Source organism: Strix aluco, chromosome 4 (assembly GCF_031877795.1).
Source record: "Strix aluco isolate bStrAlu1 chromosome 4, bStrAlu1.hap1, whole genome shotgun sequence".
Taxonomy (NCBI): Eukaryota; Metazoa; Chordata; class Aves; order Strigiformes; family Strigidae; genus Strix; species Strix aluco.
In genome coordinates this window covers 127,018,234-127,162,007 of record NC_133934.1, presented here as the reverse complement: position 1 = coordinate 127,162,007, position 143,774 = coordinate 127,018,234, and the positions used below count along the sequence as shown (strand labels likewise).

At 43.4% G+C, this 143,774-nt stretch overlaps 1 protein-coding gene across 5 annotated transcripts; it reads left to right on the top strand.

Annotated features, from left to right (window-relative positions):
• Positions 1 to 44,097: 44,097 nt before the first annotated feature.
• Positions 44,098 to 131,052, top strand: PELI2 (pellino E3 ubiquitin protein ligase family member 2). Of its 5 annotated transcripts, XR_012622876.1 has the most exons (8): positions 44,098 to 44,284; positions 71,672 to 71,801; positions 108,010 to 108,111; positions 114,848 to 115,045; positions 115,724 to 115,912; positions 118,832 to 119,300; positions 126,149 to 126,328; positions 130,949 to 131,052. XR_012622876.1 is itself a non-coding variant. In XM_074821056.1 (7 exons), exons 1-7 carry the CDS (start codon positions 44,208 to 44,210, stop codon positions 126,154 to 126,156), a joined length of 1,173 nt encoding a protein of 390 aa, XP_074677157.1. In that variant the 5' UTR covers positions 44,098 to 44,207; the 3' UTR covers positions 126,157 to 126,338. The 5 variants fall into 5 exon arrangements, 4 of the variants coding, with proteins under 4 accessions (XP_074677157.1, XP_074677154.1, XP_074677156.1 ...); XM_074821056.1 differs by lacking the exon at positions 130,949 to 131,052 and having other exon boundaries at positions 126,149 to 126,338; XM_074821053.1 differs by lacking the exons at positions 126,149 to 126,328; positions 130,949 to 131,052 and adding an exon at positions 122,182 to 125,384.
• Positions 131,053 to 143,774: the final 12,722 nt, after the last annotated feature.

Genomic DNA, 143,774 nt, shown 5'->3' with positions numbered 1-143,774 from the left:
TGGTTTTAGTGTGTCTCGTTTTGCAAGGATGAGAACATTTTGTGCCGATGAAATTGTTCGGCTTAATTGCATGCTAAAAGCATGTTGATGTTTATATTGTGTGAGTATTAATTTTAATCTCCAATATTAATCAGTAGGAATGTAAACAATGCATTGAGTATAATCTTTGCCAGGTTGTATTTGTGTATAATTTAATATTTACAACAGGTGTTTAATATTTTATATTGTGTGATAATGTTTCTCAATTATTGTTCATCAGGGACAGGAAAAGAAATAAAGGCTTTAAACAGCAGCAAGGGAGTTTAGATTAAACATCAGGGGCATTTTTTCTTGGGGGAAGGTCAGTGAAGCACTTAGGCACTTTGCTGGGGTTGGTAAGGAACTGCCGTGACCCCAGTGTCTCAAACCTGTGCTGCTGCATCAGGTTGTCACCCCAAGTCCCTTTTGTCCCCACTTTCCCCACAGTGAAGGGAAACTCCAGATTTGACAGCTTGTGGGAGGGATTTCTGATAAAATACTCCGGAAAGTTCACAGATTTGATTGCCCTAAAAGGGAACTATTTTCTTTATTTTGCAGAAAATTAAGAAGGTTAAAGGTAAGATCTAAAGTGGCTAAATTTTGCTTTGATTGGAACATTGGAGTCACTGAAGTAACTTATAAATGAACTGCCCAGAAAACCACAGTCCAATTTTTCCTGCTCCCGGAGTCACCTCAAATTTACCCGGCACTCCCTGGCAGGACTGAAGATGAAGTATCCAAAGTTGGGTGATGGCATGTGCCTGAAGATTGAGGCTAAAAACCTCTTCATAAGAAACTGTTTGTATTATTTGCTTGTAAAACTGACATCTGTCCCTCAGGTCTGCTGCCTGCCTGGAGCACCCAACTCAGGCCCAGCATGGGAGCCTTGGCCATTTTCACCCCAAATTTGGAGGGCAGAACAACCTGCTACTGTTCATCTTTTGCATAATAGCCTGGAACTAGAAAATTTAGTGAAGATGTCTAGTGTTAAACATACAAAATACTCTGGATCCTGAAGGAACCTTATTTTTTGCTTTCCAAAAGGCAATGACCATTAAGGAGCGGTGGCAAGGGAAGGACGGGATGGTGACAGTGTCTGTGGAGTAGAGTGTTGTGTCACAGGCTATCTGTTGTGAAAGCTATGGAAATAAAAGGAGAAAAGATGCATTTCTCAGCCCCCTTGTCTCAGCAAAGGTACCTAACACCAGTGGTGAAATCGTAGCACGTTCACAGACCTCAGGGAAGGACATGACTTCAATGACATCCAAATTACGAAGACACCCAAATTACCTATAAAAAAGCCCCTTCCTCAGCTGTTTGAGCACTTCTAGAAGTTTTTTCCACTATTTCCATACCCAGTGTGTGCCTTCTCGGAAGGTGCCAGAAGATCACACCGAGCTGAGGAAACCTGGGCTGTATTTCTGCGATGTCCTCTAGTGCTCGGAGCTTCAGCAGGATGATTTCCTCAGACCTGGCTCTTGATTCCCAGCATTGAAAGAAGGGTAATCCCCCCTATTTCCTTCAAAAATTATTTTGAGATCTCATGGAAAGAGTTATATAAGAGCCAAACAGCTTTATTATTTTTCACAACTTAACCGCGCTTTTGACATTTTTTGACTTTTAAACTAGAAAGGTTTTTTATTATTATTATTTTCCAGGAAGCCATTTAGTTAAATTATATTTTAATAGTGTTTCAACAGACTTTAGTACAGGAAATAAAGTAGTCACAAGTTGTGCACCTAAGCGCTGATTTGCATTATATATCCCCACAAAAACTATATATTCGTTGTTGCTATGAAACCAGAAGTTTTGCTTAGATCAGATCATTTTGTTCTCATGTCATGGATAAAGGAATTAAATGAACAATGCACTGCTAATGGTTTTCACTTTAAATCTACTTAAAGAAACCTTTCACCTCCCACACTTTCCAAACAAATAAGGTCTTTTAAAAATGGTTTTGGTAAGTTTAGTGCTCCTGAAAGTGCCTTCTGTAGCATGGGTGGGGGAGGCAGCGAGAGGGGTGCTGGGGCTGCGCGTTGGCCTGGCAACTTGAATTTTGCAATGATTTATGCCTTGGTTAAGTTGAGACGTGATTTTTGCTTATGTTCCCCTCTTCAGTACTGGGGGGCTCTGAGGGTCCTCCTGCTCCCGAGCCCTGAGCCCCAGTGGGAGCCCAGCGTGGCACCAGGATGTTGATGGTGAGATGTTGATGACAAAATGTTGATAATGAGAACATAATTTTTGGTTGAATAGCTTTTCCTGGTTGCCTTTTTGAAGAAAGCTGTTGTTACGAAAAATTCACTTGACTCCTGGAGCTGGGTCTTTACGGGTGAAAAAAAAGAGGTGAAATGTTGAGATAAAATTGCCTTTGGGTGATGATGTGTCAGGCCTTGGGCAAGGCAGGCAGTTTTTCTCTTTCTTTTGGCTGCTTGTGTATATGTAGTGTGCACATATCTGTATCTATATCTATATCTATATCTATATCTATATCTATATCTATATCTATATCTATATCTATATCTATATCTATATCTATATCTATATCTATATCTATATCTATATCTATATCTATATCTATATCTATATCTATATCTATATCTGTATCTGTATCTATATCTATATCTATATCTATCTACGTATAGCTATAGCTATATCATCTATATCTATATATACACACACATATATAAAAATACATATTTATACATGCAGTACATGTAAATTTATATGTATACTGTATAGCTTTAATGAAAACTCTTGAATATATGAATATATATATGTGTGCCTATGTGTATATATATGTATGTGTGCCTCTGTGTGTGTATATATATATATGTACACTTTTTATATATATATATATATATACACACACATAAGCATATTCCTGAAAAAGGACTAAAAGGGAGAAAGTTTCTCTTGCTCCTATCCTCATTTATTTCTAATTGTGGATGATGGATTGCATTTATATAGTTTCCTCTAATCTCTTTTATTTAATACAAATATATCTCTGTAAGAATTCCTTGGAAGAACTGTGGGCAGAAAGCTAATTTAGCCTCAGTACTGATTCATATTCCTGCCTCGCTACAGACATAACAGTAATGGGCTTGTAAAAGCCGGTGTTTGCAGAAAACCCCCACCTGTTTCAGGGAGCAGCTCTGGGGTGTCTTGTGAACCCCCGTCTTTCCCCTGTTATCAGCAGGAGGGTGGCTGTAAGAATAGTGCCTGTGTAACAGCCCGTGAATGGGAAACGAGATGCAGCAGCCAAAACTGGAATGAAAGTCTCTTTTTAGCTGCTGAACAGAAGATAGGAGTTAAAATATGCAAGTCCATGATAGAGCCAGAAAAATGTGCGCTTTGTTAAAATTAACTAGTGAGGGCTGTTCTCCATCCTTCCTCCTCAGCCGCCGCAGTAAACACCACAGCTCCTCTCCAAACAGGAGCTTATTTTTGGGTTCACCTTGTGCAAGCTTTGACCCTGCCATTCCGATTCTTGTCCTGGGTGCCTCTAGCTGCAAAAGTCTCCCCATATACCTGGCCTGGTGTGTATATACAAATATATTTTTATTTTTTTTTTAATTTTTTTTTACAAGTGCCTAGCTGCTCTATTTGTGAAATAAACTTTCAGTCTGTGAACTAAAAAAGAAATGCAGAAATATTGACGATGAGTAAATCTCAAGTTGTTTGCAGTGAAGTGATGCTGTCTGTAAAATCAAAATATTTCTAGGGCTCCTTTTGCTGGTATAGATGGAAGTCATGGCATGAATTACCTGCTTCACTAATGCAGCTCATAGCAAATTTACTCTGTCAATTTAGACTGAGTTTGCAGGGAGCCTGAGAGAACAGCCCCAAATATTAACCTGGTTCCTACCACTGTTGCTTTAAAGAGGAGCATCATTAACTACAACTTAGCTCATTAAAGCAGGGATGAAAGGACAGAGCAGCTCAGAGTGAGGGGAATTAACCCAGCGGGGAGCAGGGCGAGGGATGGAGTTGAAGGGAGGTGTAATATCCAACATGGGGGCTCTGGGAGCTGATTGGTATGGGACATCTACAGGTAGCCCTTAAAAATTTTGGAAATGCTTTTTCTACTCAGCCAGCAGGATTTTCCAAGGGGGGGAGATACCTGTGTGTAGTCTGGGGTAAGCCCTGTGCCACATGTAAGCCACAAATCCAAACTGGTTTCTTTCAGGCTCTTCATGAACTCTGGCACTAAACTTCCAGTAGTTATACTGGTTAAACTGGTGGTCTTGTATAGATACAGAGAAGACAGCTAAGGGTAAGGTGTCACCTTTCCCTTTTCATCCTCAAAGGCAAACTCCTGTAAGAAGGTGTCCTCAGCTTTTGGAGCATGAAAGGAGCAAGACCCACGTCTCTCCCCTTGAAAGCAGTGCTAATTCCCAGCTGGTTTGGATGGGAGCAAGAGGGGGATTAGAGGATGCAAAAAATGTAGCTGTTGTGATCAAAGTGAACTTCTGGGTTTGTCACACTGGAGTGTGATACACAACGTGGCTGTTTATACCTCCACTAGGTTAAATTAACATCATTATTCCTTTACGAATGAGTAGATATTACCAGGCTGCCTCTTAAAAAAAGCAATTACTGTATCTATTGGGCAGTACACTAAATGACACCATTTAATTACAGCCTAATTTATCTCTGAATGAAAAATATTTTAAATTGAGGTACAGTATATTATTCCATTCAATTAATGTAAATCTCTGTCCGTTTGCTGCCACAGATGAGCTCAGTTGGCAAGCTGGCCACACACACCAGCGAGCGCTTGGCTTTTTCCCTCCCGTGCCTGGTGGATCAGCTCCAAATTCAGCCTCAGCAGCCTGATTTCTGTCTTTGATGGCCTTTCTGAGCTTTAATGGAGGTGAGATGTTTTCCAGCCATCCCCTGAGTTAGGCATCGCTGCTGCTGAGCCCTCCTGAGAAGTTGCATTTCTGCAGGTGCCGGAACCCTTTGGAAAGCTCATGCCAAGTGGGATGCCTCATCCTTGGAAAAGCTCCCAACGTATTTCCACAGTAGGCACTACAGGACGTCAGCTTTGAAGCTATCGGGGGGAATCCCAAATCAAGCTGATATAGGATTCAGGAAGAGGTTGGAACATATTTAAGGAACATGGGATGATATCCTAGCCCTACTGAGGTCAAAGAGGAGTTGATGATCATGTCCCTGGGCTTAGAGTTTCTTCTGGGGCCTGTGGTGAGGTCTTCAAGGTTAAACTGGAGGGAAGCCAAGCTGAAATCCAGCAGTGGCCCATCCTTTTAATCCTTCTAGCAGAGTTACGTCATGCCCCAAAAGTTTACATTTCACAAAATTCCTTATGGTTTCAGCCACAGAAGCTTGACAAATGAAATAATCATGGGAAGATTTGCCAATTTGGCATAAATTTGGGCAGAAAGAGCTGTTGCTGCTAGCCAAGGACAGATAATTTGCTGTCCGTGCTGCTAACCACTCACAAGAAATGTGCCTGTTTTACATGTGTGTGACTAATGGACCAGTAAAATAGGGCTTTATAATAAATAAATAAAATAGCTATGCCTCTGATCATATGCTCTGGGTTTAGGTTGAGTACGTCATGTCCCATTTAGCCATGTCACGTTTGAGGCCAGTGGCAGGAGGGTGCATGAGACACCGAGGCAGTATCCTGGCCACGGTGCAGCAAAATTATTGGGGAGTTTAAGAAAGCCCTTCTTCATTTGAAAAAAGAGAGACAGAGAAGATTAAATTATTAAATTGAATTTATAATGTCATTTCTGGCAAAGTCTGCTGTCTGAAAGGGCAGATGTAGATGTGATTGTGTGCCACCATCAGATGACGTTGCCTATCTGAAGGCAGATATTCTTCATTGCCACCTGGGCTCATGGCACACCCTTGGCTCTAGCCCTGGCTTGCTTTAGCCCAGCAGAAGAGGAAAGTGCCTGCAAAGCACTTTTCTATCAGCTTTAAGAGCTGGCAGAGGTGCTAAGTGCCCTAACAACCACTGCTGTCCTGTTTGCACAGAGCTGTGGGAAGCAGGAGAGAGGATTTCATGACTTTGGGAATACAAAGGGCAAACACTGTTGAAAGAATAACACTTTTGTGCAGCAAACCAGAAGACAAACAGCTGCCCACTGGAAGCCTTTTAAATGTACGATTGCCATTAAACATACAGTCACAGTCTTGCAAATTGCAGCATGAGAGGGGGGTTATTTCTATTATTATTTTCTGTGATATTGGCATCTTCTGAGCAGCCTGAAATTGGGCAAGAAGTTTAGGGAAGGCAGCATTCCTGCTGCTTTTGCCTCGAGCTACAAACCTCCCTGTGTTACAAATGTTTTCTTCAAATCCAGGTGCCATCACTGCTTCAATCCAGGGCCATGAAATGTTCAGGCAACACGTTGTGAAGGGGAGGAAAACAGCCCCCTTTCCAGAGACACCTCCAGCTCCATGGCAGTGCAAGCCATGGCTCTAGAGTGTGGATTTGAGCACATACCGAAGTCTCAGTGATTTCAGCACTAAAGACTTTGCATTAAATATATGTTTAATATATATTAATATATTAAATATATGTTTAAGATTAGGCACTAACAGCACCTGGCAAAGGGCTTTCCTCATCAGGATCTCACAACATTTTGCAAAAGGGGAATGAGACGTTGATCTACTTTTAGAAAAGGGTGAAGAAAGGAACAAAAAGGGAAAGGGAAAGGGAAAGGGAAAGGGAAAGGGAAAGGGAAAGGGAAAGGGAAAGGGAAAGGGAAAGGGAAAGGGAAAGGGAAAGGGAAAGGGAAAGGGAAAAAAATTTTTAAAAAGTAAAAGAGAAAAGAAAGAGAATGAGAATGGGGAAGAGAAAAGAGAAAGAAAAAGAGAAAAAGAGAAGAAGAGAAAGAGAAAGGAAAGGGGAAAAGAGAAAGAGAAAGAGAAAGAGAAAGAGAAAGAGAAAGAGAAAGAGAAAGAGAAAGAGAAAGAGAAAGAGAAAGAAAAAGAAAAAGAGAAAGAAAAAGAGAAAAGAAAAAAGAAAAAAGAAAAAAGAAAAAGAAAAAGAAAAAAAGGAAAAATAAAAATAAGTAAAAAAAGAAAAAGAAAAAGAAAAAGAAAAAGAAAAAGAAAAAGAAAAAGAAAAAGAAAAAGAAAAAGAAAAAGAAAAAGAAAAAGAAAAAGAAAAAGAAAAAGAAAAAGAAAAAGAAAAAAAAGAAAAAAGACACAAGAAGAGAGAAATGGAAGACTGATGGCAGACTATTTTGCATGATGCTGCTTTCATGGTTGGTTGGCAGATATGAAAGACATTGGTGATGGGAAGATCATACCTAAAGCTTTAGGGCTCATTTGCCCTTACAAACCAACTAGCAGTCTGGTCAGGTGTGAATTAGGAGTCCAGAAGCTACTCGGTTCACACTCACAGCTACTCAGACACAGCCTGGAAATGCTCTTCTGAACCCAAAATCCTTCTCCAGCTACGGAGGAGGTGTACAGCCCCATGTGGGCTGAGCTCTGGTACCAGCAGCTCTGTGCTTGTGACTATCTCTACCAAGTGGGTTTCCTTGGAAAGAAAACTGATTTTTCTTTCCAGATTAAACAACATTGTTCCTTTTTCTTCAGCCTCGCAGTTTCTTTTTCATTATAGCTGGGAAAGGGAACAGAAATATAGACACAAGAGAAACTTGACAGTATTCAGCTTAGTAGGGAATCTGGGGCAGTATTTTGCTCTTAGATCTGTACTGCAACTCTCATCTTTATTAGAGAGGTTGACAACTGTGCTTATTGCTCTGTGCGATAAATCTACTGTAGTAAAAGGCTGTTCCCAGATGGTAATAGCTGGCATATGGGAGTATACACATATATAAGCAAAACATCAGCACCCCCAACAGAAACCGTCAGCGGGCTGGTCAAAATTCTTCAATTTTAATGGTGTGTGAAACATCACGTGAAATGTATTCACTCAATAAAAATAACAGGGAATGTTATTTTCAAATTAACAATTTTTTCTTTAGTCTAAAAGTTTCACTTGGCCCTGGAACAGCAAAAAAAGTCAACACAGCTGATCTTAACAAGATGAAACAAGAGTATTGGAAAACTGGGGGGAGGGCGTGGAAGAGATAATTTAGGTTGTAAAATGCTAATTAGCTTCTGGGATTGAAAACCCATTTGTCTGAGTTGTTTTAGCTACAAATACATTTACCATGAAGACACACAACTGCATTCAACCTGGGGAAAACCAGGCTGGATGCCGAGGTCGCACTTGTAGAGGAGGTGGGCTGGGATAAGCTCTTTGCCCCCCAAGGCACAAACACAAAGCTGTCACAGCTGTAACATATCTTTCCAAGCAGGTTACATCTCCTGCTCTTCATTACTCTATGATCTATAGGAAAGTGCTGGCGTTTGCCCATTTGTCTCGCGTTTGGATGGTGTCTCTCACATTCACACCCTGGATGGGAGGTGAGCAGGGTTGGGAAATTGAGCTGTGTCCTCCCCTTCTTCCCTCTTGCCATGATTTTCTTCCGCTTCTGTCTGCAAATCTAATAAAACACAAACCCCGTGAATTTTGCAAAGCCTTTAATTTAAAATACTATCCGTAAATCCGGTCGGCTTTATTTTGACATGGATGGTTTTTTTAGCTATTTTTGTTGCTTTTGCATTTTTTTCTAGGGTCTCTGCTCTGAATCTCTTTAGACCCTTAGGGTTTGCTCTAGGGTCCGCATCTGCCCTTGCCCTCCTGCCTTCATACTCCTTCCCTGCACAAGTCTTTCCACGCAGCCACAGAAATGTGCCATATATTGCCAATGTGTTGTGTATCGTCTGTCTGCTCTATGTGATCTGTCTGCTATATATGGTCTATGTGCTATATAGCTATATATTAATATTCCAAATACATTTCCATGCAGTAATTGTTATATGCGCTAGTAGTTTTTTGCCTAGAACCACCCAGATTTGGTTTATTTAATGAAGGCAGCTCCCTAAGCATGTCTTTAGGGACACAAAAACCTCCAGCCTGCAGAAGGGTATGTTGCTTTTCTGAGGTAAACAGTCTAATATCCACGCTGGCTCCCGCTCAGAATGTATTAGCGTATGGATTACATGTAATGCAACCCATTATGCAATGCAGTCCGGATTACAGCCTGATAAACTCCATGTAAGCGCGAAGATTTGCAAAGCTGAAGCTGTCTTTAGCAGCCCTTGAGTGATAGTTACTGATGTGAGGCTGCTTGCTCACGGTGTTTAAAGGCTCAGGCCCCATGGTTTTTAGCTTTTCATTTCAAATAACCCGGGGAGCTGAGCTTCCAACCCTCCTTCGCTGGGGACACACATGGGGTGTCCATAACCCACGGGGAGGCATTTGGGGTGTTTCAGCTCCTGGGGCACATCCTGGCAGGGATGGACGGGGGCACATCCCTGCCATGGGGCACGATGCCTTTTTGGAGCATCCTCGGGTCCTTGGCGACTCCTCCCTCTGTTCAGATGCTGTCTGACTGATCCAGACTTACACAGATGGGGCAAGGTCTGCTGTAAGGTTATGATATCCATATGACCTTTTTTTTCCTTTTTTCCCTCCAATCCAAATACACAATCTGCTTTCTTCCCTGAGCTATAATAGTGCCGTCCTTTGCCTTTTCAGACTATCATGCTAATTGGGTTGGAACAGAGGCTTTCATTACCAAAAGCAACAGCTCGCAAACAGAGTGGCACCAATTATTTCCCTACCAAATGCAGGATTATTTAATCCGAGGCTGGATTTTGAAGCCAGCAGTACAGGGGGATGGGTATGAGCCACTAGCCCAGCTATAGGGGCACAGGGATGATGATGATTATCTGGGAGAGGGGCATGGGCAGGGCATTGCCTGCTTTTCAGGTAGGATTTGGGGGGATGAGGAGGTGTCAGATCTGATAAAAAGGTGACCCACTGCAGGAACCAGCCAACCCTGGAATTTCCTGAGGCTGAGGTTTAGCCTGTTCGAAGCTGTGTGAATCCGTCATGGAAAATGAGAGAACCTGGAATTGCAATGGTCGTTGATAACGAGAAAGCTGGGGGGGATATTAATCTTCCTGCTTTCAAGGTTAAGCTTAATTAACCTCTCACTATTAGACACCATGATGAAGCTTCACAGGAGGGACAGAAAACCTGAGGGTCACTGGTTTCCATCCCTTAGAGCCATGGGGATTTTTTCCAGCCCAACCTGCCCAGTCAGCCCAGCAGCATTTGGGATCTGCCTTCCCTTCCCGAGCTGGGACTGAAGGATGCAAATGGTGAAGTCACCAATGAACAGAGGAAAAGCAAAATTTCCTAGGGGGGAGAACTGGGGCTTCCACCACCTTACCAGGTTGCCATAGCCAAGTAGAAGCTGCAGAGCAGATGCAGTAAAATATGCTTGGTCCAGGAGAAATACTGCTCTAAGCTGTTGTAGGATATTAGGACTGTACAATGCCAGGCTGTGCAATAGGGACAGAAACCTCTGGGCTGCGCAGCGCCTGCAGAGCAAGACCTTTTCTAATCCCTGACCTCTGTGCAGCTAATGTGGGAGATTAAGGGAGCGAGGACAGATGCTCTGCTCCAGCAGAAACACCCGACTTGGCTGCTGCACCACATGTCGGGTTTTGTCCTCCCGGAGAGCTGCTTTTGAAGACAAGGAAAGAGGGAAAGCAGCAAGAAATCATCTCTGATTAATCAAATAAGAGCACACATGTCCATGGGGATCAGATCAGCCCTGCATGGGAACGTGAGCGCCGCCGTGCCAGATTAAGCCCCCATCCGTCTCCTTCAGCATCTTGCACCGATACTGACCATCACCCGATGTTTCTGGGGAAGGTGTAAGAAAGTCTGGGAGCAGAACTGCCCTCCTCTCCCCCAGTGTTTCCTTTCTTCTGCCTCTCTGCCCTACTTCTCTGCCATGCAAAGGGGACTGTGATGGATGCTCTGGGCTGTGGGATGGGCTCTGTGTGCTGGAGGGTTTCTTTCTTTTGTTTTGTTTTTTTTTTTTTTTTGTGTTTGTTTTTTTTTTTTTTCCCAGCACCATTGCAACTGGCAAAAATGCTGCATTTGTGGCTGCTGGCTGAGGTTGCAATGTGACCCACGACACCTTGCCAAAAGGCACCAGGGACATGGTGGGGACAGTGGGCTCTGAGGCCTGGGCTGTGCCCTGGGCTGTGCTGCTCACTCCTGGGGACACCACAGTGTCCCAGCCTCTTGTCCAGCCTCAGAAAGCCCAGCCAGCTCAGGGAGGGGAGCGAGGCAGTGGCTGGAAACACTTTGCAGCATTTCTTTGGTATTTGAAGTTCTCCCTGTCCCCTCACAGCTCATACTTTGCATCCTTCTCCTGGCACTAAATCCTCTGGAGGCAGAGCCACAGCCCCTGCTCTGTCCCCAGCCATGGTCCCAGAGGACATGGGACATGGATTCTTCCAAGCCTTTCCCTCCAGCAAAGACAAATGATGGGCGAAGGCCAGAACTGGTCAGCTGGGAACAGGCACTGGGGACTCCACACATGTCCTGGCCTCAGTGGATAACTTCAACACCTTCCTAACCTTAGGGCATGACCTTGTCTTCACCTGCCCCTGTTCTCACTTTATTGCCCTCCTTAACATCTGGATCCTGTTGCTCTTTGCAGGAAGAAGGGCTGGTGCCCACCATGCTGCTGCAGGCATGTCCTGTGTTGAGCCTCCATGAGTGCAGCTCTGCTGTGGAGATGCTGATTTTTTTTTCTCTAGAAAAAAAATCCGTCTTTTCTTAGATCTGCAAGACTAATTGAGTGGAGGAATTGATTAACATGGGCATGAAAAATTTCTTATCTCTTTAAATCCATAAATGACTCACACTGGTGTAGTTATGAAATCCCTGTAAAGCCCCTGAGATGTGTCCTGCCATAGAGCAGAGATGCTCGTGGGGTCCCTTCCCTTGAGAAACACCAAATCCAGGCAGTGGTGCCCCATTGCCTGCTGCCTCTTCAAAGGGAAGCTGTGATTTTTGTCTCAAGTGGCTCCATGTTGCTCCAACCAGCAGGACTTTTCCCCGGCCATAGTGCTGGAGACCATGGAGGTAGCTTGATTTTGCTGGAGATGAGGCTGATGTAGGTACTTCTCAGCTCACCAGTGCTCGAGAGTGGGCACCAGCATTTTCCCAGCTCCCCCATGGCACTGTTCATCCTCGTCACGCCATTACCCACTGACCTGAAATGCACGGGACTTAGAATCACAGAACCATAGAATGGTTTGGGTTGGAAGGGACCTTAAAGATCATCTAGTTCCAACCCCCTGCCATGGACAGGGACATCTTTCACTAGATCAGGTTGCTCAAAGCCCCGTCCAACCTGGCCTTGAACACTTGGCATTGCTTGAAAGAAATGAGATACACTTGGTTATAGGAAACTTGTCACAGCAAAAGACCATGGTGCCAGGCACCCAATATAATATATTTTAAAGGACTTTATGTATTTTAGTGTATGTATTTAATATTTTAATAATGTATTTTAAACTGTGCAAAGTTTCTGATCTCCAGGAGGAAATATGATGAGGGGCACCGCCCCCTGATGCATTCAAACATCTCTGACCTCTAAACTCTGCCTTTTGCCATGAAGCTCAGCACCCCTCGCCGACATGCGTCTGTGCAGTCACACAGAGTATTACAAGCACCAAGCACTCCGGTTTCAAGCCAGGCTTTGGGAGACTCTGTGTGTTTGTGACGAATTCTGGGCCATTAGCAATTGCTTCTTTTTTATTTTTTTTCCAGCAGGATATTATCAGCAGCCTAAGTGGATGCTTTCTATTTTTTTTTTTTTTTAATGTATCCTTTGTGGGCAGAACCACGTAGTGAGCAATCTGTGCGCTCCAAACAAGATAATGCGATGATACAGTGGACCCCCTGCTTGGCTGGAGATTGCTAGATAATATATGGTATTCTGGTGAGATAATAACTCAAAATGGAGTGAGTATTTCTCCCTGCAGCGTTTACATCAAATACTTAAGGTAGCCCTTTTGTGGACAGAGAAGTCAGAGGTGGTATCATTTGACTGGAGTACAGAAAATACTTAAAAAGGGGGAAAGAAAGAGCTAGTCATGGAGATGATTTTATTTTCTTGAGCTTGCAAGGCTGGGAGGCTGTGGGATGAAAGGGGATGGAGGGAATAATTGGAGTTAGAAAGTGTGGGCAGCAAGCTCGCTGCTGGGTGAGTTAATGAGCTATATGAAAATTAAATCCCTGGCCCGAGAACCCTGTATGAAGATGTTCTCCTGTGTGTTTTTTCTCACTGGCTGTCAGCAGGTACTAGAAGACGGGATGTATGGTGGCACGGGTTTTGCTATAAATGATGCCAGGCCAACCCTCTGTCACCCGATTTCTTTCTTCAAAAGGGAGCAGACTTTCTAGGCAAGGAAAATACAGAGGCTGTGGTCTGTCTGCCTTCCCGAAAGCATCAGCTGTGTGCTGAGAGGAGATTACAGCGGGAGTTTAAGGGTCAGTGTTGTTATTGTGGGCTGGGGAAGGGCGGCAAAAGCAAGGGGATGGGTTAGAGGTGATATAAAATAGGGCAAAATGCCATATTGCAAAGGGTTAGCTCATGAATTTGGGAGATGAAGCAGATTTTCCACTAAACTGAGGGCTCATGAGTGTGAATTACAAGGAGGAGAAAGACTCTGGTGCTTTTGCTATGTGCAACTTATATACAGAGCTGCTGGGGAAAAGGAAAATGTGACCCTGAAGGGTAATAAGCAAAATAGAGATGAGGAAATATTTAAGCACCCTGCAAAATGCCGAGGAAATCTCTTTGGGAATGTGCCACAGAGTTCTAGTCTTTGCCCCAGAAAGGCTGAGTTTAAACTGCAGCAGGTGCAGCAAAGGGTCGCTGGGAAAGGCAGGGGAAAAGGGACCTATTTTAGGCAAGGAGATGAAAAATATCATCTGTGTTTGGCCAAGGAGGTTGGGAGAGGACGTGATGCCTGTCTATAAATACAGTGGGAATGTAAACACCAGGGAGGGAAGCAAACTGATTTAACTCGAAGGGCGATGTCAGCAGAAAAACAAATCGCTCTGAACTGAGCAGGAATAAATCTAAGAGGAGATCAGCACACAGTTATAGAATCCTGGGACGACTGGGGCTAATAGGATTGTTGGGGGTGAAAGACCTCAAAACTAATTTTAAGGCAGAGCTTGTTAAATTGATGAAAGATCTGACAGGGCCGTTTCTGCCGGCAGCAAACCAGGGGCTGAGCTGGGAAATCCCTTTGGGTGCGTATTACTGTGAGCTCCCTGACTTGCATCCACAGCGCCCCGGTGACCCTGAGCTTATGGTAATATTAGTAGTGACTATTAATAGCACCACATGACTTTCTTTTTTTTTTTTTCATGCTTATCCCATGATATTTGAAAAAAAAAATTGGAATATCTGAAAATGCCTCCTTGCACCAGTCTGGATGGATATCAGGATTAGCACGGGGGCTTGGCAGCAAGGTCCCTTCCATAGGTACAAAGGAGAGGCAGCAATGCAAAGCCACCCGTAAATGAGCTCACGTGGGTCCTGTGCTGATGAGCAGAGCGATAGCAGAAATGTTGTTATGAGTCCCTGAGTGCTCAGCAGAGTTAATGAGCCCGTGCACGGGTTGGGTGAGTGCTGTGCCTGAGCTGGCTTCTTTCAGCTGGGCTGGGGAGATGAGCCGTGCCCCAGTGATGCTGGAAGGTCCCAGGGCTGTTTTTAGGAGTATGCAGAGGGGGATAAAACCAGCGCAGCTTCAACTGGTGAAGCAGGCACGGACCGGAGGATTTGGCGGGGTCTGGACATTGCAAAAGTGGGGCAAGTAGTGCTGCAGGCTGTGTGGTGCTGTGCCCCGGGGACAGAGGAGGCAGCGGGAGCTTGGAGTGGCTGGGATGAAGGATGCTCGTGGTGGGGGATGCTCAGCTCTGCCTGAGAGAAGGATGCGCGGGGGAATGTGGGCATGGCAAAACCCCTCTGAGCCGCCTTGTACTGCTCCTGTTACGGGAACCATGATATTGCATTAATACTTTCTAAATCAGCAGCCCAGAAATAAGCAAAATTGACTTTTTTCCCCCCAGATAGTCTGAATATTTCCTCCAGATGAATCATAAAGTCCTCTTGGTGCCTTTTGGGATAGGCCCTTGCAGGGACGTTTGTGGGCTGCCAGCCAGACTTGGGATTTTGGAAAGGGTCATGCGAGGGAAGCGGGAGAGGCTTCCCTGGGGGAAAAGGTGTTTGTTCTGCAGCAGGAACAGACCTAGGAATGATTTCCCTATTTTTTTCCCCTAGGCATTTCAGTTTTGTTAATCGGACGAAGCTTGCAGATCTGTTAATTCGTTGGACTGGAATACGCTTAACCTCGTGATGAGGTTGTTTGGATAAAGCATTTGGGAGGCTGTGCTGTTTGGACACAAAGGGGTTTGCTAAAGCTCGTGCGGGGTCACAGTGACCTAATTATGATTTAAGGGAAACGCTGGTTTTGTAAATGGGCTGGGTTTCAGATAAAGGAAGAAGGCACCTGGAATGTGCTGTCAGATGTAGGGTATAACGTTAAATGAGCATGTAAATTAGATGGCTCTCATTATAAAAGGGCAAGTTTGATGAACAGTTCCTGAGAGCTTTCTCAGAATGATGCCTTTGACTTCTGTCGCTCGTCTTATTAGGGCAGGACAAGGAGGCCGGGCGGGTGGGAGGAATAATGAACTGCTGATAACGCTGTGCCTTGGAAGAGCACGGCTTTGATGCTGGCAATAAAGAGCGATCATTTCGCCTCTGAGCCCAGCACCAGTAAATCTGTGCATCATCTCAAAGTTTAGTGTGGCTGCTTGGGAACATAGCAAAACCACCATGTGGCCCTGCGGGGCTGAGGTTTGTTTGAAAGTGAAGGTCAGTGTTGGAGGTTTTTGGCACGTCTCATGTCTAGTGTCCTGCTGGGGCTGGCATGGGCAGGTGAGTCTCTCCTGGGTGGATTTACAGTCCAACCCAAGGCTGTATTGGAAGTTCCTCCCAGCATCTCCCAGAATTCTCCCCAGGAGCACCCCCACGCCCAGGGCTGCCACCAGCCATGGTGGAAAACAAGTCAAGAGCCATCTCCCCACACTTGCCTAAGTCCTTGGGAGGAAGCAGTGCTGTTTTTTTCCTGCCTAAAATAATCTTGATTCTTAAACCTCAAGCCCTAGACCTTCTCAGCCTGGTGATATCACTTCAGAGGCATAAAATGATTCTCCTTGAACTTTCTACTTGCTGGAAAAACCTGTGTTTCAGCTCAGCCTGTGCGTGTGGCTGTGTGCTCCAGCCCAGCCAAGCGCAAAGGCTCTGGGGATGTAAGCAAAATCACATTTATCTTTTCTGAACGCCAGTGGTTGGAGGATCAGAGAAGTCCATCACATTTAGAACCAGGTTAGAGAAATTTTCATGTGCAGGAGGTAGATTTTGCTGAATAAGATGGTTTTTGTTACCAATCTTGCAACTGAAAATGAAAAGCCTGCTTCTCATCAGCTGCACTCCTGACTTTGGTGGTCACCTCCTTTGGTTTATCAGAAATACACTAACAGACACAGGGAGAGCGTGGGGGTTAATGGAGTGGGCCTGTCTTTGTGGGATCTGTGCTGGATCCCCCAGGTGAAGCTGCAAAGGATTTTCTGAACTCCCCTGCTCTTGTAGAATCATGGAATGGTTTGGGTTGGAAGGGACCTTAAAGATCATCTAGTTCCAACCCCCCTGCCACAGGCAGGGACACCTTCCACTAGCCCAGGTTGCCCAAAGCCCTGTCCAACCTGGCCTTGAACCCTTCCAGGGAGGGGGCAGCCACAGCTTCTCTGGGCAACCTGTGCCAGGGCCTCACCACCCTCACAGGGAAGAATTTCTTCCTTACACCCAATCTAAATCTACCCTCTTTCTGTTTAAAGCCATTACCCCATGTCCTATCACTACATGGCCTTGTAAAAAGTCCCTCTCCAGCTTTCCTGTAGGCCCACTTTAGGTATTGGAAGGCTGCTCTCTTCTCCAGGCTGAACAACCCCAACTCTCTCAGCCTGTCCTCACAGGGGAGGTGCTTCAGTCCCCCGATCATCTTTGTGGCCTCCTCTGGACTTGCTCCAACAGGTCCACGTCCTTCTTATGTTGGGGGGCCCAGACCTGAACCTCTCCAGGAAGAGGTATCAGGCTCTGAGACACATGTCCAGTCAAATGTCCCCAGGTGATGTAGATGTCCATGGTTCTCCTGGATAAGTTTTCTGAGGGACAAGGAGACTGATGCCCCGAGCATCTGTGAGTATCACCAGACCCAAAGCATTTTCCTTTTGGGGTCATATTATTCTGGACCAGAAATGAAAAGCTGAACCATGCACTCTCCATGCTGCTTTTCCTCATCTCTTCTGCACCCTTGATCATTAGCTGTGAGTTTATCAGGGCCAGGACTACCCCCCACAGTGTGTTCATGCAGGTTTAGGCAATGAGGTCCTGGTGTTGGTTACACCCCTCAGCAGGAATCAAAATTCCTTTAAGCTGGAAACTACATGAATAAACCCTTAAATTGCAGCAGACCCTACACTGTTTTCCTGACTCCAACTACAGCAGTTAGCAGCCCTGTAATTGTCACTGTAATTGTAGGGGACTTGGAAACCCTGAGCCCTGCCAGAAACATAACTTAATCTTTTCTGAGATGTTGCTGTTTGGGGCTGAGCATGGGGATTTGCTCTTCTCATGGTGGCGGGAGACTAACTTTGAGCCCACCGCTGATGGGGGGGGGGGGTGGGTGGGTCCAGGGGTTGCTTCACCCTCCCGCTGTGTAAACAAGAGCCCAGGTAAAGGCAGCATGTAAGCTTGTTACAGGGGCTTAGTCACCAGATGGTCGAGCCGTTCCCAGGTAGATCTTAATTTTCATTAATATGCCATTAGTCTTATTTGTGTGCCCTGCTCACCTCTGGCTGTATCATCGTTTGGCGGAGAGATTGTATTTCCAGCTTAGCCTGTCCTTGGCATCGCGTTGCCGTCGCTCCTCACCTCCCCAGCCAAAAACAAGTGTCAAGGGAGCTCAGATCACCTGGCTACAGCCATGCCAGCCTGCCTGGGGGTCAAGAGGAGTCCCAAATGTGGCACTGGGTCATGGTTCCAAGGTTATGGGGAGGGGCACTGGTCCCAGTGCAAGAGCATGGCTCTGCTGTCCCCTCCCCGGCTGCAGGCACCAGGAGCCCTGGGTGATGTGCTGTGGGGTGAAAGGGGCTCTACACCTGCAGGGACACAGGCTCCAGGGACAAACACCTCCTCCTTGCTTCCCTCACAGCTGAGACTGGGAGGTGACAAGCAGAGAGTGTAAAACCATCATTAAAAATGAGTTAACCACATTGCCCAGAGCAGTGGTAGATGCCCCATCCCTGGAAACATTCAAGCTCAGGTTGGACGGGGCTCTGAGCAACCTGATCTAGTTGAAGATGTCCCTGCTAATTGCAGGGGGGTTGGACTAGATGACCTTTAAAGGTCCCTTCCAACGCAAACTATTCTGTGATTCTATGATTTGGCAGCAAGAGATGCCAAAGGTTTCTATACCTTCTCCAGGTGTGGTCCTCTAGCATTAGAAAAAAACCTGGGAGCTCAGAGCCCCTGGAAGGGTATTTGTGAGCTTTGCAGCCTGTTGACGTGAGGACAGGCGGGTTACACAAAACACCTCGACCTGCAGCACAGGGGAGAGCGATTTGGGGCTGGGAACCTGCTGGGTTCATCTGTAGCATCTATCAAACTCTTCTAAAAAACCAAAGCCTGGCAAAATCCCTCCTCCTGTGTCATTCTTTCTTAAATGTTTTCTGTCAGTACATTTTGTTCTTCATTTTCCGCGGTATGTACTGAAGTAGGAGATTTTATAATGATTCACAGTGTTCTGCCGAGCAGCTTCAAGCAGCAACCGGGGAGTCTGTTAAATAGGCATCCAGCCCAGAATATTTTGTACACTATCTAAATGCAGTGCTGTAATTAAAAGACATGCTTGAAATAAATGACAGAGGGCTTGGGGTTTGGGGTTTTTTTTCTCCTTTTTTTTTTACCCCCAAGGGAGATGGAAAGGGGGGGAGGGGGGTTGAAGTTGCACTGAAGTATCAAAAGGCACAACAAGCATATTTGAACAAACAGTATCCAACAATGCGGGCCGACGCAATTACTTTCAAATGCTAGATGTTCGGTTATCACCCAGGGAACTTTCTGTCTGATTAAAAATAATTATTGCTGGCGTTAAATCTGTTTAGAATTACTCGGCGCAATTCATCTCCTATTGCACGCCACTACCATATGCCTGGTTTGTTGAGTGGAAAAATGTCTCTTTCATTCGGATAAATAATGCTTTGTAAATATTTAGAGATGAATGTTCTGGATCAGTGAGCGGCTATTTTTTTCTGACGATAAATATGTGCAAATGAGCTTGTTTTTGGCGGCGGCTCCGTTTGAGGCAGGCACTATATGGGGCCAGATTAATCCCTGTGTGACTGCACAGGGGCCATGCCAAGATGACTTACCACAGGGATAGCAGAAGGGTCATTTCTGCTGCTGAGCAAGTGGGGTGAAAGCAACTTTTTATAGATTTTTAAATCTATTAAGAGCAGTATCTGCAACGCCTTCCAGCCAGCCGTGGTTGCAGGTACCTGGATGTTTGGCAAATGCTGTGAATTTCCCTTGTTCCCGCTGCCAAAGTCCCGGGAGGACCCATGGGACATGGAAAGGGCACAAGAGCTGGATCCCATATTGTGTCTGGATCTGAGCCTGCTCCCCAATGCCTGCAAGAAGGTTCTGCTCAAGGAGGGGGACACACAAACCTCTCGGTATTCTCCAGACTCCTGCCAGCCTGCCTGCCACCGTCACAGGCTCGTGGGGCTGGATGGGACCGTGTGTTACTGCTCCTGAAACTGTGTGATGGCAAGGGAGCTGACACTTTGCATCTTTCCCCTTTTGCACATCAAAAGGGCTGTGAAGAAACCGCTCAGCTCGGTGCCAAAGAACATATTTGCTGAACACATATAACCACCAGTACAGCTGCTCTGGCTGGGTCTTGGTGATTCATGGAAAGGGAATACAGCAAGGGCTGTCCGAGGGTGCACAGAGTATTTAAAGAAATATGTTTTCCACAGGTAGTGCTTTGTCCAGAGGCTTTAAACAGAATGAAATCTCTCCCACCAGCAAGACAACAGGCTTTGTGAGGGGGGGTTGTTCAGCCAGACACATGCCTCCACTCCTGAGATGCCTCCCAAGGAGCAGGGGTTTTGGATAGCACATCCAAAAGATTCATTTCTTTCTCTTGGGGCATGCATAGGAGAGGAGATACAAGTCCCAAGCTTGCCGGTCATCTTCACTGAGGTCCTACCACCTTGTCGTCTCCATTTCCTCTTTCTTCCAGGTAAATTAAAACCAGCAGGAGATCTCAGTCCTGCCTGACTAGGGTTGACTATCTCAGTAAACACTCTTCGGATGTATTTGCTTTGCATTCGATTAAAACACGAAGGCAAACAACGGGCATTAATGAATTCATTCGTTTATGATGACAATACGTTTTTGAGTCCTCCAATTGATTTGCCAAGCGAGCTGATAAAAAGAGCAAACCTTGCATTATTTACCACCCTGACTCTAAATGTAACTTCTGAATCAACAGAGCTTGTTTGATTTTTAAAATTCAAATGAGGATGACAACAATCTCCTTTCCAGGAGGGTGGCAGTCCCCTGCAGGAGGGGTTTTACCCACCTCTCTCAAAAAGATGTACACAGCTTGAGGCCAGCCTGAAGGAACTGGTGTAACTCCTATTTTCCTGAGCTTCAAGGTCTGCCCTGATGCATACAGGGGCAGACGCGGGGTCAGGTTGTGAAAACTCAAAACCAGAGCAAAAAGGCTTTTGACAGTCAGCTGTGTCATGAACTCCTCGTGGTTAGTTAGACATAGTTCCTAATTAAAGTCATTATTTACCTTGGAAAGCAGGGAGACTGGGCTGCTCCAGCCACTGCTGGGTGCAGGGCTTTGACATGTTTTCTAGGGATACTGAGAGGGAAGATGGGTGGGAAATGGAGGCACATGGTTCCTCTGGGTGTCTGGAGACAGAGAAAAAAACAGAAATTAAGAAAGAGTAGCCATTGGGAGGGCTGGTGTTGCCTCTGATACTCTGAGGTTTCCGCCACACAGTCCCATGTGCAGTGGCAGCTGTGAGATGGATGGGGATGAGCAGTGGGAGCTCGGATGACTGTAGTTTGGTTCAAAACCACCCCTGTGCGGGTTAATAAAAAAAAAATAAATTAAAAAAAGGAGGATTAAAGAAATTCTTTTCCCTCTCTTGAATATTGGAGCACACAGGCCATGCCTCTGCCTTCACGCTCGCCCCGAGAGTGGATGGAGCAAACCCATCCTCTACTTTCTGCTTCAAAATGCAACAGCACGTTCAAGCCTTGACCAAAGAGGCCATTACAAAAGCAAGTCAAAGCCCTGATTTAAACCAGCTTCTTTAAATATTTTTGTGCTCTCTGTGGTTAGATTCCAGACTTTTACTCCCTGATTACTTTAACCTGGAAAAAAAAGCGATATGTTGGAGGGTGGAAAGAAAGGCCTGATTCATTGATGAGGGCACGGCACTGCTGAACACAGGGTGCTACACTTTCCCCAGGAATGCTTTTGGGTCTTAAAATGCCCTGTAGTAAATAAAAGCAACCAAAGATTGCCAAGGAGCAGGGGAGATAATTTTGCCCAACCTAACGAATTGCAGCATGCTGTTTGGGTGAGCGGTGTTTGGCGGATGCTCCTTGGTCGTGATTAGCAATCAGTTGTGGTTACTAATGAACATCATGGGCTTTCAGCGCTGTCTAATTATTTTTGTTCAGGATCCTGAATGGACTTTTGGTTTCCTGAGCACACCCTTCCCCACGTGCCCATGGCAAGGTGTCGGGAGGACACTTCCCATCTTGTTTCTCCCTCTGAAGTGATGGCTGCAAGAGGGAAGTTTGAGCTCTGGGGATGTGCTTGCTCCATGATCAGCTCCAGTTTCACCCACAAATTATTTATGGTCATTACTGGCTTCCTGCTGCAGCCATAAACTTTAATGGCCAGAGAAGAGACTGGAGACATATCCTCCATTCCCTACACCTGACAAGCACTTGCGTCCTTCTCCCCTTTCCTTGGTGACACTGGGCCTGGCTGAAAGCCCATCATGGCCATGAGCATCTCTCCAGGGCCATAGACAAGGCACAGGATCAATGTTTTTTGCAGAAGATGATTTTTAGGAGGAAGGAGGCAGCTGACGGCAGTGTGCGCTCCTTCCAAACAAAGATAAACAAGGGTGCCCCAAATAACTCTGTTCTTGCTGGCAAGGGGTATTTTTAACTAGCAACGCGAACAAAAATAACACAGACGGCTGGAAGAAAAAGGAACGGCTGCTATGCTGGGAGAGGAGCTTGCTGTGTTTCATGGGGAAAGCAAGAAGCATCTTTTCTGCAGCCCTCTCCCAGCTCTTCATTAGCCACGCCATTCCCAGGAGGTGCTGCCCATGGTGTTTGCACAAACCTGGCGGGTGTTTTTCAATGGTTGCTATAAAGTAATCAAGGTTGAAAGGTCAGGCTTGGGTAAAAACAGCTCCCAGGAGCCTGCTTTTATACCCTGGCCATGCCCTAAACCAAGAAAGAATTGGTCAACTTTACGGGTCCATTCACCCAGAGATACCTTGGACGTCTGGATGTTCTGGCTAATGTTAGAAGGCAGAAAATACAGCTCTGACTCAGTGTCATGCCAAGAAATTACCTTTTTGCAACATATCTGCCTACAGCCTGCCTTCCCCATCATGCAGCAGAACCAAGGCTCTCCTGGACCATGCTGGAAGAGGGGCTGAGCCTGCCTGTGGCAGGGAGAGGGCTCTTGCATATCCTTTAGGGTGACCAGGGTTTTCTAGCTGTGATAAGAGCCTTCATGGCTTTGGGGTAATTTATGTACATGCCTGTCAGCTGGCTTTTCCCTTAGTAAAGAGCAGGAAGTGAGCTGGGGTAAGGATGGGATGCGCAGCGCGTGGGGGAAGTTTGGGGAAGAAGCTTAGACCCCTAGGCTACGGGAGGCATGTGGAGGCTGCCAGAGATGTTACATATTCAGGTGGAAAAGCAGCCGTATCCCCATGCAGGTACACGCACACACATGCATATGGGAAATCAAGCCTCTCTCGTGCTTGTCAGTGCTTCACTTGGAGAGAGCAGTCAGGAAAAAGAGCAGTTATGGAGGAAAATCATGGCCCGTGCTCATATAGCAGCCCTGTCTCACCGGCCCCTCTCCATGTTGCTGTGATGTGAGTCAGCTGCTTCCCTCCGCCTTCCTCTCCAGGATGAGTAATTCAGCTGTGATAACCTTTAACAGTCCTGGGGACTGTCACAGCTTCATATTTAAATGCAGCTTTGTGTTTTATTAGCAGAGCCCAGGATGGAGACAAAGTGCTGGTGTAGGAAATATGGAAGTGTCAGATGGGGGTTCGAAGGAGACCCCCCCTGAAGAAATGCATTCAGTTCCTATAGCAGCATCTGCATTCAGTGGGGAGGGAGCCCCGTAACTCAGCCCTGCTGAAATTGCAGCAACTTCCAGTAAATCTTATTTGTGTTTTAATGCTTAAAAGCTCCAGCAGCTCTGAGAGCCCTTGCCGCAGCGTTGCAGCACCTGGAGCGAGTCTTTGCTGAGCTGATCCTTGCAGTGCGGAGGCTGTGCCTGGAAGGGGGGGTCTGGCTGCAGCCTGTCCCCAGAGCAACCCGGTGGCAGCAGCAATTCAGGTGTGCACCAAAATGCACATTTCTGACTCAAAACTAGTCCTTGGGCTTGCTTAGGCTGTGGAGCCTTGGCAGCGCCGGTTGCTTTCTGGCTCCTTTTATTTGGAGAGGTGAGTCCTGGCCCATGAGTGGGACATTCTGGGTTTCTGGGGTGCAAATAATGACCCCAAGCACTATAGACTGGGTCTGGTGGGTGCTGATATTTCCCTGAGCGGGTCCTGCACCGCAGGCAAGGACAGGGAAACTCATGCCATGCCCTCTCCCTTTTTGACTCTTACATAAAGTATCTATACCTCATAACTGATGTGCCATAATTGCACTCAGGTTGGTGAATCAGAGAGTCAAGCAATTTACACCAAGATTTCCTCCCCCCCCCCCCCTTGCAAATTATAATGTGCTATATTGTCATTATAGGATTATGATTATGTCATTTTGGGTGGTGGCAGCTCTTTAAACTTTTCTGTGGTGATTTCTTTGCCTGTCCAGAGGCAAAGGCGGGTGGTGAAGTCATGAGAACAGAGAGGGCTGTGTGGCCACCTGAAAGGAGATGACTTTTGGAGGTCAGGATGAAAGGAGCTGCTGTGTGTGCACGTCTGCTACCCGGCATGGGAAAGGCATGATGGTCAGGAGGGCTCATCATGTGTCAGCTCTGAGCACAGTTACTGCCCTTTGATTTGGGACCGAGGGGGTTGTTTGACCCTCTGGGGTAATGCTCAGCCCTGTTTTGGCCATCATATAGAAGAGGGGTGCTTCAGGCTTTGAAGTCACAGGGTTCTGCAGAAGTGTATGATCATTCAAGGCAGTGCAAGGCCTTCGTTGTGGTCCTCTCTCTGCACAAAGGGCCTAGAAAGATGCTGGTGGTGATGCAGACAGTGAAAAAGCAGATGCAATGAGAGAAGGATAAGACGATAGCCACAGGTGAGACATTTTAAAACTACCTCTGCTCCTAAGTGACTTGCACATGCTGGTCATTTTGTGGCTCTCACATATGTTATCGGTCCTGTACCGCAAGGGACTGTCCCCAAAGACGATGGGTACACGTGAACCGTGTTTCTTGGCCAGTGGCTGGGTGACTTCTCAGCACCTCTTGCTGCCCACGAGCTGTCCTGGTTAAGGCGAATAACACAGGTGCTATCTCATACATTAAAAGATAAAAAGCCTTTTGGGTACCTGGGCAACAGGTTGCCCAGAGCTTCTTACCTAACTCACTTCCTCCACTACCTGCAAAACAGCCCTGTATGGGTTATTTAAATGTAAAGTTCATTTTTCGTGGGTACTGAGCAGTTTCATAATATGAAAACTCAAAACCCCAATGTCATATTAAAAACAAAAAAAAAAAAAAGGGGAGTGCTTTCTGTCATCTTCTGGTTTTTTCAGTGTCAGTCTCAAGATTTTGGGGGGCTTAGTCTGTACTTGAACAATTTCAGTTGGTAAGACTGGATTTGAAGGACTATTATCTGCATATTAAATCTCTGGTATTCAGTTATGTGTCATCTGTATGAAAATTGAAGCCACCTTCTCCCTCAGATCTCCTGCTAATAGTGTTGTTTTAATTTGGGTTTGTTAATGGGCTGTGTAATTTAAGGACAAACCCCTGTGTTTGAAGCATTCCTAATCACGTCAAGTCACTCATCAGTGTTAAGGACTGTCCTGCCTTTGCAGAAGGAAGCAGCTGGAAAAAATAGGGGTCTCCAGAACCAAACTACAGGTGGATGTCTCCATCTCAAAGAAAGGTTTATATATGTGTATGTTTGAGGGCCCAAGAAATCAGGGGTCTGTGGATGTTTGTGAAGATGCAGCATGTCTTTGGGAAAGTCTGTCTCCTTGCTGGAACAGCCCTCAAAACTCACGGTGTTGGGGTAAAGAGTTGGGACAAAGGATCAAGTTAGTCATGCCCAGTTTGGCAGTTGATGCTCCAGCTAGGATTTTTTCTCCAGAGATGTTGTCTCCTGGGCTTTTCCTCCCAGTGCCTCCCTGATGGTCTGCTGGGCTTCTTGAGCGGCAGAAGGAGGAGAAGGAGAAGGAGGAGATGGAGGAGGAGGAGAAGGAGGAGGAGGAGAAGGAGAAGGAGAACGAGGAGGAAAAGGAGGAGGAGAAGGAGGAGGAAGAGCCTGTCACAGGGTGCTTGCTCTTCTGGGGATTTTACAGCACCTGTGCCTGCTCCTTGAGCTTCCTACCACATCCTTCTCTGCAGAAGGATCTCACTCTCCGTGCTGCTGTCTGGTCTCATTCTTCCCCCATGGCTCCTACCTCACTCTTGGAAGAGAGGTCCTGCATCTCCTACAGCTTTAATTCATCCACCTCTCACTGTGCAAGACACAAGAGCAACGTTAAGCACATGCACATATCTCTGCTAATTTACGGTCCAACTTGGGAACTCCGTGGTTTCTGGATGTTGCTGGGTGGTTTTGCAAGCAAAATAAATATCATCCCTCCAGGATTCGGGCTGATAGCTTTATTTTAGGCGTTTTTCCCAAGGGGGAAATACAGAATCTACCCTTTAATTCTTTGCTGATACCTGTTCCTTCTGAAAAATGTTGCTCAACTGAGCCATGGGAAGAAGAAATATGTCTAGTTGCAGAGTCAGTTCCCACCGCTTGGGATTTATGGCACAGACAACGTCACTCCATCAGGACGTAGCTGCTGTGGGCACCTCGCCAGCGAGATAGGAAGTTGCATTTATCCTGTTGTGTGCATGCAGAACAGGTACCTTCACGATAAATCCAGTGCCAGTGCCTCACTGGAGGATTTTGTTTCTGTGGTAGGAGGAATCTCATTAACACGAACTTCAGAGGAATCCAGCACTGCCAGCCAGAAGACAAATGCAGCAGTGCTGTCATCATTTATCAAATGGAGAATGACCTTTGCTATCCATTAGGATGAAATGAAAAGCTTTGGGCTTTAACTTTGTTAAAATGCACATGGCTGTCTTTTTAGATTTTTGGAGTCGGCGCATTGCTGAGATTAATCAAATTGTGCATTTTGCTGGTGCTTAAACAGTATTGTTATATAATTCAATCTCTGCGTGACTTCAAGACAGCAGGCAGAAGAATTACACTGAGCCCGGTTGCAAAATCATCCTGCTGCGGTCAATGGCTGAGGAGGCAGAAGGAGTTTGGAGCCAAGTGCCAACCTAATGTTTTTAAATCTCATCGCTTGGATTCAAGTTACTTTTGGTCAGAATTAAATATGTGTGTCTGTAAAGCTGTGTGTGTATGCTTGGGAGAGCTCAGCTGAAGGAAATGGGTGCAGCTCGCTCTGGTCTGCTATAAAACTCCCCATGGGAAGTGGGTGTAGGAGTGGGGTTTTGTATTTCACTTTGAAAAATGCTGATGTCCCAAGGAAACGTGGCCATGCTGAAAAGAGGGAGAAGAAGGCATTGGTCTGCTGGCACTGGCCATCAGAGAGGGGGCCCACAGAGGGAAGCAGGGCAGGGGGTGGGTGTCTGTGCCTCTGTGCCCCTTCCCCTCCCAGGGGTGGCTGGGCAAGGGGCTGGCATGTCAGTGCATAGCACTCTGAAAATTCCTCTTTCCACCAGCTATTTAAGCAAGAGGCCTCAGGACATAGGTCCCTCCTCTTTGCTCATATCTTGTCTCCAACAGCCATCTACCAACACAAGTTTGGCTGTTTCCTAGGAGAAGGAATTGGCTGGATGTCCACGTCCAAAGTGTGGCAGTCAATGGCTCAATGTCCAAATGGAGATCTTCTGGTGGTGTCCGGTGATGTTCAATATCTTTTTTAATGACATAGACAGTGGGATTGAGTGCACCCTCACCAAGTTTGAGGATGACACCAAGCTGAGTGGTGCAGTTGATACATGTGAGGAAAGGGATGCCATCCAGAGGGACCTTGACAGCCTTGAGGAGTGGGCCCACGTGAATCTCATGAAGTTCAGCAAAGCCAAGTACAAGGTCCTGCACCTGGATTGAGGCAATCCCAGTATCAGTACAGACTGGGGGATAAATGGGTTGAGAACAGCCCTGCAGAGAAGGACTTAGGGGTACTGCTGGACAAAAAATTGGACATGAGCTGACAATGTGCACTTGTAGCTCAGAAAGCCAACCACATCCCTGGATGCATCAAAGGAAGCATGGCCAGCAGGTCAAGGAAGGTGATTCTGCTCCTCTACTCTGTTCTGGTGAGACCCCAGCTGGTGTACTGTGTCCAATCTTCAGTATGAGAAATACATGGACCTGTTGGAGTGGGTCCAGAGGAGGCCATCAAAATGATCAGGGGCTGGAACACCCCTCCGATGAGGGCAGGCTGAGACAGTTGGGGTTGTTTAGCCTGGAGAAGAGAAGGCTCCAGGGAGACCTTATTGAGGACTTTCTATACATAAAGAAGGCTTATAAAAAAGATGAAGAGAAAGTTTTTACCAAGGCCTGTAGTGATAGGACTAGGGGTAATGGTTCTAAACTAAAAGAGGTTAGATCAGATATAAGGAATAAATTTTTATGATGAGGGTGGTGAGATACTGGAACAGGTTGCCTAGAGAAGTCGTGGATGCCCCATCATTGGAAGATTTGAAGGTCAGGTTGCTTTGAGCAACCTGGTCTAGTGAAAGATGTCCCTGCCCATGGCAGGGGGGTTGGAAATAGATGATCTTTAAAGGTCCCTCACAACCCAAACTGTTCTATGATTCTACCACCTCAGAAATCCTCCCGAGCTTCTCGACCACCATCGCACATAGCCTGCACCTAACGGCTCCTTGTGTGTGTCTGGCAGCACTTCCCCTCCCTTTCTCCCCACAAGCTCTCCCCTGCTTTTCTTCTGGTCACAGTGAAACCCACCTCCACCCTGGTAGTTGTGTGGGCTGATAATTTGGGACCATCTATGGCCAGGACAACTCTTGGTGTTGTCACACCAAAGATGAATATATTGTTCTGCTCCAGTATTTCTATTTTCCTGGCAATTCATAAGGTGAAGACACTTCTGCTGAGCAAGGCAGGCAAGGCAATAAGATGGTGGCTGAAACCTTCTTGTCTTCATCCAAGAGCTGCACCCAGCTCTGCCTGCCTGGGTTTTCAGCCACTGCCGCTTCCTGGGAAGTCGGTTCCTGCCACAAAACCAAGTCCCATTCCCAGCTGACTTGAGCAAAGGCAGAACAGGCTTGGAGAAAACAAAACAAACCCCAAAAGTCCATGCAGCTGTGTGAATTAGGTCTGGTGAAATCAGTTTGAGGTCTCACCTTACAGGCTTCTCCATATGGTGGAACTGAAAAAATATGATTGGGTCTCCTCTGGTTAGAAAAACTAGTGTGTTTATAGGTTGCAACCCAATCTGTATTTATTTCAGTGTAGGTCTGTACAGATGCTTTATGTAAGCCTAAAAAGATATGTTTTTCTTCTTAATGTATCTATTTACTTACAAACATAAATTAAATACAGTTTAGAGCATATGATGTAACAGGGTCTTGTACCGAAACAATGGCAAGCTTTGTGTTCCAGCTGGTGTAGCTCAGCTTGCAGATAAGATCGTAATACTTTTGCATATAGACAAGCCCATAAGCAAACACATATATACTTGTAGTTTCAATGCAAAAAGCAAGAAAAAGCAATGACCGTGAGTGTTGGAGCCTTGCCTTGTAAATCAAATGAGCACCATCGGCTGGTCTGACAATAGCTGGACAAAGAGCGGCCGATACCTCAGTGGAAATCAATCTGTTAATGGACAGGTTTCCTTGTCTGTTCCTAGAGTTAATGCAAGTCTCTGCAAGAGAGAGGATCTAAAATGATTACCTGGAAATACATCTTTGTTTGAGAAGGGTCTTTGGGAAGTGTCTCTTTATCTAAAGTTATGTCAACTTCCAGTGTGCCAGTGACATCGATGCAAATCGACTCAGTCCTGGATTTTTGTTATACAAATATCATATATATAATGTGGCATTTATTTCTGGGTGCTTGTAATAAGAAAGTTTGCATCATTCAATTACAAATCCATATGTAGAAGTCATTCCCACTGTGGACCGTGAATACCTGGAGGAGTTGTGTGGCACCAGATCCAGATGTCTTGCTCAGGCCTGGCTCTCCCCTGCGGGTGCCTCTGCTTTGAGAAACTGAGCTAGGAGGCTTGAACGAGGAACAAGAGACTAAATATTGACTCAGAAAAAAACAAAGATCCCATTTAGATGTAAATGGAAAAGGTGGGGGGGTGAAGAAAGAGGAAGGAAACAGAAACACATAAGAGTCTACAAGCAGAATTATCTCATTGCAGAATCCGTTTTCCAGACTTCCCTTGGTGAGTTATCGGCAACACTCCACATATTTGTGCAGCCGAATAGCTGCGAGGCACAAGTACATTCTCCAGTAGCAAATAATTCCCTTTCCTGATAACATCTTCAGCAGGGCTTGGCTGCAACGTGCAAGTGCAACGGCACAGATTTTGCTCTGAAGGTGGGGGGGGGGACCCAGCGTGCTGTTTGTCAGGCAGCTCAAATTCAAAGCAAAAGCAGTATGTGCACCCAGGAGGCTTTCAAATGCACTGAGGTTTTCCCGTGGGAGACAGGCACATCGGTGGCTGGGGGACCTTTAACCACCTGCCTTCACCCTTTCTACAGAGTTTGCATTCAAACACGAAGATGATGACCAAGAGGTGATGGGAGCGTTTTGGTTCTTAGCAGGATGGTGCCCAGGTACCAGCTCCAGAAACAACAAATTTTTGGGTGTGGAGAGAGGTGGAGAAGAGACATGGGGCAGGGAAACATATTTTTTTCATCTTGCTTCCTGGTTGTGTTGTGGATATGGGCTGCTCATAGGGTCCTCTAACATTATCAGCATTTGGATCTAAGATGTGTCAGGTGTTGGCGCTGCCAGAGCCAGGTCCAGACGCTGGCCTTTCCCATGACCCCCCAAGTCCAGCCTCACCCAGCTCACCTCAGCCAGGCCTGTCCACCCTCTCCGTTGCTGACTTTGATTATCTGCAAGCAGACTGTAGCTGTATCAACAAATGGAAAGTGCTCCATTGCAGATCTGAGCATGGATATCAGCTCTGGGCTGCTTCTGAGTTAAAGCAATGGGAAGGTCTACTGGGGAAACCCTGAGAATTTAACAGAGTAGCTTCTTCTTTGCCAATAACGCAAGATGCACCTTGGCGGGAAGTGTCAACACTTCAGCATTTGCAAAACAGGGTCTGTCAGACCTCTCTGCACGAACGCTAATTGCTTATACGTGGTGAGGTTGTGCAGTCCAACAGACAGACCCAGACGATGACTCTGGCCCTGGCCCAGGTCCTCTGTGACCGTCCTGTCTTTGACAGATAGGTTGTCCATCCGTGCCACCCATCCACCTTACTTTGGTCGGGGAGTTGTCACCCCTGGGTCTGCGAGAGTGTGGCTCCAGGAAAGGCTCCAGCAAGTTGGAGTAGATCAGGTTTGGAAAGGTGGAGTTCGTCTATCTCCCTGGCCGGCAGAATGAGTGCTCAAAATGTGCGAAATTAGGTTAAAACAATGTAATATCCAGTGGTTCAGCTTTTTATTTCTCTTCTGTTAGTGTCACTAACAATAACTGACCAAGACAAAGTGGAGTACTTGGAGAGAAGGGTAACTGCGCTTTCAAGGTCAATGGTTTTTCTGAGCTCCAGCGGGATAATAAAACGTGAAGGAGCGAAAGTCAAATCTCTGCTACAACACCCTGAGCCCACACTGCAAAAATCATGCCACTAACAGGGGTTCCTCAGCTGCTGCTCACTCTAGTCCAAGTGTTTGCATCAAGGCATCAAACCTTGCAGTGACATGCTTGCCCACCTTGGCTTGGCTGCAGATGTGAGGGGTTACCCGTGTCCTACCCTCGCCAAGCAGAAACACTCCTTTTTTTTCTCTTTTTTTTCCCATTTGCTGGGAAAATGGGGGCAGATGCAAGAGTCTGTCACCCAAGTGCATGGCATTCAGCCGCTGCTCCACATTGGAGACACCACACAAGAAAAATCACTGCAAGAGCTCAGCCAAGGGACCCTGCTCCGTCAGAACTCCCAGCAAGTGCTGTTTATTCCTGTCTCGAATTTTCCTGCAGATGAAGAGCACGTTATCCTTGCAGACACAACCCAGAGCTGTGCTTACAAATTTAAATCTCGGGCCCCGCATGCTTGCTGGGAAGCAGCGCATCGGCGGTGAACACTCGCAGCATGCTGTGCTTCACGGGGCCACATCTGTGGGGGCTTTGCTGCTTGCAAGGGTCTCTTGCTCCACAGCGGGGGGATAATGTGATTTTCCTGTGTTGTTTTTTGGTTTTTTGGTTTGGTTTTTTTTTTTTGGTGGAAGGCTTTACAAGCTGGGATTTGGAAGCTTTCCCAGTTTTTGCAAATAAAACTGTGAGTCTGTCTGTGGAGCGTTGGAAGAGGAATCTCAGGAACGTGGGAGCGTTCTCCCTGGAGCCGCTCTGGAGTTTCTCCTCTTGCTGCCTTGAAACACTCCTAAGGCGGTGGTTGTTCTGCACATCTTCATGTGCTGGAAACAAAGGAAAAGTGGGACCTAACAGCAATTTTGTTTGAAATAGGGGGAAAAAAAAAAAAAGCAGGATTACGCCCTGCAGTTGCAGAACTAAAGGAAGGAAATATCAAGCTCACATTCTACACGGTGAGTGTAGGACAAAATTAATACCAGCAGCGGTCCCTGCTTCAGTCATTGCAGTTTGTAAAAGACCTCAATGCATGCTTGTGTCTATTTTTCATGTCACCACGCAACAGAGGTTGTCTATCGGGGCAGCTAACCAGCTTCCTAACTCTAATGGGACTTGAGCAAGCCAAGAGATACTCTACGAGCTGAGATAAAAGGCTATAGCTGTCTCCCAGGCCGTATATATTAAAATGAGAGATGTTCCTTTATTGTTCCTCATCTACATGAAGGATATGATGACTAATCATAAGATTTTTCTGAACAAAAGTTTACGAGCATTGTATTCCCTATTTTGTGAATTAGGAGTTGCAGCCAGTTCAGGAATGTGATGAACCCTGAAAAGAAGAAGTTTTATCTTCTTAACCGAGGACTGGAGCCACGCAGTACCAATGGCAGGATAATCTATTTCCTCCAGGCTGCTGCCTTTAAAATGTCAAGAAGTTAAAGGGATTTGAGTAAAAATAGAAAACGACATCCTGGATGACGGAGGAAGGCTTCACATCCGGCAGGGAGCTGGGGAAGTCAGGAAGGCACCAGGCAAAGCCCAGCACCGGTGGGGAGCCCAGCTCGCACGGGGACCTGCAGGCTGGGGTAGGAGGAGGGTGAAGAAACACTGTGGAAAGTCAAAAATCCAACCTGGCCCTTTTTCTGGGGGAAACATAAGGTTGTTTCTGCTTGTTCTTGCTACTCTGGCATACACATGGGGCCAAAATGAGATGGGTGCCAGGGCTCTGGTTGGCTCTCAGGGCTGGTGGGGTGGAGGTGGGGGTTGAGGCACCTTCTGCTCCCCACAGCAGTGCTGGTGTGTGTGGAAAAACCCTTAATTTATTGCACATGGGCCATCTCAGCAAACAGGAGCTCTTGAAATTCCCCTTTGAGTAGTTGACAGGCAATGCCAGTGAGCCCAGGATGGAGATGTGGAGGCATCGAGAGCTGAGCGGTGGCATTTTTCCAGGGCTTGGTGCTGAAATATCGTCTTGGTATAATTGAGTGAAGAAGACTCAGTCTGTCCTCTAACAGCAAATTAAACACAACTTTGTGGGTTTGGTGGTTTGCTGCCAAGTGCCAATACAGCTCCATATTAATAGCTTATGACAGGATTATTCTCCCTGTTTTTGGCAGGAAGGAGCTCTTTGGCCTTAATCCTGCTTGTGGCTAAGGGAAGAAACCCAGCATATCCCCAGTATTTACCAACAGTGTAACGCTTCGCTCCCAAATACCACTTAAATCCCAAATTTTCAGAGATCAGCAGAGTAGGGCGACCCTGCATCAACCTGAAAATGCTGCTGGGTGATGGGGAGAGGCAAGGACCCTTCATGCACATCCCAGCTGCTGAGTTCAGGCTTCCCCATGAACACAGATTCCCCTGTGTGACGATGGGCACCCATCCTCCCCCCAAAATATGATATAAACTGTTGGGCTGTTAAATTGAGGGCTCTTTAAAAAATTGTTTATACCTGTAGCGAGCTCAGCATTTAAGTGACTGAAAGGGGAAAAATAATAGGGCTGGAAAAAGAAAAGCAAAAGGGATTTGAAGCAGTAGGTTTAGGAGGGCAAAGTACTCAGCACACAACCAGATCAAAACCTCTTGGGGGGGCATCTGGATGAAGGCTCCTGCAGCATTAATCCTTTTTAAAAATCACAGACTCCAGCCAGGGACCTCAGTGGTCAAGGAGAATATATTTAAATAAAAATCTCCAAATGACACATGTAAACTAGTTCCCTGGGAAGGCCAGCATCCCACCCTTCCCTGCGCTTGCAGTGGTGAGGAACTGGCCAGAGAGGCTTCGACGGCTTGATTTTGGGAAAAGCTGAGTGGCCAGTGCTACCAACTGAGCTTCACTGAAGTTTTGAACTGGCAGCATCCCTGGAAATGAAAGCAGGGTTTTTCTCCAAGGAGGAATTTTCAAAACCTGTCCCCAAATGTCAAAGTTTCGATTGGATATGTCAGAATTTGCTGGTTTCTGTGTGGGCAGCAGGGCTGGGTTGGCACTGGAGGCTTTTGGACTGGCTAGTGCTGGGGTTGGAGTGGGACAACAAAGATACGTGTGTGCAAACTACCAAAACCTCCAGGAAAAATGAGGACAGCCTTGAATTTTTATAAGGAGGTCAGCACAGCCATCGCTTTGTGCTTCCCACGGACCTGCGGACAATGTCCCTTCTCACTGTTACACATTTGCAAAGAGGAGGAGGGGAAAAAAAATGTCAAACTTTGTCTCCTTCGCCCTGACCGTGCCAGCCGTGCCCTGTGGGCACAGAGGAGGTGACGGAGTGGCCAGGCTGGAGGTGACACCCAGCAGCACCGAGCTCCCATCGCATCTGTCAGTGCTGCACAGAGCCAATGCGAATTTTGGGAGGTAGAAATGTTTATCTCAGCTTCATGCTGGAAACTCTGTGGAGTAACCAGGAGTCAAAGCATGAATAAATAACTACAGGGAAAAAAAAGAAACCCAAAGCCCTCAAGATGCTTGAGTCTGCTTTAAAGTTCTCACGTGGCATAAAACAGAGACATCTGCACTTTTTCTGTGTTCCCTTATCTTACCAAAACCACAGAGGAGTGTTTACCCACACGCACACAAACATTTCTGAGAGGATCCAGGCAAAGATGCACTAAAATATTTAAATGTAGCACCACGCTCAGTCAATGACCTTTGCATAATTGGAAACTCTTTCTCTTTCTGATCATGGAAACGGCCCGTGGCTTCTGCCTTTGTTTTGCTTGCTATAGTCTCCATATGCCCCATCTGCATCCTGAAACTATCGATCGGCTGCGCATCTCAAATGTAAAGATTTATAAGCAGCGATGGCAGGGTTGGGGGTCCCAGGTGGTGGGTTTGCAGGTCACTGAGGTTTGGCTGCTGCAGATGGGACAAGCAGAGGGTTTAGCTGTGTAGGGCCTCACTAATGAGTTGCAAGTTGGGCCAGTTCTTGAATGAGGAGGCTTCCTATGGCTCTGTTCCCATCTGTTCCCAAAACTCAGGCTAACAAAACACGAAATAACTCCCCGCTCGCACACAGGGCTGTCACAGCCTGTTCTTCCTCGTAAAGATGTCAGCGTGTTCCTACCGTCGGCTTCATCATGTGCCTGGAAATCAGTGGGCTTAACAGCCTGCGGAGAAGAAAATGGTACATGTCTCTTTTCTCAGAGCAGAATTGGGATGTTCATCATATAATCAGCTTGGCAGGGGGCTGTAAATGTGGCCACAGGGCCACCTTGCAGTACTTCCACCCTTTGGAGAGCCGGAGTCAAAAGACCCTTTCTTTCAACTATTAAGTCAATGAGGTTTTGCCACCAGCTCTATGGTTTCTTACTACCCAGATAGGCATTTATAAGGTTGCTTTTGCTTTCCTGGATGCTTTGCTTTGACTAAAACATCTGAACCGAGTCCTTCATTCCAGAAGGCAGATGGCGATTTTTATTAGCAAGTGGTTTCCTGTTCTTTCTATTCCTTCAATAACGTATTTTCTGTTGCTGTAGCTGGATGTATGCTATATATATGATCGCTAACACTTAGCAATGAATTCGTGTTGATTTTCTTTCAGCTCAAAGGCTTTTTTCATTCATCTTCTGTCTCTTAATGGCAACAGCAGGTATATGTGTGCTCTTTTTGTACAAAAAAAGGTCTCACAATCTTTTCATAGCTTCTTCTAGTGTTTCCATACAAAATCTTCCCTAATTTAACATAACTAGTAAATCTCAGCAACACATAACTGTGCCTTTTCCCTGTCCGAAAGGCGAGGAGCTCTCAAATTCTTCCAAGATAACTCAGCTCCTTTGTTAAGGAAAGACATTATCTGATAAGGTATGAGGCATATTCATCTCCTAATGATTCCAGTGAAAGCCAGTAGCTTTCATCAGGGGGCTACCAGAATTGCATTTCTCAGCCATTACTTTATTGCTGTGAAATATAGTTTCAGCCATCCGTCTGCTAAAGAGCCCATAATAATGACAACTCCACCAGCGTCTTGGCTGATCCTGACAATAGCGAGCCTTTCAGCTTACAAAGGTAACGACTTACTAATTACCCATACCGTGCAGGCGTAGGAGAAGTGACCATCTATAACCACCTCTATAGCGAAAGCTCCCATGACCAGGAGGAAGGCAGCACTCCGGGTTTCAGGAGCTGTGGTTGCACGTTGACTTAACAGGATGTCGCAGGATGTTGTTCCTTTTGCTCCATCTTCCTGACATCTGCGCCCGGCTGGTGGTCGTTTTTTTGGTGGGGTGTTTATTGATTTTTTTTTTTGCCTTTTTTTTTTTTTTTGCCTTTTTTTTTTTTTTTTTTTTTTTCCCCCTCATGCTATAATTTCAAGGTTTCGGAGCAGCGACAGCCTTTTTTCTGAGTTTATCCATTGCCTGGCTGAAGGCAGCCTGGAAGCCTGCCAGGAGCACCTGGCAATGCACTTAGTAAATTATAGTAATGAAAAGAATGTCAAATGCTAGGAGCTAGTTATAAGGCTTTACTGATGTATATACTTTGAAGGCCAAATGCTGCTTTTAACATATTCAGATATGACCTGTCCCTCTTTACTCTAACAAGGTACAGAGGAGCAAACTGATTAATTGTTAGGTCTTACTGCCGGTGAAGTCTGAACTCCCAAGTCGTTATTAACCACAGTTCCTCTAGTCCTTAGCAAAGCAGTGTTTTCCTTCTCTTCTAAAACCATATGCATGTATCAGTGCTGCAAAGATTGCAAAAGGCAGTGCTGAGGGGTTTGGGGAGATGAGGTGATGGGCCCCCGCCAGCTCAGTGCTTTTGGCCGCGGAGCTGAATCCTGCTTGGGAACGGCACGGGCTGGATCGCGCTGGAGATGTGGAGATGTTTCTGTAACCCGCTGATTATCTGTTGGCTGAATGCAGTAATATGCAGTAATTTCTAAAACATATTTCATTCTCTGTAGTGGAAATATGTGAAAATGATGTTTCATTTTAAGTGACTTTGTGGGTGTTCACGCTTTGCTGGTGGGTGAAATACTTTGACACTTGCAAATTGGGAAAGTTTTGGGTCTGAGGGTCATGGTGCTGACATAGTGGAGCTTCTGTCATCCCGGCACTCCTCAAGCATCCCCTGAAAAGCAGATTCCTTGGTTAACAAAAAATGGTTGTGTGATATCAGCAGTTAGACGAGGCTTGCAGCACACCTGGGGTTTAGCTGACAAGCCCTCGCAACAGGAGCTGGTGTAGGGTAAACCAGAGCCAGGCTGAGACTTTGCCAGAGCTTCACCACTTGAAAAGCAGAGCTCCTCTCCTACCTTATATCCTGCAATGATTTGGGTGTTTTCATTATGTTCGAGGGGGGAAATCTGGTTGATTTATGGGATGGCTGAATATCTCTTTGTGGATGGGGACCCAGCCATCTGGTCTCGAAGCTGCTCTCTTGGGGGATGGGGAGCATCATCACCAGGGATGGTTCCCGTAGTACGATAATGTGGTCTAAGCGCAGAGAACCAGTCTGACCAGCTTTGTCTGCTGGGATGAAGGTCAGAAGAACAGAATTTCCCCTAAATTAGGTATAAGTAATTACAGGGAAACTGTCCCTATCCTCTACCTCCCACCACTGTGTTAGTCTTAATTTTCAAATGGAGACAAAATTTAAAAGGAAGGTCTTGGAGAGAGAAAGTCCATTCCCAGATGAGCAACTGGGGCAGGAGAGAGCATCTTGCAAAGAGGGATGTGGTGATTTGAGAGGGGACTTGGCTCTGGGCTGCAGGTCCTCGGCAGGGGTTGGAGGTGAGGATGGACCTGGATCCTCCTGCGGAGAGGGCAAGAGAGACAATGCTGAGATTTGGGTTGACAGTGCTTCTGATTTTGGCAGACAAATCCAAAAGGTGTTTATTGCCCCTTAGCTATCACAAGTTGTCCTGGTTTTGGCTGGGATAGAGCTAATTTTTTCTTTTTAGTAGTTAGAATAGTGCTGTTTTGGATTCAGTATGGGATTTGGTATGTGAAGAGTGCACAGTGTCAGTGCTCCAGGAAAGATGGGTGAGCTATGGGGCACAGGGTGTAGGAAAAGGGGTCTGGACCATCCGCCCATGTCACTGGAAAAGACGTACAGAAGCTTCTTGGCACATTTTATTCGTCTTTTAGACGTAGGTTGATCTCTGAGCTGATCTTTCAAGAGAAGGACCTAGAGTGACTGTAAAACCTCAGAATGTCTTTCCTGAATGATAATAGCTCAGTTAGAGCCAGTCATTAGACAGATATGGCTAAGGTCATCTTCTCTTATGTACTTTACTTGGACATTTTCTTGCTGGGTCCTTCTATAACTCTTTGCAGTCAGCTTAAAATTTTTGGCTTCTCAGCAAACTTTCCCATTAGAAGCCAGCTGCCTGGCCAGGGCCCCACAATACCACAAAATCCCAGCAACAGCCTCTCCCCACTGTGAAAATGAAAACCTATTTCTAGCCTTTGGTTTCTCTTGTAGTCAGCTGCTAATCCATGAAGCCCTTTCTTTATCTCATGTTACTTTTATTGTTTTGTCAGCTCTTAATGGTGGCAAAGCTTTCATGAACCCCAGGTATGTGATACACGTTCAATCACCTTCTCCATCATATTCATTGACTGCTTCAAATGATGTGAATGCGTTATAAACTTTGACTTCTTTCTGCAAAACCCCCATGTTGCCCTTTCCTAGTGTGTCAGATCTGCCAAATGCATCCCTATGCATCTATATTTACCTATAGTTGATTGTATTTTCTACTCATTTGCCTAGTGCAGGTCAGGCAGATTTGACCGCAGCTCTTAAACTTGCCTCTTCAGAAACCACTGTCAAGTCTGCTATTTCTCATCCGCTGTGGATAAATACTGTTAATTATTCACATAATTATATTTGAATCTCTTTACAAGTCTTGGGCCAGTGACCTCTCATCCTGGAAATCTGCTCCCTCTCTCAATTTACCTATTTATTCCAAAACCTCTGTTGGTGACACTTGTATTTAAGAAGCTCATCAGACCTATTCCAGATAAAGAGGGTTTTGCTGGGGGAGTCTCCAGCCCCCCCTCCCAGTGCAGACACATGGGGGGCTCATTTATCTGACCCACCAGGGTTTTATTTCACCCAAGACTTCTTGCACACTTTCACTGCTTGCTGGCCTCAGTGAGTCCCTGGTAGACTTTCTGTCTCTGTTATGTTTTTATGTGCATTTTTATGCCTCTGGCAAACAGTTCTGCAAAATCTTTTTCACTCGCCTTATTGTGGTTTTATATTTGCCAGTGTTTATGCTATATTCTAGTTTCCTCATTTAGACATAGCTTTTTGATGGCTATCTTTTTTGTTCCTAATAGCCTTCTTCACTCTACTACTTAACTTCTCTGCTTTTAAAAAATCCTTTAGGGTCTTTATTAAGGAGTGTTACATGTTAAGCTGGAGCCTATAACATATCTTTAAGCTGCTGCCATGATACCTGAAATCGTTTTATCCTTTTAGCTCTTCCATTTATTTTTCAATGTAATTCCCCTTTCTAAATTGTAGGTATTACTGTGAATCAAGACCATTACATGGCATGGTAGAAAATTAAGACAATAGCAGGTTCAAAACACATAGACAGCTTTCCAAGTGTTGTAAGGAAAATCAAATCTATTTTAGCCCAATCTATGCTAGGCACTGAACCCCTGAAACACAGGACTGAAAGGGTCCCCAAAACATGCTAAGCTCAGTACTGCATCTTTGTGAGCAATCACATAATATTTTTCCTGTATAATATTTATCAAACCTGATTTTAAATCATCTACAGCTCTTTCTTCTGCTGCTTCCACTTGGTGGCTGCTCGAGAGCCTCAGTCACCTGTGAGCTAGGGACTTTCCATCCTGAGAGGTTTGCACCCACCCAGGCAATACCGGGTTGATCCTAACCTTGGAGCTGAAACAGTTTTTCTCCTTTCCTGGGGTTTATTCCCCACCCTGGAGCACCAAAACCAGGCTGCTGCGACCCCAGAGATCAACTTCTCCAGCCCTGACCATCCACACTGATGGCTGAACATAAACCTGATTCCCCTCCTGGAAACCTTTCTGTTAACGGCAGTGGTATAGGGCTGAGAATGGAAAACTTTATCCCTATTTATGCGCCGATCCCAGGTACCATGAGCTTCATGTGCAGTGGAAGCCACAGGTATGATGCGAGGGCTATTTACAGCTTTCAATACTTTCTCTATATTTCAAGCTCAGTCCCTAAGCCCTGATTCATGAAAGCACTGAAGTACTTACTTAGAGTCCAGCACATCTGTAAGTACTTTGCTGAATTAGAGCCTTATTAATCTTCCTGCATTTAAAATAACTTTTTATTACATTTTAAAAATAAATGGGCATGTACTATTTCTTCATGTTTGGGATTTTTTCGAACATTGATTTTAATGCTCTTCTGGCTGGGCTGGATATCCTTCCTTCCAGCCCCACAGCTGCTCGTGCTAAACCTGGGAGCAAACTCCCTCTTGCAGCACTGATGCCGCCAGGAAGGAGCTCCAAGTTATCTGCAATTCCCGCTTCCAGGGGGAAAACAACCAAATCTCCCCTCACTGCTCTGAAAATCCATGTCGAGCCATCCCGAATCTGAGACTGCGGGCATTTTGAGTTGAAAAAAAGGAGAATGCAGCTGTGGGTACATTTAGCAATTATTTCAATGGATTTGGGGAAAAATGCCAGCCAAGCGCTGCTTGCACCAGTTGCGGAAGGGATTTTTGGAGCTGGAGGAAATAGCGGGATTCAGGGCTGTGATCTGTGCGGGATGGGGAGCCGTGCAACTTATAGGAAAGCTGCTTCCTCCTCCAGGCTCTGCTTCATAAGTCAAAAATTAAAAATTAAAAAAATTAGAAAATTAAAAGCAGGTTTCCAGTGCTGGGAGCAATAGGTCCTTGGAAATTACAAAGAGAAAACTTACGATTTGGGAAGAAAAGACCCAGCAGTCTTAAAAACACCTCATGGGGCTGAGGCTGAGCTTCCCTCTTCACTTGCCAGCCTAAAATACCCCGTGTGGAGATGCAAAATGAAGAGATGGTGCATGTACAAATGAAGCACATTTTCAAGGAGAAAAATAATGCATCAACCCAAGCGGTGGGGGTTATCTCACTGTCTCCCACCACAGGTTCATGGCGGGCAGGTGCCTCCCCACCCCAGCACAGCTCATCCACCTCCTACGAATGCATCGGGTGCAAATATTCCCCTGTTAATCCTGCTCGGCTCTTTTTTCCAGGCCTGAGCATTTTTTTTCAGCAATGCGAACCAGAGCATTTTCTGCATTTAATACATTTTTTCAGCAATGCAATCCAGCGCATTTTCTGTAGTTAATAATTTCTGCATTTCTGTGTTTAGATGCAGGAGATGCGCTGGTTTGCGTTGCTGAAAAAAAATGGGCAGGCTCGGCAAAAGTGTGCAAACTTTGCAGTTACAAGCCTTGCGTGCAAGGCTCTGAGCAACTTTTCCCTGTTCTCCAAAAAGTATAGTATTAGAAAATGAGAAAGTAGGAAAAAAGGGGCAAAATAAGATCTTCAAGGTCCTTCCTCATCCCTCCATCCCCGCGCGGGGCTGGGGAGCAGCAGAAGATGCTGTAAGTCCAGCCACGTTAATGGGAGGTTTGACTTACGGGAAGCTGGGCTTGGCTGAGCCATTTGGGAGAGTTTTTTGGAAGAGTATTGAAGTTTGTTTATGTCGTGCGAAAGCCAAGCTGCTATGAAGGTCTTGCTTTCGGGGGCAGAAACGGGAGATGTTGAAGAGGATGCAGCCAGGAGGTTTGTTTTTCACAGTTTTCGGGGCTGTATTTGTTTTCTTTGACAGTGACTTACAGCCCGGCTTTCTTTTCTATTTTGTTAGGGCAATAAAGAAGATAAATCTGTAATAATTCAGCTCTCTGTCTTTAATAAAATCTTGTCTTCTTCACACAGCCCCTGGGAAGATCTCCATTTTGCAGCCCTGTGAGATTGGCTGGGTTTTTCCATTTCACCTCTTCACCAGAAACGACAGAAAAATAACATTACTGGGAAAATTAATAGCTAAATACAATTTCAGGCAGAGGGAAAGCTTTCGGCAGGAGGAGCAGGATTTGATCCCGAGTTTGACCATGCTGGCCCAGGGGATGCTTTTTGGTGAAGGCCGGGAGCAGCGTGGCAGCCACTGCCAATTACTTTTGTCTTTGTTAACGGGCTCCTGGGTTAGAGACCTCAAATAGCAGCTAATGAGAATTTCCATCCTCGACACGGATCGATGTCGAGCTAATCTTTGTTGGTTTTGTGTTTGCGTCGGGTACCGAGGAGAAAGGAAATTAAGCTCTGAGTGAAGAGGGCGATGAGGGAGACACTGAGGCAGCAGTGGGCTGCCGGGGAAATGTCCTTGGAAGCCACTGTAGAAAGTTTGGGATTTGGGGTTTTTCTGCTCCTTGCTGCCTTTTTAGCCTGGTTTTGCATTGCACAAGGCCTTGGTGTCTGGGCACATGTCCCCAGATGCTTGTCTGCCCACCAATTTTTTGACATAATGACTTATCTCATGCAAATTTGTCAGAAACGAAGTGAAAATGTGTTTGTGCTCAAGTGCTGAGGGGGGTGGGCTTTCAGGGAGAGGCCGTGGCCTTGGGTATACAGCTGTCACCCTCTTTCATTGCAGACTTTTTCCTTTTTTTTCCGTTGAAAGTAAGCTTTTCGAAGGAATAAAGAAGCCCCGGCCCAGCTTCGGAGCAGATCTGTGATGCTGGGAATGGCAGTCACACCTGGAGGGGTGAGTCGGGGCATTAAAAAGCCCTGGCTTTGTAAAGCTCTTCCCAAAGAACAAAGGTGGGGGGGGGGCATTTCTGCAGCCTCAGAAGAAGACACTGGAGAGATGAGGCTGGAAGGTGGGCTCTACAGCTCCTTCCTCATACAGGAGAGCAGCCATTCCTTGGCCACAAGCGCAGAAGCTGGTGGTGGCCCCGTCGCTGGAGACTGACGTGCTGGAGATGGTGGGGAGGGTGTAGGAGGGGGGTGTGGTGGTCTGGAGTCCCCGTCCCTCCAGAGCAGGAGGTGACCTAGGAGCTTCCTGGGGGGAATTCAGAGCTCCACAGCGATCTAGAACCACAGGAAGGTGATCTAGAGCCCCCCTCCACTGCAGGCAGCCCAGGACCACCCTCCTGCGCAGGAGGTGGCCTGCAGCCCCTGGAGATGATCCAGAACCTTGAGGTGATCTAGAACCCCCGACCCAGACAGAAGGTGACCCAGACACCCCAGGTGATCTAGAACCTTGGGGTCTGCGGGCAGATGTGGGTCTAAAGACCCCCCCGGGATCTAGACACCCCTACCCGGGGGGCAGGAGGGTGATCTAGAACCCCACGCAGTGCTCCAGTTCCCCAGGTGATCTGGAACCCGGGACAATCCCCCCTTCCCGGTCAGGTGACCTAGACCCCCCCCCTCCAAGAGTAGGCAGCGGTCGGGACCCCTCGGTGCTCCAGAGCCCCACCCCCCGGTCTCGTGCTGCCTGTCCCCGCCCCCTGCTCGCTGCGCCCGCCGGAGCGCGGCCCCTTTAAGAGCGGCCCCGTCTCCTTTACTCTATGTTTACATAACACGGCGGGGCCGTACCACTTGCAGGCGGCTGGGGGGGGGGGGGGGGGGGGGCAGGATACACAGAAGGGGCGGAGCTCAACGGCGCCAAGCCCCGGGCACGCCCCCCCCGCAGGCGGTGAGCGGGAGCGCGGGGAGGGCGGAGCCACGTATGGCCGGGCGGGAGGCGGGGGGGAGAGGGCGGCCGCTTTGCTCCTCCCTCCCCCTGCCGCGGCCAGTTGGTACGTCCCCCTCGCCGCTCCGCCCCCCCCGGGTGTAGTGGCCGTTGTCGGGCAGCCGCCGGCTCAGTGCGGGGCGCAGCGCGGAGCCCGCTCGGGACTCGCCGCCCGCGGCGGGTGGGACCGTAGCGGCGGGGTGACTTCGCGGCGGCCCCCATGTTTTCCCCCAGCCAGGAGGAGCATTGCGCGCCCAACAAGGAGCCCGTCAAGTACGGGGAGCTGGTGGTGCTGGGGTGAGCGCTGCGGAGGGGCCCCCGGGGCGGGATGTTGCGGGGGGGGGGGGGGTGTCGTGTCCCTCCCCTCAGCGCCGGCCGCGTCTCCCCGCTGAGGGAGCGCGCGGAGGCGCCGCTTCCCGCCTTTTCCCCCGCCCGGGCGCTGTCGGGGTCCCACTCGTGCCCTGCCCCGCGGTGTGTGTGGGGGGGTGAGCGTGGCCCCGCCGCCAGCGACTTTCCCAGCGGGGTGAGCGCGGCTCGGGGCGGGCTGTCGGGCACCGTCACCGCGGGGCCTTGCGGGCTGCACAGAAACTTTGTGCGGGCTGGCGGGGGGGTGCGGAGCTGCCGGGGGAGGCTGCAGGGAGGCCCCCGGCCCCCTCTTCCCGCCGGTGCCGCTCGCAGGTGCCGCCGAGGCGCGCTCCTTCGCCGCAGCCGCTTGCCGAGCTCTCCCTGGCGGTTTCTCCCCTCGTCCTCCGTGCGGGCTGCAGGGGAGATGACTTTGGAATTAGGAGGAGAGGTTGGGGGGGGGGGGGGGGGCGGGGGGAGGAGGGTGAAGCACTTATATTCAGATTCGTAGTGGAAATGTTTATTTTCTCAGCTTGATACGGATCTTAAAGTAATCCGCTTGGTATTATGTCCTCGCCCTGCTGTTAAAGCTTGAAGCCTTTCTGCTGAACACCGTGGAAGCAGATGAGGGAGAAGCGTCTAAGCCGTGCTTGCAGAGAGCCCTTGTGAACCTTAGAAGAGATGCTTAATTTTGATAGTTTAATATGTAGAAACATACGGTTAACGGAATAATTTTCAGTCATAAATACAACAGAAAGGTTTCAAGCCAGCCGTTGAAGCAGAACCATTGCAGTCTTGCTGCGTTATTCAGCCTCCCCCAGAATCTGTTACACGTTTGCTGCAGGGTCGTAGAAAACCTTATTCGGGTTTGTTAGGGATTTTTGTTTTGTTTTGGTCAAGTCATTTCATAAAGAGCTGTGTTCGCCTCTGCAGAATAACTGTTTGAATCTCTGGGAGCAGATAAAAAGAGCAGCCAAGACTGGGTACTCATGTGTCCAATGGTGTACCTTTTTTCCTTAAGGGATGCTAAATGTTTCTTATCACGAGACTAGGTCAAGATGCAGTTACCATGGAATAAAATACAGCTATTGCCATGAACGTGGCATAGCTGGCACTTGAAAGACTTGTATTTAAGTTGGGTAACTTGATTTGGGAGAAACATCCGTATCAAACTAAATTTAATAAAGAAACGTTCTTACTGTTTTGATTGTGGAAATGGAGGGTAACCTCAGCTGTGCAATGCTGTCTCTGATGATAAAGTCATAGAATAATGTTGAATCTTTAATTAAATTAGAGTGCATAAATTGATGTTGTGCTGCAGAGGCTTTTTGTGCACAGCTGGAAGCATTTTCCTTTCTGTTGCTTTACTATTTTTAGCAGCAGTTGAAAGTACAGAAGTATGAAATGTTTTGGCTCTGATCTTAACCTAGCAAAGTCTGGTGTGCTTTTCCTTTAATATGGAAATGCATTGATCTCAGCTTATCGGTTCTGCCAGAGGTCTTGATCTTCACTGCTATGTGTTGAAACATGCCAATAAAATTTAAATAAACTTTATATGACCAAGTTTAGTTTTTATTTGAGTATCAGCTGTTCTCTAAAACTACTGAGCTTATATCTTCTGGGTGTTACATGTACTAAAAAAGCAAACAAATCCTCTTGTCCTTGTCGTACAGTTATGAACAAGAAGTCTGCACGCGGGCAGCTGAATCTCTCTGGCCAGGATGCCTCTGTAGGCTGCACTGACAGCCAGTGCCCTATTGTTTCACAGCTTACTGACACACTGTGCGTGGTGGATGGGATGTAGAAATAGGTAGACATGATGGAAGCAGTCCAGGAAATGCCATGACTTCAGTAACTACGTTTTCCGTGTTTGGACTGAAGATTGGGGTTTTAAGGTCCCTTTAGCACTTTAGGAGCCGATTACTGCATTTCCTATCAGAGGTGACTTAAATGTTGTGTGTAATGCCATAAATAATACAAACATAACTCTTTCTTTGGTGACTCAACATTTGTGACTAGGAACTCTTGGAAAACAGCTTAAGCATTTGTTCAGTATTCTAAAAAAAAAGCCCCAATTCTTAATACCTGTTTTGTATTAAAATCTGGAGTTCCATTTAAATAAGACAGTGTGAACCTGCTCTGCTCCCCATAGTGAAACTGAGACCTGTGGACCGGCGGAAGAGTAGCATCGCGGCTCTTGTTACAACTGCTTGATTAAAATTGATAGAGTGACCTCACAGCTAGATTTAAAAAAAAAAAAAAAAAGTTGTTTTGAGACACTGTGTGGGTTAAAAAAAAAAAAAGCCTTGATTGTGATGTTGATGAATGACTTCTGTCTTGAGCTGTGAGACTTATAAATTAGGTGGTGAAAAGGACGATGAACAAAGGAACTGGCATACTTGGCAAACTGCTGAGAGTCCTGTTTGTAAGATGACAAAACTTTCCCTTCAGCTTTTGCTCTTACTCTGTCTTAGCAGTATTAAAGTAGGGTTGTTGTATACTTGACGTTTAAATCCCGGGGAAGGCGTTCTTTTGGCAGTAGGTAGTTCTCCCCCCCCTCAGAACATGTTCCTGTATTGTCTCACAATGGTTGTGATTGCTCGTCTGCACATTAATGTGATCAGAGGGTAAAGCCCAAGGCGTTTGAAGTCAGTCATTGCAGCAAATACATTTCTAATAACCTTCTCTCAGTAAACCATTACGTGTTTTCTGTCAGTGATGTGGCAGTGCATGTTTGGTTAAGAATGTGTTGAGGTTTACATAATCAATGTTGTAGTGAATAAAAACAGTTTATGTAAATCAAGCCAGGCAGGTCAAGATGGCTGGTACAGAAGAGATCATCTGCTTGATTGTGAATCAGCTTGTGGAATCTGATTGTGTACATCTGCTCGTAGCATCATCTGTTCACAAAAGGCTATGGATTTCTTGGTGAAGCAGAAACATTCATATTCTAATTTTTATGGGGGGGGGGAAAAGCTTTATTTGAAGTCCCGTCACAGTAATGGCCCGTTATTTATTTCTGGGAACATGGGGCTGGAGGGAGTTTTGAAGGAGATACTGAATACAGTAACCAGTACCCGAATAGTGTGTCATGGTGTTAGTACGTTGTTTGTCAGTGACCCTCATTTGACTTGTCAGGTATCTACTGAGCCTCTTGAGGTGCGTGTCCTGTCCCCTTCCTCCCAATACCCCTTTTCCCCCCAAGTTTGAATTGCACTGTGAATAATTTATTCTGGCATTGAGGCCAGCATGGCTTTGTCTTGTGTGCTGGTCCCTGGTTGCGTGGGGTAGCTTTCACTGAAGGCAGGTGCAATTAAATCTCTCTTCCTTTGGGACTGCATGTATGTATCTTTGTAGACTTTTCCAATATTTAATGATGTCGAAGGGCAACTTTAACTTCTCAGAGAAGTCACTTAATTAAAATGATGTAAGTTGGAGGAGGAATACCAAAGAAGCGTAAGTTTTAGTCAATGTCTGAGTTTTTTACCAACGAAAGGATTTTGTACTTGACATTAGATACTTTCAGTGTGATGTATTGCAACCAATCCTAAGGCATTTTGGATGGGGTTTCTAATAGGTGTGTTCATGTAAGTGTAATATTTCTTACTAACCAAAGGCTTCCATTAGCCACTCTAAACTAGGAAGGAAGTGCATCCTCAGCTGAGGAAGACTTTATCTTATAGACGTAATGGGTTTTGCAAATGTAATAAATTCTTTTATCGAGCTAGACAAAACTAGGGGCTGTCGCTCATTGTTGTTACAGTGGTCCCTTTGAAATCACTGTCAGCATTTTATGTATAAATTTTCCAGAGTCAACCATTAAAATAAATGAATCTGTTAACTTAGAGGCCGCAGTGCCCAAAGGAGCTGCTGTGAATTGCTCTTTGAGCTTTGTTTAATGTGGACCATTGGACATCCTCGACTAAATAGGCTGTAGTTCTGCTTAAATTTAATCTTTTGGAAAAACAGAATAAAAATCTTATCTATATTTACAGTGATAAATTCTACAGTAACTTTGGGGAAGTTGTTCTCACTGAGGGACCACTTTAGACTTGGAGCAAGTTTACATTTGAAACATGTCTTTTTGTGTTAATGTGAAGGGACCTCCATTTTTAGACTCCTTTTTCTCATACAGGCTTTTTCTGACTGATCAAAGTTGCTCCTTAACCTCCACCCCCTTGACAAGCTAAATAAGTTTCTGAAGTGTTTTCTACTTTTCAGCCCATTTCCAGTTTTTAACTTACCTGTTTGGCATTTCAGGGAACTGTTTTGTTAATCTCTTGCTGTGCAGTTGAGGAAGAAGCTGATGCAGTTTTCCAGCAGCGTTGACAAATGCAGATGCAGTATGGTATCTCTGTTTGTCCTCAATATCTGTTTGCTTCTGTTTATGGACTGAAGGCAAAGGGAGGGTCATCCCACCTACGGCATTAAACTGGGGACTTTTGTTGCACTTTCATGGATTTGCTGTTTGATATCAAGATGAAGCTTTAATGATTCTGTAATTTTCTGCACTCTACGGTGTAGATATATTGGTGAAACTGCTTAGGTGAGTCAGGTTCTGCTTTTGAGCCTTATGTAAAAACGTGCTTTAGGCTTCATTTAAAGGAGTGTCTATAGCAAATAATGATAGCCAGCCGTTAAATATGTTCAAGGTCATGATTCTCTTCTGAGAATCATTTGCTGCTCTGAAGAAACGGATTTATTTTTTTATTTAATATTGACAGTGGCTTCGTGGAGACCTTTGTCTTGTGCTTAGTTTATAATGGATCTTATATGCTGCATATTGAGAATATGTGATTAGTGCCAGTTCAGAGCTTGTGAGTAGATTAATCAAACACCAGAAGTATTGTGTCTGAATAGAACATTAACTGCAATGTAGAAAAAAATAGTAGGAAGGATTATATTTGAGGAAAGACTCGTGAATTTTTCAGTGAAAGCTTGTGTATGGCTGGATAGAGCAGACGTTTTGCTTCATTTAAGCTAAGAAAGAAAACATACTTGAGTTGGTTCTCTGCAACTATCCAATTCCTTGGAGTACTTTTGACTTTCTCAGAGTACAGATTTGTATCCAGCTGTAGGCTTTATTCACAGCGTCTTGATACAGATGTGAAATCTGAGAGCAGAAACTTCAAACTCTAGAAGCTAAAATCTATATTTGTTGACTCAAATCAGAGCATCAAACATCTGCATGTTTAATGCTTGTTATGAAAAGGAAACTGAGTGCATTCTGGAAGTTAAGCTGTATATGCCAGGGGGATTACAGGCAGCAGGTCACACATGGTGTGAAAGACTTAATTTTTTTCTTAAAATATGGAAAACAGACTGTTTGCTCTGAGTAAACAAGTCTGAGAAATGTAAGACTCTATTGCCTTTGACTGATGCACTTCCCTTCTAGAACCAAATAGCTGCTCCGTTCCTATCTTGACAGAATCGGGATGCATAGTTTCCATTTTGAGCTGAAATTTATAAATGAGTAGATACTGTGAAAGTCCACTTGGTTGTTCTTCAAAATATGCCTATAAACCTAGAAATTACTTTCTAGGCTATTAAGATTTGGGGTTTTTGTTGCTGCAAGCAGCATCTTGCTTGAGCTATTTCATGCTCCATCTTAACAGCAGGCTGTTTTTCAACTGTGATTACAAGGTTGCTTGAGAACAGATTTTTTTCCTTAAGAAGTCAGGAACTTTTTATTATCTAGTTCAAACTAAATTATGGTGGGTTTATACTCATTTATTACGGAGTTAATGCTGCTCTCTAACTTGCTTAGTCCTTATTCCTCAGTAGTGATAGCACGTATCAACTGGATACTTTGAGAAGGTGAAACCTTCTTTTCCTGTACTCCTTGGCTAATGAAAAGCTGTGTGAGTGTAGTGTGGCACTGTGCCTGAGCCAACGTGCCTTGCTGAAGGTAGGGTTTATTAGTTCAGAGTGCCAGCAGAGAAGTTTTACAACTGCTTGCAAAATACTATAGACATGCCTGTAGGCAACAGCTGTTTAGGTAGCCTGAACCAGCTGTTGTCTTGTGTTGTTTTACTTGTTGGTATTGTCTGCACGTGCTTTGGTTCTGAATTTGTCTTGAGCATCCGTGATGAGTTTGGGTGTGAAACCTTCCAAAGATGACAACTCTAGCATGCTGTGCAGTCTTACTTCATGTTTAGAAGAAGCGCTTCTTGTGGTGTCATCTAGAGTTGTGTTTGGTTATTCTGCACTGTTGTGCTTGTGGCTTATTTGTCCTGTGGTCAGACAGGCAAGTGAAGTAGAGGAGGATTCAGTCTGAGCTCCCAGCTTGAAGCAGAAACTCTTAATTGGTTTCCAGGTGTACTTGGAGCTGTCAAATTCTGTTCCGTTTATACAATTTGATGCCTTAAATCTCGCTGTGTTGAGAGTGCTTTTCCTTATATCAACAAATATCCTTGTGTTTATTCTCTCTCTGGCGCAAGGTCAGCACTGTAAAGCTGCATGTGACTTGTCACAAGCCTAAACCTTGAGGAATAGGAGTGGGGATGCTGGCATAGAGAGCGTGCCCACTTCCAGAGACTTGTAAGGCAAAGCTTCTCATTTTATTTGTTTTATAAATACATGACTAAATGGTGTCCTCGCATTTTTCACTTTTATCACCTGCATGTGCTAATACTGTGTTGAAGGGGTCCTGCTTCTTTTAGATGACTTGTTTCCCTCTTGACAAGATGCAGTTCAGAATTTTATGCCTCCCTTACCTTGCCTCATTTTTTTTTTTAAGACTTCTGCTGGTGTAGCTTTATGCAGATTAGTACTGGGTCTTGAGATCATAACGTCATTCACATACTTTGGGGGACCAATTTGTAACTTCTCTGGCAAACTGTAAGTAACATCTGGGATTAGACTGTTTTAATCCTATTACCTCGTGGCCTAGAATAGCTCTTGGTCTTTATATTAAGCAAATAGTACAGTCAAGAGCAGTAGGGACTTCCAAAGCAGTAGATTACTGTGCTGTGGGTGTGGGGGGAATAGCTGGAGCAGTGCTGTCCCAGCTCTTCCGCTGTGGTGCACCATCGTCCATCCGCTCTGGATGACCAGATGTGCCCCTTTAGTGATGGTTCGTACATTTAACCTTGTAATTACGACCTTTTGTGCAAGTACTCTCTGGCTGGTTTTCTGTGTACTATTGATGACTGTATAATGGGTGTGCTCCTGGTTATGCGATTTAAACCCGTAGACCGGGAGAGGGGAAGGGCGGCAGGCAGTAAGCTGTTTGCGGGGTTTTTTTAACGTCCGAGTAGGCATCGTGGTGCTGGGAGTTCAGCAGTAAGAGCGACCTGTCTTTGGGTTTGACTGACTCCACAAAATAAACACCTCTTTGCCCTTCACACAAACAGCACTTGTTGGCTGAGTTAATAGAGCTTAAGATACAAGAAGACGGTCCTTGTAGGAAATCTTTGCACAGCAAAGCTTCAACAGTTTTGATACAAACATTCAGTCTTTGAAAACTTGTTACTGAGAGGCTGTGTGGCAGGAGGGGGTTTAATACGATTGGGTTATGAATGATGTGTGAACAAGGTGACACTGGACTTGTATTGTCTAGAGGTAGCTTTTACTTGTTCTGATTAGTATAACTCCTGTTCCTAAAAATAGCAAGTATTAGCTGTTTTGCATTGAAGTTTTGTTCCGTTCTTCAAAGGCTAGAATATGAAATCCTGTGAGGTCAGTCTGAAGTGTGCATGCAGCTTCATAGTAGCAGCACTTACTAGCTCACGGTGGAGAAAGAGTAATTCAGCTAAAAGCTTTCCTTTGTTTCACAACAGAATTGTCATATCGATGGAAGATATTATAAACAGCAGTTGTGAAAATAGATACAGACAACATCTACAACACTGAAGAGTTTGTATTAAAAGCAGAGTGGTTTTGAGATGAGCTCAGTTTGATTAGGCATGAGACGAAGGTGCCGATTGTTGAAGGGCCTATTAGGCATGCTTCTATCAATAGCAATTTGTTTCGCCTGTAGGGAGGCAAAGTAAGCAAGCCCTGTGTTGTGCTTCTGGAAGTGATTTACTTCAGGTGGGTTTTTTCCCCATTTACCAATATCATTTTTAATATTGGACTTAGGCACACCGTGTATCCTGACCTCACTGCAGATCAAACTAGCCTGTTTCAAGGAGGGTGGACTAGATGTGGGAGTGTTCCTAATCTAATGTAGCAGAAGGTTTCCTGTGCTAGGAAATGGTACAAAGACCACACGTGCCCTTATGAAGTGTTTGGCGATAAAGACCTAATGTTCATCTGTCATATTTATTGCTTATATTAACTATGATATAGCTACATTACTGTGTAGTAGCTAATTGTATTAAATAGAGGAAAGCAGCCAGTTGCACAGTGAAACAGATACTTAACTAAAATGTCCGTTGACTGTGCTGCCTCCACAAAGGAATAGTGACAGGCAAGAAAACTTAGAGATGGCTGGCACATAAGAAGTTAAAACAGAGAAGGCCAAGAAGCGTTGTGGTCATCTTGAGTACTGTACTGTTAACTGATCCCTGTTGATGCAGGATTCTCCTTTTTCCTCTTTACATTCAAAGAATTGAGGACAAAGGAGAAGTGTTCCTGTAGTCTTTAACTGATAAACACTTTTGGCAGGCAATCTTCCTACTCACCTGTAGTGATACATTTAGTAGGCTTTCAAATTACTCTTCACCCTCAAGTATGTATGCTAGCTTTATTTTACAATCCAGTAAGTTCATAAACTGTCACAAAACAATTTTATGCTTCAAACTGTCTGGCTTTAGCAATGCCTAAACAACAGGTAGGCTTCAAACTTATGAGGTGTATCCTCTTAAGGCATGTGAATGTCATGGATAAGACAAAGTGGTACTGGCTGTGAAGACAATTAGTCACTGTATGAAAGTAAAGTAAACAAATTGAAGCATATAAAAGCTTAAATCTCCTCTTGCGTGTTGCAAATAAACTGGAGACCAAATGTGCAAACTCTCTAGCATGCGCCTTTAGGAAGAGTGAAAGAACTGTTTAGTCTAGACACAGAGGTTAATGGGCTGAAACTTTGATATAAGCACAGCTGTATTTCTTCATGTGCAACAGCATGACTTTATTTTGATTGTTGATGTCTGATTTAGTAATGGTGGAGTCATAACCTTTGAAACAGGAGTAGTGTGTGTATGTCCTTCTTTCAGAGGAAAGACCAAGCTGCTGAAAAGTACTAAGAGCTGTATGGTTCTTGCTTCCCTGCACATCCTGTGACAGGGTCTGTAGCTCACCGATGACTTTTTTATGGAACGTAGACTAATAAACCAAAATGTTGTTGTACTTCCAGCTTACCTTCCTCCTAGTCCATGCTTGACCTCTGAGAGCAAACAGCTATGAAACTCAGTACTTGGATTCAAAAATCATTTTGGCATTGGAGAGGCATCTTTCACGCAAGATGGGATTCATTACCTTGTAGTTGTCCTAACCTTTCTGCTAACAGCTGTGTGAGGACTACCTTAAATGACTTTCTGGATCTTGAAATTCTCTGGAATAGTTTCCCAGTGCATCAGGGAGTGAGTTTGAATTAATGAATTTAGTGTGTTGCCTTTTGTCATAGGCTGTGGGCAGAAGTTCTATTCCAGAACCATGTGTGTGATGGGAGAGGTTACAGTGCCCTGCTGCAGGTCTGTACCCCCTCTGCCAGAACACCAGTGGAGACAGGATTTCTTCATAAGTGTTCCCTAATCTGGTTCTGCTAGAAGATTTAATTAAATGGGCTGTCAGTACCTTGGTGACTTTTGCCCAAAAAATCCTACTGGCAAATTAGGCACACGGAACAAATTGGTCTTGGGGCAGATCTATGAGGAGGCAAGCTTTGGTCGGCGTGAGCAGCTAACCTCTTCCATCAGAGCTCAGTCTGGAGAAGGAAGTTTGGCAATAGCCAAACAGATCAGTCTTGCATGATTTTTTACTCCTCTTTTTTTTTTTTTTTTTTTTTAAGATGGACTTCACTGGACTAGTGAAAAGTCTGAAACATGAGAGATGCCCTTAAACACCACAGGCAAGGCAGCTGCCCTTGGGACTGTACCAGAGTTCCCAGAGGTTACAGCAGCGTGCCTCCATGGTCAGCCTCTGTGGAAGCTGCAGTGCTTTATAGTCTTGCTGACTGGGGTGAGATTTCTTCCCTTAGGTGAGATGTCTTGCTGAAGATGCCAGGGTAGAGACTGCAAGCTACTTATTTGTTTTTTAGGTATGTGCACTGCAATTTTTTTCCACAATTCCAAAAGCATTTCCTAAATAACCGGTTTGGTAGTGAGCCCCTACACCCCTTTAAAGACTTTGACAAAGTTTTCCCAGAAGCTCTAAATATGTTCTTCCTTTTGCCTCTGAGAGATAAATAAGCCATTGTTTGCAGCATTTTCAGTCTGCTTGCTGTCAGAGCAAAAAAGCCTTAACTTTTTACTTGTGTTTTGTGCCTTGCTTTCAGTGTTTGAGCACAAAATACTGCTGTTACATTGCTGGCTCAGCCCTGCCTTATCTCTTTGGTTGCACAATCACACTTCCAGCTGCAATACTTGAGTGCTATATATCTAGTTTTATTGCAAGTTTTGAGTTTCCAGTGTGCAGAGGCTGCTTTAATGTAGCAAATGCTTTTCCATGTAAGGACGCAGGAAGACTACAAAATATAAAGCACAGTTCCCTCTGTAAGCAAAGCTAGGGTTTAAGTGATTAGTAGAGTCTAAGTCAAGCTCAGCATACCCTCCTAGTTTATTATGTGCAATATGACTTTAAATTCAGTTCAGGAATTGGCCTCTGATCATATATTGCTAGTTTGCACCTTGCACTCCTTGGAGAAGACTGGTTTATATTAAGGCTTTACCTACTGGAAATCTCAGCATAGAGAGAACAACTGTAAAATAATACTTTGTTAAAGGGTAAGCAGATCTTTCTGCGGCAAAACTGATTTGCTCTTTCTCCTCTGGGCATTTTGTAGCCAGTGCAGGCAGGCAGGAAGGAACTGGATTTGGGGTTGGCTAGGTTCCAGTTGCAGACTCTATTCAGACCCCAGCCAGAAAGAGTATGGGCTCATTTGTAAGTTTTGGGCAGAGATGGCAGTTGAGAAGAAACAATAGTCTTAGTTTTGTGAACTGATGAAATTTGTTATGAATATGTCAGGTGGTAAAAGCCTGATAGTTTGTGCTATGTAGTTAGAGAAATGCACTAAAGATCGGTTTCTCATAAGTCAAGGGAGCAAAACACTTAGTTGAATTAAACTAAAAAAAAAATATTGGGAGATGAGCAATTATGATGCTCTTCAATTACCAGAAAATAAGTGTATTCATTTGTAAAAACAACAACTTGTTCATTAAAACCAGATGTGCAAAGCGACCTTCTCCCCTGCCCCCTCCCCGCCTCTCACTACATTCTTACTTTTGCATGAACTAAGTGAAGCCTATGTAAGTGATTCATGGAATCATAGAATAGTTTGTGTTGGAAGGGACCTTTAAAGGTCATCTAGTCCAACCCCCCTGCAATTAGCAGGGACATCTTCAACTAGATCAGGTTTCTCAGAGCCCTGTCCAACCTGATGGTGAATGTTTCCCGGGATGGGGCATCTACCACCTCTCTGGGCAACTTGTTGCAGTGTTTTACCACCCTCATTATAAGAAATGTCGCCTTTATATCTAGTCGGAATCTACCCTCTTTTAGTTTAAAACCATTACTGCTTGTCCTGCTGTAGCAGGCCCTGCTAAAAAGTCTGTCCCCATCTTTCTTATAAGCCCCTTTTAAGTGTTGAAAGGCCACAATAAGGTCTCCTTGGAGGCTGCTCTTCTCCAGGCTGAACAACCCCAACTCTCTCAGCCCATCCTCATCGGAGAGGTGTTCCAGCCGTCTGATCGGCTTTGTGGCCTCCTCTGGACCCGCTCCAACAGGTCCATTTCTTTCCTGTGCTGAGGACTCCAAAGCTGGACACAGCACTGCAGGTGGAGTCTCACAAGAGCAGAGTAGAGGGGCAGAATCCCCTCCTGTGACCTGCTGGCCACGCTTCTTTGGATGCAGCCCAGGATACTGTTGGCTTTCTGGGCTGTGAGTGCGCATTCTTGGCTCATGTCCAGCTTTTCATCCACTCGTACCCCCAAGTCCCTCTCTGCAAGGCTGCTCTCAATCTCTTCATCCCCCAGCCTGTATTGATGCCGGGGGTTGCCCCAACTGAGGTGCAGGACCTTGCACTTGGCCTTGTTGAACCTCATGAGGTTCACATGGTCCCACTTCTCAAGCTTGTCCAGGTCCCTCTGGATGACATCCCGTCTCTCAGGCGTGTCAACCGCACCACACAGCTTGGTGTCATCTGCAAACTTGCTGGGGGTGCCTCAATCCCACTGTCTGTGTCACTGATGAAGATATGAAACAGTCCTGGTCCCACTATGGACCCCTGAGGGACACCACTGGTGACAGATCTCCATCTGCACATCAAGCCATTGACCACTACCCTCTGGATGTGACCATCCAACCAATTCCTCATCCACTGAACAGTCCACCCATCAAATCCATATCTTGTCAATTTAGAGAGAAGGATGTTGTGGAGAACTGTGGCAAAGGCCTTACAGAAGTCCCAGCAGATGACATCTGTAGCTCTTCCCATGTCCACTGAGGTAGTCACTCCATCATAGAAGGCCACCAGGTTGGTCATGCAGTCTTTTGTTTACTTAAATGAAGGTAATTTCGCACTGATATTCATGACTAAATCTAAAGAGTGGTTTGGTTTGGGATAACCTAAACTTTTCATTTTCTTCCTTCTTCCACTCCTAGGTTTTACATATGCTGTTGCCCATTTTTGGAGAAAGAGGAGTTTTATTTCACGTACAGACCTCTGCAGAGTGTGATAGCTGTTGTCAAAATTAAAAAAATAAGTGGTATAGCAAGTAGTATTTGACAGGACCTTTTAGCTTCCTATTATTTGTTGTTTGCTTTGTCTTTGCTTTGGAAGAACAACAGTCCAGATAATGACTGTTCAGGTATGCAGTTTGTCTTGGCATAAATTAAGCCTGGTGAAAACCTGGAAAGTTCTGAACAGGTGCCTGTTTCAAACTGATCATGGTAATTGCTTGTAGCCTCTAGAACTCCACATATTTAAGCGGTGTGGGATAAACTGGATCTGATGCCTCTTTGAGACCGTAAAGGAAAAACGTTGGGTAGGGGCAGGACTCCGTAGTCATTTTTGAGGTGATGATCCAAACAGTTGAAGTCAGATGTCTGAGGTAGTTACTGCTCCTGGCCATCTAGGCAGTCATCTTGCAGGACACCGCAGCCTCAATTCCACTGGCGCTATTAGCTCCCTATTCCAGTCATTTTCCATCTGCCTCTGATGAATACTCTGCGACTTACTGAAAGATGTAGTGACAGGTGAGGTTGTAGTCTGTAACTGGAAATGAAGTATGTCATTGAGCTGATTTTATTCCAAAGCCTACCAATGCTGTTTGAGCTCTATTGAGGAGTCTGTAAGATGAATGAGCCCCCCCACCCCCTCCTCATTAGACATCAGGGAATCCATGTGACTATGATTCTCACCTCTGAGGAAAAGCTTCAATTGGAGCTGTCACCTTAGTAGACAAAGAAGGAATCCAACTGCAAGACATGTACCCAGAGGAAATCACGCTTTGCTGGTTCTCTGGCATATGAAACTCCTTGTTTTTTGATTGTTCTCTTTGTCACAACTATTGTTTCACCTCTACTGCCTGCAGCAATGGTGGTGTGTCAACTTTGAGTGAATGGGAATGGACACAAACGTTCTGGCACTGCAGGTAACGGGGGAAGAGGTTTGGACGTAGCATGTGTAATCCCTAGTGGCAGCCTGGGCCACACCGTAAGGTCTGTCACAGGTATTTGAAGAAAACTTCAGTATTGTGAATGTTCATTGTGTTGTATGTACGAGTAAGCACAGTGCCGTGGGATGAAAAACTTTCTGGTTGTTATTGGGGTACTAGAAAAACCTTGAGTAAGTGTGCTTTGTGAAGCACTCTTACAGAACACAGGTCTTGTGGTGATACGTACTTTTGCTTTGGATCAGCTCATCTCTGCTTTTCCGTGGAAAAAGATGTCCCTGAAGAATAATTGAGTGTCTGCTTTTCTTGGAAAAACAGCTTTTTGGAGGCATTTTGAACACAACCTGAAACTTTGTTTTGGGAATTGCAAATAATGTCCCATGTAGTTTAGCAGCCTCATCCTTCTGCCTCTCGTGTATGAACTCAGTTCAGAACTCGGACTAGTATTCTGTGTTACTCAACATAAACATGAAATTTTCTGGATGTGAAAAGTCTCCCTTTCCAAGTGGTTGTAAAATTGCCTAGTTGAGGATTTTTGTCCTTGGCCAAAGCTCTGAAAGGAGAAGTTTGTTTGGGATTTGTCCAGAGGTGAATGACTCTCTAGTGGACTTCAGGCTTGTTCTGTTGTAATGGACAGTTCCAGAAGATTTACTTCTGAGTTTTACAAAGATACTGCAACTGACTGATGGGCTGTAAGTGTTTCTGTACATCGTTCTTCTCTTCTACTACCCCTCAAGGTGGTAGAGTGATGGCATCTCTTGCCTGAGAGAGTTCTACATAATGGAAGCAAATGCTGCAGCTCTTTTCGCTGCTGTAGGGCTGTAGGAGGAAAGTAAAACAGTTGTGGGAGACCCTTACAGATATTCCTATGGGTATAATGCCAGAGTATTGACAGAGTAGCAAGGGAATGTGCTCTTGATTTTTCTAAAATGCACATGCAATATCTTTAGCTGGGCAAGGGAAAAGAGGTAAGAATTTGTGCATCTGCAAAACCCACATAAAAAGGAGATAGATTACATCTGTACTTGCATATCTCATGCACTGGCAGGGAGGTGGGATGCAAAATTCTGTAGCATCATACTACTCCCCTACTCAGTTGAAAACAGCATATCCTGGCTGAGGTGCCCTTATGGAGAGGGATGGCAATAAAAACTTGAGGGCAAAAAGGAATCTCTTGAGCCAGCCAGCTGTAATTGATTACTTGATTTCTGTGTCTCTGAACCAGCTCTTCAGACATGCTTTTCTCAGGAATCCACTTCCAATTTCAGGCTTGGGCTCATGAGCTTTATTTCTACAGCTGAATTTCTATTTGGCTTGTGAATGCTGCTTCTAAGTCCTGTAATACTCTTTGGAATTATAGCCTGTACTTTGGGAAACATTGCTTTAAGCAGATTGTCTGTTTTCTTGGTCTAGTTTGCCCCATAGGACATCCTTGCCTTTAAAATCAAAGAAATCTAGATAGAGAGAAACATATGGGGTGGCTTGTTATTTGAAAGCTGGTGAACAAAAATAGTAATAGTATGCTGTCTTTGTGGGTTTTGGCTAAGAAAAAGAGCTGGATTTCCAAAGGAAAAAATTTGAGGGAGAACTATATGTGGTTTTAAACTTGTTTTCTCTTCTACAAACCATTGTGCCACTTGTGTGCATTACTTAATATCTGTTGGAATGTATAAATGCAAATTTTATGAAACTTCAGTTTGTAGAGTGTGTAACCAGAAGTAGGCAAGCTGGATTAGCGCTGCAAATAAGCTAAGTGAAAATTTTGGTCCTCCAAGAAACTTAGTTACTATAGAGTCTTCAGCTTGTCTTTAGGGTTTCAGTGGTTGCATCTGTATATAAACAGTCTTGCATTGTTATCTTGCATAAAACTGTGTCTTGCTGCATCACTGGGAACGACATGCCTTCCCATCTGGAGCCAACAGCACTGCAAAACCTCCTGCTCAAGCAGTTGCTGCAAGAAGCTGTATAGTGAGATTCTTCTAGAGATCAGAATCTCTGACCATTTAGAAATGAAAAAATTTAGGAGTACATCACTTCTGTGACTTTGATTCATTCTTAGTAAATGCATGCAGATACCTCACAATTCCTAAACATTTGTGACAGTGTTCCGAGACCTCTAAAGGGTCAGTGTTTATTTGGTGTAAAATTTTGGGAAGTCTGCTTAAGGGAAGAAAAATCTCAAAATTCTGTGGGTAGAAGTGTGAAACTGAGACACTTTGTCATAAAGCTATATGGATCAGAACTAGTTTTGCTGATCAGCAGTAAACACTTAACAACCTTGCAAAATATTTTCCTGGCTAGAGGTGACTGATTAACTTTGTTCTAGATTATGATAAAAGCAAACACCCAAGGTTGCTGTGAATTAGTAAGTTGTCAGTGTGTTTTAAGTCTGAAGCAGATATATCAAAGTTTAGTTCTCTGCATTGCTGCACTGTCAATTTCTTGTTTATTAAGCCTTTTTAAAAAAAAAAAAACCCACAGCTTCAGCTGTGGAGTGATGCTTGTGTATTACTGGTACACACACTGATCTGGTAGGTTTCAGGTAGTTCTTTAAAACTGGGTATGGAAGCACAATTTATCCTGTATGGTTTTTAGGGCGCATAATACACTTGCTACCAAAGAATAGGTACTGCTTGGCTTCCTCGTAGCTGTTCTAGGTGTAATGCTGCATTGCTTCATGGTGCTCTCCAGACTGTTAGAGCTGTGAAGTTCTTCCAGGCTTCTGTGTGTTCATTATGTCTCACTGGTTTTATTTCTACATCTACCTCCTAGAATGCCCATTCTTTTAATTTTTTATTTTGTTTGGAGAATAAGAATTAAAAGCAGGAACTTCTCACGGTAACTCACACTGAACACTGCATGCTAAATATAACCACAGAATGATTCTCAGCTAGGTTGGTACATCTGGTCCGACTAGGTGGTAGTGCAGCAGCCCTCTAAAATAACCTCCATCTGGAAACTTTCAACCTCTAGGTCTTGCTGGGCGCCAGAAGGTGGAAAGGAAATTCTTTGGTTTTTCTCTTTGCTTACCTGCTCTAAATCTGCTTGGAGCAGGCTGTGCGGTAGATTATCTTGCCCTTGACTGCTTGTGCCACTGTAGCAGTCAATGATAATGCAGCACCAGTGATATTAAGGAAGCTGCTGTGTTGAGAGAGAGTAATACTTACAAGTGCTACAAAGAAGGAAACCCAGTTCTTTATTTCCTGTTTCCAAGGCAAACATTTGGGATTCTGTTAAGTGGGTGGGATTGACCAGGGAGCTGTGCAGTTGTAAGGCTGTTTTTTCCCTGGGAAACTAAAAGAAATGTTAAAATTGATAGGATTTGACACAGATGTTGCAGGTCAGGATACAGTAGTTGAGTGCTTCACTTTCTATCCAGTAGACTGCCTGTGAGATCAGCTATGTTCACAAAATGGATGCAAATTTTAGCTCTTTCTCTGTGCTAAATGGTACTGGAATGAACCTAAGAAGATTCTTGTCATGCTTGAGTGTTTGAAAAAGCTGTAACAGACATCCTGGAACTTCTTGTCTGTGGAATCACAAAAATGATGTTACAACTGCTTGCATTTAGAGAGTAACTGAAGTTATAAGAAAGCTATCACTTTTTCTTATGAAAATGTGAACTGTCAAGTAGTCCTTAGTAGTGTTTTAGGGAAAGCATTTGATTGCTTAGGAAATGAATTGTCTGGATTGTGCTTTTTTTTAACGGCCCAAATGGTCCTTTGAATCAAATGTAGTTTCTCCATAATGTTTAATGTAGTGAAGTTTCAGATGTAACATGCTGTTATTACTATTCGTTCCTCAGACTAAAATTTGAACAGCTTGCTTATGTACCTTCAAGCATGTATGAAGCACAAATAGAGAGGTTGGGAGCGTGTTTGGTATGTCAGAGCAGGTGTGGTTTGGGGTCTCTTGCTCCCTTGTGTTATACGAAGTCTAATTTGTCTTAATTTTGAAACTTGCAGCCTTTTTTTGATCTGGTATTTAAGAGAAGATTAGAAATTGCTTCCAAGCAGAAGTGTGTGGATCCTAACCCTCTGGTGTTTTGGATAAACAGTCTTCCTCCTTCACTTCTTTCTCTCTTTGCATCAAAACCCAGCTGTGCATAGTACTTTCCTTTGAAAGGGATTTTGTGTTTATCTGACTTGTTTTGAATGCAGTAAAAGCTAGATCTCGCTTTCGATCGTTTCCATCTGTATTTAGCTTAACAAAATACCGTATCAAACAATTTCAGTGTCATTTGGCTAGATTATAGATAGTTCTCAGATGAATAGCATTTCCTCTATAGTGTGAGAGGTTTAGGGTTGGAACGAGGATTCTCTAAACATGGTGCTTTGACCACCTCTTATGCTCTTTTAGCTAGAATAAAAAGCATGCTTTGAAATGAACTTGATTAGTTTATACCCTGTATTTTGCTGTGCACTAGCATTGTTGGTTTTATGCAGTAGTGAATGGTTTTAGTTGACAGCTTTGGAGATGGGCTTAAAGCACTGAATAAAATTGCCTCCTTGTTAAATGAATGCTGGGGGGAGCAGTAAAATGTTGGAAATAAGGATTGTTAAGGAAGTCATTATGTGAAAGAACAGATTCCCTTACCCTTTGCTTTCTGAAAGGAAACCCCCTTGCATTCTAATGCTCTTCTGGCATATCACTTATATTGGAATTGGTACAATAGTATCATAAATGTGGGGGTTTGGTGGTTTTTTTTCCTGTTAAAGGTAGCTGGTCTTTTTCCCTACTAATATCATGGTTATGGATGGCTTCTAAGAAATTTATGTTGTAGGTGAGATTATAATCATTCCTTTCTCTGACTGTAGTGCCTCACTGGGCTGCCTACATAGGTTTTCAGCTATTAAGTTGTTTGGAACTGTCAGGTTATTTGACTGCTTTAATTGAAACTTAGCCTGATGCTCTAGTAGTCTGCATCAGCATGCTGCTTTAGGCTGTTCTAGAGTATTTGCTTTTAATCAAACTCTTATGCTGCTTATATAGTTGTCTTGCTGAAGCCTATGTAGCAAATATCCTTCATTAGTGTCTCTTGAAATACCTATTTCCACCTTGTCATTAACACATGCAATTGAAGATCTTGAATTTATTTAATTAAACTAAGGTTTCAATGCCAACAGAAACTTCTACAGAAACTTATGTCTTTCAAAAGTGATGGCAAGGGTCTCTGTCTTTGATTTCACAAAAGCAGAAGTAAAAAATTTCCTAGAAGAATAATCTGGAGCAAGTAACAAACCACTTGCTAAGAAAAATATGGTCAAAGAAAGTTATAAGAATTTTCTATAGTAAGTTCCTCCCACCCCAGAAGAAATATCAGCTAGTTTACATGAGTGTCAAAACTATGCTCCTGACTGGATCTCAGTCATCTTATGTTACAAGTAATTAGAGTAATAAAGCCCTGACTCTTGTGCTCCTCACGTTGGGACGGGTTGCTTTTGCTACTTTGCTTCTGTATTTTCTTACTCTGTTTTCCCACATCAGTGAAGGGGAGGGTATCAAAATAGCAGAGAGGTTTGGGAATTTTGAAGGAAACTGGATGTGTAGTGTAAATAAAGATGATTAAAAGCACTTCTTACACAATTGATTTGGTATTTGCAAGCCAACAGCATCCTTTAATTTTTTTGTATATGAGTTTTATATAGATCAAGTGTATATTTTCTTGACTTGCCTGTATTATGTAGGCTAAATGTGCATGAAGGTTAGTCAGCTGTATTTTCTATAAATATTCTTCTAAAACAAACTTGATTTTTTTTTTTAAAAAAACTATTATGTTACACTTGTTATAATAGCGGGGCAGTTCTGCTGACAGTGGAGGGTATGTGTGGAGCAGAACAGTTCAAAAAGCAGCCTATGAATTAATCTGAACTGTAGCGTACTAGATCCTCTCATCACTTGGTGGGAGGGACAATGGCAATGAGGAGAGGCCACAGCAGCCAGAAATAGGGTTTTTCCCCTGGTCAGGAACTTGCAAACCCAGAGAGCTGCCAGTTCTCTTCCAGAGCACCAAGGGAGAAGCAGGGTCACCCTGGAGAACCCCAGCTACTTCACATGTGACTTCTTGTGGTGTTTTCAGTAGATAAGGTTCAGCTTAGTTTGTATACCCTGTGAAGGAGGGAAGTAGGTTCTAGTTTATCTGACCTTCTGTAGGTGCCTCTGAAAGATTATTTTTTTTTCATGGTGCGCATAACCTTTTAGCCATGTGTTCAGCTAATCCACACTTCTGATCTGATCAGAAAGAAGCTGGCTGTATTTGAACATAAAAGCATCATAAACGTAGCATACAGCTCTTGGTCAAGCTGACTACTAGGTTCCTAATGGTAGCAAGAGCAATTAGGAGCAACTTCTGAAGGGTAGCTTAAAAAAAGTAAAATTAAAAATAACCCCTAATCACCAGCCAGCGATGCAAATCAGCCTTCTCTCTGAAAAATCTGCCTAATAACTATAGGGGTTATCAGGTCAGACTGTATTTCACTGAACCACTGCAATCTCTCTGAAGGCTTTAGGACTGTACAGGTAGCAGTCAACTAAGCAGGCAGTGTTAAAATGTGGTGCTGGGGAAGAGAAGGCTTATGGTGAACACACGGGATTGATCACTATGCCAACGAGTATTGCGAAAGTACTGGAGAAGGGAATGCTTCCTAAAGTGTTTTAGGAGAGTAAAATGACTTCAACAGATGCAAGTTGTAAGAACACTTGTCTCAAGAAGAAGGAAAAAAAAAAAAGGCTGATTACAGCCACAATTAACTATTCCAACATACCTTTTTCAGGGGTAATCAAGTTCACAGATGCAAAACCATTGCTCTTAATTGGGGAAAGAGATGAGATTATTTGGGATTTTGGAACTTGCTGGTTTGGATTTTCTTGCTCTGCAGGAAGACAGCTTTATTAAGCTGTACTGCTGGTAGTGATTAGGAAGCATTTATGCCTACAGAGATGTCTTAGGAGAGTCTGAGGTGGGACCGTGTCTTTCATTCAGAACTTCCTCCAGGGTTGCATAAAGTGAAGGTCTTGGATCAGTGGCTCTTGTTACTCAAAGGATGGGAGCCCTTTGCTTACACATGAGTTACTTATTGCTGTAGTTATTATAGTAACAAAAACTCTACCTAAGGCTACTTTAGTTTGCTGCTGTAACTTCTTAAAATGTTTTCCTTCAGAAAGAAAGAAAAATCAGATGGGAATCAAATCTTCTATCATGTGAGCCTGCCGTGAAAAGAGAACAGGTTGTTTAGGTTCTTTGGTGGATTTGGCAGGAGGTGCAGGAGACTTGCTTTGGCCTGAATCTCCATTGCTGTCTGCATGGGGAGAGTTTTAACTCTAAAGATGTTGAAACAAACTGGGGAGGCCTGGATTTTCCAGATTAACTGAACCAGAAATGTCATGGATGGATTGGATCAAGCCTTTGAGTTGGGGATGGACTAGGTGACTCCTTGGAGCTCTGTCTAGCTCTGTTTTCTGTCATTCTGTGATCAGGAAGCAACTGTATATTTTGTCAAAGGTACATGCGATGCAATAGGGAAAGCACGTCTTTAGAAGACAGAAGGGAACCTTCTGGTCAGTCTAGGCTTGCTGAGTGTTGGGGGATGATGACAATGAGGACAACAATATCCTCCTTCCAACCTCCAAGAAACTTCAACATTAAAGGTTTTTGTTGTAATCTCTTTAGTCATCTGTGAAGTACTACCCTGTTCAAGGAGCAGTCTTGCGTTCACGACCAAAACTTCACTAGAGGATCAGGCTGACGATTAACAATATCTCTGGTGGTGGTGGCTGCTTCTGAGACAGGAATTGATGCATGTAATAATGAGCTGGAGACAAGCTTAGACTTAAATTCATATCTATAATGCTGTTACACAGTACCAGAGAATAGAGTTCAAAGGAGAAAATAAACCAGTACTAGCCTGTTGGTACAGAAGTACTGCTTATCTTTGCTTTTCCTATTTGGCAACACTTCCCAATGAGATTAAGTTTGAGAATAACTTCACTGTTCTGTTTCTCTGAAATTCTCAGACAGCAACTGCTTGTTTTATGAAGGTCTGATACAGAAAAACGTATCTGGAATAGATACTGTATTGAAAAAAGAAGAAAATCCAAACCCCTTCAAGTTATTTTGCTGAAGTAATACATCAGTTCTCCTAAATAGAAAATGAATTGTTCAGTATGGTACAAGGGAGGGTGGTGTGAAGAGTATGAAGTACTGGCAGTGATGTTACATTAAAGGAGAGACAAGTTCACTTATTTTGCTGTCAGTGTTGCATATGTTGATGCTTTCTGTTTGCATTTTGATATAAACTAGCATGTGACTTTTTCCTTTTAATCTGTGTTCAAGGGAGTAAATGTTTGGAGCTTCAGCAGAAGAGGGCTTTTCAGTTAGTCAGGACTTGAGCATACAGTTGTGAAAAGCCGTGGGGCTGGGTATTGTGAAGGTGAATGATGTATCTTTAGACTTCTAATGTTGTAGATGTCATGAGAACTGTAGACTCGCAATATGTCCAAAGGAATCTCTCCTGCCCTCTGTGCTGTTCTTCCCTTGTTGCTGACAGAAGTGCTTCTGTGGCTTTGCAGTGAACTGGAGAGTGAGGAATTGATGTGGTTTAAAGCTAAATTTAAAGCATAAATCTGGTTTTGTTTCCCCTTCATCTGAACCAGAGAGAGAAGTAGTAGGAACAAACTAGCAAATGAAAGGTGGGACTGCTGCTTTTGGCAGCAGCGTTGGCCCACGCTAGTTCAATGATGGTAAAAATACGGTGTAACACAGTTTTATGTATGGAGTATATACTACTGGATGATACTGAACATGGAATCAGAATGTGCTTAAAAGGAAAAATTCACTCAAGTCTGACTTCACTTCTGCAGCTTATTGTTTAGCACAGCAAAGATGTGCTTTCTGTCACTCATGAGAGCTCTGGTAACAACTGAACTGTTGCATGTCAGCTGTTCATTGCAAAGTCTGTGAAATAGGATGGTTTGCATCTAAAAATGACAAGGTGTGCAGTAGATCTGTTAGTAGTAGGTGAGGAAGGCAAAGTGAAATTACTTCTTTTTGTCCAGGGAAAATACTACCTGTGAAAATTATGACTCTTTCAGTTTGTAGTCTTTTAGGAGGTTGCTTAGGTATGGAAAAGTATTTAAGTTTTATGATTGTATTTTCATAGCATTGTAAAAAAACCCCAAAAAACAAACAAAAAACCCAGCTATTTGCAGTAGCTTCTGAATCTGGTAGCTAATACATATCACACTTAATTTTGAGGATGGCTTCCCTGAGTTGAAGTCTAACTTTTCAAGGTGCGGGTCAAGATTTTTAGAGCTCTTGTCCTAAATAGCATAGGTCTTGTTTATTCTTTGCCACTGGCTAAGCCTGATTCCTTTTAAAAAAGCAAAGCAAAACAAAAAAGCTTGTGTAACAAGCCATCCCACAAATGGTTCAAAACTTGTTGATGATTTCTGAAGTAGTCAAGTAGGTTCCTACAAGACTAGTAGAAAATAGGAACTTGCCACAGTGTTCGGACTGTGGGAGAGAGCGTGTGTGGTCTTGTTCTCCAGACAGCCGCGAATCCACGCAGAGGAGAGTCTTTCGTTACATATCCCAACCATGGGAAAAACTTAATTGGAGTTTGCATTTCATTATATACCAAAGTCCTCAACTGTTTGATGTAAATCTGTAGGAAACTGGCTTTGATAATTATGGTGCCCATAGCCTATGCCAGCACCACTCCCTTATTTGCAAGGAATAGTGCTATCAACAGAGATAATTATCCCACAAGCTTTCATAATTCAGGTTGTCCCAGTATTGCTGTCACTGAGAAGCATCTGGAAAAAGTATAGGGCTGCTCTTACCACATGCGTTGGTCTGATATTTTGGAGCATCTGGTGAACTTTAGAAGTGCCCTGTAGATCTGCATGTGAGCAATATGGTCTCAGAAATGTTCATTCTGTCTCTGTAAAATTTAGTTTCCTAGAATCATAGAATACCAGCATGGAAGGGACCTCAAGGATCATCTGGTCCAACCTTTCTTGGCAAAAGCACAGTAGAATTTCTCCTAGTTCATTTTATTAGTTGGAAAAGCTCATAAAATGAACTTTTTAGTGGGATGGAGAGTTCCAGCTGCAGGTTGTCTTTGGTGGTGCTGGCCATCTTGTGAAGGAAAAAGTTGGCATGGTGATGGCTGGTCCCTAAGGTGCATCAGGCTTCTGGAGCTATTGGAAGGGTGCAGGGAGAAGGGAAACGATGCATGTGGAGAGCGGTTGTGAGAGGATTGGACAAGGAGCTTCTGTTCTATTTATGAAGCTCCTGTTTGCTGTGGGGAAGCTGAGTCTCCCAGTGTTCAGTGGTGAGGAATTTGTGGCCTTAGTCCTTGTCTCTCCCTGTGCAGTTCCATCCTGCTGCTGCCTGGGAGGAGGCACTTGTTGCTCGCCCAGGCACTGCTCAGTGGAACAGTTGAGAAGAATGAAGTATAGGAGAGGGCTGCTTCTCTCGCTATAGTTCCTGTCCCAGCGCTTAGAAAAGCTGACTCGGCAAGGTGTGGGTGGCAGTGCCTGTATTCCTCCTCCTGTGTCCTGCGGGACAGCTCAGCTTAGAAAGGCAGGGACTTGCCAAGAAGTGAATGTGGGTCTGCTGCTTCAAGAGCAATCTTAGTTGCACGCTTACCAGGACAGAGACACTGGGTGAATGGGTGGGTGCAGGTCCTGTTGTGGCTGACAATATCCCATGGCATCGATATCTGTACATTTGGTATGTAGATTGTTTAGGCAGTGGCAGGGAAAGGTGTGGCGCAAGTGCCATGGGGAGGGCTGACTTGTGGTGAGCAAGTTAAGAGTCCTGGCCTAGAAAAGAATGAAGGCGTCTGCTGGCTGTGGAGAGGAAAGAGGCAAGTTCTCTGATGCTCTTTTTTTTTTTTTTCCCTCCTGTAAAACACATACATATGCCTAGTAATTGTCCTAGCTCTTTTTACCAATGTCAGATCAAAATAAATCTTGCAGGTCTATAGTTAAAGTCTAACACATAGTAAAACTACCACTCAATTCCTCCTGCCCTTTTGTTTAAACAAAATTTAGAAATTGGCACAAAGAAAACCTTCATGAAAACTTGTCAGTGCTAATCAGGATGAGTGAATTAAACTTTCGCTTTGCTTTTTCTTGCTATTTAAAGTTTCCAGAAGGCTTTTTAACTTTGAGTGACTTCTTTCTTTCTCTTTTTTAAAAGATAATTAAATCCCACAGAGACCTGAAATGAAATCAAGTAGCCTTTCCCAGTTATAATTATTTTGTGAGGAAAAAACAAAATAACCCCCCTAGCCTGGCTTTAACTTTTGGTGGAACTACTTAAATTCAGTGCTGCTTAAGTTACACAAATACAAAAATTTTAATTACAGAATATAAAGCTAGTGATGATACTACTTTATATATATTTCTGAAGGAGTTGCTTTTTCAGGCTTTCAGATAAAAATACTAGTAGAAAGAATGTTGTCTTCAGGCAGGTTAGAACTTGTTGGCATATTCATGGTAATATAATGTCTTTGAAAGAAAGCATGTGTATATATCTAGGAAGATTCAAGCTGCAGAATCAAATCATTCCTATTTTGAGGGCTGGTATTTAAGTTGCTTGTGGATTGTGTTGATGTATCTTTCTAGGAATTCATCTCTGGTGATGAGGATCTGCTGTGTTAACCGAGTGCTACTCTTCTCTTGTGTAGGGTTAATAACAAGTTTCCAGATATGAGTAGGCCTGGCATGAAATAAATTACTTCTGTTGTTTTTCTGCTGTGTTTGGAAATATCTTTTAATATTGCAGAAAAATACAGTAGTCTTCCCTATGAAAATGGAAGTGGGAAAACAAGTTCAATTGTAGCCCAGCTGAAAAGCTCTTAACTTGGGTGTCTCTAGCATAATGTATTAAATATATATTTTAAAAAGTCTGTTTTCATGTTTTAGAGTACTTAAATTTGAGATTATTTCAATCTTAAATCTGTTCTTGTTTGTGCTCACAAACATTCAGCAGTCCTGCAATTCAGACCACTGGTATTTAGACACCATGCGTGTGAAGTTTTAAACTATTTCCCTGTGTGACACCAGGTGATCCTTGCCTGAAGTAGGCAGTCAGCCTTCTGCAGGGCAGTGCTCCAGAGCCTGAACAAGGAGACTGCTTGCTTTCATCCACTACCCATTTCTCATTTGTTTGCAAAAGGAGACAAGGCTCTCCAAGTGTGATCTCTTGTTACACAAACTAGTTAGTTACAGATACAGATGGTAAGAAAAAAAAAAAAAAGATTCTGGGTTACTGCATTGCTTTTCCTAGGCAGCGATTGTCATAGAGCAGCTCTTACAGCCCGAGCAATGAGTGACTATGAGCCTTCTGCAGGGCTACAAACAAATGATTTTCATCTCCAGATGCAGAGCTGAGCTACTTTTAAGCGTATCTATAAAGAGTTCTCCTAACTTTAACATCTTTTGCTTTGCAGGGAGTTTGTCACCTTTGAATCTTCCTCTTTCTTCTCCTTTTCAGATTCTTTTCTTGACTGTGATGTTAGCTTTTAATCATAAAAACTGTAGGAGAGGGGTATAGGTAATCAGTGTAGAATAGACCTCACCAGTGAGATTTATAAGTGAAATAACATCTGTAGTTCTTCAAGCAAAACTCTGAAATCTCTCAGGATCACGAACGGAAGGGGTATCTATGCAGTAAAACCCTGAGATCTTCATAGACCAGTGGAGAGTTAGCAAGAATGTTACAGATGACAGCTGTGATGAGAAGCATCTACCTGGCCTAAATCTTCGGGGTGGGCTGGCAGTGAATTCAATGCTTATGCATTGCAAAGAACTTTCCAGTTGATCCCTTCCCTGGAGAATGAGCTGTGTTCCCTTGAGGCTTAAGACTTCTCTGAATAATTAATCTGTTGGGTCTCTGTCCTCCGAGAGAGATGAAAGAACTGTCAAAGGCTACCGTGTTACACCTGATAAAGGAAGTCATCGGCGAGTCTTCAGATATAGTCACATGAATTAAAAACAGTTGCATCCCCTTTCCTTAATAATAGATGAAGCCTTTAAGATTAGAGTTAAAAAATAATGGAAAAATCCCAACTAAAAAAACCTTCTATGTGAGTAGAGTAAAACTCCCTTTATTTAGTTTTACTTGCCCCTGAATTACTTTGTTTTTTCAAATCACCCCTGTTCTTCCTCTTGTCTTCTCCATTCCTGCATGAGATGTGGGGAAGGGGGATGGTAGGGTAAAAACATTTTAAAACTCCCCATGTTTTGAATTACGGAGAAGATTTGTTCTTCTGAATTCCTTAGATTCTAGAGGTGAAGAAGTGTTTCTGTGGCTGAAAAAGTCAGTATTTAATTTGTAGTTGATTACCTTATTAATGATGAATACATTTTCAACCACTGGTAGGTAAAGAATGTTGAAATGCTCATAATTCAGGAAACAAAATTTACCATGGTTGTTACTTTTTTGGTTTTGCCCATGCAGTTGATGACATCAGGATATTGTGATGAAGTTGCTGCTCTTTCTATATTCCAAACTGGTGGTGGTTTATGCCAAACTTCTTTTGTTTATTTCTAGGTATAATGGATCCCTCCCTAATGGTGACAGAGGACGCAGAAAAAGCAGATTTGCCCTTTATAAGCGACCTAAGGCAAATGGAGTTAAGCCCAGCACTGTTCACGTGATTTCTACTCCTCAAGCATCGAAGGTATGTGACAGTGGGGCAAACCCTGTTTTTCTAATGATCCTGGGTGGAGAACAACTCACATTTTACCACTGATTTACCTTGCTGCTGATGCATTCTGTGGTAGTTAGATATGTTTGGTTTAATGAGAAGTCTGCAGTGGATTTTCTTTCTGGGGGTATACATCTTTCATCCCGTTACCTGTTTAAAATTGTCTTTAACCTCAGGTATGAGATAATGGGACCTTTCTGCCCTGTTCAGAAAGCTGACTTTGTCAGTGCTGACTGTTTCATCTGAGCCATAGAGTAGTCAGGTGATGCAAATAAAAAAAGAATTTTAATTTCTTTCTCACTGGAGTGTAAGTTTGGTATGCCTCTTTCCTCTTCAGGAAGATAACTGTCATGGTACAGAAAAACCATTGTGATCCCTCTGAGCCTTTCATTTTTGTTGCTAATAATGATATTGTATATGTTTTTACCTGAAGTTTAGTGTAGGTGAAGGAGGAAAAGCAGTAAATTTATGAACACAGTAATTTATGGAGGAAAAGCAGTAAATATGTTAATATAGTAGTATACTAATGTATAGAACTGTCTAGGTTAGAGTTCTGGTGTTGGAACATGTTTCAAGCTGCAAAAAGTCATGCTATCTCTTCTCTCAAAGTCTTTTTCCTAGCGACAAAAAGCGTCTAGAGTTCAGGCCAAACTGGAGGGGGAGTTCTGTGGCAACACTCACAAAAGTGGATGGTTTGTAAGAGGTGCACATCACTCTTGCCAAAATACATATCAGGGGAGGGAGAGAACCTATACTATTCTCAGAGTGTGTTGTCTAACTCAGACCAAGAGAAGAATATTGTTTAATGCATAGTATAGGATTATGTTTTCTAATACATACTGTACACAGAATACACCTAAATTTATCAAAATATACAATATCCAGCTTGGGTTTTTTGCAGATTATATAGGGCCTGCCTAATGCAGATAAATATGTACTTGGATTAAAAGTTTCTGTAAATTTTTTCAGTGTTTGTATTCTCAAAATGAATGCATTTGTGAGCTGAATCTTCCTGATGAAATCAACCTTCAAAATTGGCCTATATTTGTGTGTTGGTAACTCTGGTCTGTTGCTTAAAATGTAACAAATTAAAAAAAATGTGGTTTACATAGCTGATGGAAATATACACATGTTCTCACTGGATAATCTTAAGCATTGGGACTGCAGATAGTATTTCAGCATTTGAGTTGCAAAATATTTAAACACCTGGCAGACACCGCAAGGTATCTGGTTAATGTTCATGTGTGTTATTGTGGCGCAGATAAAATGTGTGCTGTACAAATTAGTGCCATTATAAAGATAGCATAGAGTCTGAGACATTAAAGCCCCCCCTTTGAGGATTTGGATTCAGGTGGATATATCAGGTTGAATGTATTCCTTTGCACTTTCTCTGAACCCTTATAAAAGAGCTTTTGTGTATTTATACTGTTGTCTGGGGCAAGGCTGGTGGACGTGTGCCAGAACAGTGATGCAGTGGATTTCAGTTAGGGATCTTTTGATGCACAGAAAGGACACTTATGTTTTAAGACGCTTCCGTAGGCTTTTCTGACATCTTAGACACCAGAGCCTAAATCTATTTTACTAGGAATGGTTTCTGCATACAACTTCTGTAAATTGCTGAATCACAGACTAATAGAGAAAAGAGTGAGCTGCTTTGTTCTTAGAAAAATAATGTGCAACTTGACCTCTGAAGTTTTGTTCTGCTCTCAGTCTTTCTGTCTAACTCTTCTTTAAGTAAGATAAAACAGTGGGAACTTGTGCTGCGCAGGATATTAACAAGTTTCCTGCTTTTACATCCTTCCTTCTAACTTTTCAGATACCAGTTCTTTGTTCTGCTTTGCTTGTCTGTCACTGTGTAAACTGAATCTTTGAGTAGAAAGAAACGTGTTAGAGTACTGATACTTTTTGGATGGTGGATTTAGCAGAGGTGGGTAAAGCACTGACTGTCTCCATTTGTTTTGTCTCTGCTGTGGCATGGGTGTTTGAATAAGCTGCAATGCTGCTTTTGCGCTAATACCGTTAATGCAGCAGCTCAAGAACTGTAACTGTCACCAATTTTCAGTTAGTGTGTCAGCCTGAAAACTGCAGTAGATATAAGAGGATGCTTGTCATGTTCCATTGTCCGTGCAGGTGTCAAGGACAGCTGGAGTAGCAATGGATTCAGTAGTAAATTTAGCTGAGCTAATTGCATATGAATCAGTGCCTTTTGTTTTTTCTGCTGGAGTGCTTGTTTTTTGCCACTCTGTGCCTTCTGGAGGTGCTGAAGACAATTTAGAATTCTTTGGCCTTCTGAGGGTGTATGGATATATTTTGGGGGAAAGCACTGCATGGGGTAATAAGTCTCAAGTTTTTTCAGAGTATTGTTAAAATATGTGTGCATCTCTTCAACATTATGCACTTGACTTTAAAACCTATTTTATTAACTCTATGCTTAGGCACCATTCAGGAAATTTTCTAGTGTCCTCTATTTTACAAAACTCAGACTGTTTGTTTTGAGACGGGCTTTTTTCAAAATCATCGAGTCACAGGAGAGGCCGTTCCTTGCATTGTCTTTGGTCTCATGATGAAGACGACAACTCTCATCAGTCATGATCATATGATCTGTGAAAACCTTCCTCTGACTCCCAAACTCTTAGGTGTAGGTTTGCTACTAACTCATCATGACATAGCTAGGATTGCTGATTTTTATTTTCAAGCAGTTGTAATGTTTTTAATTGGTTGAGTTGTCTTAACTGTTGCTTCCAATGCACAATAATTAATGCTGTGGAACTCCAGTCTAGATCTGCTGGTGTCTGAAATGATTACAAGGTTTACTCGTGTAGAAATTTTCCGGTGAGTGCTGAACTTCAAGTGAGAGGGGGATGAAAGTTTTCAGAATAATCACTTGGGAATGATAGGATACTAAACTTGAGTTTACTAGGCTTGAGGGGGAGGGAGTTATGGGAGGGGTTTTCTTCGTATTTTGAGGGTTTGTGGGGTGGTTTTTGGTCTGGGGGTGTACATGTCTGACAGGGAAAGAGGCATCTGTAATTGAAAACAAAACCAGCTTAATATCACTTAATATCATTGTAGAATAATATTTGAGGACAGTACAGCTTTCTTACAGATCTTAAGCAGGTGAATAATATGCCCTGTCTAAATAAGACTGTATGATCCCAATTTCTGCTAAGCAAAGATGTTCATGTTCCTGTATGCGTCCAATCTGTTGATTCAGTGGGCTGTCAGGTTAACGCTTCCCCCTGTGCAAACACAGGTGGATCTTCACTCCTTCACAGCTGTCACTAACTCCTTGTTGGGTGTTGTTAGTTGGAGCTGTTCTTGTGGAGCAGTGGGAGAGAACCTCCCAGCTCCATGTGAGGGGGCTGCTCGCAGCTGGCATTAACAATGAGGTTACTGGTGATGCTGAACACTCAAGTCATGACTTCACATATGCATGCATTTAGTTTTCTTTATTGGTTTCTAATGCTTTGGAATTACTTCCATGGGTGTGAAGTTTAGAAAAATGAAGGAGGAGCTTCATGTGCATTTGAGTTACTTGAAGTGTGGCATTAGGAAGCATGAATTGTTGATGTTAGCCCTTCAGGATTCCCTAGGATTACTCTGGAAGCATGAATAATTCTGTTGTAACAGCTTGTACGGTATTTGAGACCTTCTAAAGTATTGAGTCAGTAGGCAAAAGAATACAACTAGCAAGCACTAGAAGTACTCCTTCTTAACAAGTGAATGTTGTGCTTTGATACCTAAGCGGTTGCATTCTTAATACTGACTTGAGAGAAGATTGCGAATGTCTCTTGAATTGCTGCAGTGTACAACCCCCCACATTTAATACCTTTTTATGGTGGTATGTCTTGGTATTTATGATGTCTGTCTGTCTTGGGATCAAAGTTTTCCGTTGGTAACCTGTGGTAGATAAAGACAACGTATTTTCTACCCTATGAAATTACTATTTCAAGCTGACTGGGGAAGATCTTTCTGACTTCAAGTCCAATTACCTGCCGAGTTAGCTTCTGCTTTGTGCTGTCACAACAGCAGCTTGTATAGTCACTGGCTTGGTTCCTGCAGCTCAAATCAAGTTTCATGCTGCTACTGGAGAAGAACAAAATGCAGCCATACAAATAATTATTAGGTCGGGGAGAGAGCTGCAATTTGTGCTTTGAGTGATGAGAGAAAAAGAAAGTATAGGATTCTTGTGATTAGTTATCTACTGTAGGTATTGCATCTGCTGTGACGTACTTTGTGAATTTTGAGTAAAAAAGACCAGAAATCCTTTTGGCACTGACAGCTTTTTGGTGTTCACTCTGGACGAGAGCGGTGGAGCTCAGCTGCTGTCAGGAGGATACTGTGTCTGTCAGTGGCTTCTCACTTACCTATTGGGCTTATTTATGGTGTAATCAGTTCATGGAGCAATAATTTGTTCTGAAGTAACTTAATCACACAGGTATCTTGAGAGTCCCAAGGTGTGCAGAGGCAGCTTTTTCCTGGCTCGTCAGACTGAGTCTGCTTGAATAATAGTTTCCGCAGTGTAATGTCCTTCTATTAAATGAGCATCATCTTAACATGCTAAGTCCCTATCCCCTTGCCCTTGCAAATAGTAGGGAATGGTTAGACAGAAGAAAATGGTTAGACCAATTTCATTAGTAGGGCTTAATAAATAACAACTGTTACTTGGTTTGAAGCTCTCCTTCCTGAGTTATTGGGACCTATTGAGTAGAATGCATGTCAAAGGTTTTGGAAAATCATTTTACAGCGTTTTCTAACAAAAACCAGATGTTTAGTGAAAGGAGGAAAATTAAAAATTGCTGAGGACTACAACAATTATTTTTTTATGACTTAATGTTGTTTTTTGTTTTCATACTCTCCCTTCAGAGGGTAGACAAAAGATCAAAAAGTGCTTTCATTGTAAACTCTGTATAAACTACATCTGCTCTAAATTAACATTTAGAGCAGTTTCTACTTGAATTTGGGTGCCCTTTGAAAGCAGAGGAAGGTGCAGCAATTGCCAGGGCTAGTGTTAAACTCGGGAGCATTGCATTTCCCCATACGCTTCCACTTCATGTCCCGCAGGGAGCTGGGCTGCATAACCCACTGCTGTGCAGTATCTATCAGTTTGCAACTTCCTTTACCATGTCAGAAATAACCTGGGGGACTTTGGTCTTGTGGTAATGGAGAGCTAGGTAAAGTAGAGACTATCTCAGCTGAGTTTCAGATGCCATAGTGTAGGGGCAGATGCTGTAAAACCTTTGCTGCCCATCGGGGAATAGCCTCAATTGTTGGTGCCACTGGAAAAACTACAAGTAGCATTTGTACTGCAGGCAGCAAAGCCACTTGTTTCACCGAAAGGTAACAATTTCACTACTTTAGCCTCATGTAGCACAACTTGTTTAAAATGATCTTGTTCCAATTTGACTGGTTTCTGCATGCTTTCCCCACCATTCCTCAGGATTTAGAGTGGAAATTTTGGACCACCTACTGTCGTGGTGAAGCTCTGTCCTGTTACACATTTGTTCTGTTTGGCTGGAATGGATCTGGTCTTAGAAGTGTTTGTCTCCTGAGAGCTGGGCTGGTCTGAGCTTCCTAAAAGTTAGGAGAAAACTGGTTTTGGATTAAATGAAACTGCATGGACTGAATGTAATGTTTCTGCCTGCGTGGTGGTACTGCCTTTTGAACTTGCTCTCGGGGATAACGTATCACTGGGAGTTGGCCTTACTAAGGGAGACCCTCCCTAGAATATTAAGAAGTGATGACAGTCTGCTGTTGTGTCCCAGGTGTTTGGGTGGGCTGTGCTGCAGCACAATTATGAACAGCCTGATGACTACAGGGGCTCCTGTACAACTGTTAGAAGAGTCTGGGACTGTTAGCATCTATAATGCAGGAATTCCTGGCTGCTGTTTTGGAAACACGCTTCTTCACCTCTGTCTTGGGGGGGACTTTACACAAGTCAGAAGTGTAACTTTCACATTAGCTTTGAAGTGCAAAGCCCCTGTAGAGAGAGACAGTTGGATTCTAGGCTGTATAGAATGTAGTTTTGTAGCACATATGACACAGAGCCTGTCCTTGACTGAGACTTGTACCACAGAACTGAAGATGGATATTCTGGCACTATGAAGAGGTGTAAGGCAACATGCATCTTATTTTTGTGTTACCCTCTTTCAATGAATTTGAAAGTTCTTGGAGTATTTGTTGCTAATGATATGTATATAGGTTGTTTTGTGCTCAAAAGGAAGTGTGGTGACAAAAGGAACATGTAACTAATAATGTATGTGCTTTTCCTGTTATCTCAAACTGTAATATCCAAACAAAATTGTCTTAAGTGGATGGAATGTTGTGTTTTGGAAAAATCAGGTAGCATATACTCAGTCACAGCAGTATGGAACAGCTTTCCTGGAACAGAAGAGTTGGAACTGCATCAAAGAGTAGATGAGACTCCTATGCTCTAAGGCTTTGTTGAGAGGGGCAATTATTTTGAAAACATAGAAGGCAATTCAAGCTTCATGGGCCAACAGTAACTTTTCAAAGAAACAAACAGCTGCTATTCCTGTTTTACAAATTAGAAAATACTTATTTTCCTGAGTGTTTTGAGATTTTGTTGATGGAAAGAACAAAATATAAATATTTCTCTCTTTGGAAGTCTTTTATGACTACATCTGCAAAATGAATAATTTTGTCTGTTCACTAAGTGAAGTACTAGAGGGGTGACTGACTTGTGAGAGACTACAAGATGCCTTTTTCCACTGTTTGTAGGTCTCTTCTCTGAGACATGTTTATGCTTTCTTTTAGATGCAGGACTACTTTGTTTTGGGATCCTGCTGTTTTGCTCCTACTCAACACCAAAGACCTCACAAAGATTTTAGGAGAAAACAGGGAGTACTTTATCAGGATAATCTCTTTTGAAGGGATGTATCCCCAGCAAAGTGCTTATGGTGATCCTTCATTCGCTGAATGCTCCAAGCTCTTCAGCACTGTATGCAGAAGTTCTGTTATCTGTGTTTGGCAGTCATGAGAGCAATTCAGAATTCTTTAGCACTACGGGTTTGCTCCTACAAGATCACTATCTCTTTTTTTGATCATCTCATGAGCTGTCCTTCCATGAAAACAAGCTTGTCTAGCCATTGGGTCTACATCAGAGCTTGTACTTACATGACCTCCATGCAAGACTCTGTGTGTTGTGTACAGACTTGTCTTTAAATTCTGCATGTCTCTTGTCCATAGTGATCCTGCCAGTACTTCAGGAAGTTCTGGACTCTGCGGATGCCTGGTGTGAGATAATGTGTGTGGTAATATATACTTTGGCCTTCTAATTTCAGTAGTAGCAGATGCCTATCGCTTTGACTTGAGGAAGCTCATTAAAGGCCCAGCACTGCCAGCTTGCTTGGTTGTACAGTACTCAAGTTTTCCTCCAGCTCCATATCAGTGTGAGCTCAAAGAGATCTCTCCTACACGGAGTTCACCACAGTCAGGGAATGATGGACACTTTCTTCTCTGCTTTTTGACACTGGCAAGCAAGGAGGGGTATTGGTTCCTGTCAAGCTGAAAAACTGTGGAATTGGGGCACTGAAGTCAGATTCGCATATTCCCCCAGAACTTTCGCTCCGGTGACTACTGGCCTGGCATTTGACTAGTTGCTCATGAGAATGAGACCAGTGTCTTAACAGTGATCTGTCTTGAACTGGGATCATCCAGAAATGTTGCGCGCTCAGCCTTGGATGTTGGTGACTACTACTTTTGTGGTAGTTCCAGAGATTTCCCTGGGAACCATTCCTTTTTCTAAGTATAGAGACATACTTTTCTTTCTCTTTTGCCCTAACCCAGGGTAAAGAAAGGGAAAGCAAACATCGGTTTGATTTTTATGTATTTAGTTTTCTTTCGTGGCTCCCATGTGACCAAAGAAACTTCAGTACCAGGGCCTGTTGTGTAGTTACCTGTAGCTGCATAATTCAGTTTCTCCTCCCAGACTTCTCAGCTGATTGGAGATGTAGATGACAAGGCACTCCCAGTGTGCAGCTTAGCTCTTGTGTCTAAGCCAGTACTGTTCAGCTTCCGGGAGGGATGTTGTTATTGAGCAGAGGAATCTGAAAAGAACCTCGACTTCCCTGGTGATATAAACCACATTTTATGGTTGCTCTGCAGCAAGTCAAACTTCTGGTTCTCATTGCTAGTTAATCTCAAATCTCAGTTAAATTTAACTGACAAGATACTTTCTTTTGTAGGATCACACTTCCTCCAGGAATCAGGACTTTGTGGGACCAGAGTGTGCACATTTACCTCCTGGATGATCAGGGTATTTCTGAAGCTGTAGCAGCTTGCTTGTTCTCCAGCTCTTTGGGGAATTCTCTATAGAAACTGTTCTTTGGGTACAGGTTACAGCCTCTGAGGATTAGAGCTTCTTGTCCCTTCCCCAAACAATGCTCTTCCAAAGCAGCTGCTGGTGCTGAAGTTTAATTCCAGCTGAATGAGATTATTCCACCTTTTCCCTCCCTGTCTTTATAAGGTGTGTGCATTCTTGACTGAGTTGTGCTGTCTTCTCGTTGACATGACTAAATTGATAGGACCAGCAACTCGCTGTCTCTACCACAAATGGCTGAAGGTTTGGTGATCTTCTCCTAGCTGTGTTAAGATCCGTTGTGGTCTCTCTTGCACTGAGATGACTGAAGCACTCCTATAAAGAATGGTTTAGCTCCTGAGATTGGCCTTAGTTACATGTCACCCGCTGAAATATCTGGATGTTGTACTTGGAAAATGCTGTCCTTCAGTCCTTGGCTTAAGTGTGGACTCTGGGAGACTTTTTTCTGCACAACTGGGTCTTCAGGTAGTTCTGCTTGGACGTAAGCTGATCACACAGATAACCAACCAACCTCTCTTTGAAGCTCTTTCCTTCACAGTATTTTGACTATGCATCTGTTTAACATGCAGTCTCCTCCTGAGTCCAGAATTCCAGAAGATGTAATTAAGGAGATCATGTGGTTGAGAGAAGGTGAGGGAGAGGTGTGTTTTTTGTGCTTGAGGCTTTAGAGTGCCTGGTGGGTGTTATTAAAGCAAAACTTTTTATCTGTACTGCATGAATGCAAAAAAAGTGCATGAATGATCAAAAAAATCTTCAACAATTATGGGCTGATTTATCTAGTTTGCACATTTGATAGTACTGTACTTTATATCCAAACCTTACTAGTTTTGAATTTTCTACAAAGCAGGTTTGGAGGAAATACTAACTAGGACAGTGACTGCAAACCCACAAGAACTGGAAAGAGGACTGAAAGGAACTTTGAGGGGGCTTTGTGGATTACTTTTGACTGCTAGCCTTCATATAATGACATTTACTGTTATGAACTTCAGACAATAGACTACTGTGTAAGAGGCACAAATTCTTCCTCCTCCCTGTTTTCTTGTGCTAGCATTTGGTTTTCCACACCATTTTCTGTCTGCTTCAGCCCACCACAGAATCTTCCACTGCTTGAAGGTCAGCAGTAAGGCAGTGCCTTGGTGGTCCAGGTGGGAGGCAGGCAGGAACAAAGCTGACCTCGCTTCAGCATGGGCAGCTGCTCTTATTTTGTTCCAAATGGAAAGCTGGCCTTGGAAAGCTGGGTTGCGAAACTTCTAATAGCTCAAAGTGTTCTTCCTAACTCATCCTTCCCCCTCAAAGCTTTCTCAAATCTTACTGTTTGGTATTTTGTCACAAAATTTTACTGTACTGCTGCTTGAGCATAATAAACTGTAAGTCAAAACAAAATGTTTGCAATTTTGTGCAAAAAACAGCCCATGTTAAATATCTTAAAACATCACTCTCGTTATGACCTTGACTGTTACTGGGAAGGCCTAACCCTAGTTTCCTTGGTTAAAAATATCTTGGTTATTTAATGTGATATCTTAATATCTTTGTACTATAGTAGCAGATACTGCTGGAGTTGAGAGTATTACTGTGGCATTATGTGATGCATATAAAAACCAGGACTCTTCCTGAGGAACTTTTTTTTTTCTAGAAGTAGTAGAAAAACAATTTCATAAAGCAAAGAAGTTGCATATCTGTTAAGTTCCTTTAGATGTATGAATTTATCCAAGGTTTCAAGTAGGTACAAAAGATCAGGGTTTTGAGTTAAGGTAACCCCATTCATTACTCAAAACTTTTCCAGAAGTGGTTTTGTCAAATACCTATGTAATATACATATTTAGATGATGCAGTGTATGCTTTACACGTATTCTCCTAAGCTGGTTTTATGGCTTTTGCCAGGGACATATTTTAGAGATAGGGAAAAAAGCATTCCAATTGTTATTTAAAGAATACTAGAATTTTTTGAGAGAAAGGATTTGTAGCTTTACATCAGTCGATATAAAACTTGTTACAGTAAAATTTGGGTACAGAGTTCATTCAGTAAATCTAAACAGGAGTATATGTTCTATACCTTGTATTTTGTTCCAATATTGGATGTTGGATGACAGTAACTACTTTACAATCTATTATTGAAACCCTTTACCAGAATGCTCTCTTCCTGTTTGCTGTGAGGTTTAATTCCTGCCCTTCAAGTTCAGAAGGCTTTTTCCTGGGGAGTGGGCGTGAGAAACATCCCCAAATGCGGACAGATCAGCCTGCACCTCCCCTGCGGACCTCTGACATCCAGGTTTATTTCTAATCTTTGGTGCTCTTGTATTAATCTCCCTCTATACCAGTATGTGCATACTTCCTGCTGTCCTGTCTGCTACAGCTGTAGTTCTAGTTCTCTTCATTTTGTAAATCCTTGATGTCGAACACTGTCTAATGCTTTGGAAAGTCAACATTTGTGTGATGGTGGTGGTGAAGCAGTGGCACTGCATCGCTTGATTCCACCTTAAGGAGGGATTTCCCTTCCTGTAATCTTTTACTTTTTCTGGGTGAAGATGTACTTGCTAAAATGAGAAAGTAGGGCCCTGAATTTTTTTCTCTGTGTTTGTGTGAGTAAACGCTCAGGAATTCTGTGTAGAAAATTCTCTGATTAAAGTTTAGCCATAATGATAAATGAAAGTACACATATGCATACCAAATACAGGTGACAAGAGGGAACACCACCATATAGCATGTCAGTATGAAAGTACTGAGGGTTTTTTCAGACTGAAGTAGTAATTTGTTTTACTTGGTGGCAGTGAAGGTAACCACATTTAGCCTTAAAAGCACTAAATCACTTTGAAACAGGAGTGTAGAGACACCTTCCTGGGTCAGAGGGTTGAATGGCTTCAAACAAATCTCTGAAAAGGAGATGATTTTGGAATGTAGCAAACAGTACCTCTGCCTCAGGTAGGATTGTGGGCTATGCAAATGCTGAGAGGTGATAGTTCTGCCTCAACAAGCAAACATTACAGCTTTCATGAAGTAGTAATCCTTTCTGTTCTAGTGTTTTGCCACATAATGCTTAGCTGCAGTGTTGATGGCAGAGCATTAATGTGAATTAGATGATCTCTGGTACCCAAATAGTCTTGCTCCCACCTCCCAGTCCTGCCTAGAATTGCTCTGAATAAGCCACTTTGCACTAGATAAAACCAAAGCACCACAACTGTGCTCAAAGGTGGATGCAGTGGAGATAGTCCATCACTTCAGCAGCCTCGCTGTTCCAGCAACTCGTGGAGGTCACTGAAAGGAGTGTCAGGGCCGTTAAGGCTTGAGTCTGAGACTGACACCTCTGTTGACACACTTGCTCTATGTGTGAAGATGCTGAAGCTTTGTGCAGGTTTAGTCTGTATGCCAGTGGAGTCTCAGCTCAGCTGAGCAGCACATGCCTGTTTTAGAACAAACTGATTTGGTCAAGGCTCCGTTGACTCAGCAGCAGCTTAGACATCTGATGTGTACAGTGGGTCATATCAATTTAGGTATCTTAATTGCTGATTTAACTCCAGCTGAAGATGACTCCAGAAGGACCTCTAGCAAGTTTGGGTACAGTGGATGTTTGATATTTTGGGAGCTTCGTTGTCCTTCAGTAATTTTTCTGCCAAACACTGAAGGAGTATCTGCAGAGTCATTTTTTTTTCTGTTCTCCTGCCAAGATTCAGATAATCTTTGTTTTGAAGTCAAGGATGTCTTCAAGGAAATGTCATACTCAGAATCATTTGTTTATTGTGCAGGTCTGGCTTTATTAGCCCTGAATGCTCTGTCTTAAAGGCAGTACTTCCTTGGCTTTCACTTGCCAACCTGTGAATTGAGTTGTTAGTACTAGTAAAAGTTCATAAATCACAGATACCTTGACTCTGTCTAATCAGCCTATTTAGCGTTCCACGATTTTCTCAATCTCGTGTTTCTCAGGCTTGATTAACAGCAAGTAGAGTGCACTTAGAACACTTGTTACAGGTACATAATGTCTCTTCTGTATCATTTGTATAACTTTTTCTGTTGTGTATGAATATGTATTTTAAGGACAATGAAAATAAAGAGTCGGTTTTTCTTAAAATGGAAAACCTCCTTATTTATTAAGGACCCACAGTCTCATTTCAATGATTGGCCAAAGTCTTCATGTTATTTTGACATGGTGATTTGCTGCTTATGCACTTTATTTTTGGGTTTGTTTTTTTTTTTTTGTTTTTGCATTGGTCTAGATACCACACTCCTTGTTACTAAAATAGATGACTAGTGTTAAAGGAAAATTACAACCTATTGGTGGGGCATGCAATTTACAGTTGCAACCCTTTTTCATGAAGCATCTCAGAGACATTTAAATCCGTTTATTTACTGCCTGCTAACTATAGCCAGTATGAGGTTTGAATCCTCTTTCATGAAGGCTAGTGGAAGACTTGGAGTGGAATAAGATTCACCTTTGATGGAATTTGTTAATGTAACTGTCAACAGCAAGCAATTGCGTGTGGAGTGGAAAGGCCAAAAATGTACTAAATATCTTGGCGTTGTCAGTGCCGTATTAATCTAATTTATGATTGTGCCTTGCTGTAGCAGTTCTATATTAATAGTTTGTTATACTGAGTGTATGTTTTGCTTCACATTGAGGGGAAAACATCTTGCCTTTAAAATAGGGATTGTGGTTATATTAAAGTGCTTTTGGCAGAAACTAAGATTGATACCTGTCTGGGGCAGGTAGTCTTCTTGTCAAGTATGCAGTTTGGTTGGTTGTATGTGTAAGCAGAGTGAAGACGTGCTCTCTGATGTGGTGTTTCGGGTGAATTGCTGTAAAGTTGTTGGGTTGGGAGTTAGTTCCTAACTTTGCCAAGATTTTAAAGCATTAAAAATTGGGGCTGAGGGGGTTGCATTAAACGCTTAAATTGGCATACAGGATCAGGCTGTGACATAGTTTTGAAGGAGTGTATTCTAATAACTTTTTAGGAGAAGACATCATATAATGTGGAAATCAGCTGATAAAAAGCTTGTGGTTTGTCTCTTTTCCCTTATGCATAATCTCCTGCACATCTTATGAAAATAGACATAATACATAGCTTGAAGTGGGCCTTTGATTTAATGAATTGGCTTGAAAGGATGGGTTGAAGCCCTTCTGCAGTTATTCTCCTTCCCAACACACGTCCCCTCTCCCATCCCCTGCCAGTTACCCATCTTGTGCTGCTCCTCTACTCCGTACTCTTTTGTCACTGGGAAGTAAGGGACACCAGGAGTCTTGAAGCTGTGGTTTTTCTTTTGTTTTGTTTTTTCTAGTTGGCCTATGATAGGGATCAGTGAGGTGCCTTTGATCTTTTTAGAGAAACACTGCTGAACGTTTTCTTTTTGGAAAGAAAAACGTTAAAACTGTACTCATGGGTTTTTTAAAGAGAATTTTCCTTCTCATTTTGCATTTAATATATAAAACATATATGCACTGTGCTTAGCACTCACTACTGTTGTAGAGCCTTGTTCCTACTGGAATACATAAAGTAAAAATAGTCCAGTTTGCTCAGGAATTGTGAGGCTTGATGTGTCCCAGTTTTCATTTGTACCACTAACACTTGCACAGTGCCGATCCATCGCTCCATGTTGGTAGCATTTGAGTTTTATTTTTTTCTTCTTGAGCTGGCAAAATGTGAAACTTGTTTTTACCATAGCAAGTTTCTTTCCTTGTCTCTGAACAAAAATTATGGCAGTGTAGCAACAGAAAGGGAGGGGGTGTGTTGACAGAATATTCACATATAACATTAGATCTGGAAAAGATATTTTAATAATCTGAAATGTAGAACTACAAATTGTTCTCTTAATCATTTGTTTTCAATGGCTGTGATCATGAGAATAGTTCAGAACACTGGTTCTGGCTTAAATCCTAAAATTGTCATTGAATCCTAGTTTTGAATCTTCATGAATAAATAGGTCTTAACTCTGTAAAGCAGGAAATTGTAGGAATTTATTGCATTGCTGTTTGTTCATGTTTCTGTGAAGGGTGAAGGGGAATCTTGGAGTAATAAACATGCTTCTATAATTAGAATATTAGTTACACTAGATTATCTCTTAGTTTGACTATTTCATACTGCAAATCAGTACTTTATATGCTTTGCTAAGTGAGATGCACAGAGGCAAGCATTAAAAATTACATGTTACAGTTGACTTCAAACTCTTCTGCTGTTTTTATATTTTCCTTGGTACTGAGGCCTTTTGCTACTGAAGGGAAAAACGTAGGATACATGCTGTTCTTTCATAGCTATCATTTCCTCAAAACTATTATTTTGCTTGGAAGCTAGTCTGAGCACAAAGTGTCAGTCATCTATCTGTGTGTCTAGCAGCAGAACACTGATTTGTGATCTCCTAGTGTCACAAATAAAATGAGTCTTTCCAGATCTGGACAGAATTTCAGCTCGTTTTTTCTGTAGCGTTTGCACTGGAGAAGCTTCATAGTAACAACTCAGCTTTTTTCCTCCAGAAGGAATGTCTGTCTTTTGTTCTTACAACTTAAGCGCATTGTTCTTTTATGAATGCCTTTTCCATAAGTGCTGTGTGGGTGTTTTGTTTGTTTTTTAACTGAAAATAAAAAAAATATAAAAATCTTGCATTAATTTGTGAAATTGCGTTTGAACTTCCTAACAGAAGTTAGGCAGGTTGATATGCAGTGATACAAAGCTGCAATTATCTCTATCTTTGCACTCCCATGGGGCTTCATTAAAGTGGCTCCTCTTTAGCTGCTTCTGTTTCCCAGCATGGTGAAGTTCAGGATTCAGCAGAGACAACAAATATTTTTTTCTGTGTAGTATTTCATACCTGCAGATGGAACATTTAACCACCCTTTTTTTGTGGTTCTTGTAGCAATAGGAGAGTCTGTGTGAGTTCTGGCAGGCCTAGTATTTAAACCTACTTGTTTGATAGCAGTGTAGCAGAAGTATTGACTGTTTTGCTGCATCAGCTCATTCACTGTTACCAGCTAAAGGCAGGGACAGTTGTGTTTCTGGCTTTAAAATGGTGTATTTCTAATATTGCTTCATACAGTTTGACAGGCACTAAATACTTTAATGCTTAACCTAATGCTATAATAATTTCATGATGAGATAGTGTGCATTTAAGCAGGCTTTTCTGAAATTTTAGTTTTGATAAATACCTTCCCTTGGGGTTGATTAATACTTCAGACCTTCCAGGCTCTTAGTTACGCAGTGTAGTAACATCAACCTCTTCAGGTAGTGCTTTGTCTTTTCATAACACTTAAACCTTCTTTAATTTGACATTTTTAGCTATCACATCAAAGTCTGAGCCTCAGTGCAAGACTAATAGACATGCTTTGGGTTATGGACACAAAAACTATCTGATGCTTATACTTTCTACTGTGTAAGAGTATGTGTCAGTTGGGCACCTGGTATTTCAAGACCCTTTAAATTATTAAACTCCATATAAATTATAAAAGAATTTTTAAATGTACAATTAAATGCTCTTTTTTTGCTTAAGTATTTTAGTGGGGCATGGTTCTTTTTCCATAGAGTATATGGCAGTATCTTTGCCAGTGTTTAAGTGTGGAGTGTAAGTCAGGGGAAACGAATAGTTTATATGTGCGTTTGTAGCTCCTTGTTAAGGGAACGTCTATAATCTTTTGAAAAGATTGTGCTTAAGTCACTATCTGCAATTCGTGGTACTCTGTGCCTGGAAAATGAATGTTTACTATTGTTCAATATTTATTTTTAGAAACAGAGGTGATATGGGGTGGTCTCTCCAAAATATTTTTCTTGAAAGAGAGTATGTCAATATATAGATTTGGTACCATGCAAAGCCTGGCTTTCTCAGACTCTCTCAGCAAGGAGGAGGGGGAAAAAATGTACCATGACCAGAGAGAATTAAATGTTCTAGTGCTGTGCATTATAGCCAACTGTATGAGTTTCAATAAGGCCAAATGCCGGGTGCTGCACTTCGGCCACAACCACCCCCAGCAGCTCTACAGGCTTGGGGAGGAGTGGCTGGAGAGCTGCCAGTCAGAGAGGTACCTGGGGGGGTTGATTGGCAGCTGGCTGAACATGAGCCAGCAGTGTGCCCGGGTGGCCAAGAAGGCCAATGGCATCCTGGCTTGTATCAGCAATAGCGTGGCCAGGAGGGACAGGGAAGGGATCTTACCCCCGGACTCGGCACTGGTGAGGCTGCACCTCGATTCCTGGGTTCAGTTTTGGGCCCCTCACTCCAAAAACGCCATTGAATGACTCGAGTGTGTCCAGAGAAGGGCAACGGAGCTGGTGCAGGGTCTGGAGCACAGGTCTGGTGGGGAGCGGCTGAGGGAACTGGGGGGGTTTAGTGTGGAGAAGAGGAGGCTGAGGGGAGACCTCATCCCCCTCTACAACTCCCTGAAAGGAGGGTGCAGAGAGGGGGGATGAGTCTCTTTAACCAAGTAATAAGCGATAGGACAAGAGGGAATGGCCTCAAGTTGCGCCGGGGAAGGTTTAGACTGGATATTAGGAAGTATTTCTTTACAGAACGGGTTGTTGGGCATTGGAATGGGCTGCCCAGGGAGGTGGTGGAGTCCCCATCCCTGGAGGGGTTTAAGAGTCACGTTGACATAGCGCTGAGGGATCTGGTGTAGTTGGGAACTGTCAATGTTAGGTTAGTGGTTGGACTGGAGGATCTTCAAGGTCTCTTCCAACCTAGACGATTCTGTGATTTTGTTCCATTTCAATGGAAGACAGGACTACATGAAGGATGACCTTAATTTTTTTGCAAGTGAGATTGTCATCTGGGTTGAAGACAGTTTAGAGCACCCAGGAGAACAGCCTATGGTACGTATGTTAAGCAGCATATGTGAGAGACTCATTCAGCAGGTTCTAGTCCAAAGAAATTCCTTGCTTGCCTACGTAATAATGCAAGGAATCTTTGTAAGTCATCACTTGAGAAGAAACTTTATTTTGTGTTTCTGTAACTTGCTGAGGATTTGTGTAGGTGAAATGCTGATATTTCAGAAAGTGTATGGGGAAGTAGGAAGGGGGAATGTGGTATTCTAAACTACTTACCCTCCTGTTTGTTGAGGGAGAGGGCAGGAGCACAGCATGAGTGCCACGATCTAGTTCCTCATCCGTTCCAGTTAGATCAGGCCCCTTACAGTATCTTTCCCATAGTTAAAGTAATGAGACATTTTTCAAGATGAAGAACGTGAGAGAGCCTGGCTGTGTTTCCTTCCCAAAGGTAGGTGTGCGTGATAAAGCTTGCACAGCGCTTCTTCAGTGCCTCTTCATCCCTGTTCACACACTTATTGCCTGTATTTGGGGAGAAAAGCAGAACAGTGTGTGTCTGTTCACTGGAGGGTTATAAGGTGAGTCCTGGTTTATTGAGTACGTACTAGAAGAAACACTTTTAAATGAGTGTGTTTCTAAGAATCCTAAGTGGCCAGAGAGAGAGAGAGCACACGCTGGCTTGGTAATTGCTTACTGGTATTAGAGCAGTGGGGGAATTCCTGGAGAGTTTTAATGGTCTGCTAAGAGAGTGAAAAGGTAAACTGGATGATTAGGGTCTGGAGTTGAATTTCTTGTAACCCCATGTACAGGATGGGAGTATGGCGCTAGTGAACAGTTCTGTGTATAATGTGCTTTTATCGATAATCTACTGATTTATACGGGACCTCGGCATGCAATTTGTCTGATTAACTGTATCAATACCCTGTTGCACATAATTCCAAACAAGTTCCTGTCGTTCAGCTGCCTGGTGATAACAGTCTGACTGTGCTGTTACTATGGTGAATGTGAGGAAGCTTACTTGTTTTTAACGGAGGAGGATAAAATAACTGCTAGTGACCCACAGTATTGTGTGACAGTGAAGTGAGAATTGTGTATAAGGGTGGCAGAACATCTGATGGATGATAAATTGTGTATTATTTTCCCTATTCTTTAAGATTTGTTTTCTTTAGTTGATGATGGTCTGGTATGAAAAGTCAAGAAGAGAGAAATGGGAAGGAGCTCTGTGTGATATTATCTTAGCTGTTATCAGCTGGCTATTAATTAATTTAAAACCCAGTAAATTATTTGCAAAATTTAAATTCCGGAGCTGATTACTAATGCGATTCCATAGCAGTAAGCAACTTGCAGCATTAAATGCATAATATGAGAGGAAAAAAAAAAAAACCCAAAGAAAACCCCAAATAACAAAACCCACAAACTTCATATGTCAAAACTGATAGCAGTTCAACTGTCAGAAGGGTAAATAAAACAAAGGTGGCTGCATAGAGTGGTCTGGATGGCTTGGTGATACAGGTTTTTGGAGAAGGCCTGTTATTTGTAATCTAACTATAACCAAATACTAGCAAAGCGAAATATTTGGAGAGTTTCATTAGGATCTATAGGTATTGCAGCAGGGACTGTATCTTGGAAAACAGTTTTCTACAATCAGTAAAAAGGAGTAATAGATTTCCTGGATGAAAAGAGCAGTACCAGGAGTAAGGGAATGGTAGCATCTTACAGTGTATGTTGATGCGGCTGCTTAATGAAATACTGTGTGCAGTTCTGCTGTCAAGTTTTCAGAAGCATTTTGAAAAACTGGAGAGGATGCAAACGGGAGCTGCAAAAATGATTTGAAGAAGGCAATAGAGAGACTCTGACTTGTATAGCATCAAATGAGAACTGGCAGCTTAAACTAGCTATTCTACAAGTTACCACAGCTACTTGAGAAACTGCCATTTCTGTGACAGAAAGTGGCTCTCAAATTTGCTTCTGAACTGCAGCAACTGCCTGGCAATTTTAACTTGCTGCTGCGTGAAAGCTGAAGCTCCTTGAAGAAGAACAGTCTGTTTTGCTTCTCAAAGACTGCTGAGCTCTGTTAGTGTGCATCCTGTGGCCGTGAAAATCCGGGATACTAAAAGGCATTCTGTTCTAGCAGGAGAATCAATAACGAGAGCTAGAAGGTGAAGCCAAACCAACTCAAATGGGAAGCTTTTTAGGAGAACGGTTAACTGTTGGAGCAAGCTACTAAGAAATATGATTTTTAATATCTTGATGAAATCGAGTTGGCACGGAGCAGATTGAAAGATCTTAGCCAAACACGGTGTACTTAAAAACCAGTATGGGGACAACTGGATGAAATTGGGAGATATCCGGTATGGGGGAAGATTGGAGCTGATAAAGGAATTATAATTAAGATTTTTAAACTCTGCATTGGTTAAAGTGCTCTTTTGGAGAAATTGATATTAAGTACGCAAAGGTATTTGGTTATTTTGAAGCAGGAGTTCCCTGTTCTCCTTAAACTCAGGGTGGGGGGGTGAGGTAAATTGTGTCGCAGTTAACTATGATGTTGTCTTAAGAATGATGGAAAACATTAGTAGACACTGTTTGCAATGCATGAAACTGGATGTGGAGGGTAATGGATCTTGTAAAACCAGATGAGGGCTGTTTGCGAGTAAATGCCAAAATTGAGACTCTTTTAGGTGTGGAAAATGATAGTGCTTATTGAGAGAGAGTAGTATCTGTGTATACAGTGTGGATCGAAAACCTGGGAAGCATTAGTCTTGGAAGATTAAAGGAAGATACCGGCTTTATTGCCCATATGTGATTTGTAGGTTCAGCTCTGTCTGCAGAGGCATCATATTGCAGGGAAGGAGGTAAAAGCCCTTGCCTTCATAGATGTGGAGAAACCCTCTCAGCTGCTGGGGCGCTTTGTTTCTGGTGCTTCGTTAGACAAAGCAGATGCCGTCCATCTTTAACAGAGCAGAGATTTAAGAGATTATTTGCTACTCTTATAGAGGCTCAAAAACAAAAGCCGATACCAAAAAATCCTCAAACTGAAGTTTGTATTTAATCTGCCAAGTTATAAGTTTGGAATGATACTGTATGTAGTATAAAGAAGTGATTTATAATCTACTGTAAATTTTGGTTTATAGCTTCCACCATCATTTTAAATCCCTGTGTTATCCCTACTTACTGACCTAACTTAACAGTCAGAGGGTGAATCTCTTGAATGAAAATAATTTTGTATCAGTTGTCATGTACAGAAACTAAAAGGCTGAAAAAACTAAAAAGCTTTGATAAAAACACTTTTTCTTAAATTATTATATATAACCGTTGTGGTTTGAACTATAATAATAATGCAAGTTGATACAGCATGATAGATTAATGCAATTGAAAAAAACCCTTTTAGTTGTGAAATGTTTTATACTTACTACCTCACTTACTAGGCTTTCTGTTAATGAATGCTATTATCCCAGAGATTAACTGAAGCACGGGAGAGTCCATACAAAAATTAATGTTTTGATAGGACAAGACATGGTAAAACAGTAAGTTGTTTAAAGTCATGTTGCAGGTGGGGAGTGCATTCAGTTATTGAGATAAACCCTTCCTTACATGTTTATAGAAGTGAATATATAAATATCACTCCCCCCAGTTTTTATACTGAGCCTGATGTCGGTGGGTGGTGAGCAACTGCATTGTGCATCACTTGTCTGTGTTGGGTTTTATTTCTCTCTGTTTTTGTTATCTTCCTTTTCATTACTATTATTTTTATTATTATTATACTCTAATTATTAAGCTGTTCTTATCTCAACCCATGAGCTTTACTCTTTTTTTTTTTTTTTTTCTTTCTGATTCTCCTCCCCATCCCACTGGAAGGCGGAAGGAGTGAGTGAGTGGCTGCATATGGTGCTTAGTTGCCAGTTGGGTTTAAACCACGACAGTCTTTCTTGGCACCTGAACAGGGGTTCCTCTACAGGTTTCTGAAAGTAATTCTTTAAATAAAGCTAATTATTTGTGTACAATCTGTACATAAAAAGAATTTTTGTGTTGGTATTGCACTCGGTGTGGTCTGTGTTTCTCCAACAATACTATGTTATTAAGTTCTTGTTTTTAAGGATTAGTGAATCTGTACTAGCTTGTTGGGTGGTTGTTATGAAAACTGATAAGCTTTTTTCAGTTTTAATTATATTAAATGTGAATTTGAATACATTCTTCAGTTGTATTGACTTTGAAGAGATTATCTTTTTCTTTGGATTTCCATCATATTTTCTCTAAAAATATGTAAGTTCTTAATTATTTTTTTATCTGGCATTTGATCTGGATTGCCAGTTTCATCTGTTGTCATGAATTAGTCTTCCTGCTGTTTTTTGTAGACTTCCAGTTCATACTTTGTGAAAGAATCAATTGGTTTCAGTGCAGATTCCCACATTAACTATTCTTAAATTACTTTTTTAGCTCAGCAGAGTGGTGGCTGATCAGTTTTTTTCAATTTGATCTTCAGGGTCACTGCTGTTTATTTTATATAAAAAAAGAGCTATTCATGATTTTTTTTCTACTGCTGCCTGCATTAGATAATCTGATCATTTATTTGTAGATAGCATTTGCTCCAAGGAGTCCCTGTAGCTTCTTCCCGATTCACCCATACACAGTTGACCTGACTTGCCACTTGTACATTCAGTGTCCTGAAGATTCCTTTGGATACCATCCAGATATGTCAAAAGTGTAATGGAATTTGACTAACATTTGACCCAAAACCATGTGATTTCAGTGTTTTAAACTATATCACATTTTCTATATACAGTATATGTCACTTATATACACTAGCTGTATTTTCCAAATCATGCAACAACTATCAGATACTTGGTCAAGCAATCAAAAAAGGGCAGGTAAGTCTGGAGGTGAAGGTGGGTGCAGAAAAAGGGACAGTGCAAATGATTTAAACAATTCTGGGAATGCTTTTATGCGGCAGCTCTATGGAAAGTGTAATGGGGCTTTTTGGCAGGGAGCTTGCAGAAAGGAATCTTTTATTCGTATCTGCAGCATAATTTTTATTCTGGAGTTGTCAAAGCTCAGAAACTTTGATGAATGTTGCTCTGTAATACACAGCAGTTAACATGTATTCATTTCATGTGCCAAGTAAGTTTTAAAAACTTGTGTAATGTGAATAGTCAACAGATTTAAGCTTCAGACCCAGTTGTGTGGACAGAAGAGGTTGCCCTTCAAACTGCTTAGGTTGTCAGAAATGCATTAAACAGTGGGTATCTGCTAGCTCAGCTCACGGGTCCAGACGGGTCCCGGACCTTGTGCACAAGCTGTTCCCTTGGCAAGAGCTGTGGATATGGGCTCCAGAGAGTGGGTGAGTAAGCAGGAATCTCTTCAGCTCTATGCAAAATGTGTAGGTGTCTGTACCAATGCTCTTTAACTGGCAGTCTCCAGCCCACGTGCTGCCTGCAAGGGAAAACAATGACTGTCTTGCCAGCAGTCAAAACCATTAAACTTGGGGCAAAGTCTTTTGGAAGTTCACAGAGCCATAACTTGAACGCAGAGTAGTGTCACGCAGGGGAGTCTTGCAGGCTCTCACACTGCCTTGTGCTGCAAGTATGCAAGTATGTGACAAGTATGTCTTGTGCTGCAGTGTTAAAGAGGTTAAGAAATGAAATATTGGGGGTGGGGGTGTTGGTTTTGTTTTTTTACCCACTTCTTGGTAAACTTGTAAAATTGTGGATCGTGAAATGGTTTGACTCTGATAAATGTCAAATATTGCTATTAAAACTCTCAAACATATATGTAAATTTATGAATTCTTAAATGTAAGCAGTAATCTTAAACTCATTTATCATCTTTATTATGGGCAACCTAGTTATACTGAGTGCTAAATACTCTTAACTGTCACAAGACTGAGATTTGAAGCTCCACCAGGAGAAGAGTTCAACACAGTGAAGACTTTCCAACTTGTTAAAACCTGCTTTAAAAAACTGATTTAAGAAATCAAATAATTTAAGACACCAAATTAAAAACATCAGTAAATAAGTTAATAGTGGGAAACATGATTAATTTTTATGTAAAGAACTTGTACCCAGGCATGCTGGGGGAAAAAAAAGCTACTTGAAGTGCTTCTTGCTGTATGTAATTTCATAAGCCTTCTATACTCTCCACATAAGTGTAGGCTGCTTTACCCTCAGAAGCACTTGATATTCTATAGCCCTAATTAAAACTGTGCCTTATCTACACTGTGGGCCTGCTAAGTGCATTGTGTCATTGCTTAATATTGTTTCTCAAAGTTTGTTTCAGTCAATGTAAAACCCCAAATCCCACACATCACTGGGTACTAGTCTGTATTTTCCATAGAAATAGTGACTTATCCCATAATTTTGCTACTGCAACTCTAGTCTTTTGCTGTACCTTTAAAAAAAAAAGTCTTTTTGACCATATGTTCAGATAACTTGGGCCTTATTACTCAAGGTACATATGGGAAAAAAAAAGTGTTGATACAAGATGGAGTTCTGCCTGCCTTATTTCTGAGAGTGCCTGTATGTGGGTTTGGGGGAGGGAGGGGAACAGGTCCTATCAGTGGTAAAATCACGTTGTACGAAGTGCATAGCTTTTGATGAGCCGTTCTCTTATCTAATGTTACATATGAATATAAAACAAGTTGCCTCTAAAGCTTGCATTAAATTTTATTAAACTGCAGAAGAGATAAGTGGTAACTTCTGGATATGAGTGCATCTAGGACAGCCTGCTAAAACCAAATTCCAGTATTATAAATTTTAAAACAAATCCTTGTGGCTTGAATTTTTAAACTGTCATGATAGATTTAAATTTTAGGGACATAAATTTTCCTTCCTCCCCTCTGTCTGAATCAATCTTACTGAAGAATGACAGAATATTTGAATTTGAGAACACAATGAAAATAACAGGAACTGAGACCAATAGAGGAGACTAATCCTCTAATTACTTTCTCTGAACACTGGGAATTGTGCTGCGGAATATCCTTCAGTACAATCTAGAATAAGCTAAATTTATTCCATTCCAAAGCTATAGAGGGAGGGATTTTGCTGCCAACTCAGAATGGTAATGGGCTATGGTGGTCCTTATCTGATAGAAGTGGAACAGATGTGGCTACTCTGTCAAATGTCTGTCTACAGGCTTGAATTTTCCTGGATGTTAATTGCCCTGTGCACACTCTTTCCCAGCCTGGGTTTTGAAACTTAACTAAATGATCAGGTAGATGGAGCACACTGCTCTGGGGGTCAGGGCTGAGGATGTGGCGTATTTGCAGCAGTAACTGTGTTGGACTGAACTATAAAAGGTTTGTTTGGCTCCACTGTGATATCAAAGCTATTTAGTGGCAGACATGACCCATATTTCAGCTTAAGTGCTCTCAGACAGTTCTTTTGTACTTGCTTTACTCGTACTGTTAATATTGAAAATCTTTCCAGTCTGGTATTCCACACTGAAGTTAGTAAATAGACAAAGATACTGAGGTTAAATACCTGGCTTTTGGTTGAACCTCCCTGTATTAATATTGAGTGTATTTAGTGAACCTAGCAGGTAGCTTGGACTGTAAAATTTTGGGAGTGGCACCCAGGGACAAAACATTCTGATAAATGAGTCCTGAATTTTGTTGTTAACACTTTGTTATAGTTCAGGTGGGTGACTGAGCATGGGATGTGTACTTGTTGCTTTCTCACTGTCCTTCTCAATTTGCAAGATGGAGAGGCAGTACTAGTTATTGCATACTCCCAGAGCCATGCTATCTCCTGTGTGGAAAAAATGGTCTCTTTTCCCCCCTGCCCCTGGATAATTTTAAAAAAAAAAAAAAAGTCTAGGAATCAGGGCCAGACTTGTTTCTAGTTCTGTACAGATTCAGAGGCAGCACTGGGGGGGCTTACAGTCAGTTATGTTTTGAAATGAGCTTGGCAACTGCACATAGAGTGAAGAAAGCTTCTTGCTTCCCACTTGTTAGCAAGTTGACTTTTCAACTCCTGTGCAGCAGTATAAATCAGGATTGCATTTTGACTGCTGTTTAGACTTAAATCATTTAAGTAGCTCAGTTAAACAGTTCAAACAGAGTATGTGTGTATATTTTAAAATGTACTAAGTTGTGTATAAGGAATGTGAGTAAGTTCTGAACTTCACCCAGGAGGATGCTTGGTGATATGTATAAATGATAACTGGAAAGATTAGAAATACTTTTGTTTACTGTAGACTCAAAGGATTTTAAAAAACCCAAAAGTGATAATTTCCCACGTGAGATGCATGCTGTTAACTTGCATGCCTATTTTTCTTCTAGTTGAGTATTAGAGTTCCGTGAGGCTGCTGGTCAGACCGATCCCTTTCATCCCTATATGAGACAGATCCTACAAATGCACCCTTCTGTGCCTTCTGCCCCCAAAATGTCTCACAGGAAGGATGCTCTGTTTGAAAGTTAGGCTTAACTTGCTTTTCCTGAGAGCTACTGTCAGTAATGCTTGTCTGACTTGGTTCAAATACCAGTTGAACTATTCTGCAGGAATATTTTAATTGGTAATGTCTGTGAAGGAAAATGCTACAAAGTCAAGTTTGTTTTGACAACTTGCTGCAATTTCTGTAGGAGTCTCAGACCAGTAGAGAAGAATCTGATTGCTTTTAGGTTTGTTCTGTTGAAAAGTGCTTTCTATCGGGACAGTACTCTAGCTGTAGCGTGAAGTTGAGAAAGCACCTTCTGTCCCTTGTTGGGCTTTGTAAAACGTAACTGCTTTCTCTAAGCACTAAATGGCTTTTTGGCAAAAGGCAGTTCACATTTTTGTATTTTTTTTTTCCTCTTGAGAGATTTTTGTGCAGCTGCTTAACAGGTCTGTTAAAGTAACTGTCTAGAGAGTCTTTGGCTGTCTTAATGTAAAATTGATTTGTGTCAGATTGAATTTATGGTTTCTGGAAGCTACAGAATGATATGCAGTTTCTCATATTGTTATTATGTGCTCTCCTTTGGCAGGCAGGCTTAGATTGGTGCTCATGGGTGCTTCGATTCACAGAAGCATTCACTGCTGATGCGCCGAGTGTACAAATCCTTCAGTCTATGTATTGATAGAAGCCCTTGAGGGGACTTTATCACTGTAGTTTTTTGTCTGGTTTTTAGTTAAGGATTCTAATTTGTGGCTATTTTGTGTGCTTGGCATATCCAAATACATAAGTGTAGCCAGGCATCTGCTGCTTTTGTTCCTGATGTATATAAATGAATTGTGTAGACTGTTGGCACCAGAATGTTCAGCTACAAACACTGTTGCATCCTTCTCTAATTACTGATATTTTTGTGGGTGTATCAAGAGTTTTGGGGGGTGTACTCCAGCTGCAGTGGCAAAATCATGTTTATGCCTTTATGTTTAAATTAATAGGCTTGTAGTCTTCCAAAGGAAATGCTACCCTTAGTGAACTAAGGCCAGGAGTTTTGGGGTCAGAAGTTTTGCTTTCAAAAGGTCACACATCAGGAAAGGTCTTACAGTATGTGATCTTAGTACAGTAAACATCATGTTCAACACAGCTCTTGGTATAGCAGGCTTTTTTCCAGTCAGCCATTTAGTCTTTCTCCTTAAAGTGACTGTAGCTGAAGTGGCTCTTGTGCAAAATCTTTTTTAGTAGACTGCTAGTCTCTTCAGCTTCTCTTGCTTTTAGACAAGAAGGTTTCTTAGGCTGCTTTACTATGAAGACGAGGAGAACCAAATCTATTGTGTGAAGGTAGTAAGCCTTAGTACCACCAAAGTCCTAGCAGCAGGATCAGGAACAGTAGTTCTCAACAGAACTCAGCTGCTTATCTCTTATGTTCTTCCCTGTTTTTTGCAGATAGAGGACCTCGAATGCTCAGTATATTGTAAGAGGTCTTGTTCCAAAGCAGTGTCCTGGCAGGAATATGTTCAACTTTTTGGTCCTACTTTTCTGGGCTCTTCTGCTTCCTTTTCACAAATGGCAATAAAATACTCTGCAAAACCACTTTGCAAATTTATGCCTATATGCGTTTTGCTTTTAGATAGTGATAAGACTGCCTGGTGGGTTGAAGCTGAAACAGGAACAGATGTGTGTTCCAAAAAGTATCTTGATCATTAGGTTGTAATCTGTATTGACAGGTGTGTGGAAATCTAAGCTGTAAGACAGTGAGTGGATCTCTATATACCCCATAGTGATCAGTTGAGATAATGAAAAGAGAATACTTGGTGGAGTAAAACAGAAGTTGTCGTACGACAGCTTCTTTTTTTTAAAAAAAAAGTATGAATAAATTATTGTTGTCTACCAATATGTGAACTGCAAAATTTAGAGGAATACGCACATACTCACAGTCTGAAACAATTGTTCAAAAACCAGTTAAGGTCATATTTCAAATCGATGAAACTCAGTACAGGACAGAGATAAACACATGTCTCCTGGGTTTCCAAAGCAGGCAAAATGTGTCCTGACACAGGACCACAGCAGGCAACTCCCGAGCAGTTGCAATAGAAAGTGTAGCAGCCATGTGCAGGCAGTAATTTGCCCAGAGGAGCATTCTGGAGTTTGAGGTAAGTGATTGATGCTGTGGGTAGTTGATGCATCTGACACTGCTGCAGCTTTGTGTTACACCTCTGAGCTGTCTAGCTCCAGTCTGCTTGGGGGAGGAAATTCAGCAAGCTGACTAAAGGAGGAAGACTACAGACTTGATTTTAAAGATGGCTGGAAGATCACTTGCAGTGTAATGTTGCTGAGCACAGATGGAAGAAAACGGAAGCAGAAGAGAAAGTTGTTAACATTTAGAAAAGCTAAAAGGTGAGATTGGGAGGAAAATGATTCACAGGTTGGTTATGTAAAAAGTGTTGATTCTCCAAAAGTTTGTGACTTACAAAACAATTCCTGAGGCACTGTATCGTCTAGCCATGCCTGTTAGTATAAACTGGCACCTATTTCATGCTGGTTTTAATACTTTGAATTATTAAATGGAGCAACTTGGGTTGCTTTACCAGAGCTGGTCAGGAGTCCTAGGTATGAGCTAGGACTCAGGTCTAATAAGTGGCTGCAACAATGATGGTTTTGGCCACCTAACTTTAATCTGTACAATTTAGTCAACATCCACTATGCATTTTGAAGATGCGTTTTGAATACTCACTTCTGTCTGAGGAGTAGCCTACTCTACATTATTCCCTGGAATAACAGTGTGCAGTCAAGTGTCTGTCAGCCCTGACCTAGCTTTACAGTAACTTATCTAGAAATACTTTGAGATTATTGCCTCCTGACTTGTTGCAGTACCCATAGTAGAGAATTCTGGGAATGGCATATTTTGTTGCCTTCTCTGGAGAAAGGGTGGCATGCTCTGTATTGGCTGGTTGTCTAAAATTGCACACCAACGCAACTTCAGCAAATGGAGAAAATCGTTTAACATCTGCCTATTGAGTTGATATATGGCAAATTGCTTGAGTAGCAGTGCACAGCCTCGCATGTGCACTTGTAGCAGATGGCTTTGATGTCTGCAAAAGGCAAATGTGGTGTCCCTTCTGCCCGCTCCCCCTCAAATCTCCAAACTCAGCATGAAAGGGTACATAAGAACAAACTTGTGAATGCTTTGAAAGCCATAAAAGCTTGAAGTGTAAATAAACTAGACCATTTACTGAAATTGTGTCTGCATAGGCACTGGGCCCATGTACCATGAGTTTGGGGGCGGGGGGGGGTGTGATCTGCAGTCAGCAGACTGAAGAGGGGTGGCCTCCAAGTTCCGTGCATCAACTAGATTATGACGACTGGGATTGCAGACAGTGCCTCACATACATAGTTTTAAACTGTTTCTTTAAATGTCAGGTATCTGTTGTCCCATTGTTACATGTATGTTGTTAACTTTCCCCCAATCTGTGTGTTAGTGCTTGCATCATTTAACAAATTTAACAAAACTGTCGGAGACCAATACGGAATTAGCAATGTTTTTACAGTTAATTGGTGTTTCTCAGGAGGCAAGCATTGCTCTATTCAGTTAACTATGTACTGAAGCAAAAGAAACAGTTTGCCAGTAGGTAGTTGCACTGTCAGTATATGTATTAAAAATTTTTGTTGAATTGCTCACTAAGTGCTGTGTACAGAATTTAATTTCTTTATGGTGGCATATTCTTTTACTTTATCTGCATTTACTGACTCTTGGTCTTTTTTGACCATTTCCTAACTCTCATTTAGTTGTCAAGAGAATATTGACAGCTAAAATGTTGAGACAGAAAAGGTCTTAGCATTGGTATTCAAAAAATGTGGGCATAGATGTTGTTGCTTTCCAATGTAGACACTTGTTTATAAGGAGAGGAAGGAAGAACACTGAAGGATGGGCTTGTACGGAGCTGTGCAGGAAGCAGATGCAGACTTGTTGAACAGCTGGGCCTGTGATTCTGGTTGGTACAGTCATTTAAGCCCCTCCTGTAGGTCCGTGAAGCCTGTAAGGTTCCCATGATAATGTCTCTTATTTTCTTTGCAAAAGGCTAGAGGAAGATTGTATATAATAGCTGTATCAGTCAGTGCAAATTTTCAGTGTTACTGAAATCTCGTATTACAGAAGCAGTAATTTTGGTCAGTTACTGTTGGGTTTACGTTGAGACCGAGTAAAATTGTAAACAGTCTTTAGTTAATGTTATAGGAATTGACATTTGTTGTAATCAGCTGGGAAACTTACTAAGTAGACTCACTTTTCTGATGTGGTCAAAATATCAGTGTGTCATGATCATGAGCTTTTGGTGTGTTTTCTTATGGTAACCTAATGTCTGCTGCCTCTGGCAGTCAGTCTGTCCAGAAATCCAGTGGAAATGTGATGTGTTCTTTGCTTTAAAAGGACTCCTTCCTTGCTAACTAGAGCTTCCTTTTAAGTTGCAAGATCTTTTGTCTGAGGTCCCTGAGTGTTTCTTGTGTTCTCTTTTATAAAAGAAATTGAAGGCCGGCAGCCAAGTAAGAAAGCATTTAACTCATGAAGGCACTGCTGTCATTAATTTTAAACACGTCAGCGTGGTGTCGGTCAGCTTGACTACCAACAAAGAAAACTAAAGTGTTCCCATAAATCATTTTATTGTCCTAATTCTACCTAATTAACTAAACTAAAACTCCTATTCTGATGGAGCAGCCCTTCCTGCAAGACATCTGCCTCTTTCCTTAATGGGTTTTAGCCTTCACTTCTGCTATAGTGCAGAAGCATTGGTAACCATAATAATAAGTCCCTCCTGTGATCTTTGGGGAGCTAGCTAGGCACAAGTGAACTGTGAAGTTTAAATTTCCAAATGTAGAGGGTTTGGGTTTTTTCCTTGGAAAAACTGTCAACGGACCAGAAGAAAGCGGCAAAGTCTCCGTTTCTAGAAGTGGATTAGACCTCTTCCCTGCAAGTTTGTAAGCAGCAGCCTAAGGGCTGTGTGAGTTTTGGGATCTGCTTCTCTAGTTCATTGACACACTCCTTACCCAGAAGGTTTGACTAGTGTGAGGTTAATGTAGTCATGCCGTGAGCTCCTGACCTGTTCTTGCACTCTTGGGCTGAAGATGACTAAAGGAAATGAGCAACTTTATCAGTGTCAGTGTGCGGGAGAGCTGTCGCACACCAGAAGATGCTCCTATATAAGGAACATCTGGCTAAGTGTAGAGGTAAAGTCTGCGTAGTAGATAAACATAGAATCTCTTACTAAAACAATTAGCGTAAATTTTAGGGAAGAAAAAGACCTCCAAAACACATGCACATTGCAAGCCTTTCTTCAGATTTGATCCTTAAGCCAGAATGTTTGCTATACCCTTATGTCTGTTGTTGGTCGAAACAATGGCATGCTTATTACAGAAGACAAATTTTAAGAATATATAGTAGTTTATAACTGTGCAAAACATGGGCTTTCAGAGTTCTTAAAGGGTACCCCATAAAAAAGGAGTGCAAGGAAAATGTAGGTTTTCTTGTTGCACTTGGAGAAATCCAGCACTGGTATAGTTAACCTCTTGAAAAAGAATTCCATCTTAGGTCAAATTATTTTACAGGCTTTTTGTATGTTCTTGCAGAAGGGCTGGTCTGCTGCCACTTTGCCTCCTTATAGCTTGCTGGTCAATAAGGGCATTTCTGGAGATGTGTTTGACACTAATCTGTCATTGTGCAACAGGAAACAGTTCAAGTTTTTCAGATGTACTGACCTTTCTGCTCATTCCTAGGACAGCAGCCACCTATGCTGCCTGTGGTTGGGAGAGAGGTGGCACACAGTGCTGTGCACGCCCCTGGCTAACGCTGTATGTTTGCAAATACGATGGTGTGTGTCGCTGCCAGTCAGTTGGGCCTATGTCCAATCTGCTGAAGAGTCGGGTTTTTTAGTTTTGTGTTCCCTCCTTTTTCTGTATCTTTGCTAAAAAAGCAGGGTCCTAAGAAATACTGTTTTTTAAATGAAACCTTTGTGTATTCTTATTCCCCTTACCTGCAAGATGTGCTTATATGTGGGGTGAGGGAATTGTACTTTCTCACTTCTTGAAATGGTGGTAAAACTCAGAGCAGCTACCTTTCCAGGGGAATGAGTGGAGAGCAAAGAATTCAGGTGGGCTGGGATGTTCCAGGGGCTGGCTGAGTTGCAGTTTTGCTGCTGGGAAATCAGTCTCTGTTTGATCTTAGTTCCTCTGAGACCTGACAGATTTGTAAGCCGTAGCCTTTAGCTGCTGCTTTGATTGTGAGTGCAGAGTGCTGGAATGAGGTTTTGTTCTCAAAACTGAGAGAAGGGAGTAAGAATGAAAAGTGTGTGTAAGGAGGCAGGGGAAAAAACAAGGCCAAGTGTAATTCCAGCCAGCAGGAAGGATATAACTGCAAACTTGAGGAGCTACTAGCAAAGTTTTATAAAAAAAAATAAAAATTAAAAATTGTTTAGGTCACGTTAGTGTGGGGGCAAGATAGTGGGGCTTCTCAGATGCAGCTCTTTGCAGTCTTTGATAACAAGTGGCGGTTTTGATGACCTTAAATCACTGGAATGCAAATCTCAAGGCGGTGGGAGTGCCACGCAGTGGGGGTAGCAGCGGCATTTACTTTGAGTGATGGGGAGGAGGGGAGCCTTCCTGTTAAGGTAGAGTGGCTCGACATATAGTGAGGCTTGGAGCTGCTGCATGCTGTCCTCCAACTTGAAAGCCCTGTGGAGGTGGATGGATTACTGTGCTAACGTAGGCTCTGTGTTGTAAAGATGCTGGGGAGATGTGACCCTTCATGCCAAGTGGAATATGGCACCTCAGGTTTCCCTTGTTGCTTGCATTTGGACTTTTTAAACTCCCTCAGCCCCAGTGTGGACATAGAGTCACTAGCAGTAGAATTATTCTGGAAGAATCTCTTGCTGTTGTTATTTGTTCCCTCTATTCCTCCCCAGGGTTTTTGTCAGTCTCCACTTTGCTATCAGTTTCCTCCAAAGGGAATTACTGGAATTCAGCAGTTTGAGGCAGTTAACCGTATAAACCAAACTGTAGGCGGCTGAGTTAATGTAGCCTGTATCTCCCCACCAGCATTCCTACTGGACAAGAGGTGGCATATGCTATGGCCATGGCCGGTCTGAAGCCAGCCACATGTTTCTCATTTGTTTGGCAGGCTCAGGCTATATACATTAGCAAAGTTTTTTCAGCATTTATTTCTGTTGGGAACTAATTTAGTTTGCTTTTTTTTTCTGTGCTCAATTGATGATTTTCATTAAACTTTTAAGCACCTAAAAGATAGGAGAAAACTGCTCTCAAATTAAGTTGATGTTGGCCCCCACACTCAAAATTTTGGTGGACTCTTGAGTACAAGATTTGAAAATACACGCTATTGCTCAGGTAGATTTTGGCAGCCTTGGGGTGGAGGTGAGGAGATACAGGTAAGGTTTAGTGCCCAGTTTTTGTTCTTTCATGTTTTTAGTTCCTGCCTGGAAGGTGGAAGTGGTGGTGTCCAGCCTGAAATTCTGAAGTCATCTGCTAGAAGCTGTGATGCTGCCTGTTCCTCACAACATCAATCACCACAGCAGTGCAATTCTGTGACAACATCAGGGTTTTCTGGGGAAAGGAAATCCTACTGGCAGAAACAAGTCTAGAAATTTGAATGCTAAAAGCAGTAAAAAGGCAACGTCACTATTTTGCTTGCTACAAACCAATTTTAAGGGGGTTGGGGCAATCAATCTCCAGACTTTTTTGGGGACTTGTAGTAGTGTGGTTCTGTAGCTACTCAAGCTGTCAAAATTCTTCATGATTTTGCCTGTAGCTGCATTCCACTTACAGTACTGTTCTGTTAAGGTATTTACCTTTCACTTGTCATAGTCATTGTGAATAGTTCATAGTTGTTCTGTTTTGTGCAGTTCTTGAAATACTTTTTTTTTTAACTTGGAAGTGGCCAATTGCTTTGAAGACCAGCAATTAAAATGCCTGTAAAATGTCTTTGAATCGAAGGAACTGTTGTTGATGAGTAGACTGTGAAAGCATGCAAGTTGAAACATTTCTTATAACGTTCTTAGCTTTTTGAAAAACAATTTCACAATTCCAGGAAATGAAATGCAGCATTTCACACTGAAAATAACTGTTTAAATAGTGGAAGACAAAGAGGAAAGGAAGTAAGATGAGGAAGAAAAGTTGGGACGGGAAAGGAACACACACAGAAAAGAAAGACTATGTCCTATCCTAATATTTCAGAGGAAATACTGACCCTGGTCATACTAATGGGAATTATTAACAAGTTCTGTAGGCATAGGACATGACCTTACGAAGTAATTCTGGAAGCTCTTACATTTCCTGCTTTGGTTTTTCTATTGGACCTTAAAACTTTCAGTTTTGGTCTCACCGAAGTTTCCATTTGATCCAATATCTTGTCTGACAAGAGCATAAGCTTAGGGCACACATCCCTGCCTGGGAATTTTCTGGGTTGCTGGTGGTCAGTGCTGCACAGACGGGCTAGAGCTGAAGCCAGGACCATCATGTTAACAGTTGCTGATTGGCCTGTCCTCCCTTCTCTCCACAGCTGTAGCACAGTTTTGTGGAGATGAATGAAAATTTTTGTGTGTGAAAGCTATTGCTTTTTGAATCTGATAATATGAATATAAATTGATTATTGTTATGTTATGCTTAAAATGCAAGGTGTAACGGTCTCCTGTTCATCACTGTATTTCATTTATATTCTAGGAACACTGGAGACCTGCTCAGGGCTCGAGATCCACTTGTTAGTTGTCAAACATGTGTAGAGGAAAAGCTCTTCATACATGCCACACTTCAGACCTACAGTTCAGTGTCCTAGCAAGTCACAAAGTGTTAGTGACGTCCTTTGAATTGCATCTCGAGATGGTCTTTGTTCTTGCAACATGCTGTGTGCTAGTGTAATGGTTATTACAAAACACTATAAATTTAAACTGGGAGACCTAGAATCTGTGTACTGTTGATTACCAAATAAGTTTACCTCACATTTCACCTGTTATGACTGTTGGAACAAAATCAGGGAAACCAAATTTTATGGTTGGAGTTGGTTCTTTTTAAAAGCTTTATTGCAGAAAAAAGTACTGGAAGGGACTGGGAAAGGTCATCTTGCCTAATCCTTTGCCTCCAGGTATTAGCACCTAAGCCGAAATCTTTAGCAAGTGTTGGAGCTTCTAAGAGCTTTCAACAAGAGGCATGTTGTAAAAGTAGTCTCTAATCTGTTGCTGTAAATGCATGAGGTTTACTAAAAAAAATTCTTCCAGTATATGTTTTCAATAATTCTGTGTCAAATAATTTTGCTAACCCTTAGTAGGCTTTTAGTATGCACGTAGATGTTTTTAATATCTCCAACATTCACTAAGACTTTTAATGATTTGTTTAATAATTAATCTGTAGCTTTGGGATCATTTAGGCTTTTGTGAGACAGATGAGTGGAATATATTTAGTTGCTTAGTTTAATCATCCCTATCTGTGAATTTTGTAGGTGAAGAGCAGCATGAAGGAATGGAGCTATTGAGAAACTCTTCTAGAAAATTACCCCCCTTAGCAGAAAGCTGGAGAAAGCTTTAATTAACCTATTAATTCAATACTGAAGTGTCTGCAAAGTGTTTTCTGAGCAGTAACAGTTATTACCTTTCATAATTGTGTGCAGTTATATGGACCTTATATTTACATATATTCCCCTGTTAGCCAATAGATTTAGTTTGTCAGCTTGTTTTCCTCTGTCCTGAAGGTTTTACTAGTGCATTTACATTGTACAGCTGGTGCAATTAAGCTTTGACACCACTTAATCATTTGAAGTAAGGGTGATTCCTTAAGCTTGAGAAGCGATCATCAGTGCCACAAAGAGTTTTGTATGCTGAGTCTCAGAGGTCCTGAAAGGATCACTGGGCCCTGCCCCTCCCCATGTCTCTCTGCTGTAGCAACTATGCTCGTGTGTTTATTCATCAAGGAAAACTTTCTCACTGTTTCTTTCCGAGTTGAGACTGCTCCTGTGTTGGGGTGATGTTCTGTTTTCTGAAGTAGTTGCTGGACTAATAAAAGGGCGACCTAGAGATGTAAACCTGGGAAGTCTAAACAAGTAAGGAATTCAGTCTGAATAAGATATAGCAGAATAACAGGAGTTGTCCTCCTCTAGTCTTGTTTTAAATACTGAAATACTATTTAGTCTTTGATGCTATATCTATAGAGATCAGCTTCCCTTGACAGGTAGTAAGAAGTACCCTTTAATTAGAAAAAACAGGTTGAAAGTGCTTGCTCTTCATCACAGTTTATATAAAATTGGTGGGGTCTTTCTGATATAACTAGAAGTCTACCTAACTCTAATGATATCCCTGAAATCCTGGCACTCTTAACAGGAAATCAATTGTATTGCTCACTTGCTTTAAAAACAAACAAATAAACCAAAGAACCTTAAACACCAAGTCTTTGCTGGGGTACAAGTTCCTGTGAGGGTTAGGAACTTCATATGATTTCAGAGATAAAACTGTGTGTTTGTAGTCTAAACTATGAAAATGGTAGGTATTGGGTACTTCTGAACTAGAAATGAGCAAGTGCAGCTTGGGGTTTTCCATTAAAAACAAACCGGGGAAAAAAAAATCCTATTGTATGTGTTTACCCAGCCTTGTAATAAAATGTTACAATACACTGCTTTTCCTGATCATAGTAAAGGTGTTTATATAGTGAAATGAATTTCATTATAATATTTTTGTGGAAGCTGTGTATAATAGACATATTTTTTTATTCAACAGGCGATCAGCTGTAAAGGTCAGCACAGTATCTCTTACACATTATCCAGAAACCAGACCGTTGTAGTGGAGTATACTCATGATAAAGATACAGACATGTTTCAGGTAAGGCTCTATGCAATACATGCATTGTTTTTTAAAAGCAACATATGGAACCACAGTTTTGCATTATATTCTTCTGGGTATTCTGCGATTGGTGGAATTACCATGGTTGAACCCGGTGGCATTAATATGGTGTTGTCTGCTCTTCTCAAACCAGCACCAGCATCTGTTAATATCCTCACTACTCTTGCTGTACTCTTTTTTTTTTTTCTGCAAGGACAGTGTAGCAACTGTACAAATAGTGCTAGAACAAAATGTTTGGATTCATGAATAAGCACAAGAATACACCCCCCACCCTCCAGTTAATCAAGTAGCTAGAGTTAAAAGGAAGTGGATAGGATGGGAATGGGGAAGGAGGAAGGTAAAAGCAAAGGTAGGGAGAGCAGTGTGGGAGCTGTGCACTAAAGGAGACAAACTAGGGATAGAGTAATAAAGAAAACTGTTCCTGAAGGGTGTGCGAATGTATCAAGTAGCGTAGGGGACTGTGCTGAGTTTCTCTAAGCTGCCATCTATCCAACATGTTTTCACTCTTCCCTGATGTTTTCCTGCATCACCTAACATTCTGGTAACATAAGTTATTTTCTTGGGCAATGCTTATTTTTGTATATAACGAGAGCAGAAATTTTGTACAAACGGAGACTTCAAGCTTGGAAAAAAAAAAACATGCACAACCTTGTCTAATCTAGACTAATCAGGTCTGCCTTGTCAGGGACCTCTGTAATTAGAGCATCTTATCATAAATTGTTATCCCTCCTCATTCAGTCTTTCATATGTAGAAGGGTCAGCAGCTGGGTGATGTTGACAGAAAAGGAAATAACTCTGTCAAGATGTCTTTGCTTCATGTGGCTTCTGTGTTTTGCTGTATATAAAATTTTCCCAGTGTGACTTTAGAACGATTAGGTCCAAATAGGGATTGATTAAAAAACAGTCTTGTTCATTTGCTGCTGCATGAAGGATCATGCAGCCACAGTGAACTGAAATAGGTTTTTCTGTGTTGACTAGTAAAAGAAAAATGTAACCCATCCTTTTGGGTTACTGTGTGATACTTGTTTATCTCTGCAAGATACTTTTGTGCCTTGAGTAGCTCCAGTGAAACTTTTTCCTGTATGTAAATTTTGAAAAGCCATTTATGAAAGCTGGAATTTTCCCCTTCTTGTGTACACTAAAAAATAAATAAACAAGAGTTCCAGAACAGCTGCCTTTTTGTCATATTGTATAGCCAGCTCTTTTCTTGATGGCATAATATCCTAGTGGTGGTTACAGCTTTTACTTGGGGGTGGTACTAATGAAGAATTAGGTAGGCTGGGTGCTTAGCTGTCACTCTGATAAAACCTAGCAGCCTGAAGCGAGAAGATGCAGCATAGGCAAAGCAGTGCTCCGCAGGTTCAAGTGACCCTTGTCTAAGGCAGTAGGTTAAGGGAGCTAATTGAGGATGCTCTGGATCTAAAGACAGGGTTTGGCTCAGTGAGGAATGGGCCGGTGAAGCATAGCGTAGCCCAGCTAACAGCATATCTTCCCCTGTTCCCCTCTGAGATCCATCGATGCCCAGTAGAGGAGGAATTTGCACAGGGTAGTACCTGGAGACAGCTTGGATGGCGCTGCCTGACCTGGAGCCCTACTACTGCACTTCCACGGCTGGCACTGGAGTGCACGTCCCTTACTGCCATTTCACAAGCACAGGTCATGCTTTTTCTTTCTGGCAGCTCTCAGGTGCCTGATGAAATGTCACAAAAGGCCTGCTTTTGACCCATGTACTAATTCACCTGTGAGAACCTGCTTATGGTTCAGGCAATTATCTGCCATACATTTGTAGTTACATGACTGGTTTGGCTTGTAATAGGTCAAACTACCCCCTCTTAATAACAATAAAACTTTTTGAGCTGAATCTTGTGTTGGTATTGTCTCAGCCCTTCTGGTGCCCCCTCAAATGGCTAATGTGTCAGGGTTAAGGCTTCGTATTGTTAAAATTCCTCTTTTCAGTGCAGTCTGTTTCTTCTGTCTTGATGTGTGGACTGTCATGCTGTGACTTGATCTCAACTTCACCTCAAGCACTGTGTCTTGGTTCATGTTTCCACTCTCTGTGGCTGTCTTCTGAGGATTGCACTCCACGTGTTGGCCCAGAGGGACAGATAGCTGTGAGAATGGGAAAAGGAACAGTCTGGTGGACTGTGGCAATATTTTGTTGCTCAAGTGATGCCAGACAGCAGCTGAAGAGGTTTCCATTACTTAGATAAGCCATTAGATTTTGATTATTCTTGGTAATCTGATTGTGGGCAGTGAGAGAAAAGTGACTTGAGGACTGTTTTGTGCAGCCCTGTGGTACATGAAGGCAAATCACTTGTCTGTTGATCCAGAGAGTAAAGTCTTACTGTTGATCAAGCATCACTTGGATAGACAATCCTTGGAGTTTACTGCTTTCTTTCCAAATGTGTTTTTCTGGCTTTTGTAGAACACTGGCAAGGATGCAGAAGCTGAAAAGGGGAAGATAATGCCTGGACCACAGGATTGGCTTGAGGCCCTCCCTTGGCTGCTGATAACATGTGTTATTTCTTTTTAATCTCAATCTTTCCCTCTGTGAAATGGGATAGTAGCACTGCATGACTTCTCTAAGGTAACCATAGTAAGGAATGCAAGAAGCTTTAGAATGGCTGTTGTTAGTAACACAGTAGTCAGTGGCACCCGAAATAAGGAAAAGGGATGGCAGAGGTCTTTGTTTTCTTGGTCACAGTACCGCTTCTAACCTGTGAGGACTGAATCCATTGGGTTAGAGCTGCTTGCCTGTGAAAATAAGGGGGATTCACAATTCACAGAAAAGCTGTCACCTTTTTCCACTTTGAGTCTGTTGTCAGTCCTTTTCTTTGAAGAAAAATGTGAAAAGTGTTGGTAACTTGTGTTCTTCAGTTTTTCTAGAAACAGGAAAATGTTGAAGATTGCAAACCTGGAATAGCTTATTTTATGCTTTCCAAGCTTATAACCAAGAAGCAGCACAAGTAGATCCTTATGGGAAGTGAGGCACATATGGAAAATATGGGGAAACTATACAAGGGGCAGTAAGGAAATTCAGAAGGCATTGAAGAGCAGTGTTCAGGCTAAATACCAATTTTCTTGACATTTTCCATAACAAAATGAAAATGATGGTATTTTCTTGCATATAGCTTAGCAGCTGAGTGGTTTAAATCACCATGCACGTACTCTACCCACCCCACAGTTACACATCGTTTCTTAACCATGGCGGTTAAATGCACATTCAGTGGATGCATGGTGAAGTTTTGTATAGTAGTTGTCCTACCCCTTGTTCTTCTAGCTTTTTTCTGAAGGTAACATGAAGTTATTTACAAATTAGTGTAGTCTTTTAAGAGTTTTTGAATATATTAAAGCGCTAACCAGGAAAGTTCTTGCTTTTTGAAAGCTGGAAACAATGCAGAAATGGGTGCTCTTGTCTTCCCTGCTGACTTGTATCCTGCTCAGTCACTTGACAAACATCTGCTGGATCACTAGATCACTTTAACAAGACGGCTTCACAACCTCCTGCAGCAGGGCTTTGAAACTGGGAGGTGTTCAAGTGCTTTGGAAGGTTGTCCTGGACATTTCATATGATTCTGTTCTCTTGTCCTGCACTTGGTTTTGGGAATAGGCTTTTTTCTTTTTTTTTTTTTCCCACCCACACTGTACTTGTTGTTCTGCTGTTGGGTGTGTGTTTTCTTCCTTTTTTTCTTAATATAATTCTGTGGTGAAATTTGTGTACAAATGCTACTTTGTCTTAGTGACATACAGCTCAGATTTCTTCATGTAATAACAAACTTAACCTGTTCCATCTGGCATCTCCCAAAGTCTGTATGCTGCAGTAGCTATATGCTGCTAAAAATGGAAGATTTTTTTGAGTGTTTAGTAACCATTCTGTTGATGATGTGTCAGTTGGAGTAGAACCTGTTCCTTCATGGTTTGATTGGATGAGAATGGGTTGATTAAACCTGTTTGTACCACTGCAAGGAACCAAAATGTGTAGCAACCTGTACCCTAAATAACTGCAAGTTTATACAAGAAGCAGGTAATTCAATATGAAGCATCGATTTGTTTTTTCCTAAAGAACAGCCCTCCAGAAGATGCATGGTCCAATTCTCCCTATTATCAGAGTGAAATTCTGTTAAGTCCAGGAATCTGCAACTGTTAAATTATCTGCTGGCAGGTTGTCTGGTTTTGCCTTGTCGCGGGAGTGGGCATTTTTAATAGCATTTCTTTGATTGACAGTAGACACTAGAAAATTGATTGACTGCCTGGCTTTTACACAGCTTTTAACAATAACCTGTAGTGTAGACAACAGATGCTGTCTTATGCATCAGTTGGAAGATTTATAGTTTGTTATTGGAAATAACTTAATGAAATAATATATAATATGACACAATTAACAAGAGGAGTCCCAAAATATAGCTTAAAATTACTAGAAAGAAGAAAGTCTTCTATGCTATAGAGGAAAATGGAAGAAAAATGAGTACTAAAGTCTGTAAAGAGTAACTTTGAATAATGGAACTAGGTCTGTAGTCTGACCACAACATCAGATGAGTTAAAATTTTTGGTGGGTAAATGTTGGTAGCATCAGGTTCTTCGTTTGTTCCCAAGGGACTTTTTCAGGTGATCTCAAACCTCAAATTTTGATTTGATATACGGAGCATGAGCAAACTGCCATGTTTTGAAGACTACTTAAAATAATTTCCGGTGTTGAAATGTAGCACCATGAATGAGACTGATCCTCTAGAAGGCTTTTCAACAGAAAAAAACCAAAGGAAACCAAATATGTAAAATATTTGATGTTGTATAAACATACTTGTGACACAAATAAGATATATAATTACACTGTTGCTTAAAATGTTACATGTAGTTTCAGGGCTTTTAAAAATCACAAAAGCTTTGTGTATAGATTTTAATGCTTATATCCAAGCATATTTGGATTTCACGTTCACTGATTAGTATGATGTGAGGAAACAAACACTTGGGTGTTTTGTCATCCTTTAAGGGAAAATAAGGTAGGTTTTTCTCTAATTGCATCTAGAAGCTTTGAGATAGAGATCTGTTTGGGAGACTGCAACAGGCAGAAACTTGTTATGAACAAATTTATTTCATGTTATTGATTATCTTTTAGGAGACTTCACATACAGATAGAGAATAGTCAGAAGTTATGAATAAGCTTCCTGCTGCTGGTCCTGACTCTTAGGAGGAATTGCATTGGATGGGAAATAGAAGTCTGTTAGAAATAATTCTGTAAAAGGCAGAAGAATATAGCTTTATAAGTTTTAGCTTCAACTTGTCAAGTTATATAAATCAGAAGTGTCCCATATTAAACAGTTTCTAAGCTCTGTTTCTTGGGTATTCTAGTAGTCACTTTACTTTCTGTGGAAAAATTGAAACACATGGGTTTGATTAGGCCTTTTTCAGTATTTCCTTGGCACGTTATCTGCAGCAAGCTCATCATATTTTATACTCGAGACCTGTGATATGGAGAAAGTGACTGCACGTGTCACTTAAGACATGAATTTTGACGCGTTCAAGTTTAACACTGCAAAGTAGAACTCAAAGCAGAAGAGAAGTACGGGAGAGATCCCGGTACTGTTGCTATCAGTTCAGTTGTGACAAGGGTTAAGTATTAATATTACCACTTTCCTTGACTCTTGAATAATGTTTCTTTACAGCAGATTTAGTTGGCAGAGATGTTTGTTAATGATGGAACCATACATGTCTTTCTATAGCTGGCTTTGAACAGCAAGAAGCTAAGCAGAACATAACTTCTTGGGGGACAATGAGATCATGCTTAGTGAGGAGGTTATTTTATATAAATGTAGATGCCTGATACTGAAAGTGATTTCATGTGAAGAATAGTCTTAATTTTCTTCTGTTTGATCACAAGGTGTCTGTAAAATTAATATTCTGTTCCACTCCTTGTTCTTCAACTCCACCTTCCCAATTACGCTTGAAGTTGGTGCAACACTAATTTGCATGTATAACTATTGATAAAGTCTCACTGTATGTTTGGTTGTCAGTCAGATCCCTCTGTCCATTTTATAATGAAGTTTTCTGTTCCAGATGCCTAGATGTTTCCAGTTTTAGAGTTAAAATTTATAGATGGCAAGATAGAAAAATATTCTTGTCTACTCATCAGCTGTGTTTTATTTCTGCTGAAGCAAGTTTTTTAATTTCTGTAGTCATGCATGCGCATGATTAGGAATAAATGTAATCACATGGTGGGTTTTACCTGCAATACTATTACTCTTCTATTCTGGAGCTACAAATTCTGAAAACACGAAGGTGGGTAGCTTTTTGTTATGACATATCAAAATGAGTTCTGGGTTTAAAAAAGTTCCTTTATTTTCATGACAAATTAATTTAGCATTTTCTTAATTGACAGAATATAGTGGTAATTTGCTGTTATTGGATTATGAAATAGCAAGGTGTTAATACTTTCATATTGTTGACAATACTCTAGCAAACAGTGAATTGTGGCTGTGTTGGGCAAGCATGTACATCAGTTGTAGTAAGTGAAAATTTGTCATGCCATGTCAGTGATGTATTTCTGCCTAGGACAAATGTGAAAATATAGATTAGTCTCTGGTTGGATCTTGCCATCCACAAATTCGGTAGACAGTAGTTTAGTGATGTCATCAACATTAACATGGCAAAACTGTGTCCTTAATGCTTGATAGTTCTATGGCTCTTTCTAATTATATCAATATCTTAATTTTTTTTGCAGGTTGGGAGGTCAACGGAAAGCCCCATAGACTTTGTAGTAACAGATACCATTTCTGGAAGTCAAAATAATGATGAAACCCAGATTACGCAAAGCACCATATCCCGTTTTGCGTGTAGGATTGTTTGTGACAGGAGCCCACCATACACAGCAAGGATTTTTGCAGCTGGATTTGACTCATCTAAAAATATATTTCTTGGTGTAAGTACTACTAGTAATTGTTATGTACGAGCAAACTCTGTTTTTTATTCTCTGTTATTTTCAAGCCCCCAAATTTCCTTGTACTAGTTGATAACTTATACAGTCATTAGACTTTTATTACTAGAGTGTACCAGCTGCAGTGTTCAGTACAAACTGCAGTTTTATGTGCCTGATTTATTACCAGTATGGACTCAGGGTCATAATTGTCTTTAACAGTGAAGCTCTACTTTAGTAACTGTTAGCAGATTTTCTTTAGGTTTGTTTGATACGTTCTTGATAGTTATTGTGAATAAGGTGCTGTTGCAGTTCTGAGTGCTGAAGACCAAGGAGCCCATCAGCTGCATTATGGAAAAGGATGTGCCCGTTGCCACGGTATTCCATTATGGTTACTGACCTTTGAGGCCTTTAACTGACCTGAGTCAGAGACACTCAGCTGAGTTAAAAATAGTAATATTTAAGATAGAATAGTAATTGAAGATGCATAAGCAAAAGATGTTACCACACTGGCACAAGGTATTCTTAAAAATGCATTTTTTTGTAAATCTGTGTCTAAGCAATGCTGGCCGGTGAGGAAATGTTGTATTTTAGACAATGCTAGTAAAACTTTAGTGTGTAAAACTTTAGTCCATAAACTTTTAGACAAACTTTTTCTTTCCTGGGGTGGTTTGTCACATGCAGGAAAAAGCGGCAAAGTGGAAAAATCCTGATGGCCACATGGATGGTTTGACAACGAACGGGGTGCTGGTCATGCATCCAAAAGGAGGGTTCACGGAGGAGTCTAAACCTGGAGTTTGGCGGGAAATCTCAGTCTGTGGTGATGTGTACACTCTCCGGGAAACCAGGTCTGCTCAACAGAGGGGGAAACTGGTAAGTTGAAAGTAACTGGTAATTAAAACAAAACAAGGAATACTTGTTTTCCCAGCATTGCATGGAGGCTGTCATAGGGTGACTGTAGAATAATAGCGTTGTCCCTGGGTAGCGGGCACTGAAATCATCTAAGTAGGTGTGTTACAGTAGATTCTGTACAGCTATTCTGTTTCTGCTTATAGAGAACACGATTTCTTAAATTTTCCACTAATGTCACTTTTCCAACTGAAATAGCAGAGTGTAAAAGCTAAATAAACTTTGCTCTTGACTCTCCATCTCTGGAATGTTCTCCTGGGACCTGGGGCCATCTGGAAGTTACTGCATGGGGATCTGTCTTTTGTGGTACTATGGTAACAGGAAGAGTCCACTTGCATGCAAAACAAGTTTGGATAATGCAGCTTCTGTTTGATTTACCTGCCACTAGGAAGATAAGAGAAGCCCTGCTAAGTATATTCCTGGTTTATCCTGTGAAGTGGAATTGGCTTTGCCTTTACCAAAAGTGAGAGATTTCAGCTGCCACAGAGACCTGTGGCATACATAACCAGGAGACAGGTTCCCATGAAAGCATGTGTCTGCTTCTCCATGGAAGATGGGAGGGAATTCCCACAGCACTCTCATTCTTTCCCTTTCCCAAAATCTGTGGAGCCTACAAAGGAGAACCATCACTCATCCCTTTTCCCCCTGACCCTCAAAAGAAGGCAAAAAAAAAAAAAAAATCCACCATATAGAAGTAGCCGAGCAAAATACAGGGACAACCGTATTTCCAGTCAGGCAGATGAGCTTCCCCAGAAGTCCTCTTTATCTCTGGGTGGATTGGAATGCTGTCCTGCCTGCAGACCTGGAAAAGCCCATTCTGCCCTTTGTTAGGGTTCGGGAAGTGAGAGGATGTTCAAGGGGCATCTTCACAGCAGCTGAAGATGCCCCTTTTCTTTTGTAACTTTATCATCCAGCCGCTGGATTTTAACGACCGAAAGTGTGCATGGCGGGGGGAATATCCTTCTCTTCTTCATGCTTTCTTACTGCTACCTTGAGGTCCCATTAGCTTGACGGTGTTAGAAGTATCCCACATACTCGCACTGAAATGACTTTCCAACTTTGCCATTGGCTTTGCAGAAAACCGACTGCTTAAAGGAGTTAGGAAAATGGAGTTTGACTATTTGGTTCTGCTTTTAGTAGGCAACCTGCAGTACATAAATTGCTTTGTCACTTTAATGGTGGCAGGCAAACATCGCCTCGGGGCCTGGGACAGATGATGTTGCAATTGCGCCCTTTGTACGTGGTTAGCAAAACACCTTTTTAGTGCTTCTGAAGAAAGGCATACTAAAACAAATAAATTCCCTTCCCTGCATCCAAAATGACTTGAATTCTCATTTAAATAAAATTACATGGCACACTGGTATTGATGTGATCAGTGTTCGTTGATTGGGTTCATAAAACCAAATGCACACTGTATAATGAATTGAACACACTGCATACGAGAAAGCTTTTTGCTTTGCTGTTTGTGAAGGAATTATCTGAAAAGTGCATCAAACCAAGGCTTCTCTCATCTCTACTTGTACTGCTGAATTTTTCTGCTGGAAGCACTTTACACACGTGACCTCTTATCTGTAGTCTGTATTGTACTGTTGAGGTGTTTTGTGCAAGGATGATCCACAGTTAATCTGTGAATTTAAACTGGATTAAAATGTAAATGCCAAATTGGTTGTCATTCATAGTTTTCTCAGACAGGCATGATGATTTCATGTGACCTACTTAATACATTTGTATTTGGGTATTTGTTTTGCCTTAGTGGTATTTTCTACAAACTGTCTATGCATAAAGCCATACAGTAGGTCTGTTTTCCTCTTTTAATTTCATAAAGAACCTTTTTAATATATATTCTTCATTACTGAATTGGTAGCAATAGCACAAGTTGCTTATATGTTTGTGACATAAAGAATACTTCAGCAAAGTACAACGTGTGTTTGGCACAATCCCTTGAAAATGTTTTAAGTGCCTGCTTTTAGTCAGATGAGAGAAGCCTTTAGGCAATGTACATTGGGGCTGTATTTGCATGGAATACCTCATTAAATAAAGGGCCTAATTAGTTGGGGTTGTTATTTGTTCAGAAGTCGAGCTTGTGTGGTTTCAGTTGCAGAACTTGTCACTTGAGAAGTTCAACTGGTAGTTCACTCTGCTGTAATGATAATCTATGCCAGTAGCTAGTATTGCATTTGTCACTTATCCCTAATGTTTCTATGGAAGAGTATCCCTGTTGTTGATGAGGTACGCTGTGGGAGCTCGTGCTTCTGCAAAATGCTTTATAGTTGCCACAAGCCAAAAAAATGGTATCTGAGTGGCAGGACAGCTGGTCTGTCCTGGGTAGCAGTTTTTAGTCCAAAAAGGATGTTTTGCTGCGTGAGCAGCCTCTGCCAGTCTACATGGGCAAAGAATTCCAGGAGAGCAATCTGCTAATACAGCCCTTAGAATGGCAAGCTTCGTCTTCAGTCTATCATGACTTAACTTAAACAAGATAAAGGCATACAGAGAATCAGTATTAGAGAGAAAAAGTAGCATGCTCAGAGGTCGGGGGTATTTGTGAAGAAGTTAGTGATCACTAATGTAATACCTTCCTAAAGAACTGCAGGCAGGAAGACTCTGTATAATAATTAGTATTGCCATAGCATGTGACAGTTGCAAATTTAGAACCTCCTGTACAAGCACAGAATAAGAGAGCAGTGCTCATTATGATCTTAAGTATAGGATAAGAGACAAGAGATGGATTCAGACAAATGGGGGGGCCACAAGGAAACAATAAGACAAAATCAGGTAGCGTGCTAGGGAGGGGTTTGGTGAGAAGGATGACACGTTTACAGAACTAAATCAGTTGTCTGTAAAAGCTCTAGGGCTTAACTACTTCTCCTTGTGTTCTACTACTAGGTAGAAAATGAGACCAACGTCCTCCAAGATGGCTCCCTCATCGACCTGTGTGGAGCCACCCTTCTGTGGAGAACGGCAGATGGACTGTTTCACACTCCAACTCAGAAACACATCGAAGCTCTGCGACAGGAGATAAACGCTGCCAGACCGCAGTGTCCCGTTGGGTTAAACACTTTAGCATTTCCCAGCATCAACCGTAAAGATGTGGTAGAAGAGAAGCAGCCTTGGGCATACCTCAGCTGCGGTCACGTTCATGGCTATCACAACTGGGGACATCGCAGCGACACAGAAGCCAACGAGCGGGAATGTCCTATGTGCAGAACCATTGGCCCCTATGTGCCTCTTTGGCTTGGTTGTGAAGCAGGCTTTTACGTGGATGCTGGTCCTCCGACTCATGCTTTCACCCCTTGCGGACACGTGTGCTCTGAGAAGTCTGCAAAATACTGGTCTCAAATCCCGCTGCCTCACGGTACTCATGCATTTCATGCTGCCTGCCCGTTTTGTGCAACACAGCTGTCTGGGGAACACAACTGCGTCAAGCTAATTTTTCAGGGTCCAATTGACTGATTTATCACTTCGCAATGACCACAATAACATTTTCTTTAACAATTTACTGTGAAGATTTTGCCACTAACTCTAGATTTTACCTTTTTTTATAATGTTATTAATAGGGTGGTAGGGTGGGGATGGGGAACTGACAAGGCAATTGTGAGGGACTGTGGTGGAATTGGGATACATTGATACCTGGAACGTGACAGATATCAGTGGTGTTGCATGCTCAAAAGCAGCATATTCATGAAGTCTTCTTGGTCAAATTGTAGTATATTTGTAATCTTTTTATTAGTACCCTGGATCAGAAGAAGGTGTCTTAATGATTTTTTTAAACTAAGATTTTTTAATGGAAAGGTTTTTTCTTCTAAACTTTGACAAGCCTTTAAAACCTATTTTTCAAATCTAGAAGGAACATACAGAATGTAACTGTCTTTAATTTGCAATATAATTTAACTTGAATAGTTTCTCAAGGAGCTAATACAGAATGTGTGGACAACCATAGGTGAATGTTCACTAGAGATAATTGGATATCTAAGAGAAAAATTAGCCGCCTAAATTGTAGAGTATAAAAGCTATTAAAATATCTATTATGTTATAACACAGCTGGCCAAAAAGGCATCAAGGATTACTTGAAACTGAGGAAATCCTGTTTGCATTGATTTCCTTTCAGTGTAATAGATATCCACTGTTCATTATGTATGGTATATGGCTGGGTTTTTTTCTTTTTCTTTTTACCCATTTAACCTGCATCTGGTGAAACTGCTTTACTTTTTTACATACTTAGTTCTGTTTTTAAACCAATGTTCTGTACATGTGTAGTCCAGCCTTTTTATTTCTGCTTAACTTAGCTTACCCTAACTGCTCCTTGCATGCCCAGGACCATTGGATTTATTGAGATGTAGCGAGCCTCTGAAAACTGCATTAAGGAAGAGGTAGTGCCACACCCAGACAGAAGGTTGAGGTACAACTTACACAGAACTTATTTACATAGACCCGAATTCAGGAAAGCACTTAGTTCATGTTTAAATATAAGCCCATGGATGGGACTGCTTAGATTCTCAAGTGCTTCAATGGATTGTGGTTATATGCTGTTATGTTTTGAAATAAAAAAGCAATTAAAAATAAGTTATTTTTTTAAGCTCGCTTACTAGCCAAAATGCTGTAAGGAGAGCATCGTTTCTAGTTCAGCTGAGTATTTTTGTTCAGTTTTCAACTTGCTGCCATCTGTCACCTTTTTTTGCAGATTGAGATGTGTTTGTATCCATTTTTTTCAAATGTTTGCAAATCAAACAACATTCAAATGTAATCAAATATATGCACCAGGGTGGTACATCTGAAGTGGATCACTTGAAATTCCTGACTTTTTAAGAGAGCTGATAAATGTTTACTATGGAAATAATTAAATCAGAATTTCAGATGAGATGTACCCCGCCCACTGTTAGTTTCATTTCATACAGAATAACTTTTTGATTTGTGGGTTTTTTTCTTTTGCTTTCTGTACTCTTGGTATCTGAGGTATCAATCTATCCAGGTTTAAAAAAAAAAAGAATTTGGGAGAAAACTATAACATCTCTAGATGAAGTTGATCATTCAAGCTCAGTTCTGTTTAATCAACTATAGCTTTTTGCTATATTTGTGCCCTTTGTATAAATATATAATTTATATGATTTTAATATATTCTGTATATATATACTTGAATTGGCCTGTTCATATTTTGGTTGTAAAATTGTTTTATAGTTAACCTTATAAACATTTTACATGTCCCTTGCCAACGGTGATGGGGACGTACTTTGTCTGCTGCTGGTTTTAATATAATTTTGCTGTATAAATGTTCAGCATTTTAATAATTTGAAAATAGCTTTACTTTTCTTTTTACGCTTTTGCTGTTTAAAAAAAAACCTCTTTTTCTGCAGCATTTTCTCTAAAAATCCCAAACTGTACAGTTTTTGTCCCTCTCGGTAATTGGAAATAGGATGAATCTTGTTAACCTAAAACTATATGCTTCTTCCTAGTGCCTTTTCAATGAGATCCTCTTGTGATTCCGTATTCCGAGTCCTTACTCCCACAAGACAAGCTTGTGGCTAATCTTCATCAAGAGTGGCAGCCCAACCAGATTGGGAAGAAATGCCTTTGGCCTTCAATTCCTTGTCGTGGTTTCTGTCATAAACGTGAAGGTGCCTCTTCCTTGTTTATATTCAGTACAAGTTCCTCAGGTCCCATATGCATACTGCAGCATTATTTCTATTTAGCATATACCTCATCTGTGAGAGGCAGTCTCACCTCCACCTCCTTCTTATTGGACTCTGTGAAATACTTTGTTTCTCACAAGAGATGCTATGAAAACACGCTTTCAGGAAAAGTTCCTTGTTGAATTAAGGCCACAGGCCGTGTGCTAAGGCTGGTGGCCAGAGGTCTCGGGCTTCGTGTACAACAGCTTGACAGGTCTGGGGTGGCAGCTGTATTGCTGAGCTGAGCAGGACTTGCATGTGTAGTCTCCCTCTGAGCATAAATGGACTGTAAACATGAAGGTTCCCAGGCATCTCCATTATCGAGCTTCTTTACTTTCTTCCTTTGCTGTTGCAGTTTAATTGCTGCTTCAGGGCTTCCTATAGCTATACCCTGTGCAAAGGGCATGTACAGCGTTAGAAGAATCCTCACCGGAGACACTAGCACACCATCTGGTTGTGGTGCTCTTGGCTTGCATGAAGTGGAAGACTGGCTAATGGTTTGTATCCGAGGGAAGTGTCCGTTTGAAAAGACTGTGTTTTAAGCGAGACTTTTGTTTCCTTCTCTCTCAGCAATTCTGTATAACACAAGAAGAACTGCAGGAAGGAGAACTCTCCTCTTACCCGGGAAACAAACTTCCTCAGTTCCTTTGCATGAATCCAGGTACTTTGGCACTAACCAGTATTCAAATCTAGGGTGAGTCCCACAGAGCTCAATTTACTGGGAAGGCAGGACAGTTTGTAGCCTTGTTTTTCTCAAACACTACTGCCACATATGCTGCTCTAATGAAATGACAGAGCATTTGGCTGCTTAGCCCTTTTCTCCTTCCCTCATATCAGTAAACACCTTCACTGGTCTGACAACTCGATAGGAGAAGGTAGTTTCTGGATAAATATGACTGGTTCTGTTCGGAGTGAGTGAACTTGAGAACCACCTTTAAACTTTGTTTTGAAAGTTTATTTCATGATTTCAGTGTTACAGTATTTCTTACACACCATTTCAAATGCTGGCAATGTATTCTGCAAGGATTTTTTTTCACCTGTTACTGTTGATTCTATTTGGATGCTTCAAAACCATCTTTGACTGCATAACTTATAACTAAAAGTATTTTTCTAGTCTGATCTTTAAAAAAAAAAAAAACCAACTACTTCTGTCACATCCATGCATGCTGGAGCTGTAACACTTTCCTTTTTCCTGGCAGCTTTTTGATAGAGTGCTGAAGTCTGAATAGACGACTGAGTGGTAAGCGTTGTTCTTATTTTGAATCGTGGTCCAACTCGTACAAAAGAGTTGTCATGATACTACATTTTAGTCATGAATTTTTTTCAAGTGTGGTCACTTTGTGCCTCAGGGTACAGTAATAGTACTGTACTTGCAGAGTAATTAAAGGAGGAACTTTTTTTTTCCTTTGTAAGGGTGGAATGGGGCTCAGAGGAGACAAAAGCCATTGTCGGGATGATTCCAGTAGGGACAGACCCACCTTGAAGCAAAGGCATACCAGGAACTGATCAGAAATGTGATTGTAGCCATTCCCGCTTTCAGACCTGGTTCAGGCTCTAAAAAGGGTTCTCCTCAGTCTGTTAGGAAGTACTAGGATGACATGGAAAGGCTGTGATCTTCCCAACAAAACATTCTTCGGTGTTCTGATGGCAGTGCCTGGAACTGAGTGTTCTGCTTCAGAGCCTGAGTGAGGAGCAGGGGTGCTGAGCATATGATAGTGAGAAACTGCAATAGTCTTTGAATAGAACTTAGTTTTTAACTCCACACACCCAAAAGAAACTGTTGGTTTCAACCGGTAACTCTCCCTTTAGTGCTGTTGCAGCAGCTGATTGCTTTGATCGCCATTTTGTCATTCTTCTGAAAGTGGTAGGAAGCTTCACCAAGCCTGTCGTGTTTCTGTTCAGCCAGCTCATAGTCTTGACGCTTGTCTGGGGTCAGAGAGCTGTTGGAAGCGATCTGGCCATTGTGAGAATGGATCGAGGCATTTAAATGTGGCTTTAGTGTGGTAGGAAAACTGACCTGGCTTGACTCCTGCTCTCGCTTAAAGTTGAGCTGCAAATCTGCTTCTGAAATGAGCCGTGCTTGTCTGTTCTTTGTAAAGGAACGCTCTGTCACGGATGGTTAAGTCTTCTTTTCCCCGAGACTTGTTAACATGCTGCATTGGATGAGAAGTGGAATCGGCAGGTAGGTTGATGGGAACAGGTAGGAACCAGAAGTCTGTTAGGCAGACTGTGGACAGCACAGCTATTCTGCAGTATTCTGGCCAAGGATTCCTCCTCCTCCTTGTCTGCTCAGTTTTCAGCCTCTTGTGAGTTCTTGGCTCCTCTCGTTTTCTATTTATCCATGTAGTTACAGGTAAACAAATAAATACAGCTTGGAAAGAAAACAAACAAGGAAGAGAATTAAAAAGATACCTTCAGGCTTGCTTATCTCTTCAAGGAAAATATAAATTGGAGTTGCAAATGTCTCTTACAGATTTTCTCATTATTTGGATTTTTATAAGCACTCTTCACAAGTCTTCACACTTGGTGTTGTGAATTAAAAGGAAAAACTTAGAAAGTAAGACTGTTTTTTTGGGGGGTGGGGGGTGGAGAGAGGGTAGTTTCTAGGATGAAGTCGCAGTAGTTCTGCAGGCCCTGTGCAGACTGTGCCCCATTGACTGCAGCAGACACTTCAGTCTTGAAAGAACAGAGTCAGCCTCCACAGGTAGTAAAGATAGAGCTTTACTTTCTGTGTTGATCAGAGTTTTTATTTACTAGCAGCGGAACAGAAATATGAGTTGCTTGGACAGTCAAACTAGAAATGAAACTGGTGGCTGTCAAGATTTCCTTTTAACGGGGCATATTTATACTTCCCTGATGGGGAAAACCAGTCTTTGAGTCACCTGGAAGTACCTTCTGTAGGTGTCATGGTGATTAGGGAAGGGTCTCACTTTCCTTTCGGATCAAAAACATGATGGAGAGCCCCTGGAAGGCTCCTTGTGGCACAACCGTAGGGAAAGTCTCGTTCACACAGAGAGCCCTTTACGATGGAGAAGTGATGTTTACCTTTAAACAGTGTTAGCAGCTGCTAAAACTTCTGGGTATATTTGTAAAATTGGTCTTTTATACACCATGTGAAATGGACTGAAATTTCTTTGCTGTTGTACCTGTGGAAGTACAAGCCATTTTACAGGAAAAAGAAAAACAACCTTTGGAAAAAAAAGAATTAAAATATTATCTCAGTATTGTCACTGACTCCTTCAGTTTTTTTCCCCTGCTGGTTGGTTGTCAGGGTTTAACTTCGATTTGCAAAACCATATAAATAACTTCAGAAATAAACAGCTTCTCTTACTCTTTTATCCTCTTTCTTCTACTCCTCAGCAAACAAAAGCCTAAGCCTTTGATTGAGGATTCTTAAGTATTCAAGGTAGTGGAGTGTATTCAGGTGTGAGTGCCCTGAAATTTCAGTTAATTCACTTCCCTGATTTTTTAAATTGAACTGTTTGTTTTCAATGCCAACTGCCTTCTTGCGGTGTTAACATAATTGCTAAATAAAAGCAATTTCCAGGAATAATATGCTTTGTGACTCTTAAAATTAATTTCCATAATGGTAATTCAGTGTTTTGTTTGCATCTGTGTATTCATCCCTTTTTGTATGCAGTCCCTGTGAGTACACAAGCTTCATTTTTTAAAATGAGTTAAAATGAATTGTCTGCCTTTCTTGGTAAGCAGAAAAAAAAAAATATGTTGGCGTGAGCATAGGAAAGGGAAATAAAGATATCTGCAACTTTCTCTAGATGTGGTTGTCTGCCAGCTGGCTACCGGGCTTCCTTGTCACTGAAGAGTGCGAAATACTTCCCAGGGAAGATGCTCCCAGGCAAACAGGATTATTTGTGTGTAACTGTGTCCGCCTACCAATGGAAGAGTGAACCCTCTTTCCTCTGGGACCATCGCTGTCTCCGTAGGGACCAGCTTTGTTCAGGATGTGTTCGGTGCGCCCAGAGCGGTGCTGGCCAGGCAGGGTCTAGATGTGGTCAGGCCAGTCTCTGGCCCGGTGGGTTTCTGAAAAGGGATTCTGGGCTTGAAGAAATGCAGTGCACGGGTGAAGCACAGCCCTTCATAGCAGAGCAAAGATAGGCAGGATCCTCTTTTGTTTCAAACGGAGACAACCGAAGAGTAGTTCTGGGGAGACGGGTGGGGGAGAGCTTTCTGCTAATCCTCAGGGAAGGAGACAAGCATAAGGCAGGAACAAGGACTGAGGGAGAAACAGGCACCGTTCAGAGCTGAGGTGGTTGGTGGTGTACCCCAAGGGCTGGGGAAGAGAAGGGTCGGATCCTAAAGCAACCCTATAGAACCCCTCAGTAGTAACCTTTTGTGAGCTTTTTTATGCAAATTGTGCAGATTTTGTATCAATTCTCTTGGACAACGCCACAAGTTTGGTTTTTAACTTAAACCTACAGCTCTCAGTCTGTTCTCGGTTCACTTTATGAAAGACAACAGGACCAAACATCATCCTAATGATCTCATTCCCTTGCTGCTTTTCTCCTCATTCTTCCAGCTACCTGACTAAAGATGCTGTGGTGGCCTTTCACTCCCTGCTGAAGAGAGCGTGTACTCCTGCCTCCGTGTTACCTGGCTGGAAAACTTCACTTCTTACTGCAGCTTGTGCTGCTGGGAAGTGATCTTTGTGAGAGGCTTCCAGAGCACTTGTGATGACTGCTTTTCCTTCCCTTTCAAGGTATTGCTGTATGGATGCGTATTTTCAGGAGAAACTTAAGAAATCTCTTTCATGTAAAACTAAGGCAGACAGAAGTTTGACACAGGAGTGTGAGCCTGGTATTTCTTTTCTTTTTAACTCGCTGAAAACTCATGTCTGAAGACAGGCTCAAGATGAGGCCATACTTAACAGCAGAAAGGAATTCAGTAGAATCCCAGTTACATCAGTGCTTAAAATTATATATAGGCATGTGTGTGTGTGTGTGTGTGTGTGTGTGTAGAAATACATTTTTGTGGAGTACTTGCCTTAAATGCTGTATTATTAAAGCTCTAGGTAAAGCAGACTGCAGAGGCAGGGGCCCCGGCCTTTGAACTGAGCGGGAAATTGCTGTTTCTGGTAGAAATTGTCCTCTGCAAGAGCAGCAGAGGGGAGGCAGGGGAGGGAAGAAGGCTGTGCTTAAGTCTGAAAATAACCTCAGGCTCCCTTGCTCAATGGTGAGGGGTTGCGTACTGTTGCTGCCCTTTCCAGGGAAGCGACCCAGACACGCCTCCTCAGTGGGGGGTTAAATTGCAGAGCAAGGCGGGGAGCTGTGCTGAGGCTGAGCCCACAGACCCGAGGAGGGATGGTGCTGGTGGATTTCCTCACAGATGGTTTCTCTGTGGGCCTTTTTTTTTTTTTTTTGGCGTCACCTTGCGAAGGCGAGGGAGGTGTGTCAGGGGCAGCTCCCAGGCTGCTGAAATCCAGCTGTGGCTCTGCAGAGCAGCTGCACAGCCAGGTGTGTTAGCAGCCAGAGGAGCCAGGGCTTGGCCTCGGCCTCAAGGGTGACGTGGGATTTGGGCCAAACTGCCTGTCAAGCTCAGGCCACAAATCCAGCTCATCAGGTTGGGGAGAGCAATGAGTAACATCTGGCTAATCTCAGGTCTGTGGTGCATCCCCTCCCCTCTTGATTTCTGATTAAATCGAAGTGAGGAACCAGGGAAGGGGTGGAGGAAGGGAGAATGGGCCAGAGTAATTCTCCTGAGGAGAGGGTCCAGGCAAGGACTAGGCTGAGCTTTGTACAAGCAGGGTCTGTACAAAGCAGAGTCTCTTCTCACACTAAATGTGATTCGGCAAACCCTGCCTGTGTGTGTGCCAGGAAGCTGGTGTGTTCCCCAGCCCTGGGCAAGCTGCTTTGCTTTTCCACTCCCATGTGCACATGCGTTGTCTTGTCCTGTTTGGAAACCTTGACCTCCACTGACATCTTCAGATCCATGTCGAAAGGCACTTCAAAGTGCTGCCAGAGCCCCCCTGTGCTATGGGGGCTCTTCGGGCACCTAAAGCCGAAAAATTAACGGAGCCCAGGGGAAGGCAGCAAGTTAACAGGGAGGGCAGGTCTGACTTCTGGCTTTTCCCTGCTTGACCCTTGGGTGGATGTTTTTCATTTCCCCTTTTCTAGCTAAAAAATAGGAGCTACAGGGCTACCCAGCCCAGCTTGGAGGGTTGAAACAACCATTTGAGGGTTTTCTGAAAGAAATCTGGCTTTTGACTAAATGGTTTTATCTTCCTGCAAGCAGAAAATAAATATTTCCCTTTTCTTATTGGGAATGTTCCCTGCAGAAACCAGTGTCCTCCCTCATGTCTTTTCTTCCTTCACCCTTCGTGGGCTCCCAGGAGTGCTGTCCCTTCAGAAAGATTTTTCTCCCTCCCTCCCTCCCTTCCCATCCAGATAAACCACTGCTGGTTGGGCCCTTCATATCAAGATCCTCCTGCCTTTCCCTTGGCTGGGGAGAGTCTTGCTAGTGGGGAGAGTGGGCCCCTACTTGGGAGGGGAGCCAGGAGGGTCACTTCAAGCCAGATCAGGAGCAGCTGGGGATTTGAGTGCGTATAACTGAGAATGTCTAGACAGCCAGGAGCCTCCAGCTGAGAGAGAACAGCGAGTTTTACAGGAGGTCCCTGATGTACAAGGAGAAATCTTTCCTCCCCAATGCACGTGGGGGCCAGATGTTCTGCCTCACCTTCACTGGGGTGATCCCCAGGCTCCCGAGCTGCGTGGGCAGCAAGCAGCAAAAGTGAGCTCCTGTTCTCCTACCCGAGGTGAGGTTCCCCAGGCAGGGACGTGCACGCGTGCAAAAAATGCAGAAAGGACTTGGATGTGTCTGGACAGACAAGGAGCGTGCAGGGAATCTGAAGAACTTCAGGTTTGGTCCATCCATGTAGAGTTCAACTTGGCAGCGGTAGGTCTGGGTTGGGTGGACTCAACTGCAAGCCATCAGGCCAGAAAGTACATGCCAAGCAGCTGTCTGCATGGGACTTCCAAACAACCAGACTTCTTTTTTTCACTTGCAGGTGGAGGAAGAGAAGATTTATATTAAAATTTAAATAATTCATAGCCCTACAGTCAAGAGGCAGTATCTATATATAGTGGAAGGGTGTTGTATTTAAGGCAAAGGAGCACCTTGCTTGTCTTGATCCTAAGCATTGTCTCATCCACTTTCCAGGGAAGGTGATTTTTTTGTTGGCCTTTGCTCACAAATGCAAAGCTCCACTGCTGTAGATTACTTTAAATAGAAAAAGATCTGATCTTGATAAAGTTTTCCCCACTCAGAAAATACCAACCAGCTTGGTCTCAGTAAACTCTGCAATGAGCATCGTTGCTTCCTCCATCAACTTCCAAACAGAAGCATTGGGAAGAGTTTGTTCTGTAGAAACTCTGAGGATTTTAATTCTCATGAACAACCAAATAAAATACTGAAAATGTCTCTAAGATGACATTTCCAGAAAGATTCAGAGATTCAAGTCAATGACTCCACAGTGGTTCCTGTTACTGGAAACATCATGTGTGCCAGCAAATACATGAGAAATTTCCTTGAAAGCCCAAAGACTTTTAAGTGATTCATGATGCCAGGCAGACTGAGAAGAGAACTCAGACATTGTTTGCAGATTTGAAGAACTTGGCCTATTTTGTACTCAAGGCCTGTGATTAATAAACACAGAGCCTGCTAGGAGATAGGGCCCTGGCCCCTCATTTGGCAAGTCCAGATCAATGCCCTGCAGAGGCTGGTGAAACTACAGCACTGTGCTTCTCTGGATCTGCCTTTTTTGAAGGGAAGTTTTTGGAAACAAATCTGGGGGGTTTGGCAGGAGTTCTCCAAAGCTCGGCTGTGTTTAGCCTGGGAGGATAAAGCACCATTAATATCCCTACATGTACAGCAGCACTGTCTGTGTCCCTGCATCTCCTGTGCTCTACAAGCAAGGATCAAAGCAGCCAGGTCCTGCCCTTCTGAACTGAAGACATGCTCACAGTGATGGATTTCTCTGAAAAAAAAACCCAAATGTCTTGGTTTTGAAGCAAAGAATAAATTCACAATGGGAAACCAAAGCATCTGATGGATGCTGTAGCCCAGGGTTCGCTCCGGCAGCCCTGCCAAATGCACAGGTTTCCTTCGGGGACCCCCATCTGCAGACCATCAAGCAGCAGTAACTAATAACTTCCAGCCTTGGGGCTTTTATAAACTCTTCTTTCAAGAGGGATGTTATGATGGTTGAACACTCACATCTTCACCTGCTGGTAAAGTTGTACTGGGGTGTAATGGGAGGCTCATGCATCTCAAAGGTTGAGGTTTAAGTGTTTGTTTTACTAGAATCAGCAGGTTTTGCTGTGTTTTTGTTCCCGTTGGCAGTTAGAGTGTCACTGTAGGATTATGCACCGACGTTGAGTTGCCTCCTGCTTTCCTCACGAGCTGTCCTGAGCCCCTCCGTTGTAAAAACCCAAAGCACCATCAGCCTCAAGCAATTGCTCTGCATGTTTCCGGTGATCTACTGGCTTCCCAAAAAACCAACTTGCAAGCTGTGTTGAAGGGCCATGTGGAAACGAAAGGGCAGAAACTGTCCCAGCGCTGGTGGCCGGGCACAGCAGGATGCTGTGGGGGGAGGGAGCGAGGGAAGATGGACACATGGATGGGAACCCAGGTGGGATGAGCCACTCTTAACAGGTTTTTGCTGGGGTTTGGTGGCTCTAGAGGCTTGTGGGGCAGAGCACATTTAGACAACGAATTGCTGGTGTGTCTGAAAGCAGATGGGTGAAGAGATGACTGCTGAGAGCCTGTGCTACCTATGATGGTGCCTGATCCTGCTGCGGTGGGGCTCTCCAAACCTCCCTCCTCAGGGCAGGGCTTGGGAGCTCAGCCCAGAAGGGCTTGGGCCTTAGGGGCCACCTTAGATCCACAGGTCCAAGACACGAGGGATCAAAAACCCAGCCCAGGCTGCTGGATATCAGCCTGGTTTGAGCTTGTGTCCAACCAATGCATCTCTCCCAAGATTGTGTCTCATCTTCATTTTTGAGCCACTTGGAGAGGAATAGCCCTGACTTCCCTTGGAGGCTGTCCTGTCCCTACTCACCCTGCCCATGAATGAGGTGTACCTCCTTATTTCATCGAGTCTGGCCCTGCTTTTCAAACATCCTCCTTCAAAACAAGCTACAAGCCCTTTAGTTCTCAAGTTTTTCTTTATGTTCAGGTGCATGGACATAGTCAAGCCACTGTCAACTTTCTTTCCCATAAGCTTAAGCAGAATGAGATCCTTATGAGCCTTTCTATATAGTATTTTCTCTGCTTTAAAACCATTTTTGTGCTTGTTCCATGCTTTTTGAAATTTCTCTCCTAGATCTGTGCATGCACGTTTCCTGCTGAGCTGCTCAGTGAGATACAGAGATGTAAGATCACATCCCGTCCTTGCAACAGCCTTGTTCATACCCGCAAGGCTCTGGGCAACTGGCAAGTAATGGGGGTTTTGGGTTTGGCTGAGCTGAAAGAGGTGAAATGGGCTCCCCTGGCTGAAGACCCCCACCCCAAAGCCACCCCCCCCCCGCCCCTTGCCATCAACCCCATTCTCAGGGCCGTTTGTTCTAATAACGTCCTGCCTCCCTCGTTACTTGACACTCTGCATGCACTCAGCAGAGATGGTCAGATGGATTTCCAGCTCATTAATAGCAAGGTCCCCAGGCAGCAGCTCAGTGCTGATCCCCGCTGTGCCCTGGGAAGCTCCCCCAAGCCAGAGCCTGGTATTGACCACTCCATAAGCCACTTAGCCTCTGTTTATTGATATTTTGCCATCCTGCTTTCAAATGTCAGGGTGTTCGAAGTCAAAAGCCTCCTGGAAGTCTCTCCGCATTCCCTACAGCGTGCTGGGCTGTTAGTAAACCTGAGCATTATCTCATTAAGAATGAGAGCACATGAGTCTGATGCTTATTTTCTACACGACCACCCAGTGGAACCAGTTGGTTTTGCATTTCTTTATTCTTTGAGTTGAATCCTGCACAAATGCACGTGGTTTTCCACCTGGGACAGACATCTGGTGGGAAGCCGCCTGGGTTACCCCCCTTGCCTTATTTGTTTCTGGAGCCACACTAAACTATCTTTCTATTTTTCTAGAATTTCCTTGCTATCCATAATTAATTAGATATTATTAGCAGCACAGTGTCAGCTGCCACTTGGCTCTGGGGAGGTTTCTCACCTCTGTTTTTAACAGGAGAGGAGCCGTGATGTGCAGGGATGACTGACTGCTGCTTCCACTAGTACCAGTAAGAAATGATCTCCTTCACCCAGTCTGTGAATGCATGAGCACTCTGTACCCAGGCATTTGCTTTCTACTTCCCTATTTTTCTCTTTTCTTCCCCGCCTCCCCTGCAGTGATAACATCAAACTATATACTCCAGGATTTACAAGGTAAAGCTGCTCCTCAGAGAATACTACAGCAGCAATCAAAGTCCCGGTAGCTTTTATTCCGCGGTGATTAGCTGGGTGCTCGCACCGGCCCCGCGCTGTGCCAAGTGACACATCAATTTTATTTAGTCGGATTATGCAAAGTGTTTTGCTGTGCAATGGCAGGACAAGGCAGACACCTGCCACGGCGGCTGGGATTATCTCCATTGTTGCTCAGATTTGGGGAGCACTGAAAAGAGCTGGTTGGGGATGGAGAAGCCCGTGGGCAGGTCAGGGTGCTGGGGGGGGTGGGTACTGGTATGCTCTCCGGGGATGCTGCATGGGGTTTTGCTTTAATTCTCTCAACAGGAGCAGGAATCAAAGTGTTTTTTTTCCTTCTGCCTGGGTGCAGGATGCAGCCGTGGGAAATGGGGATTCACCCTGTCCCCATATCCAGCTCCTGGGAACAGCGCTGACTCATTCAACAAGCCCTGTCACCTAAAAGAGCTTTTTTCTAGAATTTTACCTGCAGGTTTATGGCCATCTCCTGCTTTTCTAGCAGATCCAAATGCAGCAGAGCAATGAGGTACTTGATACTCACCCCACCTCAGTCCCTGCCACCACTCTTGAGCGTGGGACAGGGACCTCTGAGGGCGCTGGGTGCCAGATGGGATTTTGGGTGATGAGGCAGATTTCCTGGAGCTTCCCACCAGCTACTGCAGCTTCATCCTGATTTTTTTTTTTCCACTTATCTGTTTTGTTTTAAGGATTAACATCTGGATCTGTATGAATGTATCAGAATTGCAGCTATCTTTTCTTCTTCTTTTTCTTTTTTAAAGCCCATGTGCTTGCAGGGAGAAACACAAACCCAAGGAGAAGATACATCAAAAGAAAGCCAAATATAGAACATTTAAAAAAAAAAAAAAAAAAAGACAAGTTTGAATAATAGCAATGTATGAGTGAGTTTCTAAAAAATCTGATGACTTTGAAGCCAGTCTCATGACTTATGAATATTTAGAGCTGACAGTCCTGGATACAGGCTTTTCCTTGAGCTTATTTGGAAAAGTAGAGCTAAACTCAAGTGCAAAGCTGAGACTGTGATGAGCTCAAAGCAACGCAGCCCAACAGGGCATGTTGGAGTTACATGAAAGCAGTTTCTTTAGTTTTGGGGGTTTAGCAGGAGGGTGATGTTTCCCTGAGATGTGCTGGGGTCTTGGGAAGCAGCCCACCCTATTAAACCTGCTACTTTGAGCATTTCTGCTCCTTTGAGCATTTCTGGGTGGTAGTTCTGAGCCTGGAAAGAGGACACTGGGGCTGTTTTACTCTTGGCTGTATCATTACCTGCCCTAGGAGACCCACGTGGTCTTCCTAAAATGCTGTGAGATGTCAGAAAAGAGTAATCTTGGCGTTTATTTACCCTTTGATGTACAGGGGAAGAATGCTGACACTTTTTGGTGTTTTGGAGACCCAAGGCTGCAAGCAGGTCTTAAGAAAAAGGAAGGGCTGGAGGAGACTGCTGATGAACAGCCTGGATTTCCCTGTTTCCTTGCGTATCTCCAGTTTTTGGGTTCGGGATGTGGGATGCAGTTGTGGGTATCACCCACATGTATGATGTTTGTCATGTAAATTCCATCAGAATTAAGCTTCTTGGTAGGAATACAGCTCAAGCATTTGCTGGTGAACTTTTAAAATTACTCTTTTTAAGGCTGAACTTCTAATGTGGGTGTATGTGCAGCATGTGCAGAGGCCAGACGTGGGGGCCATGGAGGGGTGGAAGGGTTCAGGAGGGCTTGTGGCTCTTTGAGTCCTTGGGGACTTGTCGGCTTGTGCATGGGATAGCCAGTGATTCTGTGCTTCTGCCCTCTCGGTGTGCTGTGCTAGTTTGCAATGCTCGTGCTGTGGCATCTGTGAGCTACGGGGAGGGAGGACACAGCATGGTCGTGTCACTGTGGGGGACCAGCCCTTACACTGTGTGGCTGCGGCACCTGCTGTGCGCCCTTGGGCCCATACACATGGGTTCCCTCCAATGCACCCTGCCAGAACACCGTTACCAAATGTTGTTGAACCCACTTAGAGAGAAGCGAGGCTCCGAGGCAGCCCCAGACCCTGCACCACAGCATGTGAGATGCTGCAAGACCATCAAGGCAGCTTCGTTCAGCCAGAGCCACTGCACTGCTCATCAGCAAAGCTCAGATGCAGCATCCCCAGCTCTGCAGGTCCCCGTCAGCCCGGGCAGAATCCCAGAATCATCTCAGTTGGAAAAGCCCTTGAAGCTCCTCCAGCCCAACCATGAACCTCACACTGACCGTTCTCAACTCCACCAGATCCCTCAGCGCTGGGTCAACCCGACTCTTCAACCCCTCCAGGGATGGGGACTCCCCCCCTGCCCTGGGCAGCCCATTCCAACGCCCAACAACCCCTTCTGCAAAGAAATCCTTCCTAAGAGCCAGTCTGACCCTGCCCTGGCGCAGCTTGAGGCCATTCCCTCTTGTCCTGGCGCTTGTTCCTTGGCTCAAGAGACTCATCCCCCCTCTCTGCACCCTCCTTTCAGGGAGTTGTAGAGGGCCAGGAGGTCTCCCGTCAGCCTCCTCTTCTCCAGACTAAACCCCCCCAGTTCCCTCAGCCGCTCCCCATCAGACCTGTGCTCCAGACCCTGCACCAGCTCCGTTGCCCTTCTCTGGACACGCTCGAGTCATTCAATGTCCTTTTTGTAGTGAGGGGCCCAAAACTGAACCCAGGAATCGAGGTGCGGCCTCACCAGTGCCGAGTCCAGGGGTAAGATCCCTTCCCTGTCCCTGCTGGCCATGCTATTGCTGATACAAGCCAGGATGCCACTGGCCTTCTTGGCCACCCGGGCACACTGCTGGCTCCTGTTCAGCCAGCTGTCAATCAACAATTTTCAATCACCAATTTTCATCAGAGATTTACTGCTTTCCTCCCCTCACCAAAGCCACTTTGCTTTTACACTAAGGGGTGCTCGGGCTTTGTCACAGCTGCACTGTAACTCACAGGAGAGCATCAGCACGATGGAGACGGTGGCCAAAACCACCGAGCTTTCAGCAGATGTTCAGCACCTGCAATATATAGTGCTGTGTGGGTGCAGGCGATGCTCTCGCTGTCTAGCATCAGCCACCATGCTGAAAAATAGACCCACCCAAAAAAATCCAGAGGGTTTTTCCAGGTGACGTTGGCAGGAGGAAAAGTGGGGCTCAACAAATAATGAAACGAAGGCACAGCTCAAGGTCTTGCTGGAGGCTGTTGTGATAAAGGTTCTGGGATGCTGCAGGAGGGCTGTATTTGCAAGGAAATATTTGCTGTAATAAATAAAGTGATTATACATTTTTCCAGATGTATTTAGGGCTAGGAGGCTAAGAGGAAATTCCTAGCTGAATTCCTGTCTGTGGGATAACACTGTTTCCATGGTCTTCCCTGCCAAGAATCACTTAATTATGAGTAATTAAAAAAAAACAACCCCAAAACAGGGCTTTGATTTGGCTTTAAAATGCTGAGGGATTTGGGGACAGGAAAACAGAATAAGGGAATAAACAAAAAATTGAACTAAGTGACCTCCTCTGAGGGTGGGACTCAACAAAGAGAGGAACGCTGGAGGGAAAGGGGATGCTGGGGGCAAGGGGCTGCTGCTTATCGGGGCAGGAATTTTGGCCACGGATGAGCAATGTCTGGTACAGCACGATCCCGCGCTCATACTGGAGCCAGGGATGCTTTTTGGTTCCTTAATAAAGCACAGCTCCTCCTTGCCAGAAGAGTTGTTAATTGTGTCATTTCCCTCTTTATCCTACCTGGCAGGCAAAATCTCTTTTCTGGAGGGATTTGGAGCCACTGTGAAGGACCAGAGGCCACTACCTCACTAGTGTGTGGAAAGATGCAGGAAAACCTTGGTGTGTTTGGATGGAGGCTGGTTCTCAGATGAGGTGAAAAACCCAAGCCCTGGAGCATTTGTGGTCAAAATTTTTGGGGATTCATTTAATTTTCCCTTCCCTGCCAGGCATTTGAGTATGGACCCTCCAAAATGCAACATTTAAAGCAGCAAAAATGATACCGACATGTAATTTTATCCCCAAGAAATTAAAGGTTTTGCTCGACCCTCATCTTATAGAAAATGGGGGTGCATCCAGTTTTGAGATTTCCACCCCTCAGGTATGGTTAGTTTGAAAAGTTGGGTTGAAAATGTCTTTTGCTGACTGTTTGCCCTGGAGATGGGCTGTTGGTCTGAGTCATCCTGGCTTAAAATGGTTTTATTTTGAAAGCGCTTAAAAACCACACAGCCATCTGGGGCTGTTAAACACCTGTGCTGGTTTTCGGGGAGCGATTCCTTTGGCTGGCAGCTCGGGGCGGCCCAGTGCTGCCTGCAGGCCCTGCCTGCTGCTGCCTGCACCTATTCAGAGATGCTTTAGCGAAGCATAAACCCAGGTGGGATTTTTGTGTGGTGCATCCATGTTACCCCTATTCCTGTAACTGTGGGAGACCCACAGCGCCAACGGGACAGGGAGGGTTTGCACATGTGCATTCCACCCTGCCAGGGCTGGGGTTTTTAGGTGCTGGCAATAACTGTTCCTGTTCCATGTTGGTGTGGGTGCCCTGAACCCCAGACACGGGTGGATTTGCATTCATAATGGATGCATGCCTTACAAGGAGATACACATCGATACCGTGCACGTCAAAGCCCCTTGGGGGCAACCTCCCAGCCTTTGGAAACGTTCCTGGTTTTGTGGGAGAAGGGGAGAGAGCTGGGATTGATGGAGGGAAAATATGATGTTGAGGGAAATGGGTGGGGGAGGATGGAAAAGGAGGGACAGGCTGATCCTTTTGGATGTTTAGGTTATGATAGCCCTGAGGGCAATAAAACAAGCGTGAGGTTGGGATGGAGCCTGTGTCTGTAATCTCTTTCCTTAGGGGTTTGTCCACCCATTTGGGTGTGTGGCCCAGCTTCCATACAGCTGAGAAGAAAGGTGGGAGGGGGTGAGGAAAAGTGCTTGTGCTGATCACACCTCTCCAAACTCAGTCATGGCTGCATAAATGACCTCCAGCTCCCAGAAATATGTTGCTATTTTGCTTCAGCTGTCAAGGACAAAAAAAAAAAAAAAAAAAAAAGGTTCAGACCACAGGGGGACCAGGGATGCTGAACAAAGCTGTCCCTGTGCCTCTGCATCCCTGTCCTCGCCCAAGATGCAAGTTCATGGGCCAGAGGCAGTAAAAGAAAGGTGATGGGTGTCACCCACTGTCCAGATGGGTGTTTAGGTGTCTAATACAGAGGGCATGTGATAACGTAATGTTTCTCAAATGACAAGCTGCAACACGATGCTACCCTGGGTTCCTCAGTAGCTGCCCAGATGCAGCCGCCGGGCTGGAGAGGAGCCAGTGATGGCAGGGAGCCGCACGGCGAGGGCTGGCTGCTGCTCAAAAAGCAAGTTTTACAGCAGATACTGAGTTTTGCCTTATCTGCTTGTGCTAAAGCTACAATCTTTTTCAAAAGAGACCGAAATCCAACATAACCAGGCTTTTCGTGTTTGATTCAAGGTACTTATGTTCCCATTTAATTAAAATTTGGGCGGAGGTGGGATTGCAAGCAGCCGAGCTGCGATGTGCTGGGCTTGCTGGGTGGGGGCAGATGTGCCCACCTGCCAAGCACAGGGAGGACGGGGTGCCCACGTACCCACAAAATGCTTCCTTAGCAAACATGCTGGGGGGATCTGTGTAGGACACCTGAATCCTGGAGATCGGGGAGGGGACAGCCAAATGCCTCCTCTTTACTGAAACCAAATGTCAAGGCAGAGAAATTTGGGGAAAGCCAAATGTTTGGTGGCCCGATGGGAGACACTGGTTGAAGTTTGCACTCTGCTTTTGTTCAAACAGCCACGAGCATCCTCTCAGAGACTGATTCAGTATCTGCCCATCATTCCTCTAGGATGCCCGGGAGTAACAGCTTATATCTTCACTCCCCAGCTGTAAAACTCTTTTAAACCTTTTGCAAAAAGCCTGTAAGTTTTGACAACATATCCCTTACGAAAAAAGTCACAGCGACTGTCTCGAGCAGCCTTGGCTGTGATCTTTAGCTGCCTGGGAGAGAGCCATCGGCACGGATGCAGGCAGAATAATAAGGACTCCCGCGGTTCCAGAGGACAGGACAATATATTTTTGCAGGGCAGTAAAACCTGCTCGATGCCAGCTCTGAGCCAGGCTCTGATCCACTCCCTCCTTGCTGCCAGGTATGGCATTTTGTGGTTTCAGCCCTGCCCGGCAGTTCTGTACGGCACATTCCCGATATCCCATCCTCGCAGCGGTTTTTGAGGTGCGAGTGATGCAGAGCAGAGGGCTTCACCTGCACCCCGCAGTTTTCAGGCAGCTGTTGAAAGAGATTCTTATCGCAAAGCTCTCAGTTTGTGTTTAATCTTCCCCCCACATCTAAATCATGGGGGGAGGTTTTATATACAGCTCTGACAGCGCTGAACAGCTCTACCGGAGAGGGATGTGGGGAATTTATAGCGCACCGACTGCTGCCGGTTAATATGCAGGCAAGGTGCCGAGCGGTGAAGGATTTCTGGGTTTATCAGAGGGGAGTACAAATGTAAGGCAGAAGCTGGCTGGGGATCCTCCCAGCTCAGGAGGTTTAACCTGCAGGACTGAAGGCTTTTAAGGCTGATGCGGGGGGTATGGGGATTGCTGTGAGGGATGGCTGGGCACCCCATCCTCTTCTGGGGACGGCATGTCCCAGCGGGGGAGGCACAATTTTCTGATGCCAGACAGCTGCACGGGGAAGGAGGTGAGAGATGAGCTGGGTTTTGGGGGTGAGATTTGATGCCCAGCACCTCAGGAGCTGCATCCTGACCCTGAGCAAGGCTGGATGAAGGTGCAGGACAGGAGCAGAGAGCACCTGCATTTCCCTCTTGCCATCCCAGGCTCTTCCACAGCACCGGCAGTGCCCTGGTCCATCACCTTAAACCATGCTCGAGCCCAGCTGGGTTTTTGCAGGTGGAAGGAAAGGCTGATCTTGTCCTGAGCTCAACAGAGGCTGTTCCCTCCTGGCACCCTGACCACACAGAGATACTGGCCTGCTGCTTTAATTAGCGTGGTGGGGGCTTTCCTGCAGCACCCCTGCTCTGCACCTCATCCCCAAACTCTGCCCACAAGTTCTGCACCCAGATACTGCCTTCATGTCTGCTTTTTCATTTTAATCTCTTGTACTCTCCGTATCTTTGAGTCCTCACCAGCTTGGCGACGTCTTTTTTTTTTTTTTTTTCCACTCTCTAACCCTTCATGCTACCATCAGCTTTCTGACACGGAAGTTTTATTGGAATAAAAGTAGATTTTTATCTCCCAAGCCTGTTTATTAAACTCTCTCCCTTCTTTCACAGTAAGTTACCACCCACCCTCCTGGACGTTTGTTGATTCAAATCAGGTTTAATCAACTCACAATATTGGACACAGTAGAATTGGATTTCTGAAAGCCCAATAAAGTTGTGCCACTGCACTGTACCGTAGCTTGAGGAGCTCAGATTTCATCACATCATGTCGGCTGCCGCAAGAAACAGCCCATAAGAAACTCATCTACTGTGCTCCAGCAAGCTGCTAAAAATGGATGAAGCCTCTCCTGAAGAAATATTGACTATTAGTATTCTTATTAACATTCTGCTGTCAGAAATGACCAGTGGTAATAAATACGGCTGTATCTTTTCATCGTTCTGCCCATTCATCACTGTCTGGCTGAGCTTCCCTCGGTGCTAGGCGCACTCCCCATCGCCGCACATGACCCCTCTCTTCGCCTCCATCTCCTTGCCCAAAAGGAGCTGTTTGCCCTCATGCTGTGACCTTTATTTTTTTTTTTGTATCGTTTTCTTTTTTCTTTTTGATGGAGCAAGCAGCAGAGCAAGAAGGAGCCCCTGGGAACAGCTCGCTCCACATCTCCCCTGGCAGAAGGTCCCGCAGAGATGGGAAAGGGCAGGACATGGTCCAGGCGCCTGCGATGCTCCTGCTCGCCTGTAATTAGATTTCCAGAGTTATAACGAGAAATATTGGTAGACTTGGATTAGCCTCACGTCTTATTTCTTCCCTAATATTGGGTGAGCTTTAGCACTAGGGAAAACCAAGCTGTATTTTTGCAACTGCTTTGAACTAAGCCCAGCAGAGCTGGCTTTGCCCTGTGCCGCTGCCCAGCACCAGCCTCCTTGCGCCACTGCAAACCTTCCCAGGGCTGCATGTAAACCTGGTCTGGGCACTGATCCGAATTAAACCAACCCTTTTCTCTTTTCTTTGCAGGCTGGTTTTAATCCCAAGAAGCTCCCTGATCTGGCTGCATGCATCTGCAGGATGGCATCAGTTGTGTACAGGAGGAGAGTAAGTGGTGCTGGGAGCAGAGGGAGGCAAAGTGCTTTTTTGGGTATTAAAGGGACTGAAATGATGGTGTGAGACAGCAAATCTGGGCTTGACTCTTTGCCCAGAAGCATTACCTGGATGAGAGTAAATGCCAGCAAAATCCTTGTTTACAAACTCATTTCAAGGCAGGCGAGGGCCCTGTGTCTCGTTTAATTCTGGCAAGGACGCGACTCCCCTCGCTCGCTGCAAAACCAGCCACTGAGGAAACACACAAGGCAATAATAATGATGTAATTAATGCTGAGGGGGAGCCAATTCACATATTAACAAACGTTGTTTCCCAACACGGGGCAAAGGGAGGGTGAACTTACCACTGCAGACCTGGCCATTTCTTTCCTCCCAAATTCTTCTCGGTGCTCCGTTTCACCACTCCTTTTCGCTTGGCTCGTGGTGTTTAGCTTTGCCCAAGCAGGTGGGATTGCAGGAGCCTAGACTACTCCTGCCTGCACGAGAGGGAAAATCCCAAGGAATGATTTAATCATTTAACACCAACTGATTGCGAAGAGGCTGGTGCTCCATGGAGGGATGGCTCTTGGAGGCGAGCAGCTCCAGGCAGGCTCTGCTTTTGGCACAATCGATGGTGTAGGCCCTGGATGCCTTTCGGTGCAGTTGGCTTGATGGTTTGAAGGAGAGGGAGGCTGCTCTGAGGGCGAGGGGTGGTCCCTGGCTGTGGGATGGCCGTACCTTGTCCCATAGGGTCAGTGTGCAGGGGTTCCTTGGCCACATCCTTCTCCAGGGTCTCTGCTGACCACAGTGATGCTTCATAAACTCATCTGAAGGCAGAAATCCCCCCCCTAAAGGGGAGCTCAGCCACCAGCCCCACCTGTGGTGACCGTGGCCTTGTCTCTGCAAGCATGGGGAGTGGCAGAGGGTGGCCGTGCCCTGATGGCGACACAAATGAGTAACTGGACAATAACGCAGCTCTTGCTGGTTGCCAAAAATAGCCTCTTTCAAGCTTAATACATTTGTATTAGCATCGCCTCTGCAGTCTGGCATGTTCCTACATCCCTGTGACAGGACCACAGGTCCCCAGGGAGGGGCCACGAGGGCTTTCTCACATGTGTAGTTCCCAGGGGGAGGCAGCATCCTGCAGTGCTGTGCCCTCCACCTTCTGCCAGGCTGGGAACAGAGGCTGCAGAGCCAAATATTCACCTGTGGATATAAAGACAAGAGCTTTTGGGGGTCTGTGCCCATGAAACCAAACCTCGTGAGGTTTGGGCTGGGCACTCGGCCCCAGTTGTGCATTTAGCTGTGGGGTGATGGCATCACCTTATGGGTGATGACCCAACACACCAACATGGCTGTGGCCAACAGGATCATCCCAGATAGAGCTTTGCTGCTTTGGAGGAATTAAATATTCAGTAAGCAGCAAACAAGCTGTCTCTGCTGCTGAAAAGCAGTGTTTTAATGGCTGGAAACTGGTACTTACTGGCCAGCCTGGAGTTAAAAAATGCTGTAAAGTTTGTTTTGGTGGACAGCTTAAAGCCAAGCAGGGGGTTTAGAGCAGGTTTTCCCCCAAGGCATCAGTGGCCATTAATGATCCAGAGGCAAAAGCATGGGGATGTGGTCCAGATTTCCTCCTCGTGGTGTGTCTTGCGGGGGGTCCATGGAGCTATTCCTGCAGGACATCTCCAGCAAACCCCTCTGGCTCCCCTCATGGGTCCGGAAATTAAATCTGAGCCAATTTCTAGGTGTCCCAACCCACCCAGTGCAGAAACTGGCTGCTCTGAAATAAATCAGCTGCAGCACGGAGGCAAGGCGATATGAGCGGGGAGATTGGATTAAGGAGTGAAGGTGGACAAGACAGATGGTGGGGTGGGAAGGGATGAAATGGGCTGGTAGAAATCGAAAGGGAAAAGATGACAAGGACGCTGGTCTCACTAAAAAAGACAAAGTGCTGGGATTTTCCTGCAGGGAGCTGGGAGAAAAACAAAATGCAGAGGAATGTATTACGCTGCTGCCGATCTTGGTTGCTTTTGGGATGTGATGGGCTTTGCTGGGCAGAGCACAGTGGGACCTGGCCCCACCATGGTCCCAGCCCAGCAGGAATAGGTTTAATTTTTAATTAAGGAGTACTATAACCCATTTATTAAATGTTTTGAATGGCTCCATCGTGAATTAAGGTCAAAATACAATTTCTAAATTCTCACGCTATGATAGAGGATTAGCTTTATTGATCTCCTGCGTGATTTGTAGGAGCCCCCATCATTATTTTGACAGGTTTATCATACAGTAATAGACTTCCTTTTAGATAATTGCAGTCACTATGTTCATTTTCAATCTTCTGTAGGACTTCTTCTTAGATAATTACACTTAGATCATGTTTCTATCTTTAGTCATACATATTCAATAAACTTTGGATAACAGCACTAATTATTTTAACACTGTAATTTTAAGGCTTACCAAAACAAGTTCAAGGGTTAATTATACAAGAAAATGTTCCTCTTTAAAATCTGTTGTGACACTCATTTTATAAGTATTGAACATCTACTTTAGGGAAACAAAAAGGAGAATAGGTAATGTTAGTAGATAACAAAAGTTATTTAAAGTTGTTAAGTTTTATGCGTCTCATTTCAATTTATACCTGTTTCTCATCCTAGCACATCCCCAGCGGGTCCCGGAGGGGTCCCCAAGGGCTGCCAGGGGAAGTGCTGCCACCTCCTTCACCTGAGCAAGCATTGTGGGTGTCTGAGACCATTAATTAGGCTTTGCCATCAGCAACGAAGACTGGAGATTCCCCCTCCAGAGCAAGCACAGGCAGGTGCTTATAGCTGATGCTCTGGCCACCTCCAGAATCAGCAATATCTTTGCATCTCCTCAGACCAGAGCAATCTCTCTCTCCAGTCCCTGGTCATTAAAAGGAAATTAATTTCACTGGGCACTGAAGTAAGTGAACTCTCTGATTTCTGGTCTGTTATGACTGTTAACCAGCTAGATCTCACTTTAATAGCTTATTTAAAGCACTAGGCCTCTGACAGCCCAGGTGATGGATGGAGCTGTCAGCATCTGCTTCGTTTGGAGAGGAGAGGAACATCTCTTAAACTAGAAGCTCTATAAATCAAAAGGATGAAAATCAGCAAGTGCATTTTTCTGGACAGGGGCGTCCTTCTCCCTGCGGAGTGTAACAGCCGCTAAATTGAGGTTGGATTTATTGGGTCTGAAACCCCTTTCGACAGGCGCTTTCACAGCTGGAATGGAAGAGAGCGGGCAGGGAGCGGCAAAGCTGGCTGACATCCGAACCAAGTGCCATCTTCTTCGCACACCCCAACCTCGGAGACCCTCACTGTGCTCGCCAGCAGCCCCTCAATGGCAATTTCAGCGCAATTGTTTGTGGATACAGAGCACCGCTGCTCTTCCCCATGGTCAAGGCTCCCCAAATCCTGTGTGCTCCCTGGAGAC

What these genes read in the sequence shown, in the direction of transcription:
- PELI2 (XM_074821053.1), top strand. Translation starts at nt 44,208, where the DNA reads ATGTTTTCCCCCAGCCAGGAGGAGCATTGCGCGCCCAACAAGGAGCCC. An exon ending in GGGGAGCTGGTGGTGCTGGG is followed by an intron (nt 44,285 to 71,671) that starts GTGAGCGCTGCG and finishes GTTTATTTCTAG; the next exon opens with GTATAATGGATCCCTCCCTA. An exon ending in CTACTCCTCAAGCATCGAAG is followed by an intron (nt 71,802 to 108,009) that starts GTATGTGACAGT and finishes TTTATTCAACAG; the next exon opens with GCGATCAGCTGTAAAGGTCA.